The sequence below is a fragment of the Anomaloglossus baeobatrachus genome, chromosome 11 (genome assembly GCF_048569485.1).
Source record: "Anomaloglossus baeobatrachus isolate aAnoBae1 chromosome 11, aAnoBae1.hap1, whole genome shotgun sequence".
NCBI classification, from domain to species: Eukaryota; Metazoa; Chordata; class Amphibia; order Anura; family Aromobatidae; genus Anomaloglossus; species Anomaloglossus baeobatrachus.
The window spans coordinates 11186278-11330456 of NC_134363.1; the positions used below are offsets into that span (position 1 = coordinate 11186278).

The 144179-nt window shown below is 47.0% G+C and overlaps 1 protein-coding gene across 1 annotated transcript; it reads left to right on the forward strand.

Moving 5' to 3' along the window:
- Positions 1-51151: 51151 nt before the first annotated feature.
- On the forward strand, positions 51152-109519 carry LOC142256233 (uncharacterized). Its single transcript, XM_075327812.1, has 7 exons — positions 51152-51234; positions 70421-70473; positions 102633-102799; positions 103066-103147; positions 106231-106397; positions 107272-107353; positions 108260-109519. The coding sequence occupies exons 2-7, from the start codon at positions 70433-70435 to the stop codon at positions 108498-108500; spliced, it is 780 nt and encodes a 259-aa protein (XP_075183927.1). The 5' UTR covers positions 51152-51234; positions 70421-70432; the 3' UTR covers positions 108501-109519.
- Positions 109520-144179: the final 34660 nt, after the last annotated feature.

The window sequence follows — 144179 nt, forward strand, 5'->3', positions numbered from 1 at the left end:
AAAATCAGCGTTATTTAACTCTTGCAGCTCCAGCATTGTGTCCGGTCTTTGCGGACAAGTCGCGGCGATGGTGCTGTGGATAGTATGAGACCACTGAGCTCAGTGATTGGCTGCAGCGGTTATGTGCTACAGTAGTGACATGAACTCTGCAGTGGCACAGAGGAAGCGCTGGAGTAGCAGGAGATAATGAAGGTGGATTTTATTATTTTGACACTATTCATAGATCCAAAACACGGACAACACTGATGCAAAGCGCTGACAACACGGATCCTAAACGTTGACGACACTGATGCAAAGCGCAGACGACACTGATGCAAAGCGCAGACGACACTGATGCAAAGCGCAGACGACACTGATGCAAAGCGCAGACGACACCGATGCAAAGCGCAGACGACACCGATGCAAAGCGCAGACGACACCGATGCAAAGCGCAGACGACACCGATGCAAAGCGCAGACGACACTGATGCAAAGCGCAGACGACAATGATGCAAAGCGCAGACGACAATGATGCAAAGCGCAGACAACAATGATGCAAAGCGCAGACGACACTGATCTAAAATGTCGACAACACTGATCCAAGCTACTGATGACACTGTTCCAAAAGGCTGATGACATTAATCCAAAATGCTGACGACAGTGATCTAAAGCAATGACAATACTGACCCAAAAAGTGATGACACTCTTCCCCCGACCCTTTTTTTTTTTTTTTTTTTTTAACATGAGAAATATTAGCGGACAGTTCTCCATGAGGCCTGAAGCGGAGACTACACAACAGTCGGCCACACAAGTTGCACAATCGGATTTCATGTCCTGCTGCTGACTCCTCGGCTGGGCACAGAGGCTGCAGCTGCGCTCTCACAGCGTCGTTGCTGGATCCCGGCCTTGGCTCCTGTTTTCAGCCGCTCAATACTGTACTTCCGATAGGAGCCAGCAATGACTGGAGAGCGGCTGCACACTTTAGCCAGCGCTCGCTAGGGCCATAAATCAAAACACAAGTGCTCAGTATACAAACTGCGGGGGGTAACGGTGCACTGACCCCAACATTAACGAATAGAATATATTCTTAATGACAACTAAAATACTAAAATCTATGGCAGCCGTATGATTGTTATAGGGGTTTTCACCTAGCGCACCGTTTTAGTGGCTTAGTTGCATTTTGGGGGTGACATATTCCCTTTAAGTAACAAATTGCTCACAAACCATGTTGTGCACATAAGAGCGTCACAGCGCACCCATCCCGCGAGCACATCGCACCCATCACACGAGCACAGCGCACTCATCACACGAGCACAGCGCACGCATCACACGAGCACAGCGCACCCATCACACGAGCACAGCGCACACATCACACGAGCACAGCGCACACATCACACGAGCACAGCGCACGCATCACACGAGCACAGCGCACCCATCACACGAGCACAGCGCACACATCACACGAGCACAGCGCACACATCACACGAGCACAGCGCACCCATCCCGCGAGCACATCGCACCCATCACACGAGCACAGCGCACTCATCACACGAGCACAGCGCACGCATCACACGAGCACAGCGCACCCATCACACGAGCACAGCGCACACATCACACGAGCACAGCGCACACATCACACGAGCACAGCGCACACATCACACGAGCACAGCGCACACATTACACGAGCACAGCGCACGCATCACACAAGCACAGCGCACCCATCACACGAGCACAGCACACCCATCACACGAGCACAGGGCACCCATCACACGAGCACAGCGCACCTATCACACGAGCACAGCGCACCCATCCCGCGAGCACATCGCACCCATCACACGAGCACAGCGCACTCATCACACGAGCACAGCGCACGCATCACACGAGCACAGCGCACCCATCACACGAGCACAGCGCACACATCACACGAGCACAGCGCACACATCACACGAGCACAGCGCACACATCACACGAGCACAGCGCACACATCACACGAGCACAGCGCACACATCACACGAGCACAGCGCACACATTACACGAGCACAGCGCACGCATCACACAAGCACAGCGCACCCATCACACGAGCACAGCACACCCATCACACGAGCACAGGGCACCCATCACACGAGCACAGCGCACCTATCACACGAGCACAGCGCACCCATCACACGAGCACAGCGCACACATCACACGAGCACAGCGCACGCATCACACGAGCACAGCGCACACATTACACGAGCACAGCGCACGCATCACACAAGCACAGCGCACGCATCACACAAGCACAGCGCACCCATCACACGAGCACAGCGCACACATTACACGAGCACAGCGCACACATTACACGAGCACAGCGCACCCATCACACGAGCACAGCGCACACATTACACGAGCACAGCGCACCCATCACACGAGCACAGCGCACACATCACACGAGCACAGCGCACACATCACACGAGCACAGCGCACCCATCACACGAGCACAGCGCACACATCACACGAGCACAGCGCACACATCACACGAGCACAGCGCACCCATCACACGAGCACAGCGCACCCATCACACGAGCACAGCGCACACATCACACGAGCACAGCGCACACATCACATGAGCACAGCGCACACATCACACGAGCACAGCGCACCCATCACACGAGCACAGCACACCCATCACACGAGCACAGCGTACCCATCACGCGAGCACAGCGCACACATCACACGAGCACAGCGCACACATCACACGAGCACAGCGCACCCATCACACGAGCACAGCGCACCCATCACACGAGCACAGCGCACACATCACACGAGCACAGCGCACACATCACACGAGCACAGCGCACCCATCACACGAGCACAGCGCACCCATCACACGAGCACAGCGCACACATTACACGAGCACAGCGCACCCATCACACGAGCACAGCGCACACATCACACGAGCACAGCGCACACATCACACGAGCACAGGGCACACATCACACGAGCACAGCGCACACATTACACGAGCACAGCGCACCCATCACACGAGCACAGCGCACACATCACACGAGCACAGCGCACACATCACACGAGCACAGCGCACCCATCACACGAGCACAGCGCACACATCACACGAGCACAGCGCACACATCACACGAGCACAGCGCACCCATCACACGAGCACAGCGCACCCATCACACGAGCACAGCGCACACATCACACGAGCACAGCGCACACATCACATGAGCACAGCGCACACATCACACGAGCACAGCGCACCCATCACACGAGCACAGCGCACCCATCACACGAGCACAGCGCACCCATCACACGAGCACAGCGCACACATCACACGAGCACAGCGCACACATCACACGAGCACAGCGCACCCATCACACGAGCACAGCGCACCCATCACACGAGCACAGCGCACACATTACACGAGCACAGCGCACCCATCACACGAGCACAGCGCACACATCACACGAGCACAGCGCACACATCACACGAGCACAGCGCACCCATCACACGAGCACAGCGCACCCATCACACGAGCACAGCGCACCCATCACACGAGCACAGCGCACACATTACACGAGCACAGCGCACCCATCACACGAGCACAGCGCACACATCACACGAGCACAGCGCACCCATCACACGAGCACAGCGCACCCATCACACGAGCACAGCGCACACATCACACGAGCACAGCGCACACATCACACGAGCACAGCGCACCCATCACACGAGCACAGCGCACCCATCACACGAGCACAGCGCACACATCACACGAGCACAGCGCACACATCACACGAGCACAGCGCACACATCACACGAGCACAGCGCACCCATCACACGAGCACAGCGCACCCATCACACGAGCACAGCGCACCCATCACACGAGCACAGCGCACGCATCACACGAGCACAGCGCACCCATCACACGAGCACAGCGCACACATCACACGAGCACAGCGCACCCATCACACGAGCACAGCGCACCCATCACACGAGCACAGCGCACCCATCACACGAGCACAGCGCACACATTACACGAGCACAGCGCACCCATCACACGAGCACAGCGCACACATCACACGAGCACAGCGCACACATCACACGAGCACAGCGCACCCATCACACGAGCACAGCGCACCCATCACACGAGCACAGCGCACCCATCACACGAGCACAGCGCACACATTACACGAGCACAGCGCACCCATCACACGAGCACAGCGCACACATCACACGAGCACAGCGCACCCATCACACGAGCACAGCGCACCCATCACACGAGCACAGCGCACACATCACACGAGCACAGCGCACCCATCACATGAGCACAGCGCACACATCACACGAGCACAGCGCACCCATCACACGAGCACAGCGCACCCATCACACGAGCACAGCGCACCCATCACACGAGCACAGCGCACGCATCACACGAGCACAGCGCACCCATCACACGAGCACAGCGCACACATCACACGAGCACAGCGCACACATCACACGAGCACAGCGCACCCATCACACGAGCACAGCGCACCCATCACACGAGCACAGCGCACCCATCACACGAGCACAGCGCACGCATCACACGAGCACAGCGCACCCATCACACGAGCACAGCGCACCCATCACACGAGCACAGCGCACCCATCACACGAGCACAGCGCACGCATCACACGAGCACAGCGCACGCATCACACGAGCACAGCGCACCCATCACACGAGCACAGCGCACCCATCACACGAGCACAGCGCACCCATCACACGAGCACAGCGCACCCATCACACGAGCACAGCGCACGCATCACACCAGCACAGCGCACCCATCACACGAGCACAGCGCACCCATCACACGAGCACAGGGCACCCATCACACGAGCACAGGGCACCCATCATACGAGCACAGCGCACCTATCACACGAGCACAGCGCACCCATCACACGAGCACAGCGCACCCATCACACGAGCACAGCGCACCCATCACACGAGCACAGCGCACCCATCACATGAGCACAGCATACCCATCACACGAGCACAGTGCACACATCACACGAGCACAGCGCATACATCACACAAGCACAGCGCACATATTACACGAGCACAGCGCACACATCACACGAGCACAGCGCACACATTACACGTGCACAGCGCACCCATCACACGAGCACACGCATCCATCACACGAGCACAGCGCACCCATCACACGAGCACCGCGCACACATCACACGAGCACAGCGCACCTATCACACGAGCACAGGGCACGCATCACACAAGCACAGCGCATACATCACACGAGCACAGCGCATGCATCACACGAGCACAGCGCACACATCACACGAGCACAGCGCACCCATCACACGAGCACAGCGCACCCATCACACGAGCACAGCGCACCCATCACACGAGCACAGTGCACCCATCACACGAGCACAGCACACCCATCACACGAGCACAGCGCACACATCACACGAGCACAGCGCACACATCACACGAGCACAGCGCACACATTACACGAGCACAGCGCACCCATCACACGAGCACAGCGCACCCATCACACGAGCACAGCGCACACATCACACGAGCACAGCGCACACATCACACGAGCACAGCGCACCCATCACACGAGCACAGCGCACCCATCACACGAGCACAGCGCACGCATCACACGAGCACAGCGCACCCATCACATGAGCACAGCGCACCCATCATACGAGCACAGCGCACCTATCACACGAGCACAGCGCACCCATCACACGAGCACAGCGCACCCATCACACGAGCACAGCGCACCCATCACACGAGCACAGTGCACCCATCACACGAGCACAGCGCACCCATCACACGAGCACAGCGCACCCATCACACGAGCACAGCGCACCCATTACACGAGCACAGCGCACCCATCACTAGAGTTGAGCGCGGTTCGTGGTTCGAGGTTCTCCAGTTCTAGGCTCGAGTGATTTTTGGGCTGTTCGAGATCGAACTAGAACTCGAGCTTTTTGCTAAAAGCTCGATAGTTCTAGATACGTTCGAGAACGGTTCTAGCAGCAAAAAGCAGGGCTTTTTACAGCTACAGTGAGCACGAGCCATCGCTGGCAGCCTGCCACAAGCTGGTAACCAAGATAAACATCGGGTATCCAAGCAAAGCGCTTTGGTTAGTAACCCGATGTTTATCTTAGTTACGTGCAGGAAGCCCACACTTTCCCGCTCAGCTCGCTCCACCCCCTCCTGCCCGCGGCATGTACACATACATACACATACACAAACACACACACACACACACACATCCACCCCCCCTCCCCCCGCCCGCCCGCCCGCCCGCTCGCTCGCTCGGCTTACCTGCGGTGATGAAGTCCCGCCATCCCGACCTCAGCGCTGTCACTGTCCTCCATGGCCGCCGCTTGTCACATCACCTATCGCTTCCGACCCGAGACTGACACTGGCGGTGACGTCACGGACCTCTCGCGATACTTGATGTGAAGGCGCCGGTCATTGACCTCAGTGACAGGGGCTGTCAGTGTGCTGGAGATCAGCGCAGGTAATGTACCTCACTGACAGCAGCACTTGTCACCCCCCTGCAGTGACCTGGGCTGACCCATTGATGTTAGCTCAGGTCACTGCACTGCTCTCCCAGCCAATGGGGAACATCCTGCTCTTCATTGACTGGGACAGTGTGGATCGTCATGGCAACCCCTTGGATTACAGCAGACCTGGATTTGTTTTTCAATCTAATAAATTGGTTAAAGAGGGAATGTTTTGGGGAGTGTTTTTTCAAATAAAAATGTGTTTGTCGTGTATTTTTTTTTTATTACTGACTGGGTTGGTAATGTCGGGTATCTGATAGACGCCTGACCTCACCAACCCCAGGGCTTGATGCCAGGTGACATTACACATCTGGTATTAACCCCAAATATTACCCCGTTTGCCACCGCACCAGGGCGCGGGATGAGCTGGGGCGAAGCACCAGGATTGGCGCATCTAATGGATGCGCCACTTCTGGGACGGCTGCAGCCTGCTATTTTTAGGCTGGGGAGATTCCAATAACCATGGACCTCCCTAGTCTGAGAATATCAGGCCCCAGCTGTCTGCTTTACCTTGGCTGGTGATCCAATTTTGGGGGACCCCTACGTGTTTTTTTTTTTAATTATTTATTTTATTTAAAATAACAGCGTGGGGTGCCCTCAGTTTTGGATTACCAGCCAAGGTGAGGTTGCCAGCTGTGGTCTGCAGGCTGCAGCCGTCTGCTTTACCCTAGCTGGCTACAAAACTAGGGGGAACCCTATGTCATTTTTTTTTCATTTTTTTGGCTAAATACAAAGCTAAGCACCCCTTAGTGCCACATGAAAGGTACCAAAGGGTGTTTCACTTTTTCTCCATTTTTTTCTCCACTTTCTCTCCACTTTTTCTCCACTTTTTCTCCATTTTTTTCTCCACTTATTCTCCACTTTTTCTCCTCTTATTCTCCACTTTTTCTCCACTTTTTCTCCACTTTTTCTCCACTTTTTCTCCACTTTTTCTCCACTTTTTCTCCACTTTTTCTCCACTTTTTCTCCACTTTTTCTCCACTTTTTCTCCACTTTTTCTCCATTTTTTTCTCCACTTTCTCCACTTTTTCTCCATTTTTTTCTCCACTTTCTCTCCACTTTTTCTCCACTTTTTCTCCATTTTTTTCTCCACTTATTCTCCACTTATTCTCCACTTTTTCTCCTCTTATTCTCCACTTTTTCTCCACTTTTTCTCCACTTTTTCTCCACTTTTTCTCCACTTTTTCTCCACTTTTTCTCCACTTTTTCTCCACTTTTTCTCCACTTTTTCTCCACTTTTTCTCCACTTTTTCTCCACTTTTTCTCCACTTTTTCTCCACTTTTTCTCCACTTTTTCTCCACTTTTTCTCCACTTTTTCTCCACTTTTTCTCCTCTTAATCTCCACTTTTTCTCCTCTTATGCTCCACTTTTTCTCCACTTTTTCTCCACTTTTTCTCCACTTTTTCTCCACTTTTTCTCCACTTTTTTCTCCACTTTTTTCTCCACTTTTTTCTCCACTTTTTCTCCTCTTATGTTCCACTTATTCTCCACTTTTTCTCCACTTTTTCTCCACTTTTTCTCCACTTTTTCTCTACTTTTTCTATGGTCGGTCTACCCATTAGCTCTGCCATGCATAGTGTAGCTCTACACCTACTGCACATGTTACTTTATGATTGACATCTCTTTCATACCAGAGCTGTCTAAGTCTACTCTGACCCCATATTTGTCATTACTATATTGTCCTTGTACTGTATTATGACATTTGTATCATGTGTTTCATTTCTTGCTGTGTTGCAATTTTTTTGCTGCATCCCAATTGTACCTCTACATTGTTTGAGTTTATGTTATTGTTCTCTCACTCTTATGTGATACTGATTATTGTCATTTTTCATGATTACATGCAGATAAGTCCAATCTGACGAAGGCTCAGGCCGAAACGTCATTTGTAACTTGTTTTGGACAAAAACATATATGCTTATGAAAAAAAAATTTTCTTAATACGGACCAATAAAGAGTGATTTTGCATTACTATCCGTTGTGACTTACTGACTTAGTCTGGGAGATTTAGAGTGCCGAGGTTACTCACTAATTTTATCTATTATTACCTCTGAGCACCTATATACCAGTGAGCAGAGCTTCCTCTACAGTAGTTCTCCTGATTAGGCATGCCCTTACCTCATGAGCAGGGCATTGCAGCTTTGGTAGCAACCATTACGACATGGACTCTGCTGCTGTGGACCCGGGGAGAGTGAGTGCAGATTCATTGCACCCACACTCCTCACATGAAGGGTCCGCACTCCTAGAAAATGGGGGATACGTTCCCTGAGTGTCTCCCCCCCATATTCTAGACGGTCCAGAGTCGTCGTGGGACCCCTTTATTTTTTTTCTTACAATAAATTGGTGAAAGAGGAAATGTTTTGGGGACTGTTTTTTCAAATAAATTTCTTTTGTCGATTTTTTGTTTTTGTTAGTACTGACAGTTTATGATGTTGGGTATCTAATAGACGCCATGACATCACAAACTGCTGGGCTTGATCTCAGGTGACTTTACAGCTAGTATCAACCCGATTTATTACCCCGTTTGCCACTGCACCAGGGCACGGGATGAGCTGGGGTGAAGCGCCAGGATTGGCGCATCTAGTGGATGCGCCACGTCTGGGGTGCCTGCGGCCTGCTATTTTTAGGCTGTGAAGGCCCAATAACTATGGACCTTCCCACCCTGAGAATACCAGACCACAGCTGTCCGCTTTACCTTGGCTGGTGATCCAATTTGGGGGGTCCCCTACTTTTATTGTGTAATTATTAATATTTATAAAATAATTATAAAAAAGAGCCTGAGGGGACCTCCACATTGGATCCCAACCACGGTAAAGCTGCCAGCTGTGGTTTTCAGGCTACAGCCGTCTGCTTTACCCTAGCTGGCTATCAAAAATGGGGGGACCCAACGTAATTTTTTTTTTTTAACTATTTTTTAAATAGAAAAAATTAATGGGCTTCCCTGTATTTTGATTGCCAACCAAGGTAACGGCAGGCAGATGGGGGTGGCAACCCATAGCTGTCTGCTTTATCTGCGCTGAGAATCAAAAATACCGCGGAGCGCTACGTCATTTTTTTAAAGATTTATTTTTACAGCACTGTGATGTCCAGCAATCAAAATACAGGGAAGCCCATTTTATTTTTAGTTATTTAAATAAATAATTAAAAAAAATATATGTTAGCTCCCACTGCATTTTTTGTATTGCTAGCTAAGGGTAATACAAGCAGCTTCTGGCTGCTAACCCCCACTGCTTGGTGTTACCTTCACTGGCAATGGAAAATCCAGGGAAGCATTTTTTTTTTTTTTTGCCAAAAAGCTACAAAAAAAGGACGTGAGCTTCGCCATATTTTTGTATGCTAGCCAGGTATAGCAGGCAGGTGCTGGAAGAGTTGGATACAGCGCCAGAAGATGGCGCTTCTATGAAAATGCCATTTTCTGAGGTGGCTGCAGACTGCAATTCGCAGCAGTGGGGCCCAGAAAGCTCAGGCCAACCGGTGGTGCGGATTCCAATCCCAGCTGCCTAGTTGTACCTGGCTGGACACAAAAATGGGGCAAAGCCTACGTCATTTGTTTTCTAATTATTTCATGAAATTCATGAAATAATAAAAAAAGGGCTTCCCTTTATTTTTGGTTCCCAGCCGGGTACAAATAGGCAACTGGGGGTTGGGGGCAGCCGTACCTGCCTGCTGTACCTGGCTAGCATACAAAAATATGGCGAAGCCACATAATTTTTTCAGGGGGTAAAAAACTTCTGCATACAGTCCTGGATGGAGTATGCTGAGCCTTGTAGTTCTGCAGCTGCTGTCTGTCTGTATGGAGAAGAGCAGACAGCAGCTGCAGAACTACAAGGCTCAGCATACTCCATCCAGGACTGTATGCAGAAGTTTTTTGCCCACCAAAAAAATGACGTGGGCTTCGCCATATTTTTGTATGCTAGCCAGGTACAGCTGGCAGCCACGGGCTGCCTCCAACCCCCAGTTGCCTATTTGTACCCGGCTGGGAACCAAAAATATAGGGAAGCCCGTTTTTTTTAATTATTTCACTTATTTCATGAAATAATTAAAAAACAAATGACGTGGGCTTCGCCCTATTTTTGTGTCCAGCCGGGTACAACTAGGCAGCTGGGGATTGGAATCCGCAGCACAGGTTAGCCCGAGGTTTGTGGGCGCCTCTGCTGCGGATTTCAGTCCGCAGCCGTCCCAGAAAATGGCGCTCTCATAGAAGCGCCATCATCTGGCGCTGTATCCAACTCTTCCAACAGCCCTGGAGCCGGGTGGCTTGTTGGGTAATCATGAGTTAATACTGGCTTTGTTTTACTAGCTAGTATTAAGCCAGAGATTCTTAATGTCAGGCACGTTTGACCCGGCCATTAAGAATCTCCAATAAAGGGTTAAAAAAAGACACCACACAGAGAAAAAATACTTTAATAGAAATAAATACACAGACACATTAGAGACTCCATCTTTATTACCCCTGTCAGCCCTCCACGATCCTGCTCTTCTGTCTTCTTTCTTTCTAGTGTAGTAGTAGTGACGATTGTAGTGAGGGGCATCACTTGGGGCTGGGGAACCTCCATCCTAACTACAATGCTCACTACAATCGGGAAGCAGCGTGCAGCCTTCACTCCGTGAGTGATCACTGCTGGCTGCTAGCGGTAACGCTGACAGACGCGTTACCATAGCAACGGTGCTCCCGGAGCCGCGGTTAGCGGTGACGTCACCGCTAACTGCGTTGCTATGGCAACGGTGATCTCCGTTAATGACCGGCTGTGTCAGCCGGTCCCTAACGGAACGGGGAGTCGACCGTGTGCTAGAGCATGTCGCCGGTACACGGCGATACACATATGTGCACCGTGTACCGGAGAGATGCACTCGCAGGTCCTACATGACGTGTCATAGTCATGTGACCAGTCTGTAGCCAATGAGATAATAGCCACGTGACTGGTCACATGGCTATTTTGACGTCACGATAGGTCCTGCTTCTCTGCTGGCAGTGCAGGTCACCGGGAGGATTCAGCGATCATCGGATGGAATAGCGGCAGGAGACAGAGTGCAGAAGGGATCGCGAGGACCGGTAAGTGTTATGGCAATGTTTATTAACTGTTTGTGTACATTTATAATGCATTTTTATGTGTTTGTGATTGCCTCCCATTCTAGCCTATACGTTCGAGTTCGGTTCGTCGAACGTTCGACGAACCGAACTCGAACGGGACCCCCGTTCGGCGAACCGGCCTCGAGCCGAACCGGGACCGGTTCGCTCATCTCTACCCATCACACGAGCACAGCGCACCCATCACACGAGCACAGCGCACCCATCACACGAGCACAGCATACCCATCACACGAGCACAGCGCATACATCACACGAGCACAGCGCACACATCACACGAACACAGCGCACACATTACACGTGCACAGCGCATACATCACACGAGCACAGCGCACGCATCACACGAGCACAGCGCACCCATCACACGAGCACAGCGCACATATTACACGAGCACAGCGCACCCATCACACGAGCACAGCGCACCCATCACACGAGCACAGCGCACCCATCACACGAGCACAGCGCACCCATCACACGAGCACAGCGCACATATTACACGAGCACAGCGCACACATCACACGAACACAGCGCACACATTACACGTGCACAGCGCATACATCACACGAGCACAGCGCACGCATCACACGAGCACAGCGCACCCATCACACGAGCACAGCGCACATATTACACGAGCACAGCGCACCCATCACACGAGCACAGCGCACCCATCACACGAGCACAGCGCACCCATCACACGAGCACAGCGCACCCATCACACGAGCACAGCGCACATATTACACGAGCACAGCGCACCCATCACACGAGCACAGCGCACCCATCACACGAGCACAGCGCACCCATCACACGAGCACAGCGCACCCATCACACGAGCACAGCGCACCCATCACACGAGCACAGCGCACCCATCACACGAGCACAGGGCACGCATCACACGAGCACAGCGCACCCATCACACGAGCACAGCGCACCCATCACACGAGCACAGCGCACCCATCACACGAGCACAGCGCACCCATCACACGAGCACAGCGCACCCATCACACGAGCACAGCGCACCCATCACACGAGCACAGCGCACCCATCACACGAGCACAGCGCACCCATCACACGAGCACAGGGCACACATCACACGAGCACAGCGTACCCATCACACGAGCACAGCGCACACATCACACGAGCACAGCGCACACATCACACGAGCACAGGGCATACATCACACGAGCACAGGGCACACATCACACGAGCACAGCGCACCCATCACACGAGCACAGCGCACCCATCACACGAGCACAGGGCACACATCACACGAGCACAGCGCACCCATCACACGAGCACAGCGCACACATCACACGAGCACAGCGCACACATCACACGAGCACAGCGCACCCATCACACGAGCACAGCGCACCCATCACACGAGCACAGCGCACGCATCACACGAGCACAGCGCACACATCACACGAGCACAGCACACACATCACACGAGCACAGCGCACGCATCACACGAGCACAGCGCACACATCACACGAGCACAGCGCACCCATCACACGAGCACAGGGCACGCATCACACGAGCACAGCGCATACATCACACGAGCACAGCGCACCCATCACACGAGCACAGCGCACCCATCACACGAGCACAGCGCACCCATCACACGAGCACAGCAAACACATGAAATATAGCGAGTACACAGACACAAATATTACAGAATACATAAAGGATAATAAAGTATCTGTTACATTGTTTATTCCACTGTCATCTCCTGCAAAAGTAAAAGTTCTAACTCGTCAGGCTCCCCCCAGTAACACCACGAAACCCCCTCCCCATTATGAATCACAAATTATGTCTTCTGAAATATCTTTGTGAAGGTCCCACATCCCCCCCCCCCTCTGGACACTTCATAGGGGGTTTCCACCCCATTGAAAAAACTATCAGCAAGTGGTGCAACAGATTGCCAAATACCATCAATGTGTAATACACCGTGTACACCATATTACCATGTCAGGCTTTGGCTTTGTGGCTGGTTTGGGGAAGTCATCATGTGATTGGCATATTTGCAGCGTCTCATCTTCCTCAGACTGCCTATAGCACAGGTTATCTTACCCGAAGGACGCCATCATTATCTTATCTGCCCCAAGAGGTCTCAAGCAGAAATCAGCCACCAGCCAGATCTGGATCAGAGCAGGGATCAGGTGCATCATATTACTTAGGGTATGTGCGCACGTTGCGTTCTGCCGTGACAAATCTTCTGCAGCATTTTGTCCCTTTATGTGCGTTTTAAAACGCAACCAAAACACTGCGTTTTGGATGCATTTTGAATGCAGAATGGATGCATTTTTGACAGTGCGTTCCCACTCGGCTCTGCTACATCCCCATAGAGCATGGCTGGCTGCGAGACAGCCGCGCGATCAGAATGAACTCGGATGAACTTCACCCAACTTCATTGTCATCGTGCGGCTCTGTCTGTGCACCGGGGCCTGATTTGCGGTCACTGGTGAAGGACTCACTGGTGACCGCAAATCCCCTGAGTGACTGAAGTGAGCCGTGCGATTAGCGGTGCCGTCACTCATGTTACCCGCAGCCAGCTACAGTCCTCTGTCCGATCACCGCAAATCACCTGAGTGAGGTCACCGCTGATCGCGAGGCTCACTTCAGTCACTCAGGCGACTTGCTATCACAGTTGGAGGACTCCAGCTATGGCCGCCCGCGAGTGACCTGAGTGCCAGAAGTGAGCCGCGTGATCAGTGGTGCCATCACTCAGGTTACCCGCGACCACAGCTGTAGTCCTCCATCTAAGACAGTCGGAGGATCCAGCGGTGGCCGCAGGTATCCTGAGTGATGTCATCGCTGACAGCGCCACTCACTTCAGTTGCTGCGTGGAGCTGACAGAGCGGTCGTGTTCTACTGCCGCTCCTGTCAGCTTCATGTAGCAGAGCTGAAAGCATCGTGGGACCTCGTGTGGATTACGCCGGACCTGGAGGGGTGTTTGAAAATTTAATAAAGTGGTGACAGAGGGTGATTTTTTTTTTGTCTTTTATTCCAAATAAAGGATTTTTTCGGGTGTATATGTTTATTTACTTTCACTTACAGATTAATCATGGGGGGGTGTCTCATAGACGCCTGCCATGATTAACCTAGGACTCAATGGTAGCTATGGGCTGCCATTAACTCCTTATTACCCCGATTACCACCGCACCAGGGCAATTCGGCAAGAGCCGGGTAGAGTCCTGGGACTGTCGCATCTAATGGATGCGGCAATTCCAGGCGGCTGCTGGCTGATATTTTTAGGCTGGGGGGCTCCCCATAACGTAGTGCTCCCCATCCTGAAAATACCAGCCTTCAGCTGTGTGGCTTTACGTTGGCTAGTATCAATATTGGGGGGGACCTCACGTCTTTTTTAAAGTGTATGTATTTTACTGCCCGATATAGACCCGCCCACCAGCAGCTGTGATTGGTTGCAGTGAGACAGCTGTCACTCAGCGTGGGGGCTCGTCTGAATGCAACCAATCATAGGCGCCGGTGGGAGGGAAAGCAGTGAATACTAGATGGAATAATGAGCGGCCGGCATTTTGAAAAGCAGGAGAAGCCGCCAGAGCAGTGTGACAGCCGTGCAGCGCCGCGCCGGTAAACGGTGAGTATGAAAGAGGGAGAGACCGACCGACAGAGAGAGAGAGATTGACATCGATTTCAATGGTGGAAAAAGCATCCAAAACGCACAAAAGTAGGGACATGTTGCTTTTTAGAACGCAGCGTCTTGGCAAAAAATTTCCGCACCCAAAATGCTGCATTCTAAAACGCAACGTGCGGATGGACGGATGGAATTTGCACAATCTTCATAGCTTGTGCTGGGGACGCAGGGCGCATGCGTTTACACTGCAGTGCAAAACGCAGCATAAACGCATGAAAAAACGCAACGTGCGCCACATTGGCGTTCAGTACTAAATGATGTGCATGTGAGCAATGCAAAAAAAAAATAAAATAGGCATGTGGTCAGAAAAAAAAAAGTTTGGAAGCCCACTGTCATGGTTCTGATCCGTGGTGCTCTGCCCTCCAGAAAAGCCGGTGTTCTGTTTTGTATTTTGCGCTGGTGGATGGGTGGTTCCCATTCTCAGTCCCTGCACTCATGTTGAGAGGGACCTCATTTCGGGTGATTGCTCTGCTTCATTAGGTAGCATCCTCACCCAGAACGCAGCCAGTCGTAGTAGCTTCTGCCTGCAGTAAGTGCTCTGGCTCCCATTTGTGCTTTTACCTTGTCCTCTTACCTCAGACCTGTTGTTACCCCTCTCCTCCCATATCCTTGACTCTGATGATGTTCACCGGCTCCTGGCCTCTGGCTTGTTACCTGACCTTGGCTTTGCTTTTCCCCAGTGCACCTTACATGACTTCCTGGCTTCTGACCTCTGGCTTGTACCCTGACCTCGACTCCGCTTTTTTCCTAGTGTACTTTACGTAACTTCCTGGCTTGTGATCTCTGGCTTGCACCCTGACGTTGACTCCGCTTTGCCCCCAGTGTACCTTATGTCACTTCCTAGCTTCTGACCTCTGGCTTGTGCTCTGACCTCAGCTCTGCTTTTACCCCAGCGTAGCTTACATGACTTCCTGACTTCTGACCTCTGGCTTGTGCTCTGACCTCGGCTCCACTTTTTCCCCAGGGTAGCTTACATGACTTTCTGACTTCCGGCTTGTGCTCCCACCTCAGCTCTGCTTCGTCCCCATGTTCCATACGTTCCTGCAGGGAATGATCAATATATGGGCTGTCCTACCAGTTCTTAAAAAAAACAAAAAATTGAAGACCACTTTTGATGAAGTTCAGCCATAAGGTCTCTGTGGTATCTGCTCTTTGCGAGTCTATATTTAAGGGCCGCACATCTTCCCTTGATATTCAGGATATAGAGAAGTTAATTCCCCACTTAAAAAGGTGGAGACCACTATTTTCCCTGAACAGAAGTGAACTGTTTGGTCTCAAAAACAAAATCCTATTCTGCATTTCTAACTTTTTTGGGTGTTAAGAGTAATGCGAATATATAAATAAGAGAAGACGACTGATGGCACATCTTACCTTTCTAATGTGAATAGGTGCAAACTGAACCTGAAACATAGTAACAGAAAAGAGACAGCTGCACTCTGTAGTGCCAAGATATATGGAACAATGAATATGGGAATATAGACATGCATTACTGCTATGGAAAACATGTAAAAATTGAGATACTTAGCACCTAAAAATGGCCAGTTTTATGTGAGCCCAACAGCCAACGGCAAGGTGACCTCTTTTAGTTAGGTCCCTGCCTTCTCTAATGCCTCTCTTCGGGTAAAAAAAACCCTCCAATTTATGGGCAGACAGGAACCTGCAAATGGAGAATTAAAATCGCCTGAGGCTGAAGAGCAGGAGCTCAATCAGAAGGCATGACCATGTAATCTAAAAAAAAGACTGATGGCACATCCTACCTTTCTAATGTGAACAGGTGCAAACTGAACATGAAACATAGTAACAAAAATGAGACAGCTGCACTCTCTGGTGCTAAGACATGTGGAACAATGAATAGGGAAATACAGAATACATGCATTATTGCAAGGAAAAAACATGTCAAAATTGAGATACTTAGCACACAAAAATGGCCAGTTCCATTTGAGCCCAACAGCCAGCGGCAAGGTGACTTCTTTTTGTTGGTTCCTTGCCTACTCCAATGCTTCTCTTTAGGTTTTTGTTACTATGTTTCATGTTCAGTTTGTGTGATGCCCCTGGACTATTAGGTCATCACAGGGTACTGCACAAGCTGCCCTCGCGTGGAGTATTCCAAGTCCCTCTTGGTTCTGGGTCCCTATCTAATAGTGTTGCCTCCAACAGTAAATCAAATCCTAGATACACCCTGCACCACACCCACCAGTGGACGGCTTGAGTGGAATAGAGTCGCCCACCTGGGGGTCAGGGAGGGAGGTGGGTAGTGTAGTCAGTAGTTAGTTAGTGAGGAACCCTCGAGCTGTGAGGCGCTCAGAGGAAGTTGGGAGTGGTGGCTCTCAAGTGAAGCTGTCTAGGTTGCAGACAGTGGTCTGGACCTAGAGGAGTCGGACCACCGGTCACAGGGGATTGCGGCTAGGTAACTAACCTGTCAAGGAGGACGGTCAGCAGCCTGGCACGGTCACCGGTCCGGGACCGAAGGTATGGCGGGGTACACGGACCCTAGGTCGGGGAGAAGCTTCAGGCAACCCGACAATTCACCTGAGGAGAACGGAACCTTTATGATCTGTTCCAACCCGCTCCAGAATCGGGTCACTAGCGCAATGAGGGGGATAGGGCCTTCCAAACAAACGGTCCAGAAAATCCCAAGCGTGAGCCCTGAAAGCAAGCTCCCACACTTAGCCACAGTGGGGAGCGGGGCCCGGCAAGTTTCAGTCTACTGGGCCACCACACTGAAGTTAAACTTAGTGCCAGGAGGCAGGTCATGGATCACCAGGCAACACCATAGGGGACGGGACCCGGATGAGCTCCCCTCAAGTGGCAGCGATGCCGCGAGATTTTCTTTACCCAGTTGTCAGCGTCTGCTTATTGACTGTGTGAGTACCTGAGTGACCCCTGCATCCCCACTATCCAGAGTCCCGGGGCCTTCCCCTACCCGTGGAGGGTGACGACATCTAGCTGCCCCACTCCATCAGCCTGGGTATTCCAAACGGCAGCGGCGGTACTCCCAATTACCGTATACCACGGGTGGAGTCACAAACTATATCTCCCCTGTAAATAGCCCCCTTCCTTCATTCAAGTGTGGTCCCTAGCACACGGGTCCGGAGACTCTCGAGCCATGAACAATCACCTCCAGATCCGAGCGGTTCAATCCGCTGCAGGTGCGGCACATTTGCACCTGTTCACAGAGAAAGGTGGGATGTACCATCAGTCTCTTAGATTACAGTATTAGGCTGCGTGCCCACGATCAGTGTTTGCAGCGTTTTGGATGTAGCATGCTTCAGCTGCGTCCAAAACACAGCGGTGTACAGGACAAGCACAGTGGATGGGAAGTCCCATGCCCACTGTGCTTTTCTTTCCGCAGCAAACATTGACCTGCGGAGCGTCTTTCCAAACCGCAGCATGTCAATTGTTTGCTGCAGAATCGTATGCGTCCTCCAAAGGGAGAACACAAGCGAGAGACGGCAGTGCACTGAACCCTGATAGTGGGCACAGTCAGCTGCGGTTTCCTTCAGAGGAGACATGCGGCCCACCGGTCAGGACTAAACGCAGCGAGTCCTGATGATGGGCACATACCCTTATGCTTTCTTCTTGCTCTTCGGCCTTAGGTAATTTTAATTCTTCATTTGCAGCTTCCTGTCTACCCATAAATTGTAGGGGGTTTGTTTTTTTAACCCAGAGAGAGACATTAAAGTAGGAAGGGACCCAACAAAGGAAGGTCACCTTGCCCTTGGCTGTTGGGCTCACATAAAATTGGCCATTTTTGGGTGCGAAGTATCTACATTTTTACACATTTTTCATAGCAGAAATGCATGTATGTATTCCCATATTCAAATTGTCTCTCCAGGAATCGAGAAACTCTAGCGCCACCTATTGGAAGTAGCGATCCTAAAAGTCAAAAGTGGTCTTCTAACAAGCCTTTTCATATGACCTAGGATATAAGCCAGATCAGAATCCCAATTTGCAGACACGGAGTTTCAGGGTGATTGCCCCTCGTCAGTGCAAAGTGTGGGTATCTGATTTGGCTGTATGAGAAGCTGTGTGGGGACCCCGGGGGAAGACTATTCTCCTCATGGAGACCTGACAAATCAGTCTGGCTGTCAGTGGTAAGGGGACTTGTAGCTGCCACGCCCCTCTGGGAATTAATAATTCAAATTGTCTCTCCAGGACAGGAGACAAACTCTAGTGCCACCTATTGGAAGTAGCGATCCTAAAAGACAAAAGTGGCTTTCTAACAAGCCTTTTCATATGACCTATCCCAATTATTCCCATAGTCATTGTAAAACATACCTTAGCACCACAGAGTGCAGCTGTCTCCTTTTTATTACTAGGTTTCCTGCTCAGTTTGCACCTGTTCACATTAGAAAGGTGGGCTCTGCCATCAGTCTTCTCTTCTACTAATATGATATTTGCACACCTCAAAAAACGTTAGCAATCCAGAGGCATGCGTTTTGATTTTCCAGCAAAGTCTATGGAAAATGTGGATTTTTTGCACTTTGCGTTTCCAAACGCAGCGTTTAATTTGCATAATTTTGGGCAAAATCTCTGCGTTCTAAGAAGCAGCATGTCAATTGTTTATGCCATTTTGGGTGCGTTTTGATATCATTCAAATCAATGAAAAGTTGTTAATATGTCCCTTTACACACACACATAGTCCGACAATTAAATTATTGAAAAATATTAAGTTATTGCTATTTTAGCGAAAAATACCATAAAGCCGCTATAATTATATGAAAGATAACTATTTTCGTTATGATTTCAATAATTATATATTTGTCCCTTTTTTCCCCTTTTTTTTTATTGAGTTTGACTGTTTAAATTTTATTTAGCAGTGTCCAAATGTTCAAAACGCATCTGTCTAAACACAATTGAAAAGCATGCAAAAAGCGCTAAAAACGAGGCTAAAACGCAGTAAAAATGCATGCATTTTTAACGCTAATTTGTAGTCAAAAGCAACTTTGTCAAAAGAAATTCCTGCCAGTGGATGCGTTTAGAACTGCAACTAGGACGACGCAAAGTGTGCACATAGCCTTAGGCCACTTAGACTTCCTGCAACATTCCTATAAGAACCTTTTTTTTTTAATCTTAGGCCATGTCATGAACAGCCGGGGAAGTCACCCAGAAATCCGCAGCTGTTCACTGATTTGTCACAAACACGACTACTCTCTAGCGCCCCCCTTGTCTGCAGGCCACTTTTGGTACTGCAGGACAATGCATAATATGAGGCTGCTGAGCTAATAATGCCAAATATTGGAGGTCTCACAGCAAGGGTAAATGTATATATCACCGATTCCCGCTAATGGAATATATATATATATATATATATATATATATATATATATATATATATATATATATATATATACACACATACATGTACACACACACACACACACACACACCTTTGTACCCTTAATGGTAGCACTCCAATAATTCTATACAATAACAATTACGCTGCCACCACCCAGCTTTTCCGGGATAGCTCGGGACCCATTTCAGATAGCATAAGGCCCTTCGGGGTTTTGGATTCGTATATAAAGCATGAGGAAAGAAACTATTAAATGTTTCCGGCGATCTCACAGTGGAACTAGACAGTGCGTTGGGTTCAGCACTCCACAGGGATTCTGGAAATATGTTTTTCATTTTTCTAGCATTAACGCAGCGCTTAAAACCTGCTTTGGAAGTTTTCCCACCAATATAACAAAAGATTGTCTTTCTCTGCATTTTGTTTTCTGTAGATATACCATCACCCATGTCGCAAATACCTTACGCTTCCAGGCCGATCAGATAATCGTCATGACGATCTGTGGCTGAGGGTGGAAACGAGGGGGTGAAGACTCTTCAACAGTTTTACATGACACCTCCCCCTTTTTGAGGTAGCATGGGAGATTGATTTTCCAATCGTCTCCTAAGCCTACCTCGCTGGCATCCCCCTTGCCGGGACAGCCCGTCAGCGTTGCCATGCTCAACACCCTTCCTGTGTTGAATGGTAAAATCATACTGCTGTAGTGCCAAGCTCCACCGCAGTAGCTTACCATTGTCGACGGCCACCCGGTGTAGCCAGCTGAGAGGGTTGTGGTCTGTTACTATGGTGAAGTTGCGTCCATATAGGTAGGGTTGCAGCTTCCGCAGGGCCCACACTATAGCGAGGCACTCCTTCTCCACAGTGGTGTAGGCCACTTCCCGGGATAAGAGCTTAAGGCTGAGAAACACCACCGGATGCTCTTCTCTCTTCCCATTTACCTGGCTGAGTACAGCACCCAGGCCCAATGCACTGGCATCTGTCCGGACTATGATCTGTCGGGTGAAGTCTGGGGTTTGGAGGGTTGGGGAATTGGCGAGGGCAGCTTTCAGTGCTCTGAAGGACCGTTCACAGTCATCTGTCCAGGTGACTACTTGCGGTAGCTTCTTTTTGGTGAGGTCCGTCAACGGCTTAGCAAGAGCACTATAGTTAGGAACAAACTTCCTATAGTACCCTGCCGTACCCAAGAAGGACGTCACCTGCTTCTTTGACTTGGGGGTAGGCCAGGAGGTGATGGCATCAACCTTCCCTGGCTCTGGTTTCAGGGTCCCGCCACCCACTCTGTGTCCGAGGTACTGTACCTCCGTCATGCCGATCTGACACTTCCCTGGCTTTATAGTCAGACCAGCGCTTTGGATCCGCCTGAGCACCTGCTCCAGGTGCCCCAGGTGTTCCTCCCAAGTGGGACTAAAGATGGCAATGTCATCCAGGTAAGCGACTGCAAACCCTCCTAGTCCCTCAAGCAGCTGGTCGACCAATCGCTGGAAAGTGGCAAGAGCATTTCTCATGCCAAAGGGCATGACGAGGGATTCGTACAGCCCGAATGGGGTGATGAAGGTGGACCTTTCTTCTGCTTCCTTGGACATAGGAATCTGCCAGTACCCTCGACTCAGGTCCATGATTGTCAGGTACCGGGCCCCGGCTAAGCAATCCAGTAGCTCATCGATGCGTGGCATTGGGTACGCATCGGGTGCTGTGATTGCATTTAGCCTCCTGTAGTCCACACAAAACGGGGTTGTCCAGTCCTTTTTTGTAACCAAAACTACAGGCGAGGCCCATGCACATTTGGACCTCTGGATCACTCCCAGAACTAGCATTTCATCGATCTCCCTTTTTATGTCCTTTTGTACTTCTAGGGAGACACGGTATGGGGGTTGACGGACTGGGGAATGACTCCCTGTGTCCACCTCGTGGGTGGCTAGGGATGTCTTCCCTGGGACATTCGTGAAGGTGATCAGGTAGGGCCGGAATACCTCCCGCAGCTGGGACCTTTGGACCATGGATAGCTGTGGGTTGAATGCCGCCTCCTCGATAGACCCTCCATCCCGGGCCGAGTCGAGCAAGTCCACCAAGACTTCCCTTTCGCCTTCCTCGGGAAGACTACACACAGGAAGGGCAAAGGCTTCCCTGTCATGATGAGCTTTCATCATGTTGACATGGAAGACCTTTTGCCTCTTCTTGGCATGGTCGATGGTAACCACGTAGTTTACGTAATTGAGGCGCTGATGCACAAGGTATGTATGCTCCCAGGCCGCCTGAAGCTTGTTCTGGGTCATTGGGACTAGGACCCACACCTTCTGACCCACTTCGTACACCCGCTCTCGAGCGTGTTGGTCGTACCATAGCTTCTGGCTGGCCTGGGCTTGCACCATATTCTCATGCACCAGCTGCGTCATTGACTGCATTTTTTCACGGAGCAGGATGACATACTCCACAACGGACACTTCTGGGGAGTTCAGTTCCTCTTCCCAGGATTCCCTTACCAGACCAAGAGGCCCCCGGACTCGTCTCCCATACAGGAGCTCGAAGGAGGAAAACCCCGTTGAGGCCTGTGGTACCTCTCTGTAGACAAACAGCAGGTGTGAGAGATACCGCTCCCAGTCGCGTCCATGTGACTCAACCAGCATCTTAAGCATCTGCTTAAGGGTACCATTAAATCGCTCACACAAACCATTGGTCTGTGGGTGATAAGCGCTTGATATCAGATGCCGCACTTGCATTTTCTTACAGAGAGCCTCCATTAGACGAGACATGAACTGAGTCCCCTGGTCGGTAAGCATCTCCCTGGGAAATCCTACTCAGGAGAGTATGGCCAGGAGGGCATCTGCCACCTTATCGGCCCTAACGTAGGACAGAGCCACTGCCTCCGGATACCAGGTAGCATAGTCTACCACAGTAAGGATAAAACGTTTTCCAGAGCTGCTGGGGACGGCCAGAGGCCCAACGATGTCCACAGCGACCCTCTGGAAAGGCTCCTCTATCACCGGCAAAGATCAGGGGAGCTTTGGGAGCAGGCCCTGACTTTCCCACTCTTTGACATGTGATACAGGAGCGGCAGTAATTGGCAACATCTGTCCCCATTTTGGGCCAATAGAAGTGGTGAGACAGCCGGGCCTTGGTTTTGCTGATCCCAAGTGTCCGGCGAGGGGGATCTCATGGGCGATCCGCAGCAACTCACTCCTAAAGCGGTGAGGCACCATCAGCTGTCTTTCCTTCAGCCACTCTTGTTGGGGGTTACAGGGAATTGTCTCCCGGTACAACTTTCCCTGGTCCCAGAATACCCTCTCCTTATCGGTCTCGGAGGAAAGCTTCTCTGCGAGGTCCCTTAACGTCTCTAGACTGGCATCAGTTCATAGAGCCACCTGGAACTCTTGGCTAGAGGCAGCCAAAAGTGACGTTAAGGTTCCAAACTCACCGGGACCCTCTGGGCCCTGCTCTGGGTCCGTAACCAGTTCCGTTATCCCTCTGGGTGAAGAGGAGTCAGAAGGCAAGGTTTCGTTTGCATTCTGGGCACTCTGACTGTGGGTGACAGCACCGATGAAGGCTGTCTCCCTGGGGGATAACAACTCTTCCCCATCAGCCTGACAGGTACTATGGGCTGTGTCACTGTCCGCTGTGACACTGGTCAGCTGCATTTCACCACTTTCCTCGTGGTTCTCATGTCTGCCTCCATCTCTGTCAGCACAGACAATTGCTACCTTGGGGTTGTCCTCAGCCACGTCACCCTGCAGCGTGGCATGGCTGAGTTCCCCTGTACAAACCTCCACTTTATTACCATGCACAACATTTGTAATCACGTTCTGGATATCCGCATTCGGGTCACATGACTTATCAACAACATTTGCATCACATGATTTAACGACATTTGCATCACATGACTTATTGGATTCGGGAGGATCATCAGGGAAAAATTGTGCAACCAATCGCCCCAGATCAGTCCCCAATAAAACATTGGTTGGTAGATGTTCATCCACCCCCACTTCCCTCCACCCTCTCCCAGCACCCCGGTAGAGGGGAACAAGGGCCATTGGGAAGGATTGGCGAACACCCCCAGCCACAGTGACAGTTAGGAGTTTTCCCGGGATAAAGTTTTCAGGAGGTACCAGTTCGTGGCGGACCAGGGTTCGGTCGGCCCCAGTGTCCTTGAACCCCACAGTGGGGGTTCCGCCCACGTTGACGGGGTGTAGGTTTTCGCAGGCCCTACCACCCGCCTCCCTTGCCAAAAGGACAGTTTCACCAGGCCCTTGGGCCTTGGATGTGGGGTTCCTCTTCTGCCTCTCTGGGCAAGCGGAGCTGAGGTGTCCAGGCAGGTTGCAGGAAAAACACCTGCAAGTGTCAGAGGTGGGCCGGGCACTGGTGGATGACACAGGACCTACGGGAGGTCGGCTGGTAGGGGCAGGGGTGGTCATAGATGTCATCTTACCCCCTTTCCAGCTGGCGGTGGATGGCTTCCGCACCCCCGATGCACGGTTGGCCACATAGGTGTCGGCAATCTGGGCTGCTTTTGAGGTCTCCTTGGGCTCTCGGTCCATAACAAACTGTTGAACCTCCACAGGACAGACATGTAGGAGTTGGTCCTTCACCATGAGGTCCTTTAGCCCCTCAAAGGTTGTAACAGACAGTCCTTGGATCCACTGGTCAAAAGGTGGTCTGGAGCCCACCCTCCAAATCGCTGTAGCCGTCATGAGGTCCGCGCTGGAGGGTCCGGAATTTTTTTCGTTACACCTCTGGAGTCAGATGATACTTCCGTATTAGGGCCTGCTTTATGGCCCCATAGTCTCCACTCTGCTCTTGACGGAGACTGGCAAACGCGTCCAGGGCCTTGCCTCGCAGCCCTGGGGTTAAGTATCGTGCCCATTGTGCTGAGGGCAACTGGTGCTGCAAGCAAGTCTTTTCAAATGCCCTCAGAAAGGTGTCCAAGTCCCCGTCCTTTTCCATCACAGGAAAGTGCTCCGGTCGGGGCATAAAGCTGCTGGCATTATTGGACTCACCGTTCAGTGAAGAAGATGTCTGCTGATGGGCATGGATGACCTTCAATTCATGGTCTCTCTGGGCTTGACGCTCTCACTCGGCTCTCTCAGCCTCTCGCTCGGCTCGCTCATGAAATTGCTGAATGAGGTTCAGCCGTCCCGCCTGGTCATCTGCAGCGAGTTGTTGTAGGGCCATCTGCAGGTAGGAGTCCCTGCTGCCCCGGTCGCTGCTCTGGCTTGAAGCTGCAGGAGAGGCCCTGCTCGCAGTATCATCCAGGGCTTGGCTTGCCTCCTCTTCTTCAGCACTGGGGGAACGGATGTGCTCTGCGTCCCATTGTAAAAGTTCTTTTAATGAGGTCCTGCCTCTTCTTGCCATGGGCATCAATCAACTTGGATCTGCAGAGTGCAGCAAGAACCTCCTTCTGCTGATTGTACCAGGCTCCTGTCACTGCATCCATCATTGCCAAATAAAAGATAGGATAGAAAACACGAGAGAGGGGAGGGGGTAACTGCTGCACGTACAGTATTGTTCCAGGTATTTTAAACACTGAGTTCAATCCTCAAAACTTGTGCAAGTTTTTAGTGAAAGGGATGATTGCTCAAACCAGATCACTAATGCTCTATATCCCACCGCTGCCACCAATTTCTCATGAACAGCCGGGGGGGTCACTCAGAAATCCGCAGCTGTTCACTCATTTGTCACAAACACGACTACTCTCTAGCGCCCTCCTTGTCTGCAGGCCACTTTTTGTACTGCAGGACAATGCATAAGATGAGGCTGCTGAGCTAATAATGCCAAATACTGGAGGTCTCACAGCAAGGGTAAATGTATATATCACCAATTCCCGCTAATGGAATATATATATATATATATATATATATATATATATATACAGTTAGGTCCAGAAATATTTGGACAGTGACACAAGTTTTGTTATTTTAGCTGTTTACAAAAACATGTTCAGAAATACAATTCTATATATAATATGGGCTGACAGTGCACACTCCCAGCTGCAATATGAGAGTTTTCACATCCAAATCGGAGAAAGGGTTTAGAAATCATAGCTCTGTAATGCATAGCCTCCTCTTTTTCAAGGGACCAAAAGTAATTGGACAAGGGACTCTAAGGGCTGCAATTAACTCTGAAGGCGTCTCCCTCGTTAACCTGTAATCAATAAAGTAGTTAAAAGGTCTGGGGTTGATTACAGGTGTGTGGTTTTGCATTTGGAAGCTGTTGCTGTGACCAGACAACATGCGGTCTAAGGAACTCTCAATTGAGGTGAAGCAGAACATCCTGAGGCTGAAAAAAAAGAAAAAATCCATCAGAGAGATAGCAGACATGCTTGGAGTAGCAAAATCAACAGTCGGGTACATTCTGAGAAAAAAGGAATTGACTGGTGAGCTTGGAAACTCAAAAAGGCCTGGGCGTCCACGGATGACAACAGTGGTGGATGATCGCCGCATACTTTCTTTGGTGAAGAAGAACCCGTTCACAACATCAGCTGAAGTCCAGAATACTCTCAGTGAAGTAGGTGTATCTGTCTCTAAGTCAACAGTAAAGAGAAGACTCCATGAAAGTAAATACAAAGGGTTCACATCTAGATGCAAACCATTCATCAATTCCAAAAATAGACAGGCCAGAGTTACATTTGCTGAAAAACACCTCATGAAGCCAGCTCAGTTCTGGAAAAGTATTCTATGGACAGATGAGACCAAGATCAACCTGTACCAGAATGATGGGAAGAAAAAAGTTTGGAGAAGAAAGGGAACGGCACATGATCCAAGGCACACCACATCCTCTGTAAGACATGGTGGAGGCAACGTGATGGCATGGGCATGCATGGCTTTCAATGGCACTGGGTCACTTGTGTTTATTGATGACATAACAGCAGACAAGAGTAGCCGGATGAATTCTGAAGTGTACCGGGATATACTTTCAGCCCAGATTCAGCCAAATGCCGCAAAGTTGATCGGACGGCGCTTCATAGTACAGATGGACAATGACCCCAAGCATACAGCCAAAGCTACCCAGGAGTTCATGAGTGCAAAAAAGTGGAACATTCTGCAATGGCCAAGTCAATCACCAGATCTTAACCCAATTGAGCATGCATTTCACTTGCTCAAATCCAGACTTAAGACGGAAAGACCCACAAACAAGCAAGACCTGAAGGCTGCGGCTGTAAAGGCCTGGCAAAGCATTAAGAAGGAGGAAACCCAGCGTTTGGTGATGTCCATGGGTTCCAGACTTAAGGCAGTGATTGCCTCCAAAGGATTCGCAACAAAATATTGAAAATAAAAATATTTTGTTTGGGTTTGGTTTATTTGTCCAATTACTTTTGACCTCCTAAAATGTGGAGTGTTTGTAAAGAAATGTGACAATTCCTACAATTTCTATCAGATATTTTTGCTCACACCTTCAAATTAAACGTTACAATCTGCACTTGAATTCTGTTGTAGAGGTTTCATTTCAAATCCAATGTGGTGGCATGCAGAGCCCAACTCGCCAAAATTGTGTCACTGTCCAAATATTTCTGGACCTAACTGTATATATATATATTATATATACACATATATATATACACATATACACACACACACCTTTGTACCCTTAACCCCTTCAGGCCCCGGGCACTTTCCGTTTTTGCGTTTTTGTTTTTTGCTCCCCTTCTTCCGAGAGGCGTAACTTTTTTATTTTTCCATCAATCGTGCGGGCTTGTTTTTTGCGGGACGAGTTGTACTTTTAAACGAAACCATAAGTTTTACCATATAGTGTACTGGAAAACGGCAAAAAAATTCCAAGTGCGGAAAAATTGCAAAAAAAAGTGGGATTGTACAATAGTTTTTGGGATATTTTATTCATCGTGTTCACTATATGGTAAAACTGATGTGTGGGTATGATGCCTCATGTCGGTGCGAGTTTGTAGACACCAAACATGTATAGGTTTACTTGTATCTAAGGGGTTAAAAAAAATTCACAAGCTTGTCCGAAAAACGTGGCGCACGTTTTGCGCCATTTTCCAAAACCCGTAGCGTTCTCATTTTTCAGGATCTGAGGCTCAGTGATGGCTTATTTTTTGCGTCTCGACCTGACGTTCTTAACGGTACCATTTTTGCGCAGATGCTACGTTTTGATCGCCTGTTATTGCATTTTGCGCAAAATTTGCGGCGACCAAAAAACGTAATTTTGGCGTTTGGAATTTTTTTGCCGCTACGCCGTATACTGATCAGATTAATTGATTTTATATTTTCATAGATCGGGCATTTCTGAACGCGGCGATACCAAATATGTGTGTATTTATTTTTTTTTTAACCCTTTAATTTTCAATGGGGTGAAAGGGGGGTGATTTGAACTTTTAGGTTTTTTTATTTTTTTTTAATTTTTTAAAACTTTTTTTTTAACTTTTTTTTTTTTTTATTTTACTAGTCCCCCTAGGGGGCTATTGCGATCAGCAATCCGATCGCTCTGCACTATCTGCAGATCTCAGCTACAGAGCTGAGAACTGCAGATTTGCTGCTTCACTTTCAATGACGGCTGTATTCCGGCATTGAGAGGAAGTGACTCATGTTAGCTACAGGCGTCATCACATGACCCTGTGCTACCATGGCAACCGCCGAAAGTCACGTGATCATGTCACATGACTTCCGGCGGGGGCGGGGTAAGTCACTGTCATGGCGGCACCCATATACATATCGCTGCCAAGACTTTGGCAGCGAAATGTAAGGGGTTAATGGCCGCGGGTGGAAGCGATTCCACCCGCGGCTAGCAGGCACACATATCAGCTGTTGATAACAGCTGATATGTGCACCGATCGCCGCCGCCTGCCCGCGGCAGGGGGCGGGGCTTACGGCACACGATCCATGACGTATCTAGTACGTCATGGGTCGTTAAGGGGTTAATGATAGCACTCCAATAATTCTATGCAAGAACAATTACGCTGCCACCACCCAGCTTTTCCGGGATAACTGGGGACCCGTTTCAGATAGCATAAGGCCCTTCAGGGTTTTGGATTCGTATATAAAGCATGAGGAAAGAAACTAATAAATGTTTATATATTTAATCCGAAAATGGGCAGTGTTTAAAAAACAAGAATTTACAAAAGGGAACAATACAATTACAGTATAGACAGTTACATGAAAATAAAAAGTATAAACATGAAACTTACTAAGCTTGTGCCATAGAAGTGGCGTCTACTTAGGGAGTGGAGGGAACTCCAAGATGGTAGAAGAACGGCCAGCATCACCCTTTTTGATGCCCTCCAAGTACTGACTGAGCCCCCCAGACAGGAGCTGTCTCTTATGCCTTAGCTAGCCCCCCTTGTTGGTGACATCATTTTACAGTCTCTTGTGGGCTGGGCTTGAGATGTTCACAAAGTTTCGTAATTCTAGGGTTTTCCATATCTTTGCTCCTGGGTCACACAGGTGAAAGATATTAGCGTCATATTTTATATCTCGATTTTACATTGATACCAAACACAACGCCTCTAGTACGATTTTACTGGCCAATGCTAATGTGTCGTGATTCCGGCGATCTCCCAGTGGAACTGGCCACTTTAGCCTTCCTGCACCATTCCCATAAGAACATTTTTTTTTATCTTAGGCCACTTACCCTTCCTGCACCAGTCCTATCAGAATTTTTTTTTTCTTTCTTGCTATTGAAAGTCTATTGTGGCTTTTGACCAGCCGTCATTACCGAGCTCTGCAAGTACTATATTTAGCACACAGGGGATATCAACGCAGATTTATATTGAGCTCCCAGCAAAGATTCACGAAATACATTGTATGTGTGATTATTTCCTAATGATATCCTATGTGTTATTCTTGATCTGATGCATGGAGTTGATAGTGTATTTTGTTCATGTTTGATTTTAAATATGTATGTGTCTATTGCCACCATGTTTAAATAAATATTGTTTATTTTTTTGCACAAATCAAGGTTTGCCCTAGTCATTATCTTCTATTTCAAAGCCTGGTGCATTATATTTACCTTTTTTGCTGTTTTGGTCCCATTGTTTGGTACATGGCTTTATTTAATTATTTAGGTGGTGCCTAGCCTCCCTCTTGGTTTTTGTGATATTCTCAGACGAATCATCATTTACCCTACTGCCTTCTCCCAACCGTAAAACATGGCAAGGTTCTGTGGTGCTATTTCGTGGAGATCCACCGGGCCAATGATATCCCTTCATGGAAGAATGGACTTGTGGAAGCATCAGTTGTAAATACGCGAAACGGCCATCGTTCAACGGATTGTGTGTTCCCACCTCCCTACGCCTTTTCGCCCTGACCTGATGGTTGAATAAACAGCGTTTTTACTGCATTTCTGGTGAGTGCCTTCCATCTCTCCTTCATGGATATCCCTTCATGGAAGAATTAACAGCTGACATTATTTAGGCATTTTGGGCAACCAAGTGCATCCCATGGTTCAAGCACTGTTCCCGGAGGGGGAACGCCATCTTTCAGGATGATAATGCACTGATTCATACAGCTAGAATAGTTACAGCATGGCATGAGGAACATTCTAATGAAGTTGAGCATCTCATCTGCCCCCACAATCCCCAGACCTCAACATTATTGAGCATTTATGGTGGATTTCTGCCACCAACGTCGCTCAAAGAACTGGAGGGTGTTTTAACTGCAGAATGGGCTAAAACGCCTTTGGAAACAATTTACACCTTGTATGAATCCATATCTTGGAGAATTGAGGCTGTAATCGCCGCAAAAGTTGGACCTACACCATATTAAACTAACTTTTGTTGATGTTTCCAGGTGTTTCCATTATTTTGTCCAACCCCTATATAATTATATATATATATATATATATATATATATATATATATATATATATATATATATATAATATAGTACAGACCAAAAGTTTGGACACACCTTCTCATTCAAAGAGTTTTCTTTATTTTCATGACTCTGAAATTTGTAGATTCACATTGAAGGCATCAACACTATGAATTATCACATGTGGAATGAAATACTTAACAAAAAACTGTGAAAAAACAACTGAAAATATGTCTTCTATTCTAGGTTCTTCAGAGTAGCCACTTTTTGCTGTGATTCCTGCTTTGCACACTCTTGGCATTCAAGAAGTAGTCACCGGAAATGGTTTTCCAACAGTCTTGAAGGAGTTCCCAGAGATGCTTAGCACTTGTTGGCCTTTTTACCTTCACTCTGCGGTCCAGCTCACCCCAAACCATCTCGATTGGGTTCAGGTCTGGTGACTGTGGAGGCCAGGTCATCTGGCGTAGCACCCCATGACTCTCCTTCTTAGTCACATAGCCCTTACACAGCCTGGAGGTGTGTTTGGGGTCATTGTCCTGTTGAAAAATAAATGATGGTCCTACTAAACACAAACCGGATGGAATAGCATGCCACTGCAAGATGCTGTGGTAGCCATGCTGGTTCAGGATGCCTTCAATTTTGAATAAATCCCCAACAGTGTCACCAGCAAAGCACCGCCACACCATCACACCTCCTCCACCATGCTTCACGGTGGGAACCAGCCATGTAGAGTCCATCCGTTCACCTTTTCTACAAAGACACGGTGGTTGGATCCAAAGATCTCAAATTTGGACTCATCAGAGCAAAGCACAGATTCCACTGGTCTAATGTCCATTCCTTGTGTTCTCTTCTGCTTGTTGCCTGTCCTTAGCAGAGGTTTCCTAACAGCTATTTTACCATGAAGGCTGCTGCACAAAGTCTCCTCTTAACAGTTGTTCTAGAGATGAGAAGGTGTATCCAAACTTTTGGTCTGTACTGTATATTTTATATATATATATATATATATATATTATATATATATATATATATATATAAAAATTTTGCTTGAGTGACAAATTTCGTAAGTGCCTGGACATTTAGATTTTTTTTATTGGATGACCCCAGTTCTGCAAAGCAACAGTGCTAACCACTGAGCAACCCTGCTGCCCATAGTTGTACATGCGTGTGCTGTCCATGATTTTCATCCATAGACTTGCATGAATGAATTTGATCTATGATTGAACCACAGATCGCTCAGCCTGCAATGACATCCAGAGCTGTGTAAAGCCTTGTAGACTGTGATGGGTACGTGATCTGCACTTTTGGCACTGTCATTGTGACTAAAGCGTTTTTTGTTTTTTCTTTTCTATAAGGTGCTTCCTCATCAAGAAATGTTACGTTGGTTGGTTACACATTGTGCATCCGTCTCTTCTCTCTCGGGATCGGTCATTCCCCGTCTGTGATGATGTGAATGGCTTCTCTGGGGGCCGGGAGCAGAGGTCTGGGAGAGAAGATAAAAAAAATGTTCTCCAAACAATTAATTTTTTTCTTCTTTTCCGAACCCCACCCCCATGGAATAAGGAATATCTGTCCGCATTCCATCACTTGTCTATTATCCTTAGTGTTCTATGTCAGTGACTCATTACCACCGCTCCCCCGGCCGCCACTGTACTGCAAAGCCTGGGTCCTCAAATACTGGAAAGGGGGCAAAATACTAAAAAAGGGGGCGCAGTTACTGGAATGGTCTTCTATTTTTTTTTCCAATTGAGCACTATGTGACAGAACCCAGAAAGGGTAAACAGCGCAGGAATGGGATATTTGGGAAGTTAGTAATGCTACATAAATAAAAAAAACACATTGTATTTGCAAAGATTATGATGTTCCAGAAGCAAATTTCTGCACCAAATCTGCAGCGTGTGCACATAGTCTTGGAGGATGACATGTATCTGTGAATTGCATGCGCGACTTGGGGAAATGAAGGGGAATTCGCAGGAGCATATTGATCCCTCTGTGTCCTGTATCTAAGGCTACTTTCACACTTGCGTTGAACGGTATCCGTTGCATTGCGTTGTGTGACGGATGCAACGGATGTGTTGCATATAGTGGCACAACGGATGCAACGGATGCTGCAAAACAACGGAATCCGTTTTGATTTTTTTTTTTTTTTTACAGTTTTACCGGCGGCAGACTATTGTGAACGATCAGCTGATCACTCCCTGCAGCCGGCCGCCGGGTGATCAGCTGAGCGCTGTCACTTGCCAACGGCCGGGCATGCTGGCGGGCGGGCGCTCAGCTGAGCGCTGTCACTTGCCGGCGGCCGGGTGCTCAGCTGAACGTTCGGCCACCGCGAGCCAAAATAAAGCTTGTGATTAAAAAAAAAAAAAAGAGCATGCGCAGTGAAATCCAGAGGATTCCGCTGCTCAAAACAACGTTACATACTGCGTTCCTCCCGCTGGGCGGAAGCAATGGAGCGTCGCCCAGCGGAAGCAACGCAGGTCCTTTTGGTACAATCAGTCACCCATACAAGTCTATGGGAAACAGCGGAATCCGTTAACGGATTCCGCTGTTTTCCAAAAGGGCGGATTGTAACGGAAGGAAAACAACGCAAGTGTGAAAGTAGCCTTAAAAAGACATAAAAAAGCATGTATTTTGGTGCATTTTTGGGGCCCTTTTTTGTGCCATGCATTTTTAATGAAGTCAATGGTTGGAAAGACTAAAAAAACCGCAGAAAAAAAATGTACCAAGAATTAACGTTGCAAATTATTTACTGCACCAAATCTGCAAGGAAAAAGGAAGCGACGTGCAAATAAAACGTCAGGATTCTTATGGACTTTGCTGGCTTCAGGAGTGACATGCAGATTTGGGCAAAAATGTGCATCAAAAAATGCACAAAGCCTTAAAGTCTCTACTCAAACAGAAAGAGAAGATCCTTTTATAGATCCCCTTTTATATCTTCTATATGTTGCTGCATTCCCTAGAAATAAATCTTTAATATGCATATGAGGCGTTGAGAGAGCATTTCCCAGGCTATGCAGGTCTTTCGTATGTAAATTCATAGACACCTTTTATATGAAATACAAGTATGACCTGGTTAGTGCTCTCTCAAAGCCTCATATGCATATTAAGCATTTTTTTCTTGGGAATGCAGCAACAGATTAAAGATATAAAACGGTCTATGTGTTTACATTTGAAAGACCTGCATGGTCTGGGAAGTTCTCGGTCTAAGGGTATGGTTCCACTTGCGAGAGACTCATGCATATCTCACATCGCATCACCTGGTACGGCCTGCCTCTTTTCTGAGAGAAGAGGGTCGGCTGCATGTATTTCTATGCAGCCAAGATGCTCGTGTCAGGAGAAAGACAGGCCATACTGCAATGCAAGATTTGTGCAAGTCCTCTTGCAAGTTGAACCATACCCTAAGCCTCATAAGCATATTAATCAAACATTTATTTGGAATGCAGCAACAGATAAAATATATAAAAGGTGTCTATGAATTTCCATTTGAAAGACCCGCATGGCCATATGTGTAGAATATCTTAGTGACAGATTCCTTTTAAGTACAGAGTAAGGAACTCTCACATACAATGTATCACACACTTGTATCCATTCAGAAGAATATTCCACAATATTTATGTAACATTACATAGAGGAGCAGACAATTCCTATGTGCATAATGTGTGGGAAGAGGCTGATATGGGAAATTAAGGGGTAATTATTTCTCCACTTCTATCGTATGGAGTGCACCCGGTTTTCGGTCTCATTTGACCGTGCAGTCTTTATATACTGTTCTAGAATTTATATATGGCACTAGCTGTACTATCCGGCTTCGCCCGGGTTAATAACTGCTGTTAGCAAAATAGAATGTATTAACATTCCCGGGATAGTATGTATAAATTAGAATGTATTAACGCCCGGGATAGTAACTGTCTCTCTGTTTCTCTCCCATTCTCTGTCTGTCTCCCCCTCTGTATATATGTCTCTCTCTCTATCTCTTTGTCTGTCTCTTTCCCTGTCTGTCTATCTCTGTCACTTTCCCTGTCTGTCTCTTTCCCTGTATCTTTCCCTGTCTGTCTCTTTTCTTCTTTCCCTGTGTCTTTCCCTGTGTCTGTCTCTTTGTCTGTCTCTTACCCTGTCTGTCTCTTTCCCTTTCTTTCCCTGTCTTTTTCCCTGCGTCTGTCTCTGTCTCTTTCCTTGTCAGTCTGTCTCTTTGTGTCTGTTTCTTACCCGGTCTGTCTCTGCCTCTTACCCTGTCTGTGTCTGTCTCTTTCCCTGGCTGCATTGTGACACGCCAACATTCCATATAAGGGCGTGGCTGCGCATTCTTCTGAAGTTCTGGCTGTACTGTGGCTCCCAGCTCCATTTGCTTTAATGGAGACAGGTTTTTTGGCGAATAACTGTAAAGCGTGGGGTTAAAATTTCCCCTCAAAACATAGCCTATGACGCTCTCGGGGTCCAGACATGTGAGTGTGCAAAATTTTGTGGCTGTAGCTGCGACGGTGCAGATGCCAATCCCGGACACACACACATACACACACACACACACACACACACACACATACATACATACATACATACACACACACACACACACATACATACATACATACATACATACATACATACATACATACATACACACACACACACACACACACACACACACACACATACATACACACACACATACACACACACACACACACACACATACATACACACACACATTCAGCTTTATATATTAGATTTACTTATCCTGTGTAACAGATGTTCCTAAAGTGTTGGTGTTTATACTTCTGTTTTTAGGCTTACTCCCACGGAGTGTGGCTTTAGGCGATTCTCTATATAGATTCATTATTCATCAGTGACAGTGGCAGCTTTTACCTGTCTGGTATTTAATTTTGCAGTATTATTTTGCACCAGGATCTGCACAAACGTCCCGATTATGTAAATTCAAATTGCTTGTGTTATTTAATTCATTCCTCCCTATTTGTGATCCCCGGGACGGAGTGTTCGGATGGACGGCTTTTTATAATATTTTTTTACCTTTTCAAGTGATTAAGTCTTGTACGTGAATGATTTCAATAAAGAACATTAGTAACGTGTTTTTTGTTTTTTTTTTAATCCTTTCTTTCTATATGCTTTCTTTGCTTTAGTTTTTTTTTATTTTTTTTTTTTAACCATTTCACTCCAATTTATACAGTAAATCAAAAGGCGGCGTCCAAATCTACAAGTCGTCCGGCAAACCACAAGCCCCATGATGAAGGAAAAAAAAAAAAAAAAAAAAAAAGTTATGGCCCTTGGAAGATGAGGAGGGAAAAAAATAAAGCAAAAATAAAAAATGGCTGCCTTAAGGGGCTCCAAAAACTATATGGTCCAAGGTGTTCACTAAACCAACTTGCTGCCCCTACACCGGCCACGAGCTTATATTCCTGGTATACATGTCCCTCTCCTGAGCACAATCTGGTATATATTTCCCTATTCTGGTTTATTTGTCCCATTCCTAGTATATATGTTCTCCTCCTGGTATATATGTCCCCTTCCTGGGCCCATCTGGGGATACAAACTGGAGATGAAAATTAGACAACAATGTCTGATCTGTTTCTTTTTTCAGAAATAATGTAATCTCCATTGATGACCACACTCCAGTTTCCTGTAAGGGGCGCACCATGCCACTAGCACAGGGGTTTACAAAAGATCCAAAGTTTAATCAACATAAAACCTTTATTTTGCCCAAAAAGTGATGCTGATAAGAGATTAGAGAGAGATGATCAGTAAATGTTCTTCAGGTAACAACAGTCATAAATCAGTAGGACGTGCACCGGCCGTCGCTGTGAATGACTCCAGCACATCTGTGGCCACAGGACATCACTAGTCTCTCACACTGCTCTGGTGAGATTTTGGTCCACTCTTCTTCCAGTCTCTTCCACAGGACATCATTAGTCTCTCACACTGCTCTGGGGGGATTTTGGTCCACTCTTCTTCCAGTCTCTCCCACAGGACATCACTAGTCTCTCACACTGCTCTGGGGGGATTTTGGTCCACTCTTCTTCCAGTCTCTTCCACAGGACATCACTAGTCTCTCACACTGCTCTGGGGGGATTTTGGTCCACTCTTCTTCCAGTCTCTTCCACAGGACATCACTAGTCCCTCACACTGCTCTGGGGGGATTTTGGCCCACTCTTCTTCCAGCCTCTTCCACAGGCCATCACTAGTCTCTCACACTGCTCTGGGGGGATTTTGGTCCACTCTTCTTCCAGTCTCTTCCATAGGACATCACTAGTCTCTCACACTGCTCTGGGGGGATTTTGGTCCACTCTTCCTCCAGTCTCTTCCACAGGACATCACTAGTCTCTCACACTGCTCTGGGGGGATTTTGGTCCACTCTTCTTCCAGTCTCTTCTACAGGACATCACTAGTCTCTCACACTGCTCTGGGGGGATTTTATCCCACTCTTCTTCCAGTCTCTTCCACAGGACATCACTAGTCTCTCACACTGCTCTGGGGGGATTTTGGTCCACTCTTCTTCCAGTCTCTTCCACAAGACATCACTAGTCTCTCACACTGCTCTGGGGGGATTTTGGTCCACTCTTCCAGTCTCTTCTACAGGACATCACTAGTCTCTCACACTGCTCTGGGGGGATTTTGGCCCACTCTTCTTCCAGTCTCTTCCACAGGACATCACTAGTCTCTCACACTGCTCTGGGGGGATTTTGGTCCACTCTTCTTCCAGTCTCTTCCACAAGACATCACTAGTCTCTCACACTGCTCTGGGGGGATTTTGGTCCACTCTTCCAGTCTCTTCTACAGGACATCACTAGTCTCTCACACTGCTCTGGGGGGATTTTGGTCCACTCTTCCTCCAGTCTCTTCCACAGGACATCACTAGTCTCTCACACTGCTCTGGGGGGATTTTGGTCCACTCTTCTTCCAGTCTCTTCCACAGGACATCACTAGTCTCTCACACTGCTCTGGGGGGATTTTGGTCCACTCTTCTTCCAGTCTCTTCCACAGGACATCACTAGTCTCTCACACTGCTCTGGGGGGATTTTGGTCCACTCTTCTTCCAGTCTCTTCCACAGGACATCACTAGTCTCTCACACTGCTCTGGGGGGATTTTGGCCCACTTTTCTTCCAGTCTCTTCCACAGGACATCACTAGTCCCTCACACTGCTCTGGGGGGATTTTGGCCCACTCTTCTTCCAGTCTCTTCCACAGGACATCACTAGTCTCTCACACTGCTCTGGGGGGATTTTGGCCCACTCTTCTTCCAGTCTCTCCACAGGACATCACTAGTCTCTCACACTGCTCTGGGGGGATTTTGGTCCACTCTCCTTCCAGTCTCTTCCACAGGACATCACTAGTCTCTCACACTGCTCTGGGGGGATTTTATCCCACTCTTCTTCCAGTCTCTTCCACAGGACATCACTAGTCTCTCACACTGCTCTGGGGGGATTTTGGTCCACTCTTCCTCCAGTCTCTTCCACAGGACATCACTAGTCTCTCACACTGCTCTGGGGGGATTTTGGTCCACTCTCCTTCCAGTCTCTTCCACAGGACATCACTAGTCTCTCACACTGCTCTGGGGGGATTTTATCCCACTCTTCTTCCAGTCTCTTCCACAGGACATCACTAGTCTCTCACACTGCTCTGGGGGGATTTTATCCCACTCTTCTTCCAGTCTCTTCCACAGGACATCACTAGTCTCTCACACTGCTCTGGGGGGATTTTGGTCCACTCTCCTTCCAGTCTCTTCCACAGGACATCACTAGTCTCTCACACTGCTCTGGGGGGATTTTGGCCCACTCTTCTTCCAGTCTCTTCCACAGGACATCACTAGTCTCTCACACTGCTCTGGGGGGATTTTGGTCCACTCTTCTTCCAGTCTCTTCCACAGGACATCACTAGTCTCACACTGCTCTGGGGGGATTTTGGTCCACTCTTCTTCCAGTCTCTTCCACAGGACATCACTAGTCTCTCACACTGCTCTGGGGGGGATTTTGGTCCACTCTTCCTCCAGTCTCTTCCACAGGACATCACTAGTCTCTCACACTGCTCTGGGGGGATTTTGGCCCACTCTTCTTCCAGTCTCTTCCACAGGACATCACTAGTCTCTCACACTGCTCTAGGGGGATTTTGGTCCACTCTCCTTCCAGTCTCTTCCACAGGACATCACTAGTCTCTCACACTGCTCTGGGGGGATTTTATCCCACTCTTCTTCCAGTCTCTTCCACAGGACATCACTAGTCTCTCACACTGCTCTGGGGGGATTTTGGTCCACTCTTCCTCCAGTCTCTTCCACAGGACATCACTAGTCTCTCACACTGCTCTAGGGGGATTTTGGTCCACTCTCCTTCCAGTCTCTTCCACAGGACATCACTAGTCTCTCACACTGCTCTGGGGGGATTTAATCCCACTCTTCTTCCAGTCTCTTCCACAGGACATCACTAGTCTCTCACACTGCTCTGGGGGGATTTTGGTCCACTCTTCTTCCAGTCTCTTCCACAGGACATCACTAGTCTCACACACTGCTCTGGGGGGATTTTGGCCCACTCTTCTTCCAGTCTCTTCCACAGGACATCACTAGTCTCTCACACTGCTCTAGGGGGATTTTGGTCCACTCTCCTTCCAGTCTCTTCCACAGGACATCACTAGTCTCTCACACTGCTCTGGGGGGATTTTATCCCACTCTTCTTCCAGTCTCTTCCACAGGACATCACTAGTCTCTCACACTGCTCTGGGGGGATTTTGGTCCACTCTTCTTCCAGTCTCTTCCACAGGACATCACTAGTCTCACACTGCTCTGGGGGGATTTTATCCCACTCTTCTTCCAGTCTCTTCCACAGGACATCACTAGTCTCTCACACTGCTCTGGGGGGATTTTGGCCCACTCTTCTTCCAGTCTCTTCCACAAGACATCACTAGTCTCTCACACTGCTCTGGGGGGATTTTGGCCCCCTCTTCTTCCAGTCTCTCCACAGGACATCACTAGTCTCTCACACTGCTCTGGGGGGATTTTGGCCCACTCTTCTTCCAGTCTCTTCCACAGGACATCACTAGTCTCTCACACTGCTCTGGGGGGATTTTGGCCCACTCTTCTTCCAGTCTCTTCCACAGGACATCACTAGTCTCACACTGCTCTGGGGGGATTTTGGTCCACTCTTCTTCCAGTCTCTTCCACAGGACATCACTAGTCTCTCACACTGCTCTGGGGGGATTTTGGCCCACTCTTCTTCCAGTCTCTTCCACAGGACATCACTAGTCTCTCACACTGCTCTGGGGGGATTTTGGTCCACTCTTCTTCCAGTCTCTTCCACAGGACATCACTCGTCCCTCACACTGCTCTGGGGGGATTTTGGCCCACTCTTCTTCCAGTCTCTTCCACAGGACATCACTAGTCTCTCACACTGCTCTGGGGGGATTTTGGCCCACTCTTCTTCCAGTCTCTTCCACAGGACATCACTAGTCTCTCACACTGCTCTGGGGGGATTTTGGCCCATTCTTCTTCCAGTCTCTTCCACAGGACATCACTAGTCTCACACTGCTCTGGGGGGATTTTGGTCCACTCTTCTTCCAGTCTCTTCCACAGGACATCACTAGTCTCTCACACTGCTCTGGGGGGATTTTGGCCCATTCTTCTTCCAGTCTCTTCCACAGGACATCACTAGTCTCACACTGCTCTGGGGGGATTTTGGTCCACTCTTCCTCCAGTCTCTTCCACAGGACATCACTAGTCTCTCACACTGCTCTGGGGGGATTTTGGTCCACTCTTCTTCCAGTCTCTTCCACAGGACATCACTAGTCTCTCACACTGATCTGGGGGCATTTTGCCCCACTCTTCTTCCAGTCTCTTCCACAGGACATCACTAGTCCCTCACACTGCTCTGGGGGGATTTTGGTCCACTCTTCTTCCAGTCTCTTCCACAGGACATCACTAGTCTCTCACACTGCTCTGGGGGGATTTTGGTCCACTCTTCCTCCAGTCTCTTCCACAGGACATCACTAGTCTCTCACACTGCTCTGGGGGGATTTTGGTCCACTCTTCCCCCAGTCTCTTCCACAGGACATCACTAGTCCCTCACACTGCTCTGGGGGGATTTTGGTCCACTCTTCTTTCATTCCACAGGACATCACTAGTCTCTCACACTGCTCTGGCAGGATTTTGGCCCACTCTTCTTCCAGTCTCTTCCAAAGGACATCACTAGTCTCTCACACTGCTCTGGGGGGATTTTGGCCCACTCTTCTTCCAGTCTCTCCACAGGACATCACTAGTCTCTCACACTGCTCTGGCGGGATTTTGGCCCACTCTTCTTCCAGTCTCTTCCACAGGACATCACTAGTCTCTCACACTGCTCTGGGGGGATTTTGGCCCACTCTTCTTCCAGTCTCTCCACAGGACATCACTAGTCTCTCACACTGCTCTGGGGGGATTTTGGCCCACTCTTCTTCCAGTCTCTTCCACAGGACATCACTAGTCTCTCACACTGCTCTGGGGGGATTTTGGTCCACTCTTCTTCCAGTCTCTTCCACAGGACATCACTAGTCTCTCACACTGCTCTGGGGGGATTTTGGTCCACTCTTCTTCCAGTCTCTTCCACAGGACATCACTAGTCTCTCACACTGCTCTGGGGGGATTTTGGTCCACTCTTCCCCCAGTCTCTTCCACAGGACATCACTAGTCTCTCACACTGCTCTGGGGGGATTTTGGTCCACTCTTCCCCCAGTCTCTTCCACAGGACATCACTAGTCCCTCACACTGCTCTGGGGGGATTTTGGTCCACTCTTCTTCCATTCCACAGGACATCACTAGTCTCTCACACTGCTCTGGCAGGATGTTGGCCCACTCTTCTTCCAGTCTCTTCCAAAGGACATCACTAGTCCCTCACACTGCTCTGGGGGGATTTTGGCCCACTCTTCTTCCAGTCTCTCCACAGGACATCACTAGTCTCTCACACTGCTCTGGGGGGATTTTGGCCCACTCTTCTTCCAGTCTCTTCCACAGGACATCACTAGTCTCTCACACTGCTCTGGGGGGGATTTTGGTCCACTCTTCTTCCAGTCTCTTCCACAGGACATCACTAGTCTCTCACACTGCTCTGGGGGCATTTTGCCCCACTCTTCTTCCAGTCTCTTCCACAGGACATCACTAGTCTCTCACACTGCTCTGGGGGGATTTTGGTCCACTCTTCTTCCAGTCTCTTCCACAGGACATCACTAGTCTCTCACACTGCTCTGGGGGCATTTTGGCCCACTCTTCTTCCAGTCTCTTCCACAGGACATCACTAGTCTCTCACACTGCTCTGGGGGGATTTTGGTCCACTCTTCTTCCAGTCTCATCCACAGGACATCACTAGTCTCTCACACTGCTCTGGGGGGATTTTGCCCCACTCTTCTTCCAGTCACCTCCACAGGACATCACTAGTCTCTCACACTGCTCTGGGGGGATTTTTGTCCACTCTTCCTCCAGTCTCTTCCACAGGACATCACTAGTCTCTCACACTGCTCTGGGGGGATTTTGGCCCACTCTTCTTCCAGTCTCTTCCACAGGACATCACTAGTCTCTCACACTGCTCTGGGGGGATTTTGGTCCATGCTTCTTCCAGTCTCTTCCACAGGACATTACTAGTCTCTCACACTGCTCTGGGGGGATTTTGGCCCACTCTTCTTCTATTCCACAGGACATCACTAGTCTCTCACACTGCTCTGGGGGGATTTTGGCCCACTCTTCTTCCAGTCTCTTCCACAGGACATCACTAGTCTCTCAGACTGCTCTGGGGGGATTTTGGCCCACTCTTCTTCCAGTCTCTTCCACAGGACATCACTAGTCTCTCACACTGCTCTGGGGGGATTTTGGTCCACTCTTCTTCCAGCCTCTTCCACAGGACATCACTAGTCTCTCACACTGCTCTGGGGGGATTTTAGCCCACTCTCCTTCCAGTCTCTTCCACAGGACATCACTAGTCTCTCTCACTGCTCTGGGGGGGATTTTTGTCCACTCTTCCTCCAGTCTCTTCCACAGGACATCACTAGTCTCTCACACTGCTCTGGGGGGATTTTGGCCCACTCTTCTTCCATTCTACAGGACATCACTAGTCTCTCACACTGCTCTGGGGGGATTTTGGTCCACTCTTCCTCCAGTCTCTTCCACAGGACATCACTAGTCTCTCACACTGCTCTGGGGGCATTTTGCCCCACTCTTCTTCCAGTCTCTTCCACAGGACATCACTAGTCCCTCACACTGCTCTGGGGGGATTTTGGTCCACTCTTCTTCCAGTCTCTTCCACAGGACATCACTAGTCTCTCACACTGCTCTGGGGGGATTTTTGTCCACTCTTCCTCCAGTCTCTTTCACAGGACATCACTAGTCTCTCACACTGCTCTGGGGGGATTTTGGTCCACTCTTCTTCCAGTCTCTTCCACAGGACATCACTAGTCTCTCACACTGCTCTGGGGGGATTTTGGTCCACTCTTCCCCCAGTCTCTTCCACAGGACATCACTAGTCCCTCACACTGCTCTGGGGGGATTTTGGTCCACTCTTCTTCCATTCCACAGGACATCACTAGTCTCTCACACTGCTCTGGCAGGATTTTGGCCCACTCTTCTTCCAGTCTCTTCCAAAGGACATCACTAGTCTCTCACACTGCTCTGGGGGGATTTTGGCCCACTCTTCTTCCAGTCTCTCCACAGGACATCACTAGTCTCTCACACTGCTCTGGAGGGATTTTGGCCCACTCTTCCTCCAGTCTCTTCCACAGGACATCACTAGTCCCTCACACTGCTCTGGGGGGATTTTGGCCCACTCTTCTTCCAGTCTCTTCCACAGGACATCACTAGTCTCTCACACTGCTCTGGGGGGATTTTGGTCCACTCTTCTTCCAGTCTCTTCCACAGGACATCACTAGTCCCTCACACTGCTCTGGGGGGATTTTGGCCCACTCTTCTTCCAGTCTCTCCACAGGACATCACTAGTCTCTCACACTGCTCTGGGGGGATTTTGGCCCACTCTTCTTCCATTCCACAGGACATCACTAGTCTCTCACACTGCTCTGGGGGGATTTTGGTCCACTCTTCCTCCAGTCTCTTCCACAGGACATCACTAGTCTCTCACACTGCTCTGGGGGGATTTTGGTCCACTCTTCTTTCATTCCACAGGACATCACTAGTCTCTCACACTGCTCTGGCAGGATTTTGGCCCACTCTTCTTCCAGTCTCTTCCAAAGGACATCACTAGTCTCTCACACTGCTCTGGGGGGATTTTGGCCCACTTTTCTTCCAGTCTCTTCCACAGGACATCACTAGTCTCTCACACTGCTCTGGGGGGATTTTGGTCCACTCTTCTTTCATTCCACAGGACATCACTAGTCTCTCACACTGCTCTGGCAGGATTTTGGCCCACTCTTCTTCCATTCTCTTCCAAAGGACATCACTAGTCTCTCACACTGCTCTGGTGGGATTTTGGTCCACTCTTCTTCCAGTCTCTTCCACAGGACATCACTAGTCTCTCACACTGCTCTGGCAGGATTTTGGCCCACTCTTCTTCCAGACTCTTCCACAGGACATCACTAGTCTCTCACACTGCTCTGGGGGGATTTTGGCCCACTTTTCTTCCAGTCTCTTCCACAGGACATCACTAGTCTCTCACACTGCTCTGGGGGGATTTTGGCCCACTTTTCTTCCAGTCTCTTCCACAGGACATCACTAGTCTATCACACTGCTCTGGGGGGATTTTGGTCCCCTCTTCTTCCAGTCTCTTCCACAGTTCTTTCACTGTTGTGGGTTTCTTGGCCATAACTTTGTCACCAAGAATTTTCCAAAGGTTTTCTAATGGGTTTAGATCAGGACTCTTGGCTGTGGCCATTTCATTGTTTCCAGAACCTGCTTTCCCCATTTTCTGTGTGACAAGGTGCATCTTCCTGCATGAAAATTGCTGCTGATTGAGTGATTGACACAAGTAAGGAGCCGCGTGTTGTGAAGAAGGTTCTGATTCACACTTGTATCACTCTGCCATGTATCTGTATGAGAGGTCCAACTCCTGCTGCAGAAAACATTCCCCAAACCATGATCCTTCCTCCACCGCCTTCCACTGACTTCTTAACACACTTTGGGTTCAGCCTTTCTCCAGTTTCTGGCTGAACATAATGTTTCCCATCAGACCCAAATAAATTAAACTTGCTTTCATCACTAAAATGACCTGTGGACACCTCTCCTCTGTCCACACAACATGCTCCTCACCAAAGTAGAGTCTAACCTTGTGATTTTTTCTGCTAATGAGAGATTTGGTCACTGCAGAGTCGGTTTTCAGTCCAAATGCTCTTACACGTTGTGACACTGTATGACGAGACAGATCCTTACCCTGTTCAGTGCTGAACTGCTGAGCAATTCCAGCTGCAGTATGGAAACTATTACCCATGGAGATTCTCTGCAATATCCTGTCCTCTCTTGCATTTTTTTTCAAGGGTGACCAGCCTTCTTGGGGTACTGGAGAGAGTTTGTGACGTTGAAAAGGAGCAATAGTCTCAAAATCACAGACTTGAAACAACCAACCTCTCTTGCTATGGCTGAAAGGGTCACCCCTTTGACCTTAATCTGGACAACCTGCTGCCGGAGGCGTTCAGTCACTTCGGAATGGCAAAGTCAGTGCAAACTGGAAAGTTAGGCACCAATTACATAGGGTTTGTCAGATAATTAAGGATATTAGCACCAGGTGCAGATTAACTCCAATTACTTGCAGGGATCTGACAGTGATCTCCAATTGTGATCGGTGTCTTTTTCATTTATCTCATTTACATTTTTATCATTTGCTTTACAATAAAATTCAGTTTATGAAATAAGCGGAAAATCCTGCAGGGTTCCTCATGTTCGGATATAATCATAGAGGATGACAGAATGCCCACAACATTTAGGAAATTTAACATTTAGAAGTTTAGTAAAATGTTAAAATCCCACTCCTGTAAGTCATTGAAGCTGCTGTAGACCGCACATGGATTCTCGGGTTTTTATTAGTTTCCATTGCTCCCGAGCAGCAGAGACGTTCTCTGTCCTGGCAGCTGCAGAGTTATTAATTTTTTCTATTAGTTCCTGAAACTGTAAAGAGCCGGCCAAATTGTGCAAAGCAAATAAACAAAGAAGGGAGGGGGCTGCGATTTGTCACTGGGGATCTCCGGGAAGTTTTGCTTTTTAGAGTCAGGGCTTCAAGATTTTACTTTGGTGGTGGGCTCATTCTTTATCAAACAAAATATGGGGGGCACATGGAGAATAATAACTATCAGTGGTGGGTATTGGGGCTGTAGGTGTAGCACCCACGAGTCAAGGGGTTAACGGTTTACTCGATGTCGGGTCTGGGGATGTCACGGGTGGCCCTGCCCGGCTTCGTGGCCCCGAGGGTACAATAAAAGGGAAGGAGGATGATGGTGGTGGAGATTATGATGGTGATAGTTTGTCTCGTGACGCTATCTGCGGTACACAGCAAGGGATTAGCCGCTGCTGCGGTCGCGGTCCTCCGCGGCGGATGGTTGTAGCAGCTAAGATGTTTCTGCTCCCCTCAGGTGGAGCGGACCCCGGGGATGATGATGAGGGAAGTCGTGGTCATTGGCGCGGAAGCGCGGGGCGACGGCAAGGACAGGCGGACACAGCCTCTGCACTTTCAAGGTTTCTTTACTCACAGTCCCGGTTGCCACTCCCGGAGGTCACCGCCGTGATGGGCCCCAGTTGATCCCGGATCTGTTGGAGGTCAGAACCGGTACAGTGGACGGTGGTGGGCCCTTCCTCCTTGCGCCTTTACAGATGTATCCCCGTGGCATGAAACTACTTGGGGACCCCAGTTCTTGAAAAGTGAACTCCTGTCCCATATGTAGGTGCCGCGGGTCCGTGGTGGGGCCTAACTTAGATCACGGCTCCAGACTCTACCTAGCACTGTGCTCCGGGAACTAACTGAGGTGGCCAGAGGGAGCTACAATATCCCTATCCTCCAGATTTTGATGATACAACTTTAAGTTTGTTCCACCCTAGGATTCTGCACCCTGCACTGCGCCGGTCCCGAGGGAGCAATGAACCTCTCCTCTCGCCAACTGTATTAACTTCTGCGTCCCACCAGAGCAACCAGTAAACCCGTCTGCAACTTTCCTCTCCTGCTGGTGAACCGCTAACTGTTGTGTTACCTCCTAACTCCCCCTGGTGGCTACTCCTCCCTCGGTTTCCTGTCACTAGTGGGTGGCAGCCCCCCCAAGTTTGATGCCTTAAGACCCAAGCCTAGCCCGGACCCCATTGGGGAGGGTAACCTATTGGTGTGTATGAGTTTGTGTGTTGTAGAAACGGTACTGACCTCCTCTGGATCCAGGATGAGTACCGCACCTTAAGTGAGGTGCAGTACCCGGTGGCGACTGAAGCCTCAGGGGCACCACATTGCCACCTTTTTATGGTAATATGGTTCAGGCCCCTGGTGGTGAATCTGGGTCTGTGGATAATAATTTTTTAAGGGCACTGGGTTGGGGTCCGTGTTAGGAAGGAACTACATGACAACGTTGGTTGTGACACAGGTGGTGCTGCCATACCTCGCTCTATGCAGACCCTACATTGCACATGAATGGAGCTACATTACACAACCAGTTTCATGGCTTTCACAACTAGTTGGGTGGATCATAATGCGACCTCATTTATCAGTCCATGAAAGAGTCAAACACTCCAGTGTTTATGCCGGAACAAAAGTCATCATCGGCAACACATTGCCTGGTGCAAACAGGAGACGAGCTGCCAAAATCATGTTCAGTATTGGGACAAAACAATAACATTTGCAATTGTTCTATCCCAATCTATTACATGTGAGACAGTCCTGTGGTGTCATTTGGCTGTGAAAACTGCTCCCTGACCTTCTATTATTCCTGCTTGGTTTTCATCCTCTTCCCTTTAGGACCCTGCAGAGTTCCTCAGCCTGTCAGCTGCTTTTCATCAGCACTTCCCTTGTGTCTATATATACCTTAATTTCCTATTACTAGGTGCTGGTGATAGTACATATGCCTTTATCAAGTTTTCAGTGCAAGCAGTCAGCTTGCATACATCTGGAGAATCTTTGTGATTGTTGCAAGTTCTCTCCCCCAGTCATCAAGAGATAAGTTGTTTGCTTTTTTCCCTCTGTTTTTGCTTAGTGGGGTTGACAAAGCTCATCCCATCTGTTTATTACCTACGACCCAGATCAGGGCCAGGTATCCTGCTCGGCGCAACGGTGAAGAACCTATCTAGGGTGGCGAGAGACCCCAGGGACCAGAAGTAGGGATTGTGACGAGGTATGCGACAGAGCAGTGAGGGACGCCAGGCCAAGGAACAATCCAAAGGGCTTTATTGGAACCACAAAGATAAAGCACCAAACAAATATAAATCCTTAAAGTCTGCAAGGAGTCCACAACAAAACAAAAGATCCAGGGGCACCGCTCGGTATTCCGATGCCAGGGAAAATAGGGCAATGGTCCTTATACGAGTTCCTTGAGTCGAACAGGGGGAACAACAAAACGCAATCCCAAGTGGCCACTGATCTCCAGTCTGTAACAGTCCATACACAGGCTCTAGGATCCAGCCTCAGCTATAGATCCTAGTGCTTCTCCAGCCGAGATCCAACTAACCTAACATGGGTCTCATTGTTCTTCTCTCCTGGGATACGCCCCTAAGGTGGGCAGAAGAGTCCAACTCCGCCCGGACATTTGATGGCTTTTGATACATGAATGGACTTTAGACTCCTGGCTCGGTTCTGTTTACCAAGTTGTGGTTGGAGAAGTCCCATGCTGAGAAGAACAAACAATCCCCCAGCAGAATCAGCACAAAGGACAGACAGACTATTAAACCATGAGCACAGGTGGGGGAGGGACACGCTGTTACAGGGATACATAGGGCCAAGTATCCAGCTCGGCGCATAGGTGCAGAACCTATCCAGGGTGGTCCCCAGTGCCCAGTGATAGGCTTGGTCAGGGGTAACAATCCCCACCTTTCCTAGACTCAGGGTTTCCCTTCTGCCATTCGCTTGGTACTTCCCCATCACCATCTTCATTCATTTATCTGTGCAAACATTCCAGTAATTGAGCGCCGGGTGCCTCCCGACTGTTCTGTGTTGTTCACTTGTTCCATTTTTGCTGCAGGCAAAAGCTTTGACATTAAAGAAGCTGCTTACAGAAAGCAGGTTTGTTGCATTTTTGGTGCAGATTAATGTATTATTTCCCAACATTACCTGTTTAAAGGGAACCAACCATCAGGATTTTGGTATATAAGGTGCAGCCGGTGCAGTGCTGGCAGTATCAGGCACACGCTGCACATACCATCAGGGGGCAGCTTGGATGTTTAGGCTGGGAAATCCATGTTTACGAAGTTTGAAAATTCATCCACTTTTTGATTGACGTGTGCACCTCTGCTGATAATATCTGGGCGGGTTATGCACATGATTTCCCCCCCCCCTCCGCCGCCTGTTCCTCCCTCTCTCTGGCTGTATACGAATTTCTCTCTTCAGTTACACGGCGTCGGAGTTGGCGCCTGCGCATAGCGCTCATCTCCAGCGCCATGTTTTTGAAGCCCGCATACAGTGTTTGGTGTCTGAGAGGGCGGCGCATGCGCCCTCGCTTCTTCATATCTCTTTATGACAGTGGGAGCGCGCGCGGTCACAACAGGACTGGAGCACATCTTATCTTACCGATTAGCTGCAGCAGACGATATTGTAGCAGACGTCTGCTGCAGCTAATCGGTAAGATCAGCTGTGCTCCAGTCCTGTTGGGAGCACGCGCGGTCACAACGAGATCTGAAGAAGCAAGAGCACATGCGCCGCCCTCTCAGACACCAAACACTGTATGCAAGCTTCAAAAACATAGCGCCGGAGATAAGCGCCATGCGCAGGCGCCAACTCAGACGCTGTGAAACTGAAGATTAGAAATTTACATACAGCCAGAGAGAGGGAGGAACAGGCGGGGGGCGGGCGGGATGCATGTGCATAACCCGCCCGGATATTATCAGCAGAGGTGCACACGTCAATCAAAAAGTGGATGAATTTTCAAACTTCATAAACATGTATTTCACTGCCTAAACACCCGAGCTGCCCCCTGATGATATGTACACACTGTGCCTGATAGTGCCAGCGCTGCACCAGCTGCACCTTATACACCAAAATCCTGATGTTTGGTTCCCTTTAATAAAACGAGTTTCATTTGCCAAAAACGCGTGGTTGCAGTTTTGCAGCCTTCTTGCACTCGCTCATTGCTTTCAAAGGGGAAAATGCTCTGTAAAAACACTAAATTTCCTTGCTGCATTTTTCAAGAACGCAGCCGTTTTCCATTGTGCACGACATTTCTGACATCTCATCGCTTTTGCGAATACTGTAAAAACAGCTTTTAATTTGCACTGAAAAAAAGGGCTAAAAAAAAAAAAAGGCTAAAAAAAAGGCTAAAAAAAAATAAAAATAGGCTAACAAAAAAAAAAAAGCAATGTGTGAACAATCGCCTAACGGTTGTTGGGATCGTTCTTGTGGTTCGGTGCATTCAGGGACCCACTTTTCATTTGTTGCTCAGGTCACAGTTATGTCCCCGTCTGGGTTTAGAGGGGTCTCTTTTTGTTTACGGGGGCTGCAGTTTATTGTGTAAGGGGCGTCTGTTCTGAGGTCTGTAAAGTTAAAGTCATTTTAGAAGTTTGTGGTTTCTTTGCGGCTTAAAACAAACAAGGTAATGCCCAATAGTCGAGAGAATGGTTAGACATTAAATAAGAACATTCCGCTCATATCTGACTCATCGGGAGAACGCTGATTCGCAGGGACTTTTTTTTTTTCTCTGCTGCGCAGCAGCCGAGGCGGAGGATTGCTCCTTTAAGGAAAGGAGTCTATTTATAAGAAGTCGCCGTCCCAGCACCAGTCCTTCATCTGATCGTGGCCCGGACACAAACAGCTCCTAAAGGTAAGTTTAGAAGTTTTAAAACTTTTCTGTCCGAGTGTTCCAGGGCGTGGAGGCTTCCCCGGAGGAGTGCGGGGCTTCATTACTTCATTCCGGTGGACGCTCGCCGTCCCCGCAGACACCTGTATCCTGCACGAGCCGGGCAGACGCTGCATCGACTTTTTTTTTTTTTTTTTTTTATTTTTTTTAAACTATCAAGTGACTGTTGCAGATAACAAGATTGCACACAATCCAATGTCATGTGTGCTCGAATGCAGCCTATTGCTTTCTGTTATCAGCATTTACATTTTTTTTTAATGAGAGAACAGAAGCTTCTCCCCAATACCCCCTCAAGTCACGTATTCATGACATACAAGCTAGTCACATGCAGATGTGGCAGAGCTGTAATCATTTTTTTGTGCTTTGAATGCATTGTCATTCATTGTGTCACTACAAAGCTGAGGACCGGCCGTGTCGTGCCACATAGCAAACTCCACTCAGCTACAAAATATGCAGAATTGGCCAATGCAGATGTAGCAGAGTTAGGAGGGCTTGTGCAGAGCTGGATTTGCTCCACATCTAGAGCCGCATTAGACACAGATATAACGGGTGTGCCCGGGTGCTGGTGGTGTGCCCGGGTGCTGGTGGTGTGCCCGGGTGCTGGTGGTGGTGTGCCCAGGTGGTTTGGTGGTGTGCCCAGATGCAGGTGGTGTACCCCGGTAAGGGTGGTTGGGTGCTGGTGGTGTGCCCAGGTGCAGGTGGTGTGCCCAGGTGGTGGTGGTGGTGGTGAGGCCAGGTGAGGGTGGTGTGCCCAGGTGGGTTGGTGATGTGCCCAGGTGCAGGTGGTGGTGTGCCCGGGTACAGGTGGTGGTGTGATCAAGTGCAGGTGGTGTGTCCGGGTAAGGGTGGTGTGGCTGGGTAAGGGTGGTGTGGCCAGGTGAGTGGTGTGCCCTGGTGGTAGTGGTGGTGTGATGAAGTGCAGGTGGTTTGCCCGGGTAAGGGTGGTGTGCCCGGGTGCAGGTGGTGGTGTGATCAAGTGCAGGTGGTGTGTCCGGGTAAGGGTGGTGTGGCTGGGTAAGGGTGGTGTGGCCAGGTGAGTGGTGTTGTGATGAAGTGCAGGTGGTTTGCCCGGGTAAGGGTGGTGTGCCCGGGTGCAGGTGGTGTGCCCGGGTGCAGGTGGTGGTGTGATCAAGTGCAGGTGGTGTGTCCGGGTAAGGGTGGTGTGGCTGGGTAAGGGTGGTGTGGCCAGGTGAGTGGTGTTGTGATGAAGTGCAGGTGGTTTGCCCGGGTAAGGGTGGTGTGCCCAGATGATGGTGATGGTGTGTCCGGGTGCTGGTGGTGCACCCCTTTAGACACTGGCATGCAGTTCTCTAATCTGGCAGGGTGGAAGGAATGCAGGTGTGCTCAAGGGACAGATCAATGACAAGTAAGGTGGAGCTGGGGCATGTGCCACGGAAGCTCCAACAAGCCCTTATTATTGAGATCATGGGCAGAAACATGAACTTTACCCCCTTAAAAATAAACCATGGCTGCAAAGAGGGGACAATCTTGATGGTTGCAAGGTCTCTTTCCCCGTTCCCGACAAGGAATTTCCACAAAGCATCATACCTCTCCGGTGCGAGAGTAACGAACCCTCAGCTGTGTGACGTATTATGTTCAAAGTATGAAATCTCCTCCTTATTATAAGTGAGAAGGTTCTGATTCACTGACAGCAATCAGAGATCTTGGAAGCACTGAAGCTTTTGATGTGCGATCACCGTTTCTACAAGGTCACACACGATGGACGACTCTCAATTTACTTTTTGCACTTGTCTTTTGTGCATGGGAATGTTTTTAGCATGTCATGGCTGCAGAATGCACGGTTTACAACATCTATGGAGGCGGTGACAAACAAGGCTTCCCCAATGTGTCAGGAGGCCAACATATTCTGAGGCTGCATTTACACATCGCAGCTTTTATCCGCCGCAGATTTGTGCCGCCGCTGTCTTGTTTAGTGTTTTCACTTGTATGATCGCGCGGGCGATCGTAACGATTGTCAGCTTTTTAATAGGACAAAGTTATTTCCCTGCAAAATTAAGTGATTTTGCAGGGAAACCATAGAGAACCCGTAACGGCACAGGGCTGAAATGGTTAAAAGATGCTGCATGACCGCAACATGTGAACACGGCCTGAAAGTTGTTGTAATAATGAGTAAAATCAATTGTCATTGTCACATTCCTGCCTGACATCCAATAGACAGTGTGCCAACCATGCTGCCGGGCGGGAAACAGCCGGGGGGAAAAAGCCGGGGGGAAACTGGGCGGGAAACAGCCGGGGGGAAACAGCTGGGGGGAAACTGGGCGGGAAACAGCCGGGGGGAAACTGGGCGGGAAACAGCCGGGCGGGAAACTGGGCGGGAAACAGCCGGGGGGAAACTGGGCGGGAAACAGCCGGGGGGAAACTGGGCGGGAAACAGCCGGGGGGAAACTGGGCGGGAAACAGCCGGGGGGAAACTGGGCGGGAAACAGCCGGGGGGAAACTGGGCGGGAAACAGCCGGGGGGAAACTGGGCGGGAAACAGCCGGGGGGAAACTGGGCGGGAAACAGCCGGGGGGAAACTGGGCGGGAAACAGCCGAGGGGAAACTGGGCGGGAAACAGCCGAGGGGAAACTGGGCGGGAAACAGCCGGGGGAAAGGGGCAGGAAACAGCCGGGGGAAAGGGGCAGGAAACAACTTAGGGGACACAGGCAGGAAACAGCTGGGGAAAGCAGGAAGGAAACTGAAAGGGGAAATGGGCAGGAAACAGCCGAGGGAAACAGGAAGGAAACTGCTAGGGGAAATGGGCAGGAAACAGCTGTGAGAAACTGGGCAGGAAACAGTCGGGGAACACAGGCAGGAAACAGCCTGGGGACACGGGTGGGAAACAACCTGGGGGATACGGGTGGGAAAAAACTCGGGGAAACAGGCAGAAAACAACCTGGGGGACACGGGCGGGAAACAATCCTGGGAAGTGGGTGTGTAAAACCCGGGGGACACGGGCAGGAAACAACCCGGGGGATACGGGTGGGAAAAAACTCGGGGAAACAGGCGGAAAACAACCTGGGGGATACGGGTGGGAAACAACCTAAGGACACAGGCAAGAAACAACCCGGGGGACACGGGTGGGAAAAAACTCGGGGAAACAGGCAGAAAACAACCCGGGGGACACGGGCGAGAAACAATCTGGGAAAAACTCAGGGAAACAGGTGGAAAAAAACCCTAATTCATTAGAATATGAATTAGAAAGCAGATTTGTCAGGAATTCAGCAACAAATAGATACAAGGTAACAATAGCCCTATCATGTCCAGTGCCCATACTGTATGCGGTTTGATCTTATGGACAGATTCTCTTTAAAATTATGTATAAAACTTCCCACACATTTTAAAAGCTAATGATTAGTGATGAGCGAGTACTAAAAAGCTCGGGTGCTCGAAGCTCGGGCCGAGCCTCCCAAGATACTCGTGTACTCGGCCCGAGCAACGAGCCCAATGTTATCCTATGGGAGACCCGAGTATTTTTGTGAAATGACCTCCCGGCAGCATGGAGAAACCCTAAAAATGTCACAAAAGTCTCAGAAGAGTGCTCAAATGACATGGCAACAGCATGGGGAAGACCCCTTGAAGCATTTATCACTCAAAAGTCACAGCTGTGAACAATTTTGTCCGCGTTTTACGCCATTTTTACGGACTCACCAGAAAACCTTCCAAAATGACCCCAAAATGATTTTTCATGGCGGAAATGTTAAGGGCACATACCCAATAGTGAGATAGAGCTGGTGTATGTTACTTTTTGAGATCAATACATGAAAGATTTTACGTGAAAACATTGTGTGGCACTCCGATGTCCCTGAGAAGAGACGTACATGAAGGCCTCTTGAGTCTAATGTGCCCATTTTGAGGAAGTGAGTCTTTGTAGTATTTTCCTTTGCCAGGGCAGTCCTAAATTGTGAGGTTCACCAATGCCCCTGCATACAGACGTGCATGAGGGCCTGTAAACCTGAAGTGCCCATTGGAAGGAAGTGGGTGTATTATAGTATAGCCCTTAGGCAGGGAAGCCAAACATTGGGAGGCTCCACGTTGTCCCTGGATAGAGACGTGCATGAAGGCCTGTAAACCTGAAGTGCCCATTGGAAGGAAGTGGGTGTATTATAGTATAGCCCTTAGGCAGGGAAGCCAAACATTGGGAGGCTCCACGTTGTCCCTGGATAGAGACGTGCATGAAGGCCTGTAAACCTGAAGTGCCCATTGGAAGGAAGTGGGTGTATTATAGTATAGCCCTTAGGCAGGGAAGCCAAACATTGGGAGGCTCCACGTTGTCCCTGGATAGAGACGTGCATGAAGGCCTGTAAACCTGAAGTGCCCATTGGAAGGAAGTGGGTGTATTATAGTATAGCCCTTAGGCAGGGAAGCCAAACATTGGGAGGCTCCACGTTGTCCCTGGATAGAGACGTGCATGAAGGCCTGTAAACCTGAAGTGCCCATTGGAAGGAAGTGGGTGTATTATAGTATAGCCCTTAGGCAGGGAAGCCAAACATTGGGAGGCTCCACGTTGTCCCTGGATAGAGACGTGCATGAAGGCCTGTAAACCTGAAGTGCCCATTGGAAGGAAGTGGGTGTATTATAGTATAGCCCTTAGGCAGGGAAGCCAAACATTGGGAGGCTCCACGTTGTCCCTGGATAGAGACGTGCATGAAGGCCTGTAAACCTGAAGTGCCCATTGGAAGGAAGTGGGTGTATTATAGTATAGCCCTTAGGCAGGGAAGCCAAACATTGGGAGGCTCCACGTTGTCCCTGGATAGAGACGTGCATGAAGGCCTGTAAACCTGAAGTGCCCATTGGAAGGAAGTGGGTGTATTATAGTATAGCCCTTAGGCAGGGAAGCCAAACATTGGGAGGCTCCACGTTGTCCCTGGATAGAGACGTGCATGAAGGCCTGTAAACCTGAAGTGCCCATTGGAAGGAAGTGGGTGTATTATAGTATAGCCCTTAGGCAGGGAAGCCAAACATTGGGAGGCTCCACGTTGTCCCTGGATAGAGACGTGCATGAAGGCCTGTAAACCTGAAGTGCCCATTGGAAGGAAGTGGGTGTATTATAGTATAGCCCTTAGGCAGGGAAGCCAAACATTGGGAGGCTCCACGTTGTCCCTGGATAGAGACGTGCATGAAGGCCTGTAAACCTGAAGTGCCCATTGGAAGGAAGTGGGTGTATTATAGTATAGCCCTTAGGCAGGGAAGCCAAACATTGGGAGGCTCTACGTTGTCCCTGGATAGAGACCTGTTAGGTTCTTAGTGCCTCCGTGCTTGCATTTAAAAATTGCACGTGTGTGCCTGTTGGTGGCAGCTTTCCGCTGCATTTGTGTGAGTTTTGCACAAACTTGGATATAACACACAAGTCTAGTGAATACACATCAGCACAGCATTGCAAAATGCGCAAGGGCGTTGTCAACGAACAAGGAAGTGGACGTGATGGTGGTGCAGGCAGACACCGAGGTTGTGTGCAAGCTCTAATTTCGCCACAACAAAGGGCCACATCTAGTCGCTCGCACGTCCTGTCCCAAATTCTTGGGGACCGCAGCAGTACACCCCTCTTGAACCAAGACCAGTGTCAACAGGTTGTTAGTTGGATAGCGGATAATGCTTCCAGTCAGATTGGCACCACCACAAACACTCTGTCTTCCACACGGTCAAGTGTCAGTAGCCGTGATACTGCACCGCACATTTCAGAACCTGATCCTCCTTCCTACCACCAGGCCGAGTACACGTCCACGGACATTACTGATCCCACACTTGGACACTCGGAATAGCTGTTCGTTCACGTTTCCATTCACAAATTCTGGCCTCTCGCCAGCTCCTGTTGAAGTGGGCCATGACGAGATTGTATGTACAGATGCACAAATATTTGAGCAGCCACGTTCTCACGAAGTTGGCAACGTGTCTCAACAAGGGGTGGCCGATGATGAGACACAATTGTCAGGAAGTCAGGAGGAGGAGCAGGGTGCGGAAGAGGAAGACGACGTGGTGGATGATCCAGTAACTGACCCAACCTGGCAGGAGGATATGCAGAGCGAGGACAGCAGTGCACAGGGGGAGGGAGGCGTAGCATCACAACAGGCAGTAAGAAGCAGAGTGGTGGCCCCAGGCAGACGTCAGTCAACTGTTCCCCGGAACAACACGACACAAGGTGCCTGTACAAATGTTAGGTCTTCCCGAGTCTGGCTGTAATACTATTGTATGTATTGAGGATTTCGATTGCGTTAGGGCAATGACAACCAGAGACGAGTTCTTGGTGCAAGACATTTATAATATGCAACCAGCAAATATGTACATAAACGGAACAAAAACACAGTAGAACATAAATACAGGAAATACCTTCCAGGGACTGAGCGAAAGGGAATTCCCGGTACCGCGCACCGGACTCCCCCAGGGAGACCACCAACAGCAAACCCCTATACAGGGACTGTCTGGCAATCACCCCAGAAGCCCTAAATGCGCAGCAGCCGGGACACAAAAGGGCAATAGGTAAGTCGAAAAATGTCTGTACGTGATGTGAGTCCAGAGTGGTATTAAACGGAAGGAACCGGGCAGAAGTTCCGACCAAAGACGGCAAACGGAGTCCAGGTACAGCTAGATGATACCAGATGAAGTCCAGAGTCGGTGTCGGTTGTTTTCCAAGAGGATCCGAATAACAATCAGGAACCAAAAGCAGCAGGGCAGGAGCACACAGGAAGCAGTATACTCAGGCACTGGACTAAGCTTTAGGGGCGGCTTTTAAACAGATGGACAGGAAGTAGGGCAACATAACAGAAAACTCCATGTTAACAAAGGGCAAGCTCTTTCAAAAGAAAACTGGAAAACCAGGAACTCTGACACTGGCAGTTTTTTAAGTTGGCTCCAGATGATTCTAAAAAGGCCATTTGCAACACCTGCCATGCCAGCATCACCAGGGGTACCAAAACTAGCAGCCTGACCACCACCAGCATGATCAGGCACATGTCAGCCAAGCACCCGACTTTGTGGGAAGTACAACAGAGTCGAGGAGCAGTGCTTGCTGATGTCACTGCTACGTCTTCGCTGGTTGTGCATGCGAGCCAATCCCCTGTCCATGCTGCCTGCGAACAAGCCTCCTCCACTCCTGCACCTGCAGTTGCCTACGCAGAAAGAACACCATCATCAAGCACGTCCTTGTCCCAGCGCAACGTTCAGTTATCCATTCAGGAAACCTTTGAGCGCAGGCGCAAATACACTGCCAACACCCCACATGCCACAGTTCTAAATGCTAACATTTCGCGACTGCTTGCGCTGGAAATGTTGCCTTTTAGGCTGGTTGAGACAGAAGCATTCCGCGAACTGATGGTGGCAGCTGTCCCACGTTACTCGGTCCACAGCCGCCACTATTTCTCCCTGTGTGCCGTCCCCGCATTGCATAACTAACCACGTGTCACAAAACATCACACGTGCCCGGAACAACGCTGTTTCAGCCAAAGTCCACCTAACCACAGACACGTGGACAAGTGCATGTGGGCAAGGCCGCTACATCTCGTTGACGTCACACTGGGTTAATATTGTGCAAGCTGGGACCCAGTCTGAGCGAGGGACGGAATACGTCCTTCACACACCAAGTTTTGCAGGCCCTACCTCAGTCAGGGTTTCACACACACTCTACAGCTCCGGAATGTCATGCTCCTCAGCCTCCTCCTCCTCCTGCGCATCCTGATCCACTTTACCCTCCACACCAGTCCCAAGCTGTAAGTGTCGCTGGCGGAGGAGGGGACGGTGCGCTCTCCCACTGCTCGGGTCCGGCTGACGCAGCTCTACGGCTGCTGCTGCTCGTTGGCTCGAGCGATGGCCGGATCCCGGGGACTCGAGCGGCGCTACTCGCCCGTGAGTGAAAAGGGGTGGTTTGGGTTTTGGGGATATTGTCCGTGACGCCACCCACGGTTGTGGTGATTGTGTGGACACCACCGCTGCTCTGGACGGGGATCCCGGGAGCCTGTGACAGGGAGCAGCTTTGTTGTTATTTCTCCCCTACGTGGGTAGGGGGGTTGGTTGTCCCGGGGCCTGGTGATGGGGTAGAGATGGATGACAGGCGGGTTGCGGGGCCTGATGAAGTGCATGGTCGCAGGGGCAGCGCTGTGCCGCACGGCACGGAGGTACTCACTCAGCCCAATGATGATGACACAGTTCAGGGTAAAACAAGTGGCTGGATGGACAGGTCACTCGGACGGCTGCGGTTGTTCCTCCCTGCAGGTTAGTGATGACTGTCTCTCCCTGCACCGAAGTTAAGTGTTGGTAGTGATGGTTTCCCAACGGTAACCCGCTCCCTGACCTGGATATGGGCCGGAGGAGCCCCTTTTGCCCACAGGCGCTGGCCCTGGGAGACGGTTGCCCTTGCCGGTGGCTGTGTCTCCCCTTCACGGTTGTACGGTTGCCTTCTATCTGGACTTGGCTGTTTGGAAACCCTGAGGTCCCCTTCAATAACGGATTTGGCAAATTCACGGCGACACCAAGCCTTGCCGGGATCCGAAAGTCCTCTGCCAATGGTGCTGGCTTCGCTTTGTATACCGGTCCGGTACGGCCGGGTCACCACCCGTCCACGGTCCTTACGGCAGACTCCAATCGGCCTCCACTGCAGACGGTCAGCACATCCTGCCAACCTTGCTGTCCTGTCCAGGCCACACACCCGGACCAACTTCAGGCTCTTTGCTGTCACTTTTCTCCTCTCTACTACTTTCCTCCTTCCACTTCCTTAGCTTAACTCTCACTGCCTGTGTTTTCCCTCCTCCTCGGTGGGTGGAGACCAACCGCCTGGCTCCACACCCTGGTGTGGACAACAGCCCCTGGGGAAGGCAACAAGGATTTTGTGTTTTGACTATGATATGCCTGCAGGGAGTGTGGGGTGTTTAAGTGTTGTGCTCTGTGGCCCCTGGCTTGTCCAGGGCGACACAGAAGCACTGCAGCACTGCCTCGGCGAAGCGGCAACAGGCAGTGCTGAAGCTAATCTGCATAGGTGACAAACCCCACAATGCAGAAGAGGTGTGGACAGCTCTGAAACAGCAGGCAGATCACTGGCTCACAACTCTGAACCTAAAGCCAGGAAAGGTGGTGTGTGACAATGGCCGGAACCTGGTGGCGGCTTTGAGGCGAGGCCAGCTGACACATGTTCCATGCTTGGCCCATGTGCTCAACCTCGAGGTTCAGCGGTTTCTAAAGTCATAGTCAGAGCTGTCTGATCTGCTGGTAAAAGTTCGCCGCCTGTCTGCACATTTTCGAAAGTCACCTACTGCTTCAGCCGGCCTTGCCGCCTTAAGACGCCGTTTGCATCTTCCGGCACACAGACTGGTGTGTGATGTCCCCACGCGTTGGAATTCAACTCTGCACATGTTGGTCAGGATATGTGAGCAGAAGAGGGCAGTTGTTGAGTACCTGCATCACCTAAGCCGTCGGGAAATGGGTCAAACTCCACACATAACACCTGAGGAGTGGAGATGGATGTCCGACCTATGCACCATCCGCCAAAACTTTGAGGACTACAACAAGATGGTGAGCGGCGATGACGACATTATTAGCGTCACCATACCGCTTCTCTGCCTTCTAAAATGGTCTCTGCTCAGAAAACAAACATGATGCATTGCAGGCGGAGCGCGATGAGTTTCAGCAAGAAACAGTAGTGGGTGTGGGTGATGATAACACACAGCCCAGCCTCGTCTCATCACAACGTGCAGTGGAGGACTATGACGAGGAGGAGGATGAAGACATGGAGCAACTCTCTGGCCAAATTGAGGATATGACATGCAGTCATATCCTCGGTTCAGCGTGGCTGGCCAGAGGACAGGGTAGATGATGAGGAGGAGGAGGACAGCATGTTCAGTCATCGTGTCGGTCAGGATACTGAAGTGATGGCTGTTAAGAGTCTGGCACACATGGCTGACTTTATGGTAAGCTGCCTGTCTCGTGACCCTCGCGTTAAGAACATCTTGGCCGACAATCATTACTGGTTGGTAACACTGTTAGACCCACGCTAAAAGGAGAACTTTATGTCTCTTATTCCCGAGGCGGAGAGGTCAGGCAAAATGCAGCAGTTCCAGAAGGCCATAGTCACGGAAGTAGGCAAAGCATTCCCCTCACAAAACGCTAGCGGCATAGGTCATGAATCAGTGGACAACCGAGGCGTACAGCCGAGAGAGGCACAAGTCCAATCCGCCAGAGGTAGGGGAACAGTCTTTAAGATGTGTGACAGTTTTCTCAGCCCCTCACGTACCACAGCCCCTGAGGTGCGGGGTAGTGCCACAAGAAATCCTAAGTTTGCCCAGATGCTGAAGGAGTACCTTGCAGATCGAACAACTGTACTCCGACATTCCTCTGTGCCTTACAATTATTGGGTATCCAAGCTGGACACGTGGCATGAATTGGCTCTCTACGCCTTGGAAGGCCTGGCCTGCCCTGCTGCTAGCGTTTTGTCAGAGCGTGTTTTTAGTGCCGCAGGTGGAATCATTACAGATAAACGCACCCGCCTGTCAACTGAAAATGCTGACAAGCTGACTCTGATCAAGATGAACAAGGGTTGGATTGGGCCAGACTTCACCACACCACCAGCAAATGAGAGCGGAATTTAAAGTTTGCCATGTACCTCCACTCACCCATGGGTACACACTTCTGGAGTTTGGCTAATCGCTGGACTGCTCCTCCTTCTCCTCATGCGCCACCATGATGATGACCGTTACAAATTGCAATACTTAGGCCTTTGTTTCAGGTATACCCCCAGTGGTAAATTTTTTCGCCCATTCTTTGCAGAATGGACATTACAACGACAGGAGACCCACTCCTTTGCAATGGGAACAATGTTTTGAGGCCCTCATGCACGTCTCTATCCAGGGACAACGTGGAGCCTGACGCTGCCACCGACTGCCACACACGTGCTGTTTTTAAATGCAAGCACGGACGCAATAAGAACCTAACTGGTTTTTAGGAGCGACAATTACTGAGAAGTCTGACACTATCAGACACTGCTGACTGACGTGTATTATACACTAGACTTGTGCGTTATATAATAGTTTGTGCAAAACGCGCACCTGTACCCTGCCACCGACTGCCACACACGTGCTGTTTTTAAATGCAAGCACGGACGCAATAAGAACATAACTGGTTTTTAGGAGCGACAATTACTGAGAAGTCTGACACTATCAGACACTGCTGACTGACGTGTATTATACACTAGACTTGTGCGTTATATAATAGTTTGTGCAAAACGCGCACCTGTACCCTGCCACCGACTGCCACACACGTGCTGTTTTTAAATGCAAGCACGGACGCAATAAGAACATAACTGGTTTTTAGGAGCGACAATTACTGAGAAGTCTGACACTATCAGACACTGCTGACTGACGTGTATTATACACTAGACTTGTGCGTTATATAATAGTTTGTGCAAAACGCGCACCTGTACCCTGCCACCGACTGCCACACACGTGCTGTTTTTAAATGCAAGCACGGACGCAATAAGAACATAACTGGTTTTTAGGAGCGACAATTACTGAGAAGTCTGACACTATCAGACACTGCTGACTGACGTGTATTATACACTAGACTTGTGCGTTATATAATAGTTTGTGCAAAACGCGCACCTGTACCCTGCCACCGACTGCCACACACGTGCTGTTTTTAAATGCAAGCACGGACGCAATAAGAACCTAACTGGTTTTTAGGAGCGACAATTACTGAGAAGTCTGACACTATCAGACACTGCTGACTGACGTGTATTATACACTAGACTTGTGCGTTATATAATAGTTTGTGCAAAACGCGCACCTGTACCCTGCCACCGACTGCCACACACGTGCTGTTTTTAAATGCAAGCACGGACGCAATAAGAACCTAACTGGTTTTTAGGAGCGACAATTACTGAGAAGTCTGACACTATCAGACACTGCTGACTGACGTGTATTATACACTAGACTTGTGCGTTATATAATAGTTTGTGCAAAACGCGCACCTGTACCCTGCCACCGACTGCCACACACGTGCTGTTTTTAAATGCAAGCACGGACGCAATAAGAACATAACTGGTTTTTAGGAGCGACAATTACTGAGAAGTCTGACACTATCAGACACTGCTGACTGACGTGTATTATACACTAGACTTGTGCGTTATATAATAGTTTGTGCAAAACGCGCACCTGTACCCTGCCACCGACTGCCACACACGTGCTGTTTTTAAATGCAAGCACGGACGCAATAAGAACATAACTGGTTTTTAGGAGCGACAATTACTGAGAAGTCTGACACTATCAGACACTGCTGACTGACGTGTATTATACACTAGACTTGTGCGTTATATAATAGTTTGTGCAAAACGCGCACCTGTACCCTGCCACCGACTGCCACACACGTGCTGTTTTTAAATGCAAGCACGGACGCAATAAGAACCTAACTGGTTTTTAGGAGCGACAATTACTGAGAAGTCTGACACTATCAGACACTGCTGACTGACGTGTATTATACACTAGACTTGTGCGTTATATAATAGTTTGTGCAAAACGCGCACCTGTACCCTGCCACCGACTGCCACACACGTGCTGTTTTTAAATGCAAGCACGGACGCAATAAGAACCTAACTGGTTTTTAGGAGCGACAATTACTGAGAAGTCTGACACTATCAGACACTGCTGACTGACGTGTATTATACACTAGACTTGTGCGTTATATAATAGTTTGTGCAAAACGCGCACCTGTACCCTGCCACCGACTGCCACACACGTGCTGTTTTTAAATGCAAGCACGGACGCAATAAGAACATAACTGGTTTTTAGGAGCGACAATTACTGAGAAGTCTGACACTATCAGACACTGCTGACTGACGTGTATTATACACTAGACTTGTGCGTTATATAATAGTTTGTGCAAAACGCGCACCTGTACCCTGCCACCGACTGCCACACACGTGCTGTTTTTAAATGCAAGCACGGACGCAATAAGAACATAACTGGTTTTTAGGAGCGACAATTACTGAGAAGTCTGACACTATCAGACACTGCTGACTGACGTGTATTATACACTAGACTTGTGCGTTATATGATAGTTTGTGCAAAACGCGCACCTGTACCCTGCCACCGACTGCCACACACGTGCTGTTTTTAAATGCAAGCACGGACCCAATAAGAACCTAACTGGTTTTTAGGAGCGACAATTACTGAGAAGTCTGACACTATCAGACACTGCTGACTGACGTGTATTATACACTAGACTTGTGCGTTATATAATAGTTTGTGCAAAACGCGCACCTGTACCCTGCCACCGACTGCCACACACGTGCTGTTTTTAAATGCAAGCACGGACGCAATAAGAACATAACTGGTTTTTAGGAGCGACAATTACTGAGAAGTCTGACACTATCAGACACTGCTGACTGACGTGTATTATACACTAGACTTGTGCGTTATATAATAGTTTGTGCAAAACGCGCACCTGTACCCTGCCACCGACTGCCACACACGTGCTGTTTTTAAATGCAAGCACGGACGCAATAAGAACATAACTGGTTTTTAGGAGCGACAATTACTGAGAAGTCTGACACTATCAGACACTGCTGACTGACGTGTATTATACACTAGACTTGTGCGTTATATAATAGTTTGTGCAAAACGCGCACCTGTACCCTGCCACCGACTGCCACACACGTGCTGTTTTTAAATGCAAGCACGGACGCAATAAGAACCTAACTGGTTTTTAGGAGCGACAATTACTGAGAAGTCTGACACTATCAGACACTGCTGACTGACGTGTATTATACACTAGACTTGTGCGTTATATAATAGTTTGTGCAAAACGCGCACCTGTACCCTGCCACCGACTGCCACACACGTGCTGTTTTTAAATGCAAGCACGGACGCAATAAGAACCTAACTGGTTTTTAGGAGCGACAATTACTGAGAAGTCTGACACTATCAGACACTGCTGACTGACGTGTATTATACACTAGACTTGTGCGTTATATAATAGTTTGTGCAAAACGCGCACCTGTACCCTGCCACCGACTGCCACACACGTGCTGTTTTTAAATGCAAGCACGGACGCAATAAGAACATAACTGGTTTTTAGGAGCGACAATTACTGAGAAGTCTGACACTATCAGACACTGCTGACTGACGTGTATTATACACTAGACTTGTGCGTTATATAATAGTTTGTGCAAAACGCGCACCTGTACCCTGCCACCGACTGCCACACACGTGCTGTTTTTAAATGCAAGCACGGACGCAATAAGAACATAACTGGTTTTTAGGAGCGACAATTACTGAGAAGTCTGACACTATCAGACACTGCTGACTGACGTGTATTATACACTAGACTTGTGCGTTATATAATAGTTTGTGCAAAACGCGCACCTGTACCCTGCCACCGACTGCCACACACGTGCTGTTTTTAAATGCAAGCACGGACGCAATAAGAACCTAACTGGTTTTTAGGAGCGACAATTACTGAGAAGTCTGACACTATCAGACACTGCTGACTGACGTGTATTATACACTAGACTTGTGCGTTATATAATAGTTTGTGCAAAACGCGCACCTGTACCCTGCCACCGACTGCCACACACGTGCTGTTTTTAAATGCAAGCACGGACGCAATAAGAACATAACTGGTTTTTAGGAGCGACAATTACTGAGAAGTCTGACACTATCAGACACTGCTGACTGACGTGTATTATACACTAGACTTGTGCGTTATATAATAGTTTGTGCAAAACGCGCACCTGTACCCTGCCACCGACTGCCACACACGTGCTGTTTTTAAATGCAAGCACGGACGCAATAAGAACATAACTGGTTTTTAGGAGCGACAATTACTGAGAAGTCTGACACTATCAGACACTGCTGACTGACGTGTATTATACACTAGACTTGTGCGTTATATAATAGTTTGTGCAAAACGCGCACCTGTACCCTGCCACCGACTGCCACACACGTGCTGTTTTTAAATGCAAGCACGGACGCAATAAGAACATAACTGGTTTTTAGGAGCGACAATTACTGAGAAGTCTGACACTATCAGACACTGCTGACTGACGTGTATTATACACTAGACTTGTGCGTTATATAATAGTTTGTGCAAAACGCGCACCTGTACCCTGCCACCGACTGCCACACACGTGCTGTTTTTAAATGCAAGCACGGACGCAATAAGAACATAACTGGTTTTTAGGAGCGACAATTACTGAGAAGTCTGACACTATCTGGACTGTTTTACACTGTGTACACCAGCCCCAGATATGATGAAGGCTGGTATACGGTCACCACTACCCTGCCTGCCTGCCTGCCTGTATACTGCTACAATAGTCCTGACAAGGACTCTTCTGGTCACTAGCCTGTATTCCGACCTGGCTATACCCTGCCTGTATATAGCAACAATAGTCCTGAGAAGGACTCTGCTACTGTACTCCGACCTGGCTATACCCTGCCTGCCTGTATACAACTAGAATAGTCCTGAGAAGGACTTCTGGTCACACTGTTTGCAGCCCTGCTCCGGAACTAACTATAAAGGGCCGCAAAGCTTTCCCTGAATCAGCGACACTCTCCCTACACTCACTGTCAGAATAGCTGTGAGCAGAGCACAGCGCGCCGGCCTATATAAAGGCTCGGTGACGCTGTGCAGGCCGGCCAATCACTGCAATTCCACAACTAACAGGGCTGTGGCATTGCAGTGGTCTGCCAGCCAATCCCTGCATGAGGGCTGGCTCTCAAAAGAGCGCCAACATGCAGAAATGAAGACCACGAGTAAAGCACGAGTATCGCGAGATTACTCGGTCCCCGCCGAGCAGCCCGAGTACAGTGATACTCGTGCGAGTACCGAGTAGTGACAAGCATGCTCGCTCATCACTACTAATGATTGAAATGAACAAATCCTACAAGAAACGGCCCAAAGTTTGGAGGATTCCTATCCTTAGTAAAGATTAGTAAAAGTTTTATATTCCTCGTAATAGAGTCATTTAACAATAAAACTTTTAAGGCCTCATTCAGATGTCCTTGAAATGGACTTCGAGCACGGACCGTGATGTAAGGATAATGTAAGGAGTGACCGCAGGCTCAGCAGCCCAAAGATGACAGCTCTATAGGATTCAAAACAAAAAATAGAACACAAAGTTGCACTCATCATCCGTACAATGAGTGTTTAGTAGGTACACATTAACAGGCCAGGCACCCGCACACCGAGGACACGGGGGCAGACTGCAGCTGTTTCATGTGTCAGGCACGCGTCTACAGGTCTCAGGGTGTGGTGAGCTCAGGCTCCGCAGCCTTGGGTCGCTCCATACATCACAGGCCAGGCTTGAAGGGCATTTGAAGGAGTGAGGCTCCGGCTAGAGTTGTGTATGACTCGCACGAGTGCAATGCAAGAAAATCTCACATTGCACTCGGCCCCATTTAAGACAATCAATCAGACGAGTTCTTCCTCAGCCCTATTCAGACTTAAGGAAAAAATGGCAGCATGCTGCAATTATCTGCAAGTCTCCTATCACTTGCACCCATACAAGTCCATGGGTGCGAGAGAAACATCGGACAGCACTCTGATGACATCCAAGTACAGTGTGCTATACGCACGGGCTGACAATGGAGGAGATGGGCAGATTACTCCCTCCCTCTCCTCCGCAGCCGTGATCCGATCGCAAGATCAGATCACAATATAATGACACTCAGCTCACGCTCACAGCATTTGTCATTCGCTAATGTGACTCCAGAAGATTGATAAAAAGAAATGTGTATACAGAAGATTATCTATTTTTAAAGTCATCTCTTTATAGTATCTTTTTTCAAATCCCAATCTTACATAAACATATTCGAAATCTAGCAATTTTTACACTCCCCACCGCATGATATACTAAACTCGTACTGTGTCCTATATGCCAGACTTTTCAGGAGCTTCATCAGACAGGATTGCAATGAAAAGTGACACTATATACCAGGCACAATAGGTGACATCACAGCTCGCCTCCTCCTCCTCCTCTACAATGACTGATAACACCTCTATATATGGAAGATAATAGAATCCACCATTCATTATAGATGTCACAGCTCACCTCCTCCTCCTCTTGTACAATGACTGATAACACCTCTATATAGAGTAGATAACGCAATAGGTGGCACGGTGGCTCAGTGGTTAGCACTGCAGTCTTGTGGTGGCTCAGTGGTTAGCACTGCAGTCTTGCAGCGCTGGGGTCTTGGGTTCAAATCCCACCAAGGACACCATCTGCAAGGAGTTTGTATGTTCTCCTCGTGTTTGCGTGGGTTTCCTCCGGGTTCTCCGGTTTCCTCCCACACTCCAAAGACATACAGATAGGGACTCTAGCTTGTGAGCCCCAATGGGGACAGTGTTGCCAATGTATGTAAAGTGCTATGGAATTAATAGCGCTATGTAAATGAATAAAATTATTATTATTTACCATTCAGAATAGGTGACATCACAGCTCACCTCCTCCTCCTGTATAATGACTGATAACACTTTTATATACTGTAGATAACACAGGATCCACCATCCACAATAGGTGATGTCACAGCTCACCTCCTCCCCAGTATAATGATTGATAACACCTCTATATACAGTGGATAACACAGGATCCACCATTCATAATAGATAATGTCACAGCTCACCTCCTCCCACATCTGTACAACGACTGATAACACTGCCATATTCTGTGGATAACACAGGACCCACCATTCACAATAGATTGTTACAGCTCACCTCTTCTGTACAATGACTGATAACATTTCTATATACAGTAGCTATCATAAGATCCACCATTCACAATGTCACAGCTCACCTCCTCCCCCTCCTGACATTTTCATAAATCCAACATTTTCAAAACTTTCTGATACATTTAATATGAATCAAATTTGCTCATCTTGGATGTGCTTTGTCTGGTTGTTGTGACACCACCAATTGCCAATGTCACAGCGCGGCTATAACCTCAGCAGTAGCAGCAAGGAGAGAGCATTAGAAAACACTTGAGCTATCTAGGGTGAGATAAAACACTTACTAGAAAGTATTACGAGTCTGTCTCTCTCTTTGCCTTTTCCATTCTGCTCTTTCTTCATCCCATCTCCATAGACTTTACTAGGCAGCAGCAATATTCTCAAAAACTGTTAAAACCAGCTGTGTGCCATCTCCCAGAAGAATCAGAGAAGATGACGAGTTCGGGGGGCTGCGGGGGGCTGATACATTTCTTATAATCCCATGTACTTTTGAAATGTGTAAAGTCTGATGAAATAACAATGACCATTTAATGACTATTGACATAGAATGAATCATATTTTGGAGAAGTAGATAAAGCACAGATCTGATCTATGGCGGCCGTGTGGGTTATGTAAATGTTGATATTTATAGGAAACACGAGCGACGTATAGAAAAGCTGCAATTTATTCCATCATTACTTGGGTGGTTTATTCTATTTAGAACACAATCTGCTACAATTGTATCCAGTCTGGCCAAGCCTCTGTGAGCACCTGGAGTCCAGACTGATACAATGTATCCCTTCTGGGGGATTGTATCAATCTGTCTGGACACAGGCGAGAACTGAGCTGCTGCTTTATTTCAGCACATTGAATACATTAGACTGGATACAAACTGTAACGAAACCTCAGCGCTGGGAAGTTTATAGTAAATATGGTATATTTTATAGAGGATATCCCTATAGCCAAGATAATTGAGATATTATTTGGGTCCACCTTAAAGGTAGTAGACCCCTTTTTAAACTTCTCAGTCACCACTAATACCCACTCTCCCCAGATCTGTTTTGTTTTTTTTTTTTGCTACAGTGATGACATCACAAGGACAGCAGATATCACCGCTGCAGCCAATCACTACATCAGCAGAGCAGCCCAACTCAATGATTGGCTGCAGCCAAAATAGACCAGAGCAGGAGAGTGTGGGCACTGGACCCTAAGAGGGCGAGTACCATCTGTATTTGTGATATTTTGGGGACCACTTTGCTGAAATAGGAAAGAACCTTGGACAATCAGGAGACAAGCGGAGTCAGAGGTGACTGGCAGCTCCTTATATCTATCTGCTGCTCCATCATAGATGAAAGGACAATGGCACCCAGCAGCTCCGGAGGCCTATAGAGGATAGTGGGAGTAGTTCCATAGAATTTGCTATAAATTTAGGAAAGATGAGGGTCATTGACTTTCTGTTCTGCTTTATTTCAGGCCCAATTGAACATGGAAGAGGAAAAGTTGAGCGTCCCAGTGCAAGAGACCGGGTAAGATTTTTTTTTATAATATATATATATATATATAAAAAAGTATATTATATATATATATATATATATATATATAAAATATTATATATATTCAGACTACTGAAATCAGTGATGTGAACCCGGATGGAGTACTCCGGCATATTAGGTGCTGGGAGGGTTAATTTGTATTACCTGGGCCGGGTTTGTTGTGAACAGCTTAAGAGATGGGTGTGATGGCTGTTCACCATATCTCCACCCCGGGGTGTGGTCCCAGAGGTAAAAGCCAGGCCTCTGGACACACTCGTGGTTCTGCTCTGTATTTTCCTGTAATGGAGGAAGTAGTTCTGTCTTTCTATGAATGGCTTGTGGCTGAGGTTACTAAACCAGGTGAAAGTCGACTCGTGAGGTGTTCCTGCATCTATCTCCTACTGCAGCTGAGAGTGGCTCTACCACAAGTGGTGCAGAATGCGGGCACGAATCCCATGAAACATTATACCTGCTACAGAGGAGCTGGATGTCCTGGGTGAAGGCAGCAATAAGCCAGGGAACACGGTCAGACACCATGGAGGACCTGATCAAGCGCCTGGTGCAGGTCCAGCAGCAGCAGCAAGCCCAGCAGGAGATGAACAGGTTGTTTATACAGCAGCTGCAGCAACAACGGGAGCAACAGCAGCGGCAGATGGACGTCCTAGCAGAGGTAATCCGTGGCAGAGCGACCAGTCCAGCTGATGGCGCTAACGTCCGGAAGGTGGTAAGGCGAGCTATGCAAAAGATGACCCCGGGGGATGATGTTGAGGCCTTCTTGACTGTGTTTGAGACAGTTGCTGAACGAGAAAAGCTCCCGCCGGAGCAGTGGGCGGATGTATTGGCACCATATTTAAGTGGAGAGCCACAAAAGGCTTATTATGATCTTGATTTACAGGACACTAAGGAGTATGACAAATTAAAAGCTGAAATTGTGGCACGCATAGGTGTGACTATAACTGTTAGGACACAACGGGTCCACCAGTGGACATATCATTGCGACAAACCCCCTCGCTCGCAAATGTTTGATTTATTGCATCTGGTACAAAAATGGTTGCAGCCAGAGTCCTCCACCCCAGCGCAGATGGTGGAGCAGGTCAAAATGGACAGGTTCATTCACTCCCTTCTGAAGCCAGTGCAGACTTGGGTTGCTCAGAACCCCTTGAATGCTGACGACCTGGTTGGACTGGTGGAGAGGAACCAGGTGGTAGAGAGTTCCCTGGGGAAGCCACGGGACTTACCATTTCCCTATTGGGAGGTTTCTTCAGGGAGCGACACCCAAAAGAAGGGTACAAGAGCCACGGGGGTGGGGGGTGGGGGGGGAATCCAAGGCCCCAAGTGGCAAGTGGAGGCATGCAAAAAACCCCAGTCAGTAATATCTGTTGGAGGTGCCAGGGACCAGGTCACATTGCCGCCCGTTGCCCCCTGACCCCCGAGCCGATGGACTGCAGCATGGGTCAGCGCTCTTCCTATTATGCATACCCAGCCTGTAGTGTGGATAGTCAACCCAGTGAGGGGCCACAGGCATGTCTTGTAGAAATAAATGGTACCAGAATAGTGGGACTGTTAGACTCCGGGAGTTTGGTGACCCTCGTGAGGGACACACTTCCACACCAGCTGATTCCTGGGAAGAGGGTGGGCGTCCGCTGTATTCATGGGGATGCCAAGGACTACCCTGTGGCCACTGTGACTGTAAAAACAACTTGTGGGTCGGAGTCTCATGAGGTTGGAGTTGTGAAAGATCTGCTGCACCCAGTAATAATAGGGCGAGACTTTGCTTTGTTCTGGGAGTTGTGGAGTAAAGGGGCGGAACCCTGTGTCTCAGATAAAGGACAGTTAGCCCTCAATGCTAACACTTCCTTTCAGTCGGAGACGGATGAATTCCCCCTATGTGTGTTGGTGGGCGATGAGGACAAGGCCGAGTCCCAGGAGGTTAACATTACGGAGTTGGCCGTTTCGGAAGGGAACTTTGGGACTGTTCAAATGAGGGACCTGACACTAAAGGGGGCATTTGAAAATGTGACTGTTATAAACGGGGTTGCTCAAGAGCCGGGGGCTGACACCAGATTCCCCCACTTTGCAGTAAATGGGGATTTGTTATATCGGGTTACCCAGTTGAGAGGTGAGATAATTGAGCAACTATTGGTAACAGGGCCTTATAGACGCCGGGTATTAGACATGGCCCATTCTCATGTCCTGGGTGGTCACCCGGGGGTAGATAAAACCCAGGAGCGGAATCTTCAGAGGTTCTACTGGCCGGGGTGTCATCGGGAGATTCTTAATTATTGTAGATCCTGTCCCACATGCCAGCTAACTGAGCCAGTTTCACATTTTCGAAGTCCCCTTGTGTCATTACCTATAATAGAGGTCCCGTTTGACAGTGTTGCCATGGATCTTGTGGGCCTCCTGGTAAAATCCGCTAGAGGGCACCAGTATATCTTAGTGGTTCTGGACTATGCAACTCGATACCCTGAGGCGGTGCCATTGAGAAATTGTTCCTCTAAGAATATAGCCAGGAAGTTGGTCAATATCTTTTCTCGAACCGGACTGCCAAAAGGAGATCCTGACAGACCAAGGGACCCCCTTTATATCGAAAGTCATGAGGGAACTGTGTAAGGTGTTGCGGATTACGCAACTGAAGACTTCAGTCTATCACCCGCAGACAGACGGCCTTGTGGAGAGATTCAATAAGACCTTAAAGTCCATGCTTAAGAAGGTCGTGGAGAAGGATGGCCGAGATTGGGATTGCCTGCTTCCATACTTGCTCTTTTCTATCAGGGAAGTTCCACAAGCCTCTACCGGGTTCTCTCCCTTTGAACTTTTATATGGTCGACATCCTCGGGGTTTGCTTGACATAGCCAAAGAAACCTGGGAAGCAGAGGTTACCCCCCATAGGAGTGTTATTGAGCATGTGGCCCAGATGCAGGAGAGGATGGCCGAGGTGATACCCATCGTGAAAGAGTCTTCTCCGGGCTCAAGAGGTACAGGCGAGAATATATAAATCGCTCTGCCAGGGTGAGACAGTTCAACCCTGGTGATCGTGTGTTGGTGTTGATCCCTACTGTGGAAAGTAGATTTCTAGCCAAGTGGCAGGGACCCTACGAAATGGTCGAGAAACTGGGAGAGGTGAATTATAAGATCCAACCGGGTAGAAGGAAGCCCTACCAGGTGTACCATATTAATCTTATTAAGCCATGGCGAGACAGGGAAGCGGTGGAAGCTCCGTGTCTAGCTGCCAAGGTGGACGCTGATATCGAGGATGTCACAGTGGCAGAGACGCTGTCAGGGGCCCAAAAGCAGCAGTGTTGGGAGTTGCTTAATCAAAATCGAGATCTCTTTTCAGAATTACCGGAGTGTACACAGGTTGTGAAACATGAAGTTCTGATGGAACCGAACGTGAGAGTACATCTGAAGCCATACCAGATCCCCGAAGCCCGCCGAGAAGTGATCTCAAAAGGAGGTGAAGAGGATGCTGAGCCTCGGCGTGATTGAGGAATCAAGAAGTGGCTGATCTAGTCCTATCGATCTTGTGCCAAAGCCGGATGGAGATGGCGATTTTGTAATGACTACCGCAAGTTAAATGAAGTCTCAAAATTTGACTCTTATCCAATGCCTCGAGTCGATGAGCTCATTGAAAGGCTTAGGCCAGCCAGGTATATTACCACCCTTGACCTGACAAAAGGGTACTGGCAAATACCCCTATCTCAAGCGACCAAGGAGAAGATGGCTTTCTCTACGCCTGACGGATGTTTCCAGTACACAAAGATAGCAAATTCTAAACCAGTAGGTATCAGAGAAAAAAATTCCAACATGTACAGTTAATGCAGATATAGCAACATGTGAAGATAAAACTTAACCTTTAATTGGGTATAGTAAAATTACCAAAAATATAGTGATTCCAAACACCAATAAAAACCAGAAAAGATGTTGAGGCCAATTGGTTCATGTATTCATGGCGTCAACATATTTCAAAGTACTGGGGTACAAATCAAGCGTCACCCCTTACCAACGGCACGGGAAAGAAGACCTCGTATGTTAGTAACTATTAGTGGCACAGCCGCAAGCTAAATTAATTGGTAGATATATAAAGCTTGCCGAACGTGTATATAATCACCATAGGGATAGTGTGCCACTAGACTCAATCAGTACTAATGCCTAAACGCGTAAAAGAGTACGATTATTAACCCAGCTAATTACGCATATGCAACATACTAGCAAGAAATTTTTTTTTTATAAAAAACATGGGTTATCAGCTGACCTAATAGGTATTGGTGTCAGAGGACAAGGCTGAAATGCAGTCTGTCACCCAGCTGATCACACATGTACACTGAACCAAGAGAGAGGGGGACAAATTGAGCAGAAACATGTATCGGAAGTACTAATATCCAAAGGATATTACCTCCCAAATGGATATCATATGCCAGATAACATCAAAAAGCATATATATAGAAAAAACGACACCAAAATTAAGGCCACTTAAAGTGGAACAGTCTCACCCAGTTCTTTCGTCCCAAAGATGAGTCAAGGTTCTCCCGTGTTGTTAGGTCCACATACCGGCACGGAGGGAGTCATGGCTTGGTCACCAGCCCTGTTTGGGATTCAACTGACCCTATAATTATGCACAATGACTCCCGCCCTTACAAAGGCAGTCCACAGCTGGCCCTGTTGTGGCTGACCCTTGGTGAACAAGAACAGGTGACTCCCGACGCGTTTCTCAATGTCTGTTCATCAGGGGAGGCATGAACACCTGTAAATTCAGCGGTGGCTCAACACAGAGCTATAACCTATACGGCCTGGTATCCCTGAGGATGTGTGATGTACTGAGGTTAAAATAGGGGACTTAGTCCCACCCCCCGGAATTGGCAAGCCCCACCCTACTTATGTAGATGGTATCACAGTAATAGGGAAAACCCGGATTACACATAGAGTTAACCCATATAGAGGTGATCAAAGAGAGCGACCAAATAAATAATCGAGTTCAAAATGTCTCTACATATGTACTACTGTAAGAGCTTTATTGTGTGAACATCGTTCTTACCGGATCTCTAAATAGAACGTACATTATCCTTTAATCGGTAAAGCGATAGAATACTTCCTGGTTATCCAGTCACGTGGGTAGTCACGTGAGTGGGAAAGCACATGGGAGGATGACGCAAATCGCGTCATCGGAAACCCGAGGCGCATCATCAGCTGGTGACTGGCTGGTGGAACGCAGGACTTCCTGGTTCCCCAGTCACATGAACAAACCCAGAAAGTACGGTAACCCAGTGGGGGAAGGAGCGGCGTCATACGCGTCTCTAAAATGTCAGATCCGTACTAAACAACATGACGTACAGGGTACTTGTCATGCGGTGGCCATCGGACAATTAAAGCACGTAGTTAGCCCTGTCAGGGGCTATGTAATAGTCACATGACAAAACGGGGGCGTGTGCAAACTCAAAACCCTGGCCAATCAGAATATTATCATTCACAGAAGGAGGTTATTCAGCACAGACACTTCCACATATAAGTATATGCTACGGATATCCCGCTACATTATAAATGGGGACAAAAAAAGGGAATCCGCAATTTGGAACACGAGAATGAAGGTTCATATACAATCCGTATATTCAAACTTGTAAGTTAAGATCGCTCATATGAAATTCATTCATGCAGTAAAATAACACTGGAAAATGTATGCACCAAATGGAAGTGTCTATAACAAAACCTCATTAATTCTGAATCGGTGGGTAAAGTTCAAAGTAATTGCCTGGATGGAACGATAATTCTAATAAAATGTAACTGTCCAGGATTGTATTGAATAAATGGAGGGAGGGGGGAGGGAGGGACATATCAGGAATCACTAAACAATATTGAGGAAAACAGTGATGTAAAATGACTTGCAGAGGCAGTCAAATGATTAATTTATCCCAAAAAAAGTATCAGGAAGGAACATCCTGATAAGGGAATTGAAATGACATTTGCTAGATTGCTGAATAGGGAGCTAAACAGACAAGTGAAAGAGGGCAAAAGGGACAAGGAACTAAATAAAACAGCCATAGTTCAGTTGTTCGTTCAAACCGGAGGGGGTGACCGTGTTGAGACGGAAGATCCATCTTGCCTCTTTTTGTAGGATCAAACGGTCCCAGTCACCCCCTCTAATCGGTTTCTCAATTTTTTCAATGCCGATAAACTTAATGACGTCCTTTTTCCCACCATGGGAGACATTGACATGACGTGCCATGGAGGTATCCCTGTCATGTTCAATGTCCCCCATGTGGTCCCCAATGCGCCTGCGAAACTCCCTCCTTGTCTTCCCGACATACTCGAGTCCGCATGCGCAAGTGGCCTTGTAGACAACGCCCTTTGTGCGACAATTGATGAAATCTCTGATGGTGAATGATTCCTGAGTAACATTTGACAAGAAAGTCTTGCCTGGTGAGACAGACGAGCATGACACACAGTCACCACATCTGTGGCATCCCTTCAAGTTGGATCTGAGCCACGTCTCTTGCTTAGGTGCCACAAAATGGCTGTGGACCAATCTGTCACCAAGAGATCTGCCTCTCCGATATGTGACTTGTGGGTAGGGACCTACTGATGTATTCAGGTCCTTGTCCATTGTCAGGATCGACCAATGCCTTTCAAAAATATTTCTGACAAGATGAGCCCCATTGGAAAAGGTAGTAATAAACCTTGTGATGGAATCACCAGTTTCCCTCCTGGATGGTTTCAATAAATCAGATCGGGTCTTAGATCTTGCCTCTTTAAAAGCCTGACTCAACACCTTTCCAGGATAGCCGCGGTCAAGAAAACGCCTCCTGAGATCATTCGCTTGCGTCATGAATGAGGCCTCATCTGAGCAGTTCCGGCGAATTCTGTAGTATTGTCCCTTAGGGATTCCTCTCCTGAGGGGAGCTGGATGGTTGCTGTCCCATCTCAGGAGGGAATTAGTGGCAGTTGGCTTCCTATAGGTAGACGTGCTAAGGGTGCCATCTCTAGTCTTACTGATGAGGACATCCAAGAACGGCAAAGAGACAGGGTCCGCCTCGTATGTGAAGCGGAGGCCTATCTCATTGCCATTCAGTTGGTTGACAAAGGTCGCCAGATCGTCCCGGGTGCCGCGCCATATGACGAATATGTCATCAATATAGCGCGACCATAGATCGATCTGGTCAGCCAGTCCTCCATCACCACCCTCCTCGGAGAAGACAACAGTCTCCTCCCACCAGCCCAGGAGCAAATTAGCGTACGAGGGAGCACAAGGGCTCCCCATCGCGGTGCCCCTGAGCTGGTGATAGAACCTCCCATTAAAGGTGAAGATGTTATTCCTTAAACAGAACTCCAATGCTTTCAGCACAAATTCATTATGGAGCTGATACTGGCAGCCTCTCGTAGAAAGGTAATGCTTTACTGCCTTAAGTTCCATATGATGCGGGATTGAGGAATAGAGCGCCTCAACATCAATGCTCACTAAAGTATCACTTTCCCTTATAGAGACCCCATCTAGTTTCAAGCGAAGGTCGGTGGTGTCCCTTGTATAGGACGGTAGTGACTCCACGAAAGGTCTCAAAATAGCATCTACATATGACCCAAGATTCTGACAAATCCCGCCAATACCGGAGACGATTGGCCTGCCCTTTAACGGACTGAGTCCCTTATGGATCTTGGGCAGGCCATAGAAGGTTGCCATAATAGGGTGGTCCGGTAGCAGGAATTGATGTTCCTTCTTGTCTATTACCTTATCGGCAAGACCCTGATCCAAAAGATTTTTCAACCCAGACATCAGGGAAGATGTAGGATTGTCCCTCAGGACAGCATATCCCTCTTTGTCTGAGAGAAGATCATGGCACATTGCAAGATACTGTGCTGGGTCAAGGACAACCACGTTGCCCCCCTTGTCAGAGGATTTGATGACAACGTGGCGGTCCTGCTCCAAAGTGCGTATGGCCATGATCTCTTCTTTGGTGCAGTTGTAATGAGTGGAAATGTCGTGTTCACTCATTCTTTTTAGATCTCTAGATACTAAATTGACAAAAATATCTACTGTCGACATGTCCTTTTGCACCGGTGGCATTTTAAAGGACGTCATTAAGTTTATCGGCATTGAAAAAATTGAGAAACCGATTAGAGGGGGTGACTGGGACTGTTTGATCCTACAAAAAGGAGGCAAGATGGATCTTCCGTCTCAACACGGTCACCCCCTCCGGTTTGAACGAACAACTGAACTATGGCTGTTTTATTTAGTTCCTTGTCCCTTTTGCCCTCTTTCACTTGTCTGTTTAGCTCCCTATTCAGCAATCTAGCAAATGTCATTTCAATTCCCTTATCAGGATGTTCCTTCCTGATACTTTTTTTGGGACAAATTAATTATTTGACTGCCTCTGCAAGTCATTTTACATCACTGTTTTCCTCAATATTGTTTAGTGATTCCTGATATGTCCCTCCCTCCCCCCCCCTCCATTTATTCAATACAATCCTGGACAGTTACATTTTATTAGAATTATCGTTCCATCCAGGCAATTACTTTGAACTTTACCCACCGATTCAGAATTAATATGTTTTGTTATAGACACTTCCATTTGGTGCATACATTTTCCAGTGTTATTTTACTGCATGAATGAATTTCATATGAGCGATCTTAACTTACAAGTTTGAATATACGGATTGTATATGAACCTTCATTCTCGTGTTCCAAATTGCGGATTCCCTTTTTTTGTCTCCATTTATAATGTAGCGGGATATCCGTAGCATATACTTATATGTGGAAGTGTCTGTGCTGAATAACCTCCTTCTGTGAATGATAATATTCTGATTGGTCAGGGTTTTGAGTTTGCACACGCCCCCGTTTTGTCATGTGACTATTACATAGCCCCTGACAGGGCTAACTACGTGCTTTAATTGTCCGATGGCCACCGCATGACAAGTACCCTGTACGTCATGTTGTTTAGTACGGATCTGACATTTTAGAGACGCGTATGACGCCGCTCCTTCCCCCACTGGGTTACCGTACTTTCTGGGTTTGTTCATGTGACTGGATAACCAGGAAGTATTCTATCGCTTTACCGATAAAGGATAATGTACGTTCTATTTAGAGATCCGGTAAGAACGATGTTCACACAATAAAGCTCTTACAGTAGTACATATGTAGAGACATTTTGAACTCGATTATTTATTTGGTCGCTCTCTTTGATCACCTCTATATGGGTTAACTCTATGTGTAATCCGGGTTTTCCCTATTACTGTGATACCATCTACATAAGTAGGGTGGGGCTTGCCAATTCCGGGGGGTGGGACTAAGTCCCCTATTTTAACCTCAGTACATCACACATCCTCAGGGATACCAGGCCGTATAGGTTATAGCTCTGTGTTGAGCCACCGCTGAATTTACAGGTGTTCATGCCTCCCCTGATGAACAGACATCGAGAAACGCGTCGGGAGTCACCTGTTCTTGTTCACCAAGGGTCAGCCACAACAGGGCCAGCTGTGGACTGCCTTTGTAAGGGCGGGAGTCATTGTGCATAATTATAGGGTCAGTTGAATCCCAAACAGGACTGGTGACCAAGCCATGACTCCCTCCGTGCCGGTATGTGGACCTAACAACACGGGAGAACCTTGACTCATCTTTGGGACGAAAGAACTGGGTGAGACTGTTCTACTTTAAGTGGCCTTAATTTTGGTGTCGTTTTTTCTATATATATGCTTTTTGATGTTATCTGGCATATGATATCCATTTGGGAGGTAATATCCTTTGGATATTAGTACTTACGATACATGTTTCTGCTCAATTTGTCCCCCTCTCTCTTGGTTCAGTGTACATGTGTGATCAGCTGGGTGACAGACTGCATTTCAGCCTTGTCCTCTGACACCAATACCGATTAGGTCAGCTGATAACCCATGTTTTTTACAAAAAAAAATTTTCTTGCTAGTATGTTGCATATGCGTAATTAGCTGGGTTAATAATCGTACTCTTTTACGCATCTGGGCATTAGTACTGATTGAGTCTAGTGGCACACTATCCCTATGGTGATTATATACACGTTCGGCAAGCTTTATATATCTACCAATTAATTTAGCTTGCGGCTGTGCCACTAATAGTTACTAACATACGAGGTCTTCTTTCCCGTGCCGTTGGTAAGGGGTGACGCTTGATTTGTACCCCTGTACTTTGAAATATGTTGACGCCATGAATACATGAACCAATTGGCCTCAACATCTTTTCTGGTTTTTATTGGTGTTTGGAATCACTATATTTTTGGTAATTTTACTATACCCAATTAAAGGTTAAGTTTTATCTTCACATGTTGCTATATCTGCATGATTCCAGTACACCAGGATGCCGTTTGGGTTACAGGGAGCCCCAGCCACCTTCCAGAGGGCCATGGACGGATCCTAGCTTCTCATCAGAAGTACGCCGCAGCTTATCTGGATGATATTGTGATCTTCACCCCGGATTGGGGGGAGTCATCTACAGAGGGTCCAGGCAGTGCTGGATGCATTGAGGAAGGTGGGGTTTACCATAAACCCGAATAAGTGTGCCATAGGGAAGGAGGAGGCCAGGTACCTGTGCTATGTTGTCTGTAGGGGCCTAATCAAGCCACAAGTGACTAAAGTGGAGGTGATTCAGAATTGGTCACAACCACTCTCTAAAAAGCAGGCTAGGGCATTTCTGGGAATAGTCGGATACTACCACCGGTTTGTACCGCAGTTTGCTGTGAGGGCCGCTCCGCTGACTGATGTCCTTAGGGCTGTGAAGCCTTCGGTGGCCAAGTGGACCTCTGAGGCAGAGGTGGCGTTCCAGGACTTGAAGTCTGCTCTGTGTAGGCAGCCAGTCCTGATGGCACCTGACTTTACAAAGGAGTTTGTGCTTCAGACTGATGCTTCGGAGGTCGGGTTGGGAGCTGTGCTGTCGCGGGAAATAAATGGCGAGGAACATCCAGTGCTTTACCTGAGTAGGAAACTCTCCTCTTGTGAGAAAAACTATGCCATCGTGGAAAAGGAATGCCTGGCCATTAGATGGGCAGTGGACTCTCTAAAATACTACCTGCTAGGCCGTAAATTCAGGTTAGTGTCTGATCATGCGCCATTGACATGGTTGAGAAGTAGCCAGGGCAAGAATGCCAGGGGGACCAGGTGGTTTCTAGCCCTCCAAGACTTTGCCTTCCATGTAGAGCACAGGCCTGGGAAGTTACATGGGAATGCAGATGCCCTGTCGCGGCTCCCCTGTTTAGTGGTTGCTGGTGCCCATGCCCCCGGCTTTGGGCAGAGGGGGGAATATGTGATGTGATCACTGGTGATGTGCACGAGGGGAGATATGTGTCGCTGAGACTACTGAAATCAGTGATGTGAACTCAGGTAGAGTACTCCAGCACATTAGGTGCTGAGAGGGTTAATATGTATTATCTGGGCCGGGTTTGTTGCGAACGCTAAAGAGATGGATGGGACGGCTGTTCACCATATCTCCACCCCGGGGTGTGGTCCCAGAGGTAAAAGCCAGGCCTCTGGACACACTTGTGGTTCTATTCTGTATTTTCCTTTGCTGGTGGAAGTCGTTCTGTCAATAGCTTGTGGCTGAGGTGAATAAACCAGACGAAAGTCGACTCGTGAGGTGTTCCTGCATCTACCGTATTTTTTGGACTATATAAGACGCACCCTGGTTTTAGAGCAGGAAAATAAAATTTTAAGCAAAAAATGGGAGTCAGGACACATTGTTATGGGGCGAGGATCTGCTGCTGACACTGTTATGGGGGTAATGTCTCCAAATTCTCTAATAAGGTACCCCAGCCTGGTAATGATCCTCCTGCCTTGTATATACAGTATATGTTACTCATCCTGCTATATACCCCATCCTGGCATATGGCCCCATCCTGCTATATACGGTAACCCATCCTGGCGCATGGCCCCATCCTGCTATATACGGTAACCCATCCTGGCGTATGGCCCCATCCTGCTATATACCCCCATCCTGCTATGTACCCCCATCCTGCTCATATACCACCATCATGCTCAAATACCCACATTCTGCACATATACCCACATTCTGCTCATATACCCCCATCCTGCTCATATACCCCCATCCTGCTCATATACCCCCATCCTGTGCATAATATACCCCCCCTGCTCATAATATACCCCCATCCTGCTCATAATATACCTCCATCCTGCTCATAATATACCCCCATCCTGCTCATAATACCCCCCCATCCTGCTCATAATACCCCCCCATCCTGCTCATAATACCCCCCCATCCTGCTCATATACCCCCATCCTGCTCATATACCCCCATCCTGTGCATAATATACCCCCCCTGCTCATAATATACCCCCACCCTGATCATAATATACCCCCACCCTGCTCATAATATACCCCCATCCTGCTCATATTATACCCCCACCCTGCTCATATTATACCCCCACCCTGCTCATAATATACCCCCATCCTGCTCATATAATACCCCCATCCTGCTCATATTATACCCCCATCCTGGTATACGGCCCGCATCCTGTGGCACATGAAAAAAAATAAACGTTCATACTCACCTTACCTTACCTCACTCCCTGCAGCATCGCTCCTCCTCCCGTCTGTGTCAGCGGCAGCGCCGCTGAGTGGAGCCGTACCCGTTCCCCTGCAGCATTGCGATGTCCTCCTGTGCCAGCGGCGGTTGCGTGTGGACACGTGCGCTCAGCGATGACGTCATAGCTGTGTGCGCCGCTAGTCTCAGCGGCCGCCGCTGGCACAAGAGGACATCGCAATGCTGCAGGGGAACGGGTATGGCTCCACTCAGCGGCTGCTGGCAGCCAGGAGATCGCGGTGCTGCAGGGGAACGGTGACAGGTGAATATACTGATTCACTGCACCCCGCGCTGATGATGATGTTCGGGGGGCAGTGAATACAGCCGCACATGATCACTCCAGGCTGTAGTTGCCAGGGGTGATCATGCGGGCTGGCTGTTTATCCCTCGCCCATCCTCCCGCCCACCTGTCTACTCCTGCTTTAGTGCTGAGAGATGCGCGTGCATATTAAATGAGCGGGTCCACGTGATCACGGCAGGCGCCACCACGGCACCCTCATTCCCGGCCCTATAGTCAGACCATAAGTTGCACCCCTCACTTTCCCCCAACATTTGGGGGAAAAAAAGTGCATCTTATGGTCCGAAAAATACGGTATCTCCTACTGCAGCTGAGAGAGTGGCTCTACCACAAGATAGAGATGGAGATTATATATATATATATATATATATATATATATTTCTCGTACATATCGCTGCTCATGCAACATGCAGGTGCTAGGATATTGCAGCGACTAATATATATATTAGTCGCTGCAATATCCTAGCACCTGTATGTTACATGAGCAGCTCCTCCGGGGCCAGCGAGGACCAGGGCGCTATCCAGCAACTTGTTACATTGTATCAATCCTTAATGATTGTAAAAAAGCCTTAAAAAATTTAAACATTGCAAATTACACAGCTGCTAGATACACATTGTAACAAATTAATAGACGGAGCAGTCTAGAAAATGCCAGAGGACAAGGACTTTGTCCTGTACGTGTCTCCATGGGTCGCACCGTTGCAGAAACAGTTGAATCCGATGGTGAAAAAGGGAATGGTCAGGTTTACGCCATATAAACAATAGAAAAAGCAAGGAAGAGAGAGAAAGTGGGAGAGGGTGAAGGGAGGGAATAAGTGCAAAAAACATATTAAAGGGAACCAAACATCAGGATTTTGGTATATAAGGTAAAGCCACTGGCGCTATCAGGCGGATTATCTACTTACCATTAGTGGGCAGCTCAGATGTTGTACCTGGCTGGATACAAAAATTGAGCGAACCCCACTTTTTTTTTTATTTCATGAAATTCATGAACTAATTAAAAAAAAAGGGCTTCTCTAGCTAAGGGTAACCCAAGCAGCTACTGGCTGCTAACCCCCACTGCTTGGTGTTACCTTCACTAGCAATGTAAAATCCAGGGAAGCCCCCCCTTTTACATTTTTTTGCCCAAAAAAAATAAATAAAAAAAAAAAAAAAGTGGGCTTCGCCATGTTTTTGTATTTTGCTAGCCAGGTACAGCAAGCAGGTACAGGCTGCCCCCAACCCCCAGCTGCCTATTTGTACTTGGCTGGGAACCACAAATATAGGAAAGCCCTTTTTTTTAATTATTTCAGGAATTTGATGAATTAAAAAAAAAAAAAAAGACGTGGGCTTCACTCAATTTTTGTATCCAGTCACGTACAACTAGGCAGCTGAGGACTGGAATCCGTAGCGCATGGTGGCCCAAGCTTTCTGGCCCCCCCCACTACGAATTGCAGTCCGCAGCCGCCCCAGAAAATGGCGCTTTCATAAAAGCACCATCTTCTGGTGCTGTATCCAACTCTTCCAGAGGCCCTGATGGCGTGTGGCACGCTGGGTAATAAGGGGTTAATAACAGCTTTGTTTTACCAGCTGATATAAAGCCCGAGCTTCTTAATGTCAGGCCAAGTTTGATGCGGCCATTAAGAATCTCCAATAAAGGGTTAAAAAAAAATACTTTATTAGAAATATTCAAAATTGTCTCTCCAGGAAAGGAGACAAACTCTAGCGCAGCGCCACCTATTGGAAGTAGCAATCCTAAAAGTCACAAGTGGATTTTTAACAATCCTTTGCATATGACTTAGGAATTATGCCAGATCAGAATTCCAATTTGCAGACACGGTGTTTCGGGGTGCTTGCCCCTCGTCAGTGCAAAGTATGGGGTGTCTGATCTGGCTCATGAGAAGCTATTCAGACACTTTTTAGAGACTCCATGTTTATTTCTCCCTCTCCCCCCTCCTGGTCTTCTGTCTTTTTCAACCTGGCGCTGGCACGGTGTCCTTGGCGCTGCACAGTTTCCCCCTATCAGCTGTTCTCCTTGCTGTTGTGACCGCGCGCTCTCCCGCGGTCACAAGAGCGCAGAGGATGCGAGGGCTTTAGCTTGTATACCAAAATCCTGATGTTTGGTTCCCTTTAAAGAGTATTTTGTAGTTTATGTAGTAGGAAATTTCGCCTCCAAATCTCAAAACTTGGACTGTCGCCTCCGATTCTGTTCCACAAGGCTCCATGTGCACAAAGCCTCTGACAGAGCCAAACCGATGAAAGAGCACAGGGATTTCCCAGGATTTCATCCCTTTCGTCTTCCAAAACTATTACCTTTTTGTGGGTTTGGTTTTTTTATCCTTCCAAGAACAGTAACATTATTATTTTCCTATTGACATCGACGTGAGGGGAAAAAAAATAAATCTAAGTGCGGTGAAAAAAAGAAGAAATCAACTGGAAATTCTTCTTGGAGATTTGTTACATTGACTCAGTATCCGGATCCTCCGTGTCAGTACCAGGACGGCGATGTCAAACTCAGAAAAAAGTGGTTTTGCTTTTTGGTTCCAAGGTGCAAAAATTCTGATGCCCAGAAAAAAATGAAAAAAAAATTTGCCAATTTTTCCTGCAACTTCTATTTTTCCGTCAAAGGATCAATGTGAAAGGTTTTCTTTTTTAATGGTAAGCTAATGAAATTGATACCAATTTTGGGTACATATATTTTATTTGCATTTTTTTTTGGGGGGGGGGGGAGGGAGGGGGAGGAGCCATAGGGGCATTAAAGGGTTTAAAATAAAATAGCTGTGATTGGCACCTGAGCTCACTCCATGGTCCAGCAACCAGCATGTGACTACTGGTCCTGATACTAGTGGGATGGTGAAGCCTCACTTTACTGGTCCTGGTATTGGTGGGATGGTGGAGACTCACTTTACTGGTCCTGATACTGGTGGGATGGTGGAGTCTCACTTTACTGGTCCTGGTACTGGTGGGATGGTGGAGTCTCACTTTACTGGTCCTGGTACTGGTGGGATGGTGGAGTCTCACTTTACTGGTCTTGATACTGATGGGATGGTGAAGCCTCACTTTACTGGTCCTGGTATTGGTGGGATGGTGGAGACTCACTTTACTGGTCCTGATACTGGTGGGATGTTGGAGAATCACTTTACTGGTCCTGATACTGGTGGGATGGTGAAGTCTCACTTTACTGGTCCTGATACTGGTGGGATGGTGGAGAATCACTTTACTGGTCCTGGTATTAGTGGGATGGTGGAGAATCACTTTACTGGTCCTGGTATTAGTGGGATGGTGGAGTCTCACTTTACTGGTCCTGGTACTGGTGGGATGGTGGAATCTTACTTTACTGGTCCTGATACTGGTGGGATGGTGGAGTCTCACTTTACTGGTCCTGGTACTGGTGGGACGGTGGAGTCTCACTTTACTGGTCCTGGTATTGGTGGGATGGTGGAGTCTCACTTTACTGGTCCTGGTATTGGTCAGATGGTGGAGTCTCACTTTACTGGTCCTGGTACTGGTGGGATGGTGAAGCCTCACTTTACTGGTCCTGGTACTGGTGGGATGGTGAAGCCTCACTTTACTGGTCCTGGTATTGGTGGGACGGTGGAGTCTCACTTTACTGGTCCTGGTACTGGTGGGACGGTGGAGTCTCACTTTACTGGTCCTGGTACTGGTGGGATGGTGGAGTCTCACTTTACTGGTCCTGGTACTGGTGGGAAGGTGGAGTCTCACTTTACTGGTCCTGGTACTGGTGGGATGGTGGAGTCTCACTTTACTGGTCCTGGTACTGGTGGGATGGTGGAGTCTCACTTTACTGGTCCTGGTACTGGTGGGATGGTGGAGTCTCACTTTACTGGTCCCGGTATTGGTGGGATGGTGGAGTCTCACTTTACTGGTCCTGATACTGGTGGGATGGTAGAGTCTCACTTTACTGGTCCTGATACTGGTGGGATGGTGAAGTCTCACTTTACTGGTCCTGGTATTGGTGGGATGGTGGAGTCTCACTTTACTGGTCCCGGTATTGGTGGGATGGTGGAGACTCACTTTACTGGTCCTGGTACTGGTGGGATGGTGGAGTCTCACTTTACTGGTCCTGGTACTGGTGGGATGGTGGAGTCTCACTTTACTGGTCCTGATACTGGTGGGACGGTGGAGACTCACTTTACTGGTCCTGATACTGGTGGGATGGTGGAGACTCACTTTACTGGTCCTGGTACTGGTGGGACGGTGGAGTCTCACTTTACTGGTCCTGGTATTAGTGGGATGGTGGAGTCTCACTTTACTGGTCCTCATACTGGTGGGATGGTGGAGTCTCACTTTACTGGTCCTGATACTGGTGGGATGGTGGCGTCTCACTTTACTGGTCCCGGTATTGGTGGGATGGTGGAGTCTCACTTTACTGGTCCCGGTATTGGTGGGATGGTGGAGTCTCACTTTACTGGTCCCGGTATTGGTGGGATGGTGGAGTCTCACTTTACTGGTCCTGGTATTAGTGGGATGGTGGAGTCTCACTTTACTGGTCCCGGTATTGGTGGGATGGTGGAGTCTCACTTTACTGGTCCTGGTACTGGTGGGACGGTGGAGTCTCACTTTACTGGTCCCGGTATTGGTGGGATGGTGGAGTCTCACTTTACTGGTCCCGGTATTGGTGGGATGGTAGAGTCTCACTTTACTGGTCCCGGTATTGGTGGGATGGTGGAGTCTCACGTGACCGATTTTCCTTAAATTTCTATTTAGGCAATCTTATAGAAAATCTTAAAAATGTTCTGTTTTTTTTATGTTGTACGCCATATTTCTTCATACTCAAACCTCGCACCACTCCTGTTCGGCTTTACAACCAGCCGCGTTTCTTTCAAAATGGGTCATACTGGTCAGTCTTACCTGGTTATCGGGTGGGGGGGGTGAGGTCACTTACTTGGCTTTTCCTTTTTGGTCTAGTTGGGAGATCTTGATATCATCTTTACTCTGCACCTCAGCACCCAATGCTCCTCGGGCTTAAGGTGCAGACCCTGCTAGAAAAGTTATTTTGTTTTCTTTACAGTAAGTATGCTGCACTCTACAGCGCTGCACTCTACAGCGCTGCACTCTACAGCGCTGCACTCTACAGCGCTGCACTCTACAGCGCTGCACTCTACAGCGCTGCACTCTACAGCGCTGCACTCTCGATATAAAGCCAAGATCAGAAAATTTGGGAAATTTGTGTGTTTTTGGTGCCAAGTTGCTGATTCCTGTTGGTGAGCCATTTTGCCTTCTTGTTATGAGATCTGCCTCCTACCACCTCCTTCTGATTATATAAGATGAAGAAACAGCTTCTATATTCACATTGTTGTTTTTGTTACAGCTTAGAAAGTATAAAGGAGTAGGAGGAGTGGAGTAAATACTTCTGGACGTGTGCTCCACTTGTGTTCCTCAACAAGAAAGGACTGGAAACAAAAGCAAACATTGTAAATCGGGGATTTTTATTTAGGCTGAGAACCAGTTTGTCTTCCAGTGAAGATCTGAAGGCTAGTTGTGCAAAATTAGTCATATCTGAGAACAATAAGATGGACTCTTGGAGCGTCTGGTCTACTCTCGTCTCACCCGCTACCTCTCCTCTCACTCTCTTCTAGATCCTTTACAGTCTGGCTTCCGCCCTTTACACTCAACAGAAACTGCCCTTGTCAAAGTGACCAATGACCTATTGACAGCAAAACGTAACGGTGACCACTCTCTGCTTATTCTTCTTGACCTTTCTGCCGCCTTCGACACTGTTGACCACCATCTCCTTCTCTCTATGCTCCATTCTATCGGCCTAAAGGACACTGTGCTCTCCTGGTTGTCTTCCTATCTTTCTGGCCGTTCATTCAATGTATCATTTGCTGGCTCCACATCTTCTCCTCTCCCTCTCACTGTTGGGGTCCCTCAAGGTTCAGTCTTTGGCCCTCTTCTTTTCTCCCTCTACACTGCCCCAATTGGAATGACCATCAGCAGATTTGGCTTCCAGTACCATCTTTATGCTGATGACACACCGCTATATACCTCATCCCCTGAGCTCACCCCCGCTGTACTACAGAACACCAGTGACTGCCTGGCTGCAGTGTGCAACATCATGTCTGCTCTCTATCTGAAACTTAACCTTCCCAAAACTGAACTTCTGCTTTTCCCTCCATCTCCCAACCTTCCTAAACCTGACATCTCCCTCTCTGTGTGTGGCACCATGATAACTCCTAGGCCGCAGGCCGCTGTCTGGGGGTCATACCTGACACCAATCTCTCCTTCACCTCCCACATACAATCTCTTGCCCGCTCCTGCCGCTTGCACCTCAAGAACATCTCTAGAATCCGCCCCTTTCTCACAATGGAAACGACAAAACCCTCACTGTGGCCCTGATCCACTCTCGCCTTGACTACTGTAACTCTCTATTAATTGGTCTCCCCCTAACTAGACTCTCCCCTCTACAGTCCATCCTTAATGCAGCAGCCAGGGTCACCTATCTGGCCAACCGCTACTCGGATGCCTCTGCTCTGTGCCAGTCATTGCACTGGCTGCCCATATATCACAGGATCCAATTCACACTGCTTGTTCTCACCCACAAAGCCCTCCACAGTGCGGCACCCCCTACATCTCCACCCTCCTCTCTGTCTATCACCACAAAGCTCTCCACAGTGCAGCACCCCCTACATCTCCACCCTTCTCTCTGTCTATCACCACAAAGCTCTCCACAGTGCAGCACCCCCTACATCTCCACCCTCCTCTCTATCACCACAAAGCTCTCCACAGTGCGGCACCCCCCTACATCTCCACCCTCCTCTCTATCACCACAAAGCTCTCCACAGTGCAGCACCCCCTACATATCCACCCTCCTCTCTATCACCACAAAGCTCTCCACAGTGCAGCACCCCCTACATCCCCACCCTCCTCTCTATCACCACAAAGCTCTCCACAGTGCGGCACCCCCCTACATCTCCACCCTCCTCTCTATCACCACAAAGCTCTCCACAGTGTGGCACCCCCCTACATCTCCACCCTCCTCTCTATCACCACAAAACTCTCCACAGTGCAGCACCCCCCTACATCTCCTCCCTCCTCTCTATCACCACAAAGCTCTCCACAGTGCAGCACCCCCTACATCTCCACCCTCCTCTCTGTCACCACAAAGCTTTCCACAGTGCGGCACCCCCTACATCTCCACCCTCCTCTCTATCACCACAAAGCTCTCCACAGTGCGGCACCCCCCTACATCTCCACCCTCCTCTCTATCACCACAAAGCTTTCCACAGTGCGGCACCCCCTACATCGCCACCCTCCTCTCTATCACCACAAAGCTCTCCACAGTGCGGCACCCCCTACATCTCCACCCTCCTCTCTATCACCACAAAGCTTTCCACAGTGCGGCACCCCCTACATCTCCACCCTCCTCTCTATCACCACAAAGCTTTCCACAGTGCGGCACCCCCTACATCTCCTCCCTCCTCTCTATCACCACAAAGCTCTCCACAGTGCGGCACCCCCCTACATCTCCACCCTCCTCTCTATCACCACAAAGCTTTCCACAGTGCGGCACCCCCTACATCGCCACCCTCCTCTCTATCACCACAAAGCTCTCCACAGTGCAGCACCACCTACATCTCCACCCTCCTCTCTGTCTACAACCACAAAGCTCTCCACAGTGCGGCACCCCCCTACATCTCCACCCTCCTCTCTATCACCACAAAGCTTTCCACAGTGCGGCACCCCCTACATCTCCACCCTCCTCTCTATCACCACAAAGCTCTCCACAGTGCGGCACCCCCTACATCTCCACCCTCCTCTCTATCACCACAAAGCTCTCCACAGTGCGGCACCCCCTACATCTCCACCCTCCTCTCTATCACCACAAAGCTCTCCACAGTGCAGCACCCCCTACATCTCCACCCTCCTCTCTGTCTATCACCACAAAGCTCTCCACAGTGCAGCACCCCCTACATCTCCACCCTCCTCTCTGTCACCACAAAGCTCTCCACAGTGCGGCACCCCCTACATCTCCTCCTTCCTCTCTATCACCACAAAGCTCTCCACAGTGCGGCACCCCCTACATCTCCACCCTCCTCTCTATCACCACAAAGCTCTCCACAGTGCGGCACCCCCTACATCTCCACCCTCCTCTCTATCACCACAAAGCTCTCCACAGTGCGGCACCCCCTACATCTCCACCCTCCTCTCTATCACCACAAAGCTCTCCACAGTGCGGCACCCCCTACATCTCCACCCTCCTCTCTATCACCACAAAGCTCTCCACAGTGCTGCACCCCCTACATCTCCACCCTCCTCTCTGTCTACCACCACAAAGCTCTCCACAGTGCAGCACCCCTTACATCTCCACCCTCCTCTCTCTCTATCACCCACAAAGCTCTCCACAGTGCAGCACCCCCTACATCTCCACCCTCCTCTCTATCACCACAAAGCTCTCCACAGTGCAGCACCCCCTACATCTCCACCCTCCTCTCTATCACCACAAAGCTCTCCACAGTGCAGCACCCCCTACATCTCCACCCTCCTCTCTATCACCACAAAGCTCTCCACAGTGCAGCACCCCCTACATCTCCACCCTCCTCTCTATCACCACAAAGCTCTCCACAGTGCAGCACCCCCTACATCTCCACCCTCTATCACCACAAAGCTCTCCACAGTGCGGCACCCCCTACATCTCCACCCTCCTCTCTATCACCACAAAGCTCTCCACAGTGCGGCACCCCCTACATCTCCACCTCATCTCTATCACCACAAAGCTCTCCACAGTGCAGCACCCCCTACATCTCCACCCTCCTTTCTGTCTATCACCACAAAGCTCTCCACAGTGCAGCACCCCCTACATCTCCACCCTCCTCTCTATCACCACAAAGCTCTCCACAGTGCGGCACCCCCTACATCTCCACCTCATCTCTATCACCACAAAGCTCTCCACAGTGCAGCACCCCCTACATCTCCACCCTCCTCTCTGTCTATCACCACAAAGCTCTCCACAGTGCAGCACCCCCTACATCTCCACCCTCCTCTCCATCACCACAAAGCTCTCCACAGTGCAGCACCCCCTACATCTCCACCCTCCTCTCTATCACCACAAAGCTCTCCACAGTGCAGCACCCCCTACATCTCCACCCTCCTCTCCATCACCACAAAGCTCTCCACAGTGCGGCACCCCCTACATCTCCACCCTCCTCTCGATCTATCACCACAAAGCTCTCCACAGTGCAGCACCCCCTACATCTCCACCCTCCTCTCCATCACCACAAAGCTCTCCACAGTGCGGCACCCCCTACATCTCCACCCTCCTCTCTATCACCACAATGCCCTCCACAGTGCTGCACCCCCCTACATCTCCACCCTCCTCTCTATCCCCACAAAGCTCTCCACAGTGCAGCACCCCCTACATCTCCACCCTCCTCTCTATCACCACAAAGCTCTCCACAGTGCAGCACCCTCCTACATCTCCACCCTCCTCTCTATCACCACAAAGCTCTCCACAGTGTGGCACCCCCTACATCTCCACCCTCCTCTCGATCTATCACCACAAAGCTCTCCACAGTGCAGCACCCCCTACATCTCCACCCTCCTCTCCATCACCACAAAGCTCTCCACAGTGCAGCACCCCCTACATCTCCACCCTCCTCTCTAGCACCACAAAGCTCTCCACAGTGCGGCACCCCCTACATCTCCACCCTCCTCTCTATCACCACAATGCCCTCCACAGTGCTGCACCCCCCTACATCTCCACCCTCCTCTCTATCCCCACAAAGCTCTCCACAGTGCAGCACCCCCTACATCTCCACCCTCCTCTCTATCACCACAAAGCTCTCCACAGTGCAGCACCCTCCTACATCTCCACCCTCCTCTCTATCCCCACAAAGCTCTCAACAGTGCAGCACCCCCTACATCTCCACCCTCCTCTCTATCACCACAAAGCTCTCCACAGTGCAGCACCCCCTACATCTCCACCCTCTATCACCACAAAGCTCTCCACAGTGCAGCACCCTCCTACATCTCCACCCTCCTCTCTATCACCACAAAGCTCTCCACAGTGCGGCACCCCCTACATCTCCACCCTCCTCTCGATCTATCACCACAAAGCTCTCCACAGTGCGGCACCCCCTACATCTCCACCCTCCTCTCTATCACCACAATGCCCTCCACAGTGCTGCACCCCCCTACATCTCCACCCTCCTCTCTATCCCCACAAAGCTCTCCACAGTGCAGCACCCCCTACATCTCCACCCTCCTCTCTATCACCACAAAGCTCTCCACAGTGCAGCACCCTCCTACATCTCCACCCTCCTCTCTATCACCACAAAGCTCTCCACAGTGCAGCACCCTCCTACATCTCCACCCTCCTCTCTATCACCACAAAGCTCTCCACAGTGCAGCACCCCCTACATCTCCACCCTCCTCTCTATCACCACAAAGCTCTCCACAGTGCAGCACCCCCTACATCTCCACCCTCCTCTCTGTCTATCACCACAAAGCTCTCCACAGTGCGGCACCCCCCTACATCTCCACCCTCCTCTCTATCACCACAAAGCTCTCCACAGTGCAGCACCCCCCTACATCTCCACCCTCCTCTCTATCACCACAAAGCTCTCCACAGTGCAGCACCCTCCTACATCTCCACCCTCCTCTCTATCACCACAAAGCTCTCCACAGTGCAGCACCCTCCTACATCTCCACCCTCCTCTCTATCACCACAAAGCTCTCCACAGTGCAGCACCCCCTACATCTCCACCCTCCTCTATCACCACAAAGCTCTCCACAGTGCAGCACCCCCTACATCTCCCCCTCATCTCTGTCTATCACCACAAAGCTCTCCACAGTGCAGCACCTCCTACATCTCCCCCTCATCTCTGTCTATCACCACAAAGCTCTCCACAGTGCAGCACCCCCTACATCTCCACCCTCCTCTCTGTCTATCACCACAAAGCTCTCCACAGTGCAGCACCCCCTACATCTCCACCCTCCTCTCTATCACCACAAAGCTCTCCACAGTGCAGCACCCTCCTACATCTCCACCCTCCTCTCTGTCTATCATCCCACCCGTTATCTACGCTCTGCAAACGACTTTCGACTAACATCCACACTAATCCGAACCTCCGACTCCAAGACTTCTCCCCAGCTGCACCAATCCTCTGGAACGCTCTAACCCAAGAAGCTAGGACAAATCACAACTTACTCAGCTTCAGACGCTTCCTAAAAACACATCTTTTTAGGGTGGTCTATCACACTCCCTAGGCAAATTGAATTTGCGCAACTCCACATCAAACTCCACTGCACCCAAATGCATCTCATTTTTCTCCTTACTCTAATCATTGTATTTTCTATAACTGTCATTTGTTTGTATAAGACCTCCTGAATTGTAAAGCGCTGCGGAATATGTTGGCGCTATAGAAAGATTTATTATTAGTATTATTATTAATAAGATCGTCCATACCTACAAAAGAATTTTACAAAAAGATTTTCAGGACTAATCTATCAATTTGCATTCCTTAGGATATTGTCATGGTGTGACTATGGGTATAGCAGGGAACCGGAGCTCTTAGACTGGCTCTTGGCTATCCCTGATCTCAGAGATACCCCTGAAGGTGGAGGTGTCTGGGCCACCTTCCTGGCTCCTGGCCCCGCTTCTGACCAGCCCTGATCTTATACCTCCTCCCACCTATCCCACTGGGGTGTGGCTGGACAGGAGTGTGATAAAACCAACAGAGGTGGACAGACAGGGGAAACCAAAACTCTATCTCTCCACACGCTAACACAAAGATATAAGAGGTTAGGGGTAAAATAAGAGCAGGAAGGAACAACTCCAAGCACCACAAGATATAATCACCAGCAGGACTGGGACACAACAGCACACAGACACATACAGAAAAGCTATAATCGGCATGGGAAAACAGATTCCACCATCTTAAAAAGGAGGGTAGTAAATGTGATAGCTTTCAAACAACATTTCATCCTAGAGGTAACCAGCAAACTAAGGCCCGTTTCACACGTCAGTGAAAAACACTGACGTTTTTCACTGGCGTGTAAAACACGCACATGTCCCTCCGTGCGCCGTGAATCACGACACACGTGGGTTGTCTAAGTGCAATCCGGGCTCCGTTCTCCGTGGCCCGTGATTGCACTTAGAGATTAACTCACCTGTGCGCACTCCCGCTCTCCATGGTGCTGATCGCTCCCGCGGTGCAGCATCCGGCCGGCGCTGACCCCCGCAGCAGCTGCTTCCGCATCGGCTGTGTCGCGCATCATGAATATGCGTGACAGTAATCAGCCGGCACAGAAGGAGAAGGGAGAACGGGCTGCAGAGGACATCGCTGGACGCCGGGTGAGTAAAAATGATTTTTATTTTAACCCCTTCACGACCGCGGGCCGTAAAATTACGTCCTATTTTAACGTGACTTAACGACCAGGGACGTAATTTTACTGCCTAAACTTCATTTGATTGCCGTCGCCATAGCAACGGCTTTCAAATGATGTCCCCTGCTGTTTCTTACAGCAGGGGACCTTTGCTTGACCCCAGGGGGGGCGGCATCGCCACCCCCTATTGACGATCGATGTGATTGGCTGTTCAAATCTGAACCGCAAACCACATCGATCGCACTAATTTCGTCAAAAATAATGCCCGAATTAGTGCGATCCTGTGAGATCCAGCTATGAGATGCCGCAGCTGCTGCAGCATATCATAGGTGGACCTCAAACATGTCGCCCCCAGCCCCTGCAGCACTGATTGGAGCGATCGTGCTATGACGCGCAATCGCTCCAATCAGTGTGCAGTGGGGCGGTCTGATCTGCCGGTGGCCGCCCTCCCCAGGCCTGTGCTGGCCTGCGAGCCCTCCCCCAACATGTCGGCAGCGTGCAGTGGCTGGTACTTGTGGTACCACGCCACCGCCGCTGCTGCCGCCGCCGCCGCTGCTGCTGCTGCACGTGAGTACTGTGCTCACTTTGCAGCCTGTGCGCGCTCCCGTGGTGCCCCTGCGCGCTGCCGTGATAGCCCCTGCCGTGCCCCCCCCGCGATCTGCTCCCCCCAACCCCCCCCCCCCCGACATCCCGATCTGCTCCCCCCGCTTTCTGACTGCCTCCCCCATTATCTCTGTTCTGCTTCTGCAGCTCCCTCTCCGATCTCCCCCTCTGCTCTCAGCCCCCCCTCTGCTCTCAGCCCCCCCTCTGCTCTCAGCCCCCCCTCTGCTCTCAGCCCCCCCTCTGCTCTAAGCCCCCCCTGTCCCCCTCTGCTCTCCCCCGACGTCCTCTTACCTGTCTTCACCGGCCTGATCACATCTGCGTCCATCGCTGGGTCCTTCCTGGGCATTCTGCTGATCTGCCTGCTGCTCCTGTAAAGCTGTCCATCTCTCTGCCATCTGTTCCTCTGCAGCTCTTCTGGTCAGTGATCCTCCTGCTAGTCCTCTGGGTACTGTGAGTATAACTTTTTTTTTTTTTTTTTTCTTGTATCCTGTCCATTTTTACACCTCATCCGTCCGTGCGTCCCGCCAAGCGCTGATCAGGGATGCAGATAACGGATCGGCATCCCTGCTCAATTTTTGGCGTGACTTTTTTTTCCGTATCCCCGACGCTTTTTGTATCGCATCCGTCCGTGCGTCCTGCCAAGCGCTGATCAGGAATGCAGATAACGGATCGGCATCCCTGCTCAATTTTTGGCGTGACTTTTTTTTCCGTATCCCCGACGCTTTTTGTATCGCATCCGTCCGTGCGTCCCGCCAAGCGCTGATCAGGGATGCACATAACGGATCGGCATCCATGGTCAATTTTTGGCGTGACTTTTTTCCGTATTCACGACGCTTTTTGTATCACATCCGTCCGTGCGTCCCGCCGAGCGCTGATCAGGGATGCAGATAACTGATCGGCATCCCTGTTCAATTTTTGGCGTGACTTTTTTCCGTATTTGCGACGCTTTTTGTATCGCATCCGTCCGTGCATCCCGCCAAGCGCTGATCACAGATGCACATAACGTATCTGCATCCATGGTCAATTTTTGGCATGACTTTTTTTTTTTTACGTATCCCCGACGCTTTTTTTTATCGCATCCGACCGTGCGTCCTGCAGCGGCCAATCAGTGCACTGCGTCTGTGCGTTTGAAAAGTCAAATGGCGCTCCTTCTCTTCTGAGCCCCGCCATGCGCTCAAACAATTACTTTCCACCACATATGAGGTATCTGCGTACTCAGGAGAAATTGCACAATACGTTTTATGGTGCATTTTTTCCTGTTACCCTTGTGAAAAAAAAGCTACCTAGTTGAAGCAACCGTTTTGTGGTAAAAAAAAATAATTTTCTTTTCACGGCTCAACGCTATAAACTTCTGTGAAGCCCCCAGGTGTTCAAAGTGCTCACCAAACATCTAGAAAAATTATTTGAGGGCTCTAGTTTCCAAAATGGTGTCACTTGTGGGGGAGCTCTACTGTTTAGGCACCATAGGGGGTCTCCAAACGTGACATGGCGTCCGCTAATGATTCCAACCAATTTTGCTGTCAAATGGCGCTCCTTCTCTTCTGAACCCCGCCATGCGCCCAAACAATTACTTTGCACCACTTATGAGGTATCTGCGTACTCAGGAGAAAATGCACAATACATTTTATGGTGCATTTTTTCCTGATAGCCTTGTGAAAAAAAAAGCTACCTAGTTGAAGCAACCGTTTTGTGGTAAAAAAAAAAATTTTCTTTTCACGGCTCAACGCTATAAACTTCTGTGAAGCCCCCAGGTGTTCAAAGTGCTCACCAAACATCTAGAAAAATTATTTGAGGGCTCTAGTTTCCAAAATGGGGTGACTTGTGGGGGAGCTCCATTGTTTAGGCACCTCAGGGGGTCTTCATACCCCACATGGCGTCCGCTAATGAGTGCAGCTAATTTTGCACTCAAAAATTCAAATGGCGCTCCTTGCCTTCCGAGCACTGCCGTGTGTCCAAAGATTTGATTTCCACCACATATGAGGTATCTGCGTATTCAGGAGAAAATGCACAATACATTTTATGGTGCATTTTTTCCTGTTACCCTTGTGAAAAAAAAAGCTACCTAGTTGAAGCAACCGTTTTGTTGTAACAAAATTTTTTTTTCTTTTCACGGCTCAACGCTATAAACTTCTGTGAAGCCCCCAGGTGTTCAAAGTGCTCACCAAACATCTAGAACAATTATTTGAGGGCTCTAGTTTCCAAAATGGGGTCACTTGTGGGGGAGCTCCATTGTTTAGGCACCTCAGGGGGTCTTCAAACCCGACATGGTGTCCGCTAATGAGTGCAGCTAATTTTGCGTTCAAAAATTCAAATGGCGCTCCTTCCCTTCCGAGCTCCGCCGTGCGCCCAAACAATTGATTTTTACCACATATGGGGTATCAGCGTACTCAGGAGAACATGCACAATACATTGTATTGTGTACTTTCTCTTTTCTCCCTTGTAAAAATGAAAATTTTATGGCTAAAGTAACATTTTTGTGTTAAAAAGTAAAATTTTCATTTTTTCCTTCCACATTGCTTTGGTTCCTGTGAAGCACCTAAAGGGTTAATAAACTTATTGGATGTGGTTTTGAGCAGTGTGAGGGGTGTAGTTTTTAGAATGGGGTCACTTTTGGGTATTTTCTGTCACCTAGGCCTCTCAAAGTCACCTCAAATGTGATGTGGTCCCTAAAAAAAATTATTTTGTAAATTTTGTTGGAAAAATGAGAAATTGCTGATGACCTTTGACCCCTTCTAACTTCCTAACGGAAAAAAAATTTGTTTCGAAAATTGCGCTGATGTAAAGTACACAAGTGGGAAATGTTATTTAGTAACTATTTTGTGTGACATATCTCTCAGATTTATGGGCATAAATTTTCAAAGTTTGAAAATTGCGAAATTTTCAAAATTTTCGCCAAATTTCCTAAATTTTCACAAATAAACGCAAAAAATATCGGCCTAAATTTACAACTGACATGAAGTACAATATGTCACGAAAAAACAATCTCAGAATCGCCAGGATCCGTTGAAGCGTTCCAGAGTTATAACCTGTCAAAGTGACACTGGTCAGAATTGCAAAAAATGGCCCGGTCATTAGGGTGTTTTAGTGGCCGGGGGTGAAGGGGTTAAAAGCACGTTTTTTTCTGGCACGTGTTTCATGGACCACACCACTGCGTGGTCCGTGGAACATCAGTGATGCCAGAAAAAAATGGACATGTCTCCGTGCGGCAATCACGTACACGCGGGTACGCCGCACCGAGACACGTGCAGTGAAAAATCACTGACGTGTGAGCAAACCCATTCATTATAATGGGTCTGCGTATGTCAGTGATCCTGGTACGTTTAAAAAAAAAAAAGCACAAAACGTACCAGAATCACTGACGTGTGAAAGAGGCCTAAGAGATTAACTTTTGCTGGCAAGACCACTAATGAACACACAGCTGGTCGACGCCCGAGCCTGCCTGTGTAACTGAGAAACACCAGAGAATCCATAGTTTGGAGTGTCAGAATCAGTGGTGTGTATAGCGTCTGATGCCGCCATGACACTGGAACAAAACTCCATGTGAACACGGCCTTATTTTTCCCTTTTCTGAGGGTATATTCAACCTCCTTTCTGTTTCTGAGCCCCAGTCTAGACTTGTACATAGCATGGAGGAGGAGAAGGGCTCTGGGGAAAAAGCAAACTTCATCACTGATACAATGTATCACTCTACAAGCGTTTGATCTGAATTCTTGATCTTATACGATGGTGAATTAATAAAAAAAAATTTCAATACATTGTATTTATACATCAGATGGGAAAGTGTCAGCAATGACAAGCCTGACTCCCTATCGGAGACTAAGGACAGTAGATCACTCCAGCAACAGAGGGACCTCATAGGGTCCATTATTCTTTTTCCTGTCTGCAGCCGGGCGGTTACTCTGTGAATTATCAGCTACAGACTCTGCTCTCTGACATTACGGGAAAAAAATACAGATTTTTCACAGGAAAAACTTCAAAAGAGAAGTCAGGAAACCACAATGAATTTCGAAACATCACACTTATAGAAACTGGCTAGGGCTAGGGCTATGGGCTATATGCTATATGCTAATTGTTATGTTAAAAAAAAAAAGTGAATTTACAGAAGCAAATGTTCTATGTAGTGATACATGCACAATAACATTTATTACTAGAAGATCCACAATTTGAAGGTTAACTTCATGCCCGGCCTTAGAAGCTCAGCTACTTAATTATAGGGGCCTAGGAACAGTCCTAATTATCAGTTTAACCCTTCCTGATGAAGGTGGGTGCAACCATGTCATTGCCCTTCTTTGTGCTTGTCTATAGAACATTCTAAACACAAGGCAGTCGCGGCCCATGATATCATCGGAAGGGTAAGGACTGCTAAGTGTGAAATACTGGGGCACGACTTATCTTGTCACTGTTTGTACACACCTTTTACACATCTATCTGGGATCCGCACCGCATGCAATATTTGCACCATTTCTACTTTTGTGTCACTGTAACTAAATGTATTTCTTTATGTAATGTAATGAGAGGGAAACATGAACTGCTTTTAGTAAATTCCATCCTCCATATCCACTATTTATCTGATCCAGGCATTGCTGCATGTCATTTTAATGTTTGGTTTTTTTGCACATAGATCAGCGACTATCCTGGATGGTTGCAGGCTGCTATTTTTATGCTGGGGGCCCCAATAACCATGGGTCTCCCCAGCCTGAGAATACCAGCCCCCAGCTGTCTGGCTTTATTATACAAGAGAAAAGATCAGCACTCCCAACCAGGCAATGGTGCACATACTGTAGATAATCAGTCTGTATTGAACTCAAAAGATACCAGCACTCTTTTGTACAGCTAATTGCAGTCTTTATTGAACTCATGTCTGGACGTTTCAGCCTCTCCTAGACTTTCTACAGCAGAATGGAAGAGCCGAGTAAAGGTCCGGGATTGTCATGTCTAATGGATGCAGCAATCCTGGTCGTCTGCAGGCTGCTATTTTGGGCTCGGGGGACCTATAAGCATGGGTCTCCCCAGCCTGAGAATACCAATACCTAGCTGTCGGTCTTTATCATGGCTGGGTATCAAAATTGCTAAAAAAGCTGCATGGGGTCCCTCTAATTTTGATACACAGCCAAGATAGGCACACTGCAGGCTGCAACCTGTAGCTTTGGGCTTTATCTGTGCTGGGTATCATAATATGGGTGGACCCTACTCCAAATGTGTTAATTTTTTACACCACGCCATAGACGCACACCGCATCTTTGATTGGAAGCAGTCAGCTGACACGCTGACACTCAGGGTGGGGGTACTATCTGACTGCAACCAATCACAGACACCAGCGGGTGAGGAAAGCAGTGACTATGTAGGAGGCTAATGAGCAGCCCCGGAAGCAGAATGAGCGGCCACGGAGGCAGTTACCGCCGTTTCGGAGATTGGCGAGTATAGCGCACTTGCGCCAGTTGGTCCCCAGAGACTTATATTGGGACCGGCCAGATATTCCGGACCAATCCCAAATATTCAGGACCAATCCAAGGCCAGAACCATGTTTTGTTTTGTTTGTTTTTTACCTAGTTAGACCCGTCGGTCCCGGGTATCTGCGAGCTTTCCCATCATTCGGGACCAATCCCAGGCCAGACCCTTGTTTTTTGTTTGTTTTTTTACCTGGTTAGACCCGTCAATCCCGGGTATCTGCGAGTCCTCCCATAACTAGTACATAGCCTATATGGTGACACATGAAATTAATACAACCAGTATTTATTATATTGACCATCATACTTATTTGCTTTCCTTATCATTAGTAAACTTGGAACCATTCAAAGCTCAGAGGGATGCACATATCTTCTTTACATGATGCAGCCCGAATGTAATCTGCTCCAAATAATTCATCATCAAGACCAGTCAAGCTCTTGCTGAGATTTTACAGGCAAAATCCAGTGCCTGCAATGTAATAAAAAGATTGACAAATCATCAATATATCGCCCACAGTTCTGGAGATCCCTCTGTTCCAGGTATGTCATATTATCCAAACATATAACATAATGTATCACTATGTTATATGGGCAAACAATAACAATCTAATACATTACAGGCAAAACTGTGTCCGCCCACTGACTACAACTGGCACTGTCTGTATTTCAGCAATTCTTACTATTTCACAACAGTTTCCACACTTTTACATAACTGGAAACTCGAGAGTAATGAAGATCAAAACTACAAGACAAGGTCATGGCTCAGGAAGTGTTGTCATGAGGATCCAAAAGCAGAACAGCTGCATGCTGAGCCTAGACCTTCCAGAACTGGTTATATTAGTCAATTTCTTTCACATGTTCCTCTATGGTTTGTTTTTCCTTCCAGAACTGGTAAAAATAACAAATTTCTCATCTGTGGTTTCTCTTCTAGGACTCAACCTTCGGAGTTTGACAAAATGTCGCAAGCTGAAGACAACGATGATTTTCAACAGGAAACTCCTGTGCGTGTCTGGGAAGACACTGTGGACCAAAAAGCAATAGATTGTCCAAGAGAAGATCGGGAGCTTTTGCGGCGTTTATTCCACGATCTGCACCTGGGTAAGAGCTCAATAGCCATAAACTTTGTAACGATACATTCATACATTGTTTCATTACCACTTGCATCATTACTACATTTATTTTTTACTTTACCATTCTCCAGTTATAGTTTTTCTACCATACCTAGACATCATCTTATTTTCCACTCCTTGAACACCCACCACGCCACAAAGTTATAGTTTGACAAACAGGGTCTCAAGGAATTAATACAAAGGAAAGACACTTACTAGAAAACAGTATTAACATTTTGATCCTTCAATTAACAGTTAATACCATTGGGATCGTATCGGCAGCTCCATCAGCCATGGAATTGGATACCCCTCCAAGTTGGTCGCCCACTGCCAGAACGTAAGTCAACTGTATCCTAACCTAAAGGAACTTGCAGGTCAGAGGCCAATTTGGAACCCTTAGAGAAGAGGAACCCTGCTTAGGTCAGGGGGCATCTAACAGGGATCTGAGGAGGGTTTCTTACATTCACAGAGGTCATAAGCGTATGGTGGGCATGGCCTGCATGATAGAAAATGGTTGGATGAATGTGCACAGGAGCACAAGCAGATTATCTTGTGATAAAGGTGGTGCCTAGTCAGAGGAAAGAAGGATCGAGCATGTTTTTATGTCAATATGGTCCATCCTTTGTCTCAAGAGGAATAGTCAGGTTTGGAGCAATAGTTGTTGGCTGAACAACCTTTAATGGATGGTGACAAACTTTAGATGACCAGTAGAATGATGAACTAGCATGAGCCTCATACCAGGTCATCACACAAAAAGGGCCAACTAGAAGGTTCAGGTGAGGATGGGTCAACTAATAGGTTCACGTAAGAAGGGTCAATTAAGAGGTTCACGTCAGGACAGGTCAACTAGGAGATTCACATCAAGAAAGGTCAACTAGGAGGTTCAGGTCAGGAAAGGTCAACTAGGAAGTTCAGGTCAAGATGGGTCAACTAGGAGGTTCAGGTCAGGATGGGTCAACTAGGAGGTTCACCTCAGGAAAGGTCAACTAGGAGGTTCAGGTTAGGAAAGGTCAACTAGGAAGTTCACATCAGGATGGGTCAACTAGGAGGTTCATGTCAGGAAAGGTCAACTAGGAGGTTCACAACAGGAAAGGTCAACTAGGAGGTTCCCAACAGGAAAGGTCAACTAGGAGGTTCCCGTCAGAAAGGAGTAATTAGAAGATTCACGTCATGAAGGGTCAACTAGGAGGTTTATTTCAGGAAAGAACAACTAGGAGGTTCACGTCAGGAAGGGTCACAAGATTGTTTCCCATTAGGAGCCTCACATCAGAAGGGGTCAATATCTGCACCATTTCAACTTTTGTGTCACTGGAACTCAATGTATTTGTTTATTTATTGTAATGAGAAGTGCTTTAGTGAATTCCAACCTCCATGTCCACTGTTTACCTGATCTGGCCATTGTTGCATGTCATTTTTAATGTGTTTTTGAAGATAAGCTGGATGCTGCTTGTTAGATAATGTTGTAGAGATGCATGGCTTACAAGAAAATGGGAGGTTTGATTGCAATGTTATAAAATGTAAGGGCTGGGAATATTTGGCGGGCGATGGCGTGTCAGTCCAGCAGCTCATGGAAATAGGATAGGATAGCCTGCAGCACCTGTCACTGCTGGAATTGGTGGGCACTGAGTAAAAATACAGGTCTGTAAAGGCCAATTTACACACAGAGATAAATCTGCGGCAGATCTGTGGTTGCAGTGAAATTGTGGACAATCAGTGCCAGGTTTGTGGCCGTGTACAAATGGAATAATATGTCCAGGATTTCACTGCAACCACAGATCTGCCAAAGATTTATCTCTGTGTGTAAAGTGGCCTTTAGTGAGTGAGTGCATATATTTGATTATATATTCAGTATATTGTATAGTTATTTTTGAAGAATTACATAAAATACTACAAAAGCTATGAACACGATCTGCTTTTCTGCTGCAGCTTGCATGCATTACATTACACTGCAAGCTGCTTCAATCCCAATAGGTGTACTCTCTTTCTCCTATCATAAATATCCATCTAAGCATCAACCAATTGAAATCACTGTGTTAAATGCAAATTACAAAAAGGGAAGAAAATTGTTAGATACTGAATGGACCGGGAACTCTCAGCAGAGATTTAACAAAGTTGAGCTGCTTTCAGAAGAAAAAAGAAAAAATGTATAATATTTAAACCAGATCTTTAAAAACCACATACAGAAGTGTCCATAACCTTTACAGTGACACGAAGTTAATGCGACTAGTATTCGTGATATTGACCATCATACCCATTTGCTTCTCCTATCATTAGTACATTTTGGACCAATCAAAGCTCAAGAGGGATGTACATAATTTCTTTTCTTGATCTGGCCAAATAATTCAACATCAAAGTCAGTTAAACTTCTGCTTTCTTTTATCAATTCTAAGATTTTCCAGGCAAAGTTCAGTGCCTGTGACATAATAAAATAATTGGCAAATCATCAATATATCGCCCACAGTTCTGGAGATCCCTCCAATCAAGGTATGTTATATTAACCAAACATATAACAATGTATCAGTTTGTTCTATGGACAAACAATAACAATCTAATACACCGGGGGCAAAACTGTATCCGTCCACTGACTACAACTGGAACCGTCTGTATGCCAGCAATGCTTACTGCTTCACTTCCCAGCACCAAACGCATATGTCCTGCCTGCGCCTGCTCCCAACTATGTCTCAGTAACATTTTATTAGCTTTTGATTGCTGTCATCACTAAACAATGATAATTAAATCCTAAACTATTAAATGAAATCCTTAACTATTCTACAACTAAAAACTTTGAGTCAACCACGCCAATAAAAGGTTTAGAGATGTATATTAAAAAAAAAAACTTCCAAAAACAGTGCCACTAATATATGAAGGCTGTTCGTGGTATTGCAGCCCAATACTGTTCAATTTAATGAAGCTGAGCTGCAATACTGGATGCAACCTGTAGACGGAAGGGGCACTGTTTCAGGAAGAAGTCAGATTTTATCTTTATTAAGCTCCAGCAGCTTCTTTAATAATAGAAATAAAATGTCTGGGGGAAAAAAACAAAAACAAAAAAAAATCTGATATTATGTGTCGTACTTCCAAAAGTGACTTGCTCCTTCATTTTCATGAAGACACTTCCAGACTTTGACCTTAATTGTTTCGGTAGGCATTCAATTTCCCCTGCCATTAGTTTACACACTTTTACATAAATGGTTCTAAGCTCTAGAGTTATGAGGATCAAAACTAGAAGAATAGACAAGGTCATGGGTCGAGAAGTGTCATCATGAAGCTATTGAAGCAGAACAAGCTGCAAGAGTTGAGTCAAGAACCTCCACAACTCATATTTAGTCACTTGCTTTCACACGTTCCTCTATGGTTTGTTTTTCCTTCCAGAACTGGTAAAAATAACCAGATTTTTCTTATGTGTGGTTTCCTTTCTAGGACTCAACCTTGGGAGTTTGACAAAATGCTGCAAGCTGAAGACAACAATAATTATCGACAAGAAACTCCTGTGCGTGTCTGGGAAGACACTGTGGACCCAAAAGCAATGGATTGTCCAAGAGACGATCAGGAGGTTCTGCGGCGTTTATTCCATGCCCTGCACCTGGGTAAGAGCTCAATAGCCATGAACTTCATAATGAGACATTCATACACTGTTTCATTACCACTTTATCTTCATTATTGCATTTATTTTTGACTTAACCATTCTCCTGGTTTAGTTTTTCTACCATACCAGGATATCATGTTAATTTCCACTCCTCGACCAGCTTCCAAAAATCAAATTGTCTCCAGTAGAAAGAGGAAAGGGCGACATGTAGAATGTGATCAACCAAGAGGGGGGGAGAGGGGAACGGACAGAAAGAGGCATCAGGAACTGAAAACTGGTCAAAATGAGAGTTTGAAGTTTTCTCAATTACCCACAGATCAGTGGTTACAGAGGATGAGTTCATATCCGGGGACTTTTGACTGCTCTCTGACACAAACCTGGCCACTTCTACTCAGTTCAAAACCCTTCACCTGCTTCTGTCCTCAACCCACTTCTTTTTCTTAGTATTTCGGTTCTTGTGCCGTCATACCCAAAGAACCAAACCACATTTAGAACGCAGGCATACACCCAAACAAGGGGTTAGTTAGCCCTAGGGCCCATCTACAAGGCTCTATATGTCCCACCCATTGGAGTGCCACATTGCCACATCCAGGTGCCTCTACTTTCCCAAACTTCATCTCACTGAGCCAAGATAAATGAATGTCATAAGTAATAAGTGAATGGCATAAGTCCACAACTCCTGTGATCAGTGGCCCCAATCATGATGTCCACACACGGTCCAATGCCTGCCTCTTGGTACAGACACCCACCATGCCACAAAGTTATAGTTTGACAAACAGGATCTTAGAGAATTAATACACAGGAATGACCTGTCCATATTCAGGACACACAATTACTAGAAAACAGTATTAACATTTTGATCCTTCAATTAACAGTTAATACCATTGGGATCTCATCGGCAGCTCCATCAGCCATGGAATTGGATACCCCTCCAAGTTGGTCCCCCACTGCCAGAACGTAAGTCAACTGTATCCTAAAATAAAGGAACTTGCAGGTCAGAGGCCAATGTGGAAGCCTTAGAGCAGAGGAAAAATGCTTACGTCAGGACATCTAACAAGGATCTGAGAAGGGTTTGTTACATTCACAGTGGTCATAAACTTAAGGTGGGCATGGCCTGCAGGACAGATAATGGTTAGATGACTGTGCACAGGAGCACAAGCGGATTATTTTGTGATAAAGGTGGTGCCTAGTCAGAGGAAAGAAGGATCAAGCATGTTTAATGTCAATATGACCCATTCTTTAGCTCAAGAGGCGATAATATTGCGGTAGTGGCTTTTTCTAACCATTCTTTTCAGTAGCACATGTATGTGAATAGTCCGGTTGGGAGCAATAGTTGTTGGCTGAACAACCTTTAATGGATGGTGACCAGCTTTAGATAACCAGTAAAATGAGGAACAGGTCATACCAGGTCATCACACAAAAGGGCCAACTATGAGGTTCACGTAAGAAGGGTTATTTAAGAGGTTCACATCAGGAAAGGTAAACTAGGAGGTTCACATCAGGACTAGTCAAATTCACGTCAGGACGGGTCAACTAGGAGGTTCACGTCAGGACGGGTCAACTAGGAGGTTCACGTCAGGACGGGTCAACTAGGAGGTTCACGTCAGGACGGGTCAACGAGGCGGTTCACATCAAAAAAGGTCAACTAGGAGGCTCATGTCAGGAAAGGTCAACTAGGAAGATCATGTAAGGAAAGGTCAGCTAGGAGGTTTATGTCAGGATGGGTCACAAGATTGTTTCCCACTAGGAGGCAAACATCTGAATGGGTAATATAAGGAATGGGACTCCAGGGCCTGTCATACCTGGAGGGGTTGAATTATGACTGTATGGTGCTCTAACCCCCTTTTTACTGTCTTTTTGCAGCACTTATCAAGATCTCCAAGCTCAAGCAGCTTTTTCCAATCCTGTGGCAACCTCCAGGGTGAGGGAACCTGAGGTTCTACCAAAGAAGGAGGAGGATTACCATTTCTATCGATATATTGAAGAAAAAATGGAGCAGCTGCCACCAGACATGAAATTGCTATGCATGCAAAAAGTTATGGAGGTTGTCCACAAGTATGCCGTCGCCCAAGCAGTGTCATCCAAGAAGCCCAAACCCCCTTAGCATTGCCCCATTTACCTAGCTGAACCTTCCTAAACCATACGCCACTAAAAGGCTGAAACAGCTTGTCCAGAATCTTACAAAATCAAGTAGAAGCCCTTAGAAAGTCTACTCTACTCTCCTTTAGCTTTTCTACTCCTCTCAGTTTGGTGCTGTTGTCGGTAGGGGGCGACGGTGAGCACAGGGGGTAAACGCCACTCAGATTCAAGTAATGTGTTCCATCCCACGATGGGAGTGATGGTGCTCGATGTATATAATGGTCCACAGGTACTAAAGTCGATGCTGCTATTTTTGCAATGTTTTGCACCAAATTCCTAGGATAGAGTTTTATAGACTAATTTATTGCAAGACAAAAAGTCTGTATTTATTGATCGGAGTGCACTGGTTTAACTTTTTGTATCTCGCTCAACAAAACTTGAAAAAAAAAAAAAAAAAAGGTTTTTACCAAATTTGGTGCAATTTATTGTAACAATTTATTTTTTTAGACTTGAATATAAAACGCCAGTCCTAAAACATTGTTGCATCCAGTATGAAGTGCAACAATGTATTAAGTTTTTGTAGTGAAGGAATAATATAATGTGAGGCAACGTAGAGCGGGTGCAATGAAGTGAAGCCGCGCGCAACCGATACATGTGCACTTAGTTTACAGAGATCGTTATTGTGCAACAAAGTTTTTAAATATTTATTTTTTTAATGCTACAGATCTCCATTATATCAGGATTAGCATTAGTCTTTAGGACTGTTTTCTGCAGAGATTTATGCACAATGTGATTATTTAAATCCCCGTCGGCTGTGAATCCCGGATTTTCCAGACTTTCCCGCTCCATCTCTGACTTTCTTCCGGTTACCCTCCTGATTGACAACCAAACTGATCAACCCAAATTCCTAAGGATTGATAAACCTCCACCAGCGTGTGCTTCATGGACGGACATCCAATAGGTCCAGTCCTCGGATTTCATGTGATACGAGACCCAGATATCAGGGTTTTTTGTGCATGAATTTTTTTTTTTTTGCAATGAATTAAAGCTATATTTTCTCTTTTATTGCATTTTATTCATGGACGGCAGCGGCTCGTGATTCCAGTAATATAATGTCTGCCCAGATATAATCTGCCCTATTACCAGTAATCCATTTATAACACTAGATAATAGCCAGTTACAGCTAATAACAGTATATAAAGGATTATATTATATCCCCACAACAGCAAAGTAACCACATAGGAAATAAATATCACCGCCATTTGGCACATTGCTGCGTAGGAACAAGGTCCTGCATTGTGCCTGGCATATTCACATACCGCACATTGCTGCATAGGAAAGGTCATGTTCTGTGCCTGGCATATTCACATACCAAAATGTGTCACAGCGCCAAAATATACAGCGCTCTGAAAAAGTATATGTGTATATTGGAACAACATAAAAAGATAAAAAGGCAAAATTGGACGTAATTTCAAACAAAACTTCAAAAATGGGTCGGATAAAATCGTTGCCACCTTTCCAAATTGTGGGTATCCACTTTATTTCCAACATCTGATGCTCGTTCTAACTCACCTGTGGCAAGTAAAAATTGGGGGCAATATAGAAATCACACCGGAAACTAGATAAAAAGGGGAGAAGTTGACTCAATCTTTGCATTGTGTGTCTGTGTGCATATCTATATTCTTATATTCATTGTGATACATCTTAGCACCACAGAGTGCAGCTGTCTCCTTTTTGTTTCTAGGTTTCATATTCAGTAGGTAGGATGTACCAGCAGTCTTTTTCTTACATTACAGGGTCATGCCTTCTGATTGAGCTCCTGCTCTTCAGCCTCAGGTGATTTTAATTCTCCATTTGCAGGTTCCTGTCCGCCCATAACAAAAAGAGACAGAGTAGGCAGGGACCGAACAAGATGAGGTCACCTTGCCGCTGGCTGTTGGGCTCACATAAAACTGGCCATCTTTGTGCTAAGTATCTCAATTTTTACATATTCTTCAAAGCAGTAATGCATGTCTATATTCCCATATTCATAGTTCCACATGTCTTAGCACCACAGAGTGCAACTGTCTCCTTTTTGTTACTATGTTTCATATTCAGTCTGAACCTGTTCACATTAGAAAGATAAGATGTGCCATCAGTCTTTTTCTTAGATTACAGGGTTATGTCTTCTTATTGAGCTCCCTCTTCAACCACAGGACATTTTAATTCTCCATTTGCAGGTTGATGTCCATCCATAAATTTGTAGGTTTTCTAACCCAAAGAGGCATTAGAGTAGGCAGGGACCCAACAAGAAGAGGTTGCCTTGCCACTGGCTGTTGGGCTCACATAAAACTGGCCATTTTTGTGTACTAAGTATCTCAATTTTTGCATGTTTTTCATAGCAGTAATGCATGTCTATATTCCCATATTCATTGTGAGACATCTTAGCACCACATAATGCAGCCGTCTCCTTTTTGCTACCACCATGTGTGATGGTGGGGATGGTGTTTTCAGGGTGATGTGCAGGGTTAGTTTTCCACCACACATTTTGCATTCAGGCCAAAAAGTTGTGACCAGAGCCCCGTCTTCCACATGCTGTGTTGGAAAAAAACAGCAGTAAATGTACAGAAAGGGGACTAACAAATAAACAGCTGCACTCGGGCACTAAAGGTATACAGACATTTCCTTAGCAGTAATGCATGTCCAAATTACTATATTCAATGTCTGTACACTTAACCATCTCAATTTGGCAAAGTGATTGCTGAAGTGAAGGAGGAAGCCAAGAATCCAGAGGAAGCGCAGGGAGCGTGTGTCACAATAGACACGGGGTGGTACCAAGTGAATGGCAAAAGGTAAAGGAAACCCCATGTCTAGGGAAGGGGGAGATGGTGACCCCTGACCAAGCCCACCATTGACTTCCCTCACCACCCTAGATAGGTTTTGTACCTTTGCGCCGAGCAGGATACCTGACCCTGGCTTCCCTCACTACCCTAGATCGGCGTATAGGTGCAGAACCTATCTAGGGTGGTGAGGGAAGCCAGGGTCAGGTATTCTGCTAGGCGCATAGGTGCAGAACCTAGCAGGATACCTGGCCCCTGGCTTCCCTCACCACCCTAGATCGGCGTATAGGTGCAGAACCTATCTAGTATGGTGAGGGAAGCCAGGGTCAGGTATCCTGCTAGGCGCATAGGTGCAGAACCTAGCAGGATACCTGACCCTGGCTTCCCTCACCACCCTAGATCGGCGTATAGGTGCAGAACCTATCTAGGGTGGTGAGGGAAGCCAGGGTCAGGTATTCTGCTAGGCGCATAGGTGCAGAACCTAGCAGGATACCTGACCCTGACTTCCCTCACCACCCTAGATCGGCGTATAGGTGCAGAACCTATGTAGGGTGGTGAGGGAAGCCAGTGCCAGGTATCCTGTTTGGCGCATAAGTATGGAACCTATCTAGGGTGGTGAGGGAAGCCAGGGTCAGGTATCCTGCTAGGCGCATAGGTGCAGAACCTAGCAGGATACCTGACCCTGACTTCCCTCACCACCCTAGATAGGTTTTGCACCTATGCGCTTAGCAGAATACCTGGCCCTGGCTGACCCTGTTCTGGGCCCTAGCTAGCGAATGGACGGGATCAGCACTTAGTCAACCCCACTAAGCTCTAAAGAAGACACCAAGGGCACACATAGGGGGGAAAAAAATAAAACCTCTCTAGATGACTGAGGGAGAGGAACTGTGCAAAAGAAAAGTTCTCTAGATGAATACGAGCAGATTGCTTGCACTGAAGACTTGTTAAGGGTATAAGACATAGCAGCAGCACAGAGTAACGGGGAATGAGGGTATATAAAAGGGAAAAGCTGATGAAATACATTTGAAAGGGTGAGGAACTCTGCAGGGTCCTAAAGAGAATAGGGTAAACTCTGAGCAGGGGGAATATCAGAGAGCAGCTTGTGTAGCCAAACACTGTGACCTTCTACAGCCAAACACCACAGGACTGTGTCATGCATGACACATCCATGACAGCCTGTGAAAATTATTGGTTTTTTTAACCTCTTCCTGGACCTCTGTTTATTACCCTTTGAGATCAGAACACAATAAACTGCTTATATTAATATTATTTTACAACAATAGAAGCTGATTTCATTGATGGAAATCAAATTTCCCGGCATTTTGACCGATTTATTTATCATTGCAGACGTCGGGCCTCGGCCCTGTCACACTTCAATGATTTGTTACAATGTATCAGGCGCCTCTCACAACATTTAGCGTTCTTTTCGTATGTGGCTCATGATGGAAAGTTACATAATTTTTGGCGGAGGTTTTTTCCCTTTTGCGGCCAAGTCACCGCCCCGAGTTATTTCCTAAAACTCATTTTTCATTACTGCTGTAAAATAAGCTGCCCGCTGGATAAACCCTGACTCCCGGCCCGACGTCTGCCAATGTAATCCAGGAACAGCACTCGCGCTCCAACACACAAAACTTCATGTTTTCCCCCATATTTGTAGCATTAAAGACCCCTATAGTCCATGCATTACAATGTCTCACCATAATCCAGATCTCTGTTTGCTGTCAGTGAATGGGAAAACCCTTATTTAAAACCTTCTAGACCTGACGAGTCTCACAGCTGAGGGGTCGTTACAATGGATTCCCCTTCTGCTAATCTTGTGTGCTAAAGAGTCCCGGCTCATATCTGCACTGATACAAAGTAACAAAAACTATCTGATCTGGAAAAAAGATTTGTGCTGCTGCAGGGTTTAGCTCTCAGATGGTTTTCTAGACTAGATACAATTGTAACAAACTCTCAGCTGTGAGAAGTGTATATAAACATATCCATAAACAGGGATGTTCCTGTTCACTTGCAGCAATCACAGATCTTATAAAGTCCTTGTTCCTACCCATGTCTTTTTTTTTGCATCAAAACACAAACTTATGTTGCAAATTTTAAGTGAATTTTACCCCTTTTTTATTTATTTTTTTTTTTTTAAAGTATCTTTGTTGGATAAAAACTGATTCTTGCATTTTTTTTTACATTTTTTTGGGTCCTGTATTTGTATAGTGAAAAAATGCACTAAAACTGCACAATTCATCCTTGTGTTTAAATGCAGAGCGGAGGGGAGTTTTCATAAAGTCACAGTCACTATAACCTGTCACAGAGCGGGCAGTTTTTACTCTTATTTTATTTTGGCAGCTCACAGGAGTATTCAATTTATCTTTTTAAAATCCACCATATGATTTCAGAGATATGGCCCTTTTCATTCAGTACTAATTTTTTATGGTCTTTAGTATGTGGGTGAGGTTTGCAGGATCCTCAGGGGGCGTAGTTCACAGGATCCTCAGGGGCGTGTCTACAGACCTGCCGTTCACAGGATCCTCAGGGGCGTGTCTACAGACCTGCCGTTCACAGGATCCTCAGGGGCGTGTCTACAGACCTGCCGCTCACAGGATCCTCAGGGGCGTGTCTACAGACCTGCCGCTCACAGGATCCTCAGGGGCGTGTCTACAGACCTACCATTCACAGGATCCTCAGGGGTGTGTCTACAGACCTACCATTCACAGGATCCTCAGGGGGCGTGTCTACAGACCTGCCGCTCACAGGATCCTCAGGGGCGTGTCTACAGACCTGCCGCTCACAGGATCCTCAGGGGCGTGTCTACAGACCTGCCGCTCACAGGATCCTCAGGGGGCGTGTCTACAGACCTGCCGCTCACAGGATCCTCAGGGGGCGTGTCTACAGACCTGCCATTCACAGGATCCTCAGGGGGCGTGTCTACAGACCTGCCATTCACAGGATCCTCAGGGGGCGTGTCTACAGACCTGCCGCTCACAGGATCCTCAGGGGTGTGTCTACAGACCTGCCGCTCACAGGATCCTCAGGGGTGTGTCTACAGACCTGCCGCTCACAGGATCCTCAGGGGTGTGTCTACAGACCTGCCGCTCACAGGATCCTCAGGGGTGTGTCTACAGACCTGCCGCTCACAGGATCCTCAGGGGTGTGTCTACAGACCTGCCGCTCACAGGATCCTCAGGGGTGTGTCTACAGACCTGCCGCTCACAGGATCCTCAGGGGGCGTGTCTACAGACCTGCCATTCACAGGATCCTCAGGGGCGTGTCTACAGACCGCCCATTCACAGGATCCTCAGGGGGCGTGTCTACAGACCTGCCGCTCACAGGATCCTCAGGGGGCGTGTCTACAGACCTGCCGCTCACAGGATCCTCAGGGGTGTGTCTACAGACCTGCCGCTCACAGGATCCTCAGGGGCGTGTCTACAGACCTGCCGCTCACAGGATCCTCAGGGGCGTGTCTACAGACCTGCCGCTCACAGGATCCTCAGGGGCGTGTCTACAGACCTGCCGCTCACAGGATCCTCAGGGGCGTGTCTACAGACCTGCCGCTCACAGGATCCTCGGGTGTGTCTACAGACCTGCCGCTCACAGGATCCTCAGGGGGCGTGTCTACAGACCTGCCGCTCACAGGATCCTCAGGGGGCGTGTCTACAGACCTGCCGCTCACAGGATCCTCAGGGGGCGTGTCTACAGACCTGCCGCTCACAGGATCCTCAGGGGCGTGTCTACAGACCTGCCGCTCACAGGATCCTCAGGGGCGTGTCTACAGACCTGCCGCTCACAGGATCCTCAGGGGCGTGTCTACAGACCTGCCGCTCACAGGATCCTCAGGGGCGTGTCTACAGACCTGCCGCTCACAGGATCCTCAGGGGCGTGTCTACAGACCTGCCGCTCACAGGATCCTCAGGGGCGTGTCTACAGACCTGCCGCTCACAGGATCCTCAGGGGCGTGTCTACAGACCTGCCGCTCACAGGATCCTCAGGGGCGTGTCTACAGACCTGCCGCTCACAGGATCCTCGGGTGTGTCTACAGACCTGCCATTCACAGGATCCTCAGGGGGCGTGTCTACAGACCTGCCACTCACAGGATCCTCAGGGGGCGTGTCTACAGACCTGCCGCTCACAGGATCCTCAGGGGCGTGTCTACAGACCTGCCGCTCACAGGATCCTCAGGTGGCATGTCTACAGCACTGAAGATCACAGGATCCTCAGGGGCATGTCTACAGCACTGAAGATCACAGGATCCTCAGGGGCATGTCTACAGACCTGAAGTTCACAATATCCTCAGAAACAAGTCAAGGTTCTCAGGTGCATGTCTACAGGCTATGCTAGGCCACGGTTGACAGTATCCTCAGGGGCGTGACTACAGACTACTCCGCATAATTAACCATCAAGAAATGCCCCTTTGGAAAAGACTATGAAAAAGTTGCATATTTTCCATACTAAATATAAAGATTAATACCTTTGAAGCCTCATGCGCGCCTTGAAAGAAAAAAAAACACCTATAAAATGCTCAGGAGCAAAGGGAATAAAAACTAGAGGCTTTCCACATGAGGACAGATCCTCTATAAATGCAACAGACATTGTGCACCAAAACAAAATACAGAGTGTACACTACGTGTGAACATGGCCTTGATAGGTAAAGTCACCAAAGAGCACCTGTTATAGATGACACCTGAGCAAGTTGGTTAAGTTAATGAGCATCTTTACAGGGTACAAATAAATACATTATGTATTTTGAAACAAGTTTAGGGGAAAAAAATGTATGCATATGTAAAAAAAAGCAACTAACCATGTTCAAGTCCAAAAAAAGTATGTATGTATATATTTTGTAAAATAAACAAAAAATTAAATACCTTCCCTTTTTCCACTACAGAAAAAAAAAAGTTTTTTGCAGGAGGTGGCCATGCAGTGCTTTTATAAAACAAAAAAAAAACAAAACACCATACTTATTCACTTGCATGTGAATTTTGTCATGTAACCAAAGTCCGCTACATTGCCGGCACCCAGAAGGCACTATGCATACTAACACCATTTTATAGTTCTAATGTTGGGGTCTCTTAGGCTGTGTCCATGGTAGAATGTTGCTGCAGATTTTTCTGCATGAAAATCCGCGACTTTCCCGGCAAATCCGCACCTTTTCAAAGGTGCGGAGTTGCCGCGGATTTACCGCGGAATTGCCACGGATTGTGATGCGGATTTTTTTCCCAATTCTATAGCCAAAATCCGGATGAAAATCCGCAACAATAATTGATATGTTGCAGATTTTTCCGGATCAAAATCCGTGGCAAATCCGCCGCGGAAAAATCCACAGCATGGACACAGCATTTCCAAAATGCCATTGAAATGGCTTGGAAGTGCCGCTGCTGCAGATTTTCGGTAAATCCGCGAGAAATCCGCGGCAAAATCCGCGCATTTTCCGCAGCATGGGCACATAGCCTTAGACTTATATGGGTTTGAGGGCAAGTGCAGGGCTTGTACTTTTTTTTGGGGGGGGTTGCCTAGTGAGGCGAGAATTAGCATACCCAAACATGATGGTTCGCCAATCTCTACTGCTAAAGTTCAAGTTTCAAAAAAATTCCATAAGGGTTTACTTCTTGCAACAAGTTGCTTAATGCAGTGCCCTGGGCGGGGGGAGGGCTGGGGGGGCGCAATGTGACCCATTCACTTGTATTGAGGTGGGGGGGGATGTAGCAGTACCACCAAGTGAACTTTCATCATGCAACAGGAATCACAGTAGTCCGATGCCTCCAGCCACAGGATAGAAGATTTATTTATTTAACCCCTATGTCCCAATCATTTATACTGCACACTAAATTCTATAGGAAGTAAAACCAAGAAATGGTGGATAATGGATGAATCAGATCAGCGCAGATGAGGATTACTGTGTGACTGACGGCGGAAAGTAGCAATATGACAAACACCAATCTAGAAGACAAACATTCACAATGGTGAGCACCCGGTGTGTTTACTTTAACAAGCACTTCATTATAATGGGAAACGTTTAGTCGCCGGCGGCGCATTGTTCCGCTCTATTATTTGCAAATAAAGCCGTCATTATATCGTGTGCTTCAGATTACAGGCGGGTTTACATTTGTCGCTGCACGGTCACATTCCTGCAATATTTAACTTAAGAATAAAAACAAACAAAACACAACTATAGAAGAATTGACATAAAATTGATAGTTTCAGTGTGTAAAAAAATAAACAATTATATATTTTAGTATATTTATATTTAGAAGAGGAAATCCCAAGATTAACCCTCAGAACTGACGACTTTTTAACCAATAAGTTGCAAATTCTTCAAAGATAAACTCTGCGACAAATCCTCAGAAATTCTTCACGCATTTATGTCTCATACCCGGGATCTACCGACCATTATTTGTCTTTTAACATATTTTGTGTGTAGGATTTTAGAAGCAAAGTTTGCTGCAATTGTGTGACGTGCGGACAATCCTCAGAGATTAGGTCCGGGCTGATGCAATGTATCACTGCAGGTAACATGGCAGGTATGCAATTCATTATTCACATGTTCAAATTAGCAAGTAGCATTTTTCATTGTATATTCCAATATTTTTCCATATGCTTGAGGCATTATACCATTATCTAAGTTTGATGTGCAGCCTTATCCGTATATAGTATGTAATTTTTGGCTTGCACTCAGAATATATATATTAGTGCTCACTTCAGTTATCCTATTCAGTTATATGCAGGTAACATGTAACATGAGGTCCGGGCTGATACATTGTATCACTGCAAGTAACATGTAACATGAGGTCCGGGCTGATACATTATATCACTGCAAGTAACATGTAACATGAGGTCCGGGCTGATACATTGTATCACTGCAGGTAACATGTAACATGAGCTCCGGGCTGATACATTGTTCCATTTTACCTGCAGTGATACAGTCAGGACAGGACATTGTGTGCAATGTGTCACACCTCAAACCAAAAACTGCGGGGTTGATACAGTATTCAGTCTGCCTGGATGTAAACAGGCCAGCAGGATTAAATCTGCAAACTGCAGTGAACAGATTCCTATTTACATCCACATAGAAAGCGATCCTGACCCATTACTTCTCACAGCTGAGGATTTGTTACAATTGCACCTCATGTTGACAATTTCCTGGGAGGTAAATTCAGCAAATGTATCAATGCTGCAAACATATCAGTCTGGACTCCAGACTGTTTACTTTTCAGAGGTTTGGAAAGAACGGATACAATTGTAACAGAGTCACAGCTGTATCAGGTCAGGTTTCCAGTCTTCAGACGTCACCGGCAGCAAGAAGAAAATGTGAAAATGAAAAGATGTAATGACTGTTCTGTCAGCCAGTGTGCGATTCTTTAGCCCCTTGCCATCTTCCACTCTACATGCACAGCGCATATTAACGCTGTGTTGTACAGCTAACATCTGCCTCCAGCAGCAGCAACCAGAGCGCCGATCACTGCTGCTTCAACGATCTCGGTCAGCAACATTTAAGTGGCGAAATCCCAGGGGCAGCATAACATTTCTTGTAAATCGCCAAATTTTTGAATGGCTTTTTCTTAACATTCCTATGAAGAAGGCTTTGGTTATCCCGGTTACTTGTGCACCTTTTTCTACCACACTTTTCCCTTCCACGTGGTTTCTGGTGCACCATTTTCTACCACACGTTTCCCTTCCACTTGGTTTCTTGCGCTCATTTTTCTACCACACTTTCCCCTTCCACTTGGTTTCTTGTGCACCTTTTTCTACCACACTTTTCCCTTCCACTTGGTTTCTTGTTCACCTTTTTCTACCACACTTTTCCCTTCCACTTGGTTTCTTGTTCACCTTTTTCTACCACACTTTTCCTTCCATTCAACTTTTCATTAATGTACTTGGATATAGCACTCTGAACAGCCAGCTTCTTTAGCAATGACCTTTTGTGGCTTACCCTTCCTTGTGGAATTTGTCAATGACTGCCTTCTGGACATCTATCAAGTCAGCAGTCTTCCCCATGATTCTGCAGCCTACTGAACCAGACTAAGGTACCATTTTAAATGCTTAGGAAGCCTTTTAGGGTGTTTTGCAGTAATTATTCTAATTTTCTGAGATAATGACTTTTGTGTTTTCATTGACTGTAAGAAGAAACTGTGGATAGTAGGAAAGGCAAACCACATCTGTCGGCAGTGGTATTGGCGCTGGATGGATGAGACCTCACAGGTGCAAGACTAGACTTGTTCTCTGTAATCTTTGTATATTCCAGGGCTTTAATATTTTTATTCTGAAAGTGTTTTTATAGTATTCTGACAGAAGATTAGGGAGAATGAGGTTGACGTCTCATGAATTATGAGGAAGCGTTAGATCTGCTCCCAGCAAATCTTACACTGCCTCAACCACATTTGCTTCAAAACATCTGGCAGTATTGCAAAACCAGGAGTAATTTTCCAGGAAGGGTTTTTTTCCAGCTTACACTAGTGGAAAATAATGAATCCCCCATTAATAATCTCAGAGGGACTGTTCATTATATGATTCTACTCATTAGTACAATTATGGCGATACCAAACTTGTCGATTTTTTTTTTTTTATTTTAATCACTTATTACAGCATTTTTTATGGTATTGTAATGATAAAAAAAAAAACAAAAACACTATTTTTTGTTTACGCATTGGGTTAATTTTTTATATTTTAATACCTCATACTGAATACAGTAATACCATGTGTATTTTTTTATTATCTTTATTTTTAAATGGGACGAAGGGGGGGGTAATTTGAGCTTTTTTTTCATATTTTAATTTTTATTATTTTTTTAATTCTATTTTTGTTTTGTATTCTCATTTCAAGTTTATTATATCTTTATTATTATTAATAAAATAAAATTAAATATATATAAAATATGAAATTATTATTATTTTCATATTTTTATATTTCATTTTATTTTAGTAATAAAAATAAAATATAAATAAAGAAAGAAAATAATAATAATAATAATAATACATTTTCTCATATTTGAATTTTTTATTAGATCATTTTTTTATTTTATTATTTATTTTTTTTACTTTTTATGGTTTTCAATAGTCCCTTAGTGGTCTTGAAGCTGCAATTGTCTGATCGCTTTTGCTATATACAGCAGTGCCATGATATATACAGCAGAGCATTATTGTATGATCTAGTCTGTAGAGCGTTGTGGGATTAATAGCGCTATATAAGTGAGTAAAATAAGTATATAATAGTGAAAATCACAGTCTCCTCTGGCATCTGGGCACAGGCATGTTTCACAGTTGTGCTGCTATGACAAGGTGGTCTTCACCAGACCCCCTGCTATCATAGCCACCCACCGGTGATCACGGCACGGGCGCGCCGATGGACACTTAAGATAGTGCGCCCTCCATGCCGCCGAATGTTAATGTCAGGGTTTGACAGCGGGATTTTCCCCTTCCGCGATTGTAGCATGCAGCCATTACCTGCCGAGTATGGGGCGAGCGCCCAGCTCCATACATCCGCCTTTGACATGTAGGACGGATATCATGAAGGGGTTAAGCATGTTTTCTAGCAAATGTCTCTCCACAGGAAAAGTAATAGCTGTCCGATTAGTTGAGAAACTTTACCATCAGGTATGAAAAATAAATAATACAGGGATAAAAGGAAGAATAAAACTAAGGTGCCGTCAGGGGGAGTAGAAAGACCTCAACCTTATGAATCGCTCATCAGCCCAGAGTCACCGTCTGATCACCCATCTGGAAGACAATTGTACAATGATTTCATCTTAGATGGTAGATCTGAAGCCTCTGTCACTCCAGCTCTATTCCTCGCCGCCTCCTGCTTGACTGATGGCTCTTTTACCTGAAGTCACACAGCACAGAAGCCATCAGTCAAGCAGGAGGCGGCAACTAGAGCTGGAGTGATTGAGGCCTTGAAGACAATTGTATATTTATTCCATCTAGACAGATTTGAAGCCTCAATCACTCCAGTTCTATTCCTCTCCACCTCCTGCTTGACTGATGGTGCCTATACCTGAAGTCACACAGCACAGAGGCCATCAGTCAAGCAAGAGGTGGCAAATAGAGCTGGAGTGACGGATGCCTCGAAGACAATTGTATAATTCCCTCCTAGACAGTAGATCTGAAGCCTCCGTCACTCCAGCTCTATTCATATCCGCCTCCTGCTTAACTGGCGGCTCTTTTACCTTAAGTCACACAAGCAGGAGGTGGAGATGAATACCAATTTCTCAGTAACGGAGGAACGGACCGGCCAGGTTACGGTGACACTGGACCATGACAGAGCTACATGTGCATATCAATAACTTGGGGGGGGGTGGTTTGATATTTTTGAGCTTGGAATACAATGTGGGTGACTCCTTATCTGAACCCAAACACCAAATAATCTGTAACTCGTCCTGATCAAGAGCACATTTCATGACATTAAGAATTATAATATATTAGAAAAGTTGTGAAATACAGGTAATTCTTGGCTCCAGGAGCGCCGCACCCATATAATGAAGCCAAAGGGATAATCCCTGCTGCGAATATACTGGCGCCCCTCCCATAGAGAACATAATGAATTCACTGCACAACTAACAACATCAAACAGAAACATTGTGTCATACCTTGTGTGGGGGAGAGGAGGAGGGGGGGGGGTCACTCCTGGAGCCGTCCGGGGGTCACAACCCCATAATGAAGACCTAAAGGCAAACAGGTATAAGATCAATACCACAATGCAACACAGTGTGTATCCATCTATATATTATAGCTACATGTTCTTCTATGAAGTCTGCAGGTTCTAATCTGGATCATCAATGGAAGGACTGTGCTATGTATAGGGGTCTGCGCAATGTACTTGTTTATAGGATCTCGAGCCCCCCCATTGGCTAAATCATCCGATATTGACAGGTTCGGCTGACAATATGATGTGTATGGCAGCCCCGGCCAACTGATGACCTTTTCGGTTGGTCGGCAGCAGAGAGCGCTCCTGCGTATGGGAGAGTCGGCTGAGAAGGCAACCAACCCAACAATCATCCAAAGCATCATTCCACCAACATCCACCTGGGGTGTATTAGTGGCTTTAGTCCTGTATTTAGGAGATCTGATCTGAGATCTGTATTGGTTTAGGTGATCTAGTCTTGGGTCAGCCTTGGTTTAGGGGTCTGGTATGGGGTCTGTAATATGTAGAGATGTCCATGATTTAGACCTTCTCACTGCACCTCCATGATGTGTTTGACAGCCTGCATGATGGTGCTACCAGAACAGGGAGCGCATCCAGCACTCAACAAAAACAGGGAGCGCGTCCGGCGCCCACCGCAACAGGGAGCGCGTCTGGCGCCCACCGCAACAGAGAGCGCGTCCGGCGCCCACCGCAACAGGGAGCGCGTCTGGCGCCCACCGCAACAGAGAACGCGTCCGGTGCTAACATAAACAGGAAATGTGTCCGGCGCTACCCTAAACAGGAAGTGGGTCCGCTGATACCATAAACAGGATGTGGGCTCAGTGCTACCCTAAACAGGATGTGGGTCCACTGATACCATAAACAGGAAGTTGATCCGGTGACACGATGACCCAGAAGACCCTCCTGTACGTCCTTCTGTGACGTCTCAGGTCTGTATTACTCTATTTTTTCCTCATATCGGATTACAAATTGCAATAAAATAAAAAATACAAAACAAAGTATCAGATATTTTTTAAAATCCATTTAAAACTTATAAAAAAACCTATTTTCTACTGATACACTCTTTTTATCGCCACTGACTTTAGGGTACATACTCTGAGGTCATCTGAGCAAATCTTCATATCCTGGCTCAATGGACAGATCCGGCTCCAGGGGGGAAAATCCTTTAATTTGTTTATTACTCTACAACGTTGTTTTCCATCCTCTGGTTTTCAACTGTTGCAGAACTACAACTGCCAGCATTCTGGAGCAGCGGCATAACTGGGAGTTGTAGTTTTGCAACAGTTGGAAAGCAAACGCTAGAGGCTACAAATGCGGAGTTTGTAAATTGGGCGGATTTGTTTTATGAAACGTTTATATTACATGAGCAAAGCTGTCATTAACTGCGGAATTAATGGCACTGAAATATGCACCGCCGGCAGCCGCTGCTCACATTAACCTGTCACTATGTCATGAAGTTCACACACAGTTTGCATTAGTCACTCCTTGGAAGGTCAAGTCAGTTTCTTGCCGTAATTTGCATTTTTCTCTACAAAATACAGCAAAATATTAGAATTTTTGAAAAATTAACCACATCTTCATTGGTTAAATAAAAAAATAAAAAGTCTTGTTCACGCCAACACTATGGATACATTTTTAATAAGTGCGAAAGCTGCAAGGATCGGCCTTCAGAACCTCTCTGGATGACTTTTTAACATGCAAAACGTTACATATGTTGCAAATTTTGTAGCAGATTTTACCTATGGCTGAGTAATAATAATATAAATAATAATTTGTTGCAAAATATTCCTGATACATACCAAAAATAAAGCATTTCCTCTTAATGAAATATTTTGTGTTTAGGATTTTAGAGGCAAAATTTGCTACAGTGGTTTCCAGTCTGGACAATCTTTACCAGCACTGATACATTGTATCAAACTATTAGAAGGGGATTTTTAAAGAGGATGTGTGCGGCTCACAGGACTGTAATACAGACCTCATACCAATGACTGGAGGCTGTAACAATAGTATCCAGTCCAGACAATCCTCTCTGAGCTTAAAGAGTTCAGCACTGAGCTTGTGGTCAGCAAATGGACACTTTCTTTTGCGTGGCACGTGTTTTCTTCGGGACGTGTCACATGGCTCACATCAGTTAGAAATCCATATGACAAATGTGCTGCCGGAGAAAAACTGACATGTCACCGTGTGTAGCACACAGACACGCGTGAGCTCCACACGGACACATGAACCATGCAAAAACATGAATGTGTGCGCAGACCCATTAATTTTAATAAGTCTACGTGTGCCTGTGTCTCGGGTACATGTGAAAATGGACGTTACATGTACCGGAGATACAGATGTGTGAAGGAGGCCTAACCTTGGGCAACAACAACAGCAGCCATGGGTTCTTCTAAGCAGCTGCCTAGCACTCTGAAAATGGAAATAGTGGAGGCCCACAAAGCAGGAGAAGGCTAGAAGAAGCAAAGAGTTTTCAAGTTTCCCTTTCCTCAGTTCAAAATGTAATTAAGAAATAGCAGTTACCAGGAACAAGATAAGATCTGGAAGACCAAGAAAAATTTGTGCTGCTCGTAGGATTGCTAGAGAGGCAAATCAGAACCCCTGCCTGACTGCAAAAGACCTTCAGGGAGATTTAGTAGACTCTGGAGTTGTGGTACATTGTTCTACTGTTCAGAGAAACCTGCAGAAATATGGCCTTCATGGAAGAGTCATCAGAAGAAAACCTTTCCTGCATCCTCAGCATAAAAATCAGCATCAGAAGTCTGCAAAAGAATATCAAAACAAGCCTGATGCATTTATAACAAGTCCTGTGGACCGATGAGTTTAGAATAGAACAAGGTTGAAATCTGTGTGTGGGGAGAAAAAAAGGGGACAAATTTTCAGGAAAACATCTCACCCAGCATTAACCATGGAGGTGGATCAATCATTCTTTGGGGTTGTGCTGCAGCCAATGGCACAGGGAACATTTCATAGGTAGAGGGAAGAATGGATTAAATGAAATATCAACAAATTCTTGATGCAAACATAACACCTTCTAAAAAAGGAGGAAAGAAAAAAGGAAAAAAGAGAAATAAAAGGGGAGAAAAAAAAAGAAAGGGAGAAAAAAAGGGGAGGAACAAAAAAGGGGAGAAAAACAAAGGGGAGAAAAACAAAAGGGAGAAAAACAAAAGGGAGAAAAACAAAAGGGAGAAAAACAAAAGGGAGAAAAACAAAGGGGAGAAAAACAAAGGGGAGAAAAACAAAGGGGAGAAAATCAAAGGGGAGAAAAACAAAGGGGAGAAAAACAAAGGGGAGAAAAACAAAAAAAGGAGGGAAAAAAAGGAGGAAAAAAAAAAGGAGGAAAAAAAAGGAGGAAAAAAAGGAGAAAAAAAAGGAGAAAAAAAAAAAAAGGAGGAAACCCCCCCCCATCGATGGCTTCTACAAATAGATAAAGATCCTAAACACAACTCAAAATCCACAATAGATGATCTCCAAAGGTGCAAGCTGAAGGTTTTACAATGGCCTCATCGTCCCCTGATCTGAATATCACTGAAAATCTGATGCTAGACCTCAAAACAACAGAGAATGCAAGACGAGCCAGGAATCTCACAGAACTGGAAACAGTCTCTAAGAATGGAGGAGAATACCTCAAACAAGAATTGAAAGACTCTTGGCTGCTACAAAAAGTCTTTACAATGTGTGATACTTGCCTAAGGTGGCGCTACTAGCTACTAACCATGCAGGGCGCCCAAACTTTTGTATCGGTCCATTTTCCTTTTTTGTTAATTTAGAAATGCAAAAGATGTAAAATTATATATTTTTCTTTGCCTAAAATACAACAGGGAATGTGTCATTGTATCTTTTTGCCTTTTAGAGATCATTTCATCTTCAACTTACTTAGCTGTTCACAATACAGTAACTTTGACCAGGGGTGCACAAACTTTTACATTCCAATGTATATTTTAGATTCATTAACTTGCAATTGCTGATAAACTCTGGATCCAGCAATGTCACTAGAAGTTTGTTTTTTGTTTTTTTGGGGGGGAGGGGGGGGGGGGGTCAACAAAAACTGATAGACAAATTATTCCTGGTAAATCATTTATTGGTTTTCACAAATGACCCTCTGCAGTGTATATGGCTGATCCCAGAGGGCCCCTTTGGTGACAAAAATTAGGGTCATGACCTTTGCTGATCCCACCCAGCCCTTTCAGTGAAACACCTTCGCTTATTACACTTCACAGTTTATTAGTATGACTTGATGTGGTTTTTCTTTTTCCATCGCATTTCCTTATGATGTGAGAACCTACAATGCTTTTGACTCATACTTTTGCTTTTACATTTTCATCACCCTTAATTAAATTGTCTCAGACACAAATAATCTTCAATACCATGAAGTAATATCTCACATTGCATCGGATTTCTCACCAATAGAATTTAAGAACGAGAGAACAAACGGAATCTGTTTAAATTATATCAAATATATCAAAATATGAATCCTTGTGAATTCTATTTATGCAAATCCAACGACTTGGTAGACAGTCAGCCAGTGTTTTTTCTAAAATTCATATTGATTAAGAAAGGGTTAACACCTCCCCCCCCCAAAAAAAAGAAGAAAAAAAAAACTCCTCTAGCCTCTCACCCATCACAGCCTCCATGTCCTCCTCATTCCTGGCACCGGCTGTGCTTTGTTGCACATTCAAATATCATGGCATGTAATATCACGTGATATTGGCAATGCCAGCGAGGAGTGGAGACCGATGCCAGAGCGGAGTGGGGGTCTAGCTCACTAAGGACTGACAAAGTGCCGCGCTGACAGGTGAGGGGATATGATCCTTTATTTTGTAAAAATAATGGATCAGCTCAGAATGGGTTAAAAACAATAATCTCGGATTATCAGATTTTTTTTAATGGAAATTGGGGCTAATTTCATTTGTATCAAATGAATTTGATGTAAACTTTAGTAAAAATTCAAAATTAAAATTTTGGCAAATTTTGCTCCTCTGTAGTAAAATTACTACAATGTCAATAAGCCGAGTGCACTCAGATGACCTGAAACTTCTTGTTACTTTTAGAGTCAGAAAATCTTAATCTGATTTTTTTAATGGAAATTTAGGCTACTTTCATTTGTATCAAGTGACTTCAATGTGAACTTTAGTAAATGTTTTAAATTAAATATGTCAATTTTGCTCCTCTGTAGTAAAATTACTACAAAAGTCTATAAGCTGAGCACACTTAGACAACCTAAAATGTCTCGTTACTTTTCGGGTCCGAAAATCTTGATCTGATTTTTTTTTTTTTTATTGGAAATTAGGGATAATTTCATTTGTATCAAATGAATTCAATGTGAACTTTGCCAAAATTTTAATTTGAAATTGTTACTAATTTTGCTCCTCTGTAGTAAAATTACTAGAATGTTTATAAGCAGAGTGCACCCTGAGGATCTAAAAGGTCTTCTCCAATGTGTTACTATCTGTGTTTGGTATTCTATAAATTCTCATTATGTAACTGTATCCATCTCAACAAGTTATCTGACTCCAACCTCAAGGCGAGTGGCGATGAAATATGAGAGGCAAACGATAGTTAAAAACGTTCCTTCCTTCTGCTGAAATGTGTCTCTGAAAGAGACACATGTGATGTATTGTCACGGGTGACCAAGGGACACAGGGTGACCTATGCTGGCCCTAAGACTGGGACCCCTGTGCTCACCCTCACCACAGAGGTACCCTTTAAAGGTAGGGAGGTCGGAGCCACTGACCTGGCCTTGTCTCCTGGACCCAAGGCTGGGCAGGACACAAAGTAATGAACTTGGCATGAGACAAAGACAAGGGGGTTGAACTGAAACTCACACTGCACATATCCACAGAGGGGAGACAAAAAGACACCAGAGGGGATAAACCATAGGGGAAGGAGAAAGTCACACCTGGGAACTTTCATACAGCGCAGACAACAAATTGCTGGTCACCAAACAGAAGATCGCCACAGATGCCGGGATATCGCAACTGCTAAGTAGATGCTATATTCGGCAATAACACAGAAAACTCCACAGCCTTAAGTAGGAGGAGACCAGCTGAAGGTGGCGATTAGCAACCTGGTTCTCTGAAAAGCCACACACTACTCCAGGAGGCATTAACTCCTGAAGGGCCTAAAGCAGTGGTAATAAAACAACCAACGCCCGGTAGAGCAGAGCTCCTCAATAGAAGCCAGGTTGCTTGTTGGATTCTGAAGTGTATCCAGAGTCCAACCAGGTAGTAGCAAATTGCAGGTGCCGATCCGGGCAGCGTATGATAAGTTGTTTGCCAGATTCAGTAATGTGGATAGAGTCCGATATGGAAGAAGCAATCCGTAAACGCGGATCTGGACCTCGCATGACATGTATTAACCATCGCACTAAAAAAAATCCTTCCTTCTGATAAATCTGCAAAGAAAAAAAATGCAAAAAAACATGCACCATGTGCACAGACCCCAGGGTGAAAACATCACATTCCATAAGTGTTCTTAATTCTGACCTTTTTCTTTTTATCCCTCCCCTTCAGTGTCTCCATGCTTTCCTCTTCCTCTTCCAAATTTTGGACTTTGGCCCAAAGAGATATTCAGTGTTCTTAGAGGCAATAATTTGACCCAAAATCACTTGTAAAATAATCCACAAATTCTGACATTTTTTAATAAATCATTCTCTTCTCTTCTTTCTACAAAGCGATCAGTGAACACTCTGCCATTGTTATGATCCAGGTCAGGTTCGGCCACTGTGGTTTGATTATTTCCCCCAGCTCCGGCCTGGTCATGTCAGGGGTTAACTCCTCCCTGCTTCACTCTGGTTTCCAGGACACTATATCCTGGTGCTGCACCTCCGGTTCAGTGTCAGTGATAGTTTATGCTCTGCGGCTTGTGTTACTGGCTCTGGTGAGTTTTCTGATCTGTCCTGCCTCCCTGCTACCTTGTTCTGACCTGTACTCTCCTGCGTTCGCCCGTCTGTCCTGGTCCCTGAATACCCGCTCCTGATTACTGTGTACCCTTCCCTGTCTGTCTTATCGCGCTCCCAACCTGTTTTTCCTCCTCCCTTGTTTGTACTAGTGCTTTCCCGGCATCTGACCTGTATCCATGTTCCTGACTCCGACCTCCATTCTCCTTTCTGCTGTCCTCCCCATGACTTCTCGGCTTCTGACACTTGGCTATCACCTGACCACGATTTGTCTATCCCTGCGCTATTGTCTAGACTTCCTGCTGCTGACCCATTATTCTGACGACTCTATTGCCCTCTGGTGGTTTGCCCGTTTACTGCACTCTAAAGTTACACTGCTTATAACTTCAGCTTCTCCCTAAGTGCAGCGTGACAGCCGATCACAACATTGGTTTAGACTTCCCTAAATATACAGAATGTTTCTTAGCTACATTATTCTCACTTTCAAACAATAATGAAACTTTCCATCCATCAAGCCATTTCTTCAGATCTGTCATTAAGGTAGAGAACTTTCAGATCGGCTCACAACTAACCACATCACTCTCACTTTGAAGCCTACACATTTTTGCGATATTACATTAAGCATCAACGTCACTACAAGAGATCAAAGAATCACCTAAAAAAATTGTCTCTGTATAATGTATATATTATAGTCCCCCCCAAAAGAAGCTCAAAACATCTCAATAACACAATAAGTAGGGGCCAAAAAGGTATGCTAATAGAAAGGATATTATAAAATGTATCAAGTAAAACACTTTATACATAAGAGTAATGGGAAATACAAACAGAGAATCGGGGTAAACAAAAAAGTATCGGAATGACACGGCATCAAATCAAATAGTATCTGCTCCATGATCCTACTACCGGTATGTACAGGCGCAGGAGATGCAATCCAATAATACATATGAAATACTAATTTCTAAAAATATGAAGACAATTTGAATCCAATTTCCTGAATATATGTTGTCCTAAATCTGGCTAAATATATAGACCTGTACCCATGTTGTGTCCGTGCCGCAATCACCTCGATTACCCCACCAGGACCATCAGTCATGCACATAAATCACAGATAAATACTGGATGATCATAGAGGAAATAGGAAGAAACGAAGGGGATCGACGGGTTGGAAGAGGGGTAGTGTATATTCTGGTATAATATGTAACACTAGGGGCAAATGAATCAAGCTGGGCAACTGAAAGGGGTTATACATACTAACAGACGCAACTAATGCATTGCCAGTAACCCATAAATACTTAAAGGGAACCGGTCACAAGAACTGGAGATTATAAGCTGCGGCCACCACCACTGAGGTTCTATATACAGCATTCCAGAATACTTTCCATAATGGGTGTTACGGTCCAATGGATGTTGCCTCCTCTCTACCATCCGGCGCCGTCCTCTCTACAGTCAAGCGCCATCCTCCTTTTTCTGAAGCCCATGTGCATGACGCATCCAATGCAAACTACCAGGCATTGAGGTCCTGCGCAGGCACACTTTAATTTGCCCAGCTCAGTGCATATTAAAGTATTGTAGTGCGCATGCACAGATAGTCTTTAACCTGTCCTTGCGCTTTTGCATTACAGTACTTTGATCTGCCCTCAGCAGCGTAGATCAAAGTGCGCCTGTGCAAGAGGACAATCCCAACCTGGGCTGGATAGAAGGAGGATGGAAATCGCAGCAGAGAGGATGCGCCGAACTGGAGAGCAGTGACACCCATCAGACCGGAGAGCAGCGACACCCATCAGACCGGAGAGCAGTGACACCCATCAGAAAGGAGAGCAGTGACACCCATCAGACCGGAGAGCAGTGACACCCATCAGAAAGGAGAGCAGTGACACCCATCAGAAAGGAGAGCAGTGACACCCATCAGAAAGGAGAGCAGTGACACCCATCAGACCAGAGAGCAGTGACACCCATCAGACCAGAGAGCAGTGACACCCATCAGACCAGAGAGCAGTGACACCCATCAGACCGGAGAGCAGTGACACCCATCAGACCGGAGAGCAGTGACACCCATCAGACCGGAGAGCAGTGACACCCATCAGACCGGAGAGCAGTGACACCCATCAGACCGGAGAGCAGTGACACCCATCAGACCGGAGAGCAGTGACACCCATCAGACCGGAGAGCAGTGACACCCATCAGACCGGAGAGCAGTGACACCCATCAGACCGGAGAGCAGTGACACCCATCAGACCGGAGAGCAGTGACACCCATCAGACCGGAGAGCAGTGACACCCATCAGACCGGAGAGCAGTGACACCCATCAGACCGGAGAGCAGTGACACCCATCAGACCGGAGAGCAGTGACACCCATCAGACCGGAGAGCAGTGACACCCATCAGACCGGAGAGCAGTGACACCCATCAGACCGGAGAGCAGTGACACCCATCAGACCGGAGAGCAGTGACACCCATCAGACTGGAGAGCAGTGACACCCATCAGACTGGAGAGCAGTGACACCCATCAGACCGGAGAGCAGTGACACCCATCAGACCGGAGAGCAGTGACACCCATCAGACCGGAGAGCAGTGACACCCATCAGACCGGAGAGCAGTGACACCCATCAGATCGGAGAGCAGTGACACCCATCAGATCGGACCAGCCCTAGCCGAGTAATAAAAAAAGTTTTTTACGTTATATACTGTGGCCTGGGCTCTTATATATAGTAGTCTGGAATACCGTATATAAGAGCCCACTGATGGTGGCTGCAGCTTATAGTCGCCAAATTTGGTGACCGGTTCCCTTTAATCATTAGCATTTAATATAAATGTCAGCCCAAAGCCATGAAATACAAACAAAAACCGAGGAGGTCACAGGTTAAAGGCTGTCAATTACCTAGGGCATAATAATATCATAAACATATAGGACTCTGCTAACACTGATGGGCGGAGAAGTTTCACATTTCTGTTCACGCCCCTATTGTTCTTATGGTGCTTAATTCGGAGTAATGATTTCTTTGTTTGAGGTACTATATAAACTGGTCCATGATGTAACAAATCAGAAGGTTTCAGTACACCACAAAGAATGTGTGTGCTGTATTGATTTCCCAAGTGCTCGTCAAAACTAACTTTATGGCTTTTAGAGATCATTTCATCTTCAACTTGCTGTTAACAGTAATTTTGACTAGGGGTGCCAACACATTTACATTCCAATGTATATTTTAGATTCATTAAGTTGCTATTGTAGATAGGCTCAGTATTACTCACTTATACCTACTCTAGCAATGTCTCTCTATGGCTGGATTTTTTTTTTCCAGGTTGGGGGAGGGGGGGATTCAACAAAAACTGATAGCCATGAATTATTCCTGGAAAACCAGTTCTTGGTTTACACAAATGACCCTCTGCAGGGTAAATGGCTGATCCCAGATGGCCCCTTTAGTGACAAAAATTAGGGTCCTGACCTTTGCTGATCCCACCCATCCCTTTCAGTAAACACCTTTTGAGCTTCTCCACTTATTACTGGTAGATACTTATTTATTGGTATAACTTGAGGCATGTGGGTTTTTTTCCTACTGCACAAGATAGCCCTTATGATGTGAGAACCTACAATGCTTTTGAATCACTCTCTTGTTTTTACATTTTCATCACCCTTAAAATATTTAATCTGTCTTGGACACTGCACGTTCTTCAATACTGAAAAGCTCAGTAAGGTCACACAATGTTTCGGATTTCTCACCTATAGATTTTAAGAATGAGAAAACAAACGGAATCTGTTTAAAATGTATTAAAATATGAATCTTTGTGAATTCTACATATTTAAATCCAACGACATGGTAGCCAGTCGGACAGTGTTTTTCCAAAATTCATATTGATTAAGAAGGGGTATAAAAACCCCCCTCCCCTGGCCTCTCACCCATACCGGCCTCCCCTGGCCTCTCACCCATACCGGCCTCCCCTGGCCTCTCACCCATACCGGCCTCCCCTGGCTTTATAGGCTCCAGCTCCTCCTCATTCCTGGCACCGTCTGCACCTTGTTTCACATTCGAATATCATGGCATGTAATGTCACGTGATATTGCAAACGCCAGTGAGGAGTGGAGACCGGTTCTAGAGCGAAATGGGGATCTAGCTAATTAACAAAGGACCAAAGAGCCATAGTGACAGGTGAGCTGCAAAGGGGATATGATGCTTTGTTTTTTACCCTTCTAGGCTCATCCATTTTTATAAGGCACCAAAACAGAACAAAGAATTCAAGAGGAAACCGATTAAGTCAAACAGTATAACAATTTTATTATTAAAAATGAATTGCCAACTGGCAGTAAACCTAAAAACAGTGGCATCACATGTATAAATATTTTGTACAGTGGGAGCCGGTATCAAGGTACAGGTACTATATTATTCATCTGAAGCCAAAAAATGGCATAGAAAAATGTAAAAACTTCAGCTGATAGTTTGTTAGAATACAATGAAAAGGGGGGGGGGTGGAGTACCAAAATGATTCAACATCAATAGTGTAGTCATACAGGGAAAACCAACAGATAACAGCCTGCACATGTATCTTAGTGTGAATAGTAGTAATGAGTGAAGGTTAAATGAAGGAAGTGTACCAGTGAGGCATATGCAAGAACAGTTGATATGGAACATGCATGAGGATTATAAGATCTATGGTGCAAGGGGTAACTAAGGCAAATAATTCAGCCGGGGTTTAAGTACAGAAAGCATATGAAGAGGGTTTTTTACCTGGACACAGAGATACCAGTACTCGCATGTGATGCCAGCCCCGACGCGCACGTTTCGGCGTCACCTTCGTCAGGGGGTGGAGTCATCATGGTCAGGGTCCCGATATATATATTAGAAAGACTGGCTGAAGAACCAATGGAAGGGAATGGTGTGGGGATGTATACATCATGTGACAAACATAGCAAACGCCATGAGTGGCTGCAGTGTATGTCACTCACCAAAAAACGGAAGTATGTGGACGGAAGTGATCCTCATTAGGGTAAGCGCACGTCACACCATCCCGCCCACCCAGGAGACAATCACGAATCGTGACGACACCTGGGGAAGTACAGGGGGGCGTGAGTATGGTGACGCGCGACCAGAAAACATAAACCAGAAGTGCGGGCCAGCACACTGTCCCATGATTGGCTGCAATATATGTCAATCACAGGGAAGCGAAAATTGTACGGCCAAAAATAACCCTCAGTGGGGCGCGCGCACATCACAAACAAACCACCCACCCAGGCGAAGGTCGCAAATCGTAAAAAACACGTAGGAGAATACAGGGGGGCGTGGATGTAGTGGCGCGCGGCCAAAGAGCGCATTCAGGGAGTGCATTCCCACATCCAGCCCCATGAGTGGCTACAGTGTAAGTCACTCACAGAGAGGGAGTGTACGGCCAGGAGTAACCCACAAAGGGGCGTGCACACATCACACCGCCCCGTCCTCCCAAAAGAACAGTCACGAATCGTGACGAAATCTGAGGGAAAACAGGGGGGCGCAGACATAGTTTTCCCTCAGATTTCGTCACGATTCGTGACTGTTCTTTTGGGAGGACGGGGCGGTGTGATGTGTGCACGCCCCTTTGTGGGTTACTCCTGGCCGTACACTCCCTCTCTGTGAGTGACTTACACTGTAGCCACTCATGGGGCTGGATGTGGGAATGCACTCCCTGAATGCGCTCTTTGGCCGCGCGCCACTACATCCACGCCCCCCTGTATTCTCCTAGGTGTTTTTTACGATTTGCGACCTTCGCCTGGGTGGGTGGTTTGTTTGTGATGTGCGCGCGCCCCACTGAGGGTTATTTTTGGCCGTACAATTTTCGCTTCCCTGTGATTGACATATATTGCAGCCAATCATGGGACAGTGTGCTGGCCCGCACTTCTGGTTTATGTTTTCTGGTCGCGCGTCACCATACTCACGCCCCCCTGTACTTCCCCAGGTGTCGTCACGATTCGTGATTGTCTCCTGGGTGGGCGGGATGGTGTGACGTGCGCTTACCCTAATGAGGATCACTTCCGTCCACATACTTCCGTTTTTTGGTGAGTGACATACACTGCAGCCACTCATGGCGTTTGCTATGTTTGTCACATGATGTATACATCCCCACACCATTCCCTTCCATTGGTTCTTCAGCCAGTCTTTCTAATATATATATCGGGACCCTGACCATGATGACTCCACCCCCTGACGAAGGTGACGCCGAAACGTGCGCGTCGGGGCTGGCATCACATGCGAGTACTGGTATCTCTGTGTCCAGGTAAAAAACCCTCTTCATATGCTTTCTGTACTTAAACCCCGGCTGAATTCTTTGCCTTAGTTACCCCTTGCACCATAGATCTTATAATCCTCATGCATGTTCCATATCAACTGTTCTTGCATATGCCTCACTGGTACACTTCCTTCATTTAACCTTCACTCATTACTACTATTCACACTAAGATACATGTGCAGGCTGTTATCTGTTGGTTTTCCCTGTATGACTACACTATTGATGTTGAATCATTTTGGTACTCCACCCCCCCCCCCTTTTCATTGTATTCTAACAAACTATCAGCTGAAGTTTTTACATTTTTGTATGCCATTTTTTGGCTTCAGATGAATAATATAGTACCTGTACCTTGATACCGGCTCCCACTGTACAAAATATTTATACATGTGATGCCACTGTTTTTAGGTTTACTGCCAGTTGGCAATTCATTTTTAATAATAAAATTGTTATACTGTTTGACTTAATCGGTTTCCTCTTGAATTCTTTGTTCTGTTTTGGTGCCTTGTTATGTTACCGTAGGTCAACCACGTCCATATGACCCACACACTATTATCATATTTGGATATGTACCAATTCATTTACACTTTAATTATTTAGTGTTGTTGTACGGTCTGTGTTTTTGATCAAATTTCTGTGTCATCCATTTTTATAGTATAATCAAAAAAATCCCTAATTTAGGTGTCACTCGAAGACTAAAATGTTCCAAAAAGACCTTCCATGTAGTAGCAATAGGCAAATGCTGTTCATGGAGGTCACAACACCACCACTTAAATAAGGAAATTAATTATGAAACTAATTCTGAAACTGTGAGCAATTTCCAGATTCGTTTAAGTAGAGAACTTTCAGATCTACATACAACAACCGCCTCAGTCTGACTTCCAATCCTCCACACATTGTAGCAATATCATGTTAAACATCAAAGTCGATACAAGAGATCAAAGAAACCATGTTCCAAAATATCGTTACTTCCCCCAGACAAAAGCTGAACAGGATTCTGCATCATCACATCTGATAGAGACAAAAGGCCTTGTATTCTCTGCCCCATCCCTCATGTATAGTGAGTAATCTCTATAATATTCAGAAATGCAGATAATAGACCAGATAAATTAGGTAGCACAATGTTCCCCGAGTTCATACAGACAGAGGACAATGACTCCCCAAAGTGGAGCATCAGTGGATACAAAAGCCGGGGTCTGTGGAATAAAATACATAATACTTCATGGAATCTTTGCAATAAGACAGAAAACGTCACTGCCCCGAATACATCATCAGATACATTTTATATACAAATACTTACTGGTAAACTGTCCGGAGCAACTTCCAGGAAGAAATTAGGAAGTGACCAACATTTATAGACAATTACTGCGTCTTCACCAAGATGGTCAGATCAATTCAAGGGACTAGTTTCTTCCCGCTCATCACTAGTTACCAGTACTGAGCACCTAAGCATGGTAGTGCCCGCTCATCACTAGTTACCAGTACTGAGCACCTGAGCATGGTAGTGCCCGCTCATCACTAGTTACCAGTACTGAGCACCTGAGCATGGTAGTGCCCGCTCATCACTAGTTACCAGTACTGAGCACCTAAGCATGGTAGTGCCCGCTCATCACTAGTTACCAGTACTGAGCACCTGAGCATGGTAGTGCCCGCTCATCACTAGTTACCAGTACTGAGCACCTAAGCATGGTAGTGCCCGCTCATCACTAGTTACCAGTACTGAGCACCCGAGCATGGTAGTGCCCGCTCATCACTAGTTACCAGTACTGAACACCCGAGCATGGTAGTGCCCGCTCATCACTAGTTACCAGTACTGAGCACCCGAGCATGGTAGTGCCCGCTCATCACTAGTTACCAGTACTGAGCACCCGAGCATGGTAGTGCCCGCTCATCACTAGTTACCAGTACTGAGCACCCGAGCATGGTAGTGCCCGCTCATCACTAGTTACCAGTACTGAGCACCCGAGCATGGTAGTGCCCGCTCATCACTAGTTACCAGTACTGAGCACCCGAGCATGGTAGTGCCCGCTCATCACTAGTTACCAGTACTGAGCACCCGAGCATGGTAGTGCCCGCTCATCACTAGTTACCAGTACTGAGCACCCGAGCATGGTAGTGCCCGCTCATCACTAGTTACCAGTACTGAGCACCCGAGCATGGTAGTGCCCGCTCATCACTAGTTACCAGTACTGAGCACCCGAGCATGGTAGTGCCCGCTCATCACTAATTACCAGTACTGAGCACCCGAGCATGGTAGTGCCCACTCATCACTAGTTACCAGTACTGAGCACCCGAGCATGGTAGTGCCCGCTCATCACTAGTTACCAGTACTGAGCACCCGAGCATGGTAGTGCCCGCTCATCACTAGTTACCAGTACTGAGCACCCGAGCATGGTAGTGCCCGCTCATCACTAGTTACCAGTACTAAGCACCCGAGCATGGTAGTGCCCGCTCATCACTAGTTACCAGTACTGAGCACCTGAGCATGGTAGTGCCTGCTCATCACTAGTTACCAGTACTAAGCACCCGAGCATGGTAGTGTCCGCTCATCACTAGTTACCAGTACTGAGCACCTGAGCATGGTAGTGCCTGCTCATCACTAGTTACCAGTACTAAGCACCCGAGCATGGTAGTGTCCGCTCATCACTAGTTACCAGTACTGAGCACCTGAGCATGGTAGTGCCTACTCATCACTAGTCATCATTGACTGCGTGATGCACAGATGATGTCACTGCAACCTGGTTCATCAAAAGCCACCTGGAGATTCTGAAAGTGATGAGCTTTCAAAGCCTCGCTCGCTTCCAGTGGCCAGAAACTACTAACCTGTCTGACCGACCAGAGTCCCACGAATCAATCTGGCCAACTCTACCTGGTGAGGCTAAATATAAAAGGCAGGATATTAACCAGACAATAAAAAAAGAGATGTGTTTGTCTTTTCTGCACAATCCAATGTTCTTAGAACAACACTTTGATACATTGTCATTGAAGGTGCTCTGGATCTTAAGACATGGCTGCTAATAAACCGGTTATCTCTTTCACGTGCAGCCAGAGAACCTTCATGACCAACTTGTCCATATCTTGGTTGACATTGACCTCACTAATTAGTTTGAATCTTGTATATTGAGCAGTGGCCTTAGACTTGGAATCTGCAGAGGTCCACGTTCCCTTCACTTTCCAATGCATGAGGGGTCCTTGTGATTATTTATATTGGTAAGACCTGGAGGCCACAATTTGTAGGATTTAAGAAAGGTTCTGTAATTTATTTTGTGAGGGGAAAGCTGTACCGAGATTGGTTGAACACATATGATCAGTTATAACTTTGATGTAGATTGAACCTTGCTCAAGGGTAAAAACCGACGCAAGGAGAGGAGAAACTAAGGAAAAATAAGTGAAGATTCGTCGCACTGAACAATCGGTTACGTAGGGGTTAATGGTAAAAATAACTTTGTTCCCAGTAATGTTCTTTTTTTTACTGCATCTCTGTTCTTACATCTAGAATTGGTTTCAATGTATCTTTATGTAAATGTATATGTAACTCTTTATTCACTTGTTAATGACTACATAAGTGCAGTTAGAAGAGTCACTTGTAAAAGTTGACCTCAAACATCCGTGAAGCTTCTGAAGGTGAAGCTGCTCCAGCCCGAGCAATGAAAAAAGTGCATGTGATAAAGAATTGGGGGAATTCTGGGGCCTTTTTCTCATTGCAAAGATGATATAAAAGTATATTAGATTCTATTGCTCTAAGAATCAATCATATATAGTCACGAAGCTGCGCAACTTTATGGTCCGTGGTCTTTATTTCACCCGTGTTTAATCTATAGGAGAGCTGAGGCTTCAACTCCTATCTGATAACTAGCACGGTGGCTCAGTGGTTAGCACTGCACAGTCTTGTGGTGGCTCAGTGGTTAGCACTGCACAGTCTTGTGGTGGCTCAGTGGTTAGCACTGCAGTCTTGCAGCGCTGGGGTCCTGGGTTCAAATCCCACCAAGGACACCATCTGCAAGGAGTTTGTATGTTCGCCCCGTGTTTGCGTGGGTTTCCTCCGGGTTCTCCGGTTTCCTCCCACACTCCAAAGACATACAGATAGGGACTCTAGATTGTGAGCCCCAATGGGGACAGTGTTAATGTATGTAAAGCGCTGTGGAATTAATAGCGCTATATAAATGAATACAATTATTTAATATTATAACTACTATCCATGGATTAAGGAATAACGGTCCTCCTTGTGGAGAGTGACATATCAGAATGCCATTGCAAGGAGGATAAGGCTGCTTTCACACATCAGTTTTTTGCCATCAGGCACAATCCAGCAAAAACAAGAAAAAACAGATCCGGCGTCTGTTGCCGCCGGATCCGTTTTTTTCCCCCATAGACTTTCATTAGCGCCGGATTGTGCCGGATGGCCTTGCGTTTCATCTGGTTTCTGCCGGAGTCCGGCGGCCGAATGAAACGTTGAAGTGAACGTTTTTGTGTTAGGCAAAAAAAAAAGGATCGCGCAGGATCTGGCGCCGTACGGCGTGTTTTATAATGGAAGCCTATGGACGCCGGATCCAGCGTAATGCGTCAAAAACAGATCCGGCCACCGGATCCGTTTTTTTAAACTGAGCATGCTGAGTATTACACCGGATCCGTCAAAAAAACAGAAGGAACCGATGGAAAAAACTGATCCAACTGATCCGTTTTTTCGCCGAATTCGTCTAATCAGTTTTTTCGCCGGATCGTGCCTGATGGCAAAAAACTGATGTGTGAAAGCAGCCTGAAGTGAATGTTTTTGTGTCCGGAAAAAAAAAACTGATCACGCCGTACTGCGCGGTTTATAATGGAAGCCTATGGACGCCGGATCCGTTTTTTTTAATTGAGCATGCTCAGTATCACGAAGGATCCGTCAAAAAACTGAAGGAACTGATGGAAAAAACTGATGCAACTGATCCGTTTTTTCGCCGGATCGTGCCTGATGCCAAAACTGATGTGTGAAAGCCGCCTTATAAACCAAGGAATGCTCCTCTGGAAAATTACAAAAGCAAATTTCCTCTGTAGAGAGGAAGAGAACTTGATCTCTAGAGTCAATATTGGCCCTCTTAACGAGTCTCGGTCTATGACTTAACAAGGTACTAATTTTTTTAAATTTTATTTTTTTTTTTTTTTTTAAATGGTGGATCTGCTCCAAACTCATCCACAGCCACTTCAAGAACTCTAGGAAAAACTGTTACATTATTATTTTCTATTAAAAATGCACTTTTCTGATCCTTTGAGGAGCTTTTTGAAAAGGTTTCCCCAGGAGAGGTCTTGAAAAATTCATGGTAAAAAAAATAAATAAAAAAAAAAAAAGGTATTCTTAAGGAATCCTTTACAAATTAGACACTATCACACAACACCCCCCCCCCCAAAAAAAAAAAAAAAAATAGCTTTTTTGCAGGCTTTGGGTTGGCCAGTGCCTAGTTTAGATGCAGGTTTCATGTCAATTAACCATTTCCTTCCAGGGATTTTTGAAAATCTTTTCAAAAGGGACAATAAGCTTAAAAAAAAACTACTAAATGATAGCAAAATGGTTTTCGAGGAAGATTTTGGCACACATCATGTCAAAAAGCTATGTGAATATAGGCCAAGATTTAAGGAAAGAGGAGAAGAATGTTTACTCCAGCTAAAGGGTTAATCCACAACAGAATTACTTTAATATGAAGGATTTCCATCTCTTACTTTTTCGGCGCCCGCAGGCGTGACAAGCCAGTTTTGCCTCTATACCTGGGAGATGATATTTCTGACATTCCGCTCTTTGATACAAATTGACACAATTTTCAAAACCTGAAACCGCAGACCGCGCCAATATTGATACTTGTGTATTTACAGCAATCGACATTTTGTAGCCACAACGAATACTCAACACGACTGCTCTCGATAGCAGTTTCCTTCTTGCAGTTTCTTGTTTCAACCAATAAACACTTGTACTTACAAGAAAAAAATCTTTCAATAAAAATAATATTGAAACCAATAACACTAAGATTCCGATTTCTTTCTGACTCATTTTATTTCCTCCGCTTTATTTTTGTAATGGAAACAAAACAGGGCTTGAAAGTGTGTGAACCCTTCAGAATTTTATATTTCTGCTGAAAATTTGACCTAAAACCAAACCACGTCAGATTTTCAAACAAGTAAATAAAGCACAAAAAATAAAAAATGTAGACTCATTTTTAAAGTGACCTAATATCTCATTTGTAGGAGTGGAAAAAAAGTATGTGAACCTTTAGGATTAGCAGATAATTTAAAAGTGAAATGAAAGTCTTGTTCTCAGTCAATGGGACACAAATAAGCGGTGATATTATTATCATCATTTTATTAATAATATTGCATCATAATTATAATAATGCTATAATTATTAATAATATGGTAATTATATATATATATTTTATCATTACTATTAATATAATCATTTTAGTTTTATATCCATTCATAAATGTATAATTATAATAAAAAAAATCTAAAATTTGTAAAATATATATAATATTTTATTACTATTAATACTAATATAATAATTTAATATTGCTATTTAATTACTTCTACTAAACTAATGCTAAAATTATGACTATTGTACATGATAAAAATAATGATATTTGTATTATTATATTATTAATATTATATTTAGATATTCAAATATTTTTATTATTATTTTAATGATAATTATCTATTGATAGAAAATAACAAATATATTATATATTTTTAAAATATTATTAAAATAAAAGATTTTGAAAAAAAAAATATCTAATATATTATTGTTATAATTACAAACCATTTTATATCAATAATTAAAATAATTTGATGATAATATATCATATTTTTATCAACTGTATAATAATTATACATCTGATAATGATAAAATATTAATACTATGAGGATAAATTATATCATTATTGAATCTATTATTATTAATAATAATAATAATAATAATAATAATAACAACAAAGATCTATTAACGTCTGAGCTTCACAACCCATCTTTTGTCTCATGACATGAAAAAAGGAGATTTCAGAGAAGCTGTTGATTCTCATCAATTTGGAAAAACTTTACAAAAACATTTTGAAAATATTGAACTCCACCAATCCACATCCAGAAATATTATGCACAAGTAGAGGAAATTCAAGACCGTTATTACCCTGCCCAGGTGCGGTCGATCAACAAAGATCACTCCAAGAGCAAGGGGTATAATAGTCTACAAGGTCACAGAATCTGTCACAATGATAATAGGATAGCAGGGCCCCTAAGCTGACCCTCAAGTTAGGAGACCCTCTGCTATCCCTAATCTCAGGGATACTCCTAATGGTGGAGAGGCCTGAGTCTCCTTCTTTACCCTGCTCCTTACCAGTCGTGATGTGATTTTCCCTCCCCCCCAGGGGGGTACAGAACAACAGTGTAATGAAAACCACAGATAAAGACAGACATGGGAAAACCAAAGCGCAGTCACACAGTGCGCGCGAGCGCACATAAACACACACACACAAAGATAATATGAGGTTCAGGAATAAAACATGAGCAGGAAGGGAGACACAAAACAAACGGGGGTAAACTCCACAACAAGCATCGAGAACAACGTTCCCCAGAAAGTCTGGGGTACTACACCTCACAAACCAATATAGAATAAAGTAAAGCTGGCATGGGTGGAAAGTTTCAACCAGCATAAATGGGAGGGGAGCAGACGTCATAGGCCTCTCCACAACATGTGACCAAAGGAGCAAGCAGACTAGCAGATCTTGCTAGCCTGCTTATTAATCAGCACACAGCAGGTGATGCCCAAATGTGCCTGTGTTGATACCAGGCAGCAGAGAAACCATGGAGGGGGGGGGGGGGGCGTCAGAATCTACAATGTGAACAGAGTTCAATGCCACCATGACAGTCTGTGAAGCTTGTGCAAAACTCCGTGTGACCGAAACCCAAAGTCACCACTAAGCAACCAAAGGCCCCTCTCATGTTTGCTAATGTTAATGTTCATGAGCCCATTGTCAGGAGGACAATGGACAATAATGTGCATGGCAGGAGTACAAGGAGTTTGATGAAGATTCTGGACTAAGGTTTTTTGGACGCATGAGACCAAAATGGAACTGTTGAGTTTAAAGAACAAGCTTTATGTTTGGATAAATAATTACACCACAATACGGCACAAAAACCTCAGAGCATGTGACACTCGGTGGCGGTTGTATATCTTTGTCTGCATCTGTTGCTGCTTCCGGGCCAGGACGGCTGCCATCATTGACGGCACAATGGCACATGGAGCTGCTGGTTGTGTTGTAGGTTTTATCTGCAGATCTTGCAGAGTTGCATGCAATTGAAGAACACACTTAATAAATTGGGTTCCTCTTAAGATTCCCCCAGCAACATCCATGTAAGATAATAGCGCCTCACCAGGGGCGATGATCAACCTAAAGGTGCATGACAGATGATCAACCGGGGTCAGAAACCGACTTACATTTTGTATTTGAAGTTTATAATTTGGAACCATTTGATTCCATAAACGTTTTCCTTTTCCTTGACAAAAGGGAGGGGAATCATTTGTAAAAGTCATGGTGTCAAAAAAAAAAAAAAAACACCTAAAAAGCCTAACAAATGCTGAACATAATGCCACGAGAGTGACAACTGGAGCCCAACTGGGAGGACCAGAGAGCACGGTCCGGGGGGGCATCTGGCTCCAGCTAAGGGGTTAATACATCTAAAGAAGCGGAACATGGAGGATTCAGAATGCCAATTATTTGTATATGTTATGACGTGTGTGACTAAGGTGTAACCGCCTCCCTCACTACGGTGCCAAAATAACACAATAATTACCGTTACATGGGGCGGGTGATGCCTGGGGCGAGGGTGAAAAGTGCACAAGTAAAACCCAACTGAACTGAGAGGAAGGCGGAAAAAAAAAAAAGGAGATTGCAAAACCGGAGATTGCAAAACTGGCTCATTTCATGCTGCAGGGGAAGGCAAAGATGTAAGTGTGGGGTAAGGGATAATAATTGGCATTAAATCTGTGCCTCTGTGCTACCAGCTAAGAGAATGCACACAGACGTAGAAAGAAATGAGAACCTTCCTCCAATTTAAACCAATAATACCGCCATACAGTGACCACATAGTGCCACATCATC

Excerpts from the sequence above, each read along its gene's own strand:
- LOC142256233 (XM_075327812.1), top strand. The coding sequence starts at position 70,433 with ATGGAAGAGGAAAAGTTGAGCGTCCCAGTGCAAGAGACCGG. Across the intron at positions 102,800-103,065 it reads ATTCCACGATCTGCACCTGG|TTAATACCATTGGGATCGTA; the intron begins GTAAGAGCTCAA and ends TTCAATTAACAG. Across the intron at positions 106,398-107,271 it reads ATTCCATGCCCTGCACCTGG|TTAATACCATTGGGATCTCA; the intron begins GTAAGAGCTCAA and ends TTCAATTAACAG.